This window comes from Salvelinus alpinus, chromosome 18 (genome assembly GCF_045679555.1).
Source record: "Salvelinus alpinus chromosome 18, SLU_Salpinus.1, whole genome shotgun sequence".
NCBI classification, from domain to species: Eukaryota; Metazoa; Chordata; class Actinopteri; order Salmoniformes; family Salmonidae; genus Salvelinus; species Salvelinus alpinus.
The window spans coordinates 44,628,680-44,772,858 of record NC_092103.1 but is presented as its reverse complement, the minus strand read 5'-3'; the positions used below and the strand labels follow the sequence as shown (position 1 = coordinate 44,772,858).

Below are 144,179 nucleotides of genomic sequence, written 5' to 3'. Positions count from 1 at the left end.
CTTTGTGGCAACGCACGACTCGAACACCATCAATAAGTTTGCTGAAGACATGACGGTGGTAGGCCTGATCACCGACGACGATGAGACAGCCTATGGGGAGGTCAGTGATCTGGCAGTGTGGTGCCAGGACAACAACCTTTCCCTCAATGTCAGCAAGACAAAGGAGCTGATCGTGGACAACAGGAAAGCACGCCCCTATCCACAGACAGGGCTGTAGTGGAGCGGGTTGAGATCTTCAAGTTCCTCGGAGTCCACACCACTAAAGAATTATCCTGGCCCACAAGCACAACAACACATCCATGAAGAAGGCACAACAACGTCTCTTCCCCCTTAGGAGGCTGAAAAGAATTGGCATGGGCCCTCAGATCCTCAAAAAGTTCTACAGCTGCACCAGAGCATCTTGACTGGCTGCATCACCACTTGGTATGGCAACTGCTTGGCATCCGAACGCAAGGCACTAAAGAGACTAGTGTGTACGGTCCAGTACATCAGCTGTGAGTATAACAGAACTGATACTGCAGGCGAAACCCAGAGGAAAATCAAACCAGGAAGTGGCTTCTATTTTGAAAACTCCATGTTCCATAGCCTGCCTTTGCTCCATTTAAAGGGATATCAACCAGATTCCTTTTCCTATCACTTCCTCAAGGTGTCAACAGTCTTCAGACATAGTTTCAGGCTTTTATTTTGAAAAATTAGCGAGAAAGATAACATCACGTCAGGTGTTCGCATGAGTTTTGCTCGCGCAACAGAGTTTGGGCAGCCATTGCCTTTCCCTCTCCTACTGAAAAAGACAGTTGCGGTTGATATATTATCGATTATATATTTTAAAAACAACCTGAGGATTGATTATAAAAAACGTCTGACACGTTTCTGTGGACATTACGGATACTATTTGGAATTTGTCTGCGTTGTCGTGACCGCTCTTTCCTGTGGATTTCTGAACATAACGCGCCAAACAAACGGAGGTATTTTGGATATAAGAATTATCTTTATGGAACAAAAGGAACATTTATTGTGTAACTGGGAGTCTCGTGAGTGAAAACATCCAAAGATCATCAAAGGTAAATGATTAATTTGATTGCTTTTCTGATTTTCGTGACCAAGCTACTTGATGCTAGGTGTTCATAATGTTTTGTCGAGCGATCGATAAACTTACAAACGCTTGGATTGCTTTCGCTGTAAAGCATATTTTCAAAATCTGACACGACAGGTGGATTAACAAAAGGCTAAGCTGTGTTTTGCTATATTGCACTTGTGATTTCATGAATATAAATATTTTTAGTAATATTATTTGAATGTGGTGCTCTACAATTCAGCGGTTGTTGATGACAATTATCCCGCTAAAGGGATGGGTAGCGTCAAGAAGTTTTAAGAACAAATTCTTATTTACAATTCTGGCCTACCCTGGCCAAACCCTAAACCGGACGACGCTGGGCCAATTTTGCGCCGCCCTGTGGGACTCCCGATCACGGCCGGTTGTGATACAGCCCGGGATCGAACCAGGGTCTGTAGTGACGCCTCTAGCACTTAGATGCAGTGCCTTAGACCTGTTACACACATTGTGTATTTATTCCTCATGTTATTATCCTTCTATTATTGTTCTGTTTTCTCTCTGTTGGACAAGGACCCGTAAGTGATTTGATTTTCATGGTTCTCTAGACACACACTTGAGCAAATCACAGAGTCAACATTACACTGATGGATCCAATGCATAGTCAGGTCCTCTCTATCTGTCGAAACGGTTAAAACAAGGAATTGGTGGGACAACTATGAAACAGCAACAAGAACGAAGTTTAAAGCCAAAACAATTAGAAACCACTCTCAACTATTTGTTGGAAGAGAACGGTGTCCGAGTAAGATGAGCTTCTGCATATACAAATCGTTACTCTGATTTTTATCAGTAATTCAACTGTAGAACCAAACAGCCTTACGCCAGTGAATCAAATGTACAGCTTACAACTGAAAAACATACTGTTTGTTGTTAGAAGCGAAACATGTCAAATCTGATCCTAAAAACTCAAACCGAGCTGTGGTTTGATCAAGGCTTGGACATGGAGAAAAAGGACATGACAAGCCCAATGAGACAAAGACAAAAAACACGAGGTGAAGTTTTCTCTTTTCTTCATACGGTCATTGTTCTCAAGCCCGTAGAATCTGTTTCTTATTTTCCTTCCAGTTGTCTATGGCAACAACAATAATTAATACAACAATACAACAAACTGTATTCTCAGTAACATGGTTTCCCACCTTGGGATGTGTCATAAATCAGATGGTTAACGAGGTCCACACAACAAAATACCTCTCTTTAGTGGGCTCTGGATTTAAACAAACAGTCTCGCCAACAAAATAACATGATAAACAAAGAATTATTGAAAATGAGTGGAGACATATTAGCACAGGTGGAGGAGGGGGGGCAGGATTAATAGTTTCCACTGAGATGCCAAGGCGCTACAATGCACATCATGACGCAGAGGCTTAGTAGAATCACAGAGGGAGAACACAACATGAGACATAATGAACCAAATAATAGGGTTACCACTAGGCCGCCTTACAGTACATATGGGAAGCTGGGATGCATCATGGGAAAAATGACAGTCACTGAGTCAGAAGAATTCATCATATTTCTGCACCTCAATAACACATGCTAATGATTATCACTCTCGAGTCTGTTTTTCATAAATAGCTTAGCATCTGATTAGACATTGCTAACATCGTGTAAACAAACAAAACACTTGTTCATCAAGGTTTAAAACCCCCACCATGCATTTTCAGCAGAGGTGGTCGGAGAACTATTAAGGTTTCAGCATGCTTCGATTCAGCTGGCGGCTAGTCGAAGTCGGCTAGGCAAACCGAACGAGTGTGCTCGCCATACCCCCTTAATAAAATACCTTCGCATGAAAAATGAGAAAAAAGCAGCAATGGTACTTTTTGTCCATTTTGAGACACTGTAGCTTCCTTAAAATAGTCCAAATTAATCTAAGATAGCTCAAGAAATCTGTCATTAATTTTGACATTTTTGCCGAAGAGATCTTAGTAACGCAATTTTAAATTTAACTAAGATGTTTGGTGCAGTATTTCTCAATGAAAAAATGTGCATGAAAACAAGTCGTCTCTCATTGAATGACAACAAAGCCTTTTTTTGAAGAATCCCTACTGTTGACCAATCACTGCCTATTCTCTCTCTGAGGGGGTGTGTTCTAACGTTCCTCCCCAAACAGTGCACATCAAGCTGCCTCCCACAGAGCTCAAACATGTTGGCTCCCAACGGCTCTCTGAGATCCCTTATCTCACAGTGGGTCAGCCGAGCAGCCATGTACTGGGCCCCAGGCCTGCGTGCGTGCGTGCGGCGTTGGTATTTGTACCCAGGAGGTAGAGAATTTTGGTCCACCAGTTCACATTTAGGGAGTTCACTCAAACTAAAATGCATTGGAAGGCATTCCTCATTCTGGCAGAATTAAACTGACCAATTTGTTTTGCAATATAATAAAAAGTGTGCGTGTGTGCGGCCTGTTGTGTCGACCTGTTACGTCGGCCTGTTACGTCGGCCTGTTACGTCGGCCTGTTAAGTTAACCTGTTAAGTCGGCCTGTTACATCGGCCTGTTAAGTTAACCTGTTACGTCGGCCTGTTACGTTAACCTGTTAAGTCGGCCTGTTACGTCGGCCTGTAAAGTTAACCTGTTAAGTCGGCCTGTTAAGTTAACCTGTTAAGTCGGCCTGTTACGTCGGCCTGTTAAGTTAACCTGTTACGTCGGCCTGTTACGTTAACCTGTTAAGTCGGCCTGTTACGTCGGCCTGTTAAGTTAACCTGTTAAGTCGGCCTGTTAAGTTAACCTGTTAAGTCGGCCTGTTACGTTAACCTGTTACGTCGGCCTGTTACGTTAACCTGTTAAGTCGGCCTGTTACGTTAACCTGTTAAGTCGGCCTGTTAAGTTAACCTGTTAAGTCGGCCTGTTACGTTAACCTGTTACGTCGGCCTGTTACGTTAACCTGTTACGTCGGCCTGTTAAGTTAACCTGTTGCGTCGGCCTGTTAAGACAACCTGTTAAGACAACCTGTTAAGACAACCTGTTAAGACAACCTGTTAAGACAACCTGTTAAGTCGGCCTGTTAAGTCGGCCTGTTAAGACAACCGGTTAAGTCGGCCTGTTAGGTCAACCTGTTAAGTCAACCTGGCATGCATGGGAGTGTGTGCATGGGTGGGTGATGGACACTACTTTTCCTGCATGGCTGTGTCAGCCACGAGTGCGGTGGCAATGCGGTGAGGTGAGAGGGCGTCATGTGGTCACGCCTGCTCTCGAAAACTCTCCCAGGCCACCCGGTCCAGGCTCGGCTCGCACCGCCGTGTTGACAGTGCTCTCACTAACACACACATGCCATTCCAACCTGAGGGGTGGAGTGCTGCTCATGGTGAATACACAGGACACACTTCATACCACGCAGCAGAGGTGGAGGAAGATGGAGGAAGGTGTCAGAGTGATTGGCCTCAAATTTTAAAAAAGGATGAGTTTGGTGTTTAAACCACTCAAAATGTACTATGTATGTGTTATTTTTAGCTATTTACTACGCTATTTTTTTACAATGTAAATTTCCCATTTCTTCTGTTTTATCTGTGAGCAACAATCAATAAACTTAAACAGGACAGGACGCCCCCCCCCCCCCCCCCCCAAAATGTAAGTGGTGTCATCGTCATACTGTACCACGTAATCATGTGGTTTGCCGTCTTAATGATTTACATATCAACAGTGAAGTCAAAGCAAAGCAAAAGGCCATCCCTCAAGTCTTACATGACTGCAAACAATATCCAACTACAGAGAGAGACACACTATAAATCACCACAGAGTCAAGGGCAAATATTTGGGGAGACACCACACAAAGAAAGCAACGGGATACTGGGTAAGCAAAAAAACAATAACAAGAGGAAATTGAATTATCCGTCTTCCAGAGCAAAGTTCAGATGCAGCGTCAGGCCATTATGGAGTGTAAAGAGATACTTGTTCCTCTGAACCCCCCCCCCCCCCGAAGAATAAGTGTATGCTAAGGTTTTATGGGCACCTGACGAGCCTTCAAGATAATTGAAATAATGACTAATAAAAGGCAACAACGCAGCAAAAGAGAAGGCTAAAAAAAACAGGCTGCAATATTTGTCAGAGCCAATCCTTCCAATACTGTAGCTACGTGAAGATCAGTCAGGCTGCAGTATTTGTCAGAGCCAACCCTTCCAATACTGTAGCTACGTGAAGATCAGTCAGGCTGCAGTATTTCTGTCAGAGCCAATCCTTCCAATACTGTAGTTATGTGAAGATCAGTCAGGCTGCAGTATTTCTGTCAGAGCCAACCCTTCCAATACTGTAGCTACGTGGAGATTAGTCCGTTCACAACAACAATTTCAGCACCAAACTGGTGATGCTTCACGGTGGCAGAGGACCTCAGGTCACCCAGGAGGTACCTTTAAACAGGGTTCAGATCAGCCAATTGGACATAGAGCAGAGTAGGAGATTCCATGTGTTCAGGCATGGAGGGACTCTTTGTATCATGCCATCCCAGGCGTCGAGCCCAGCGGGAGGCCTGAGCGCACCTCTTCTCCCTCACCAGCTCCCCCGATGGGTCGTGTCAAAGCAGCAGTAATGCTGGGGGAGGGGAGGCTTGTATCACTTTACCCTGAGCACTACCTACTGCTGGGGTGTATGGCTTTACGCTGAGCACTACCTACTGCTGGGGCAAGAGACAACCCCCTAAAACAGACTGCCATCCACAGCCTGGGCCGAAAGCAAGGCTCCGTTCGCACGCTGGGAGTCTGAAGTTGACCAGCACAGGGAGCGTTGACCAGCACAGGCCCCCTGACCAGCACAGACCCCCTGACCAGCACAGGGGGTGTTGACCAGCACAGGGGGAGTCGACCAGCACAGGGGGAGTCTGAAGTCACCAGCACAGGGGGAGTCGACCAGCACAGGGGGAGTCGACCAGCACAGGGGGAGTCGACCTAAACAGTAAGGGCTGAATTCTACCTAAACAGCCATGAAACTTACACGTGAATCACATATTGATGTGAAGTTAGAATTTGGCCTTATATTTCAGAAGCACTTCGATGAGAAAAATGAAATTTAAATGAAAAATGATTGACGCACAAAACTAATGAAGACCTAGCCAAGAGTGGCAGGAAATATATCTTTTTTTATTCATTAAAAAGTACAAGCGAGTGGAAGTTATGGTAGGAGGGAATTAAGAGCAAGGGAAGGCCTGGATCCGTCCACCTGTCGGAGCCAGGGAATGGAAGAGTAAGCCGCCCATGTTGGCACCACATTCACATCGTCCACTTAGAATGTTCGGCATGCGTCTGAGCCCAACCCTGTGGACCTCCCGGGGTGGTCGAACACAGAGGGTTCCGTTCGAAAGGGAGGGGAGGGAGGGCGATACGATGTGAAGAAAACACACGTCTCCATCAACTGGCTTTTCTCCTGTAAGTATCAGTTTCCACGTACAACCTCTGAATCTAACAGAGCAGGGCTAGGTTGCTATTTATAAAGGATGCGTGGACAGAGATGTGCTCCACTTCCAGCCTCCTATCCTGCTACTGGCTGATGTCCTTCTCATGCCAAGTCAGGTGTTTTAAGGTCACTGGGGAGAGACTTAGAAAGCGTGCCAAGGAAGGGCAATATTTTATCTGCCTCTAAATCCTTCTGAGCACTGAACCTGGGCTAATAATTTTTGTTCTAATGCAGTAGGAGGCAAAGTGCTTGACAAGTTAGTATTTAAGATACAAAGACATTAAGAAAGCGAAGATTCATATTTCATACTTAAGACAACAAAATGGCAAACACAGCATTTTTTTCAATGATAAAGCCATTCCTTTAAAGTGATGAAAAACCTTTCAAGCGTGTATCCTTAAGTAACCTCTATACAACGAATGGGAGATACACCCTTCACAACTGTCAGGTTGCATAATCCCCCTCTGAGCATACAAGGGCGTAAACATTGTCTCTGTGGACTAAGAAGAGGCCAGGCTTGCAACACAGACTAACAACGGCATACACACTCAGCTGTCATCGCTGGAGCAGCACTTAGTCCTACAGAACTCATATTAGCCTGAGACACCAAGCCCCTCCCTCCCTATACGAACCATAGACACCAAGCCCCTCCCTCCCTATATTAACCATAGACACCAAGCCCCTCCCTCCCTATACGAACCAGAGACACCAAGCCCCTCCTTCCCTATACGAACCATAGACACCAAGCCCCTCCCTCCCTATACGAACCATAGACACCAAGCCCCTCCCTCCCTATATTAACCATATACACCAAGCCCCTCCCTCCCTATATTAACCATAGACACCAAGCCCCTCCCTCCCTATACGAACCATAGACACCAAGCCCCTCCTTCCCTATACGAACCATAGACACCAAGCCCCTCCCTCCCTATACGAACCATAGACACCAAGCCCCTCCCTCCCTATATTAACCATAGACATCAAGCCCCTCCCTCCCTATATTAACCATAGACACCAAGCCCCTCCCTCCCTATACGAACCATAGACACCAAGCCCCTCCCTCCCTATATTAACCATAGACACCAAGCCCCTCCCTCCCTATACGAACCATAGACACCAAGCCCCTCCCTCCCTATATTAACCATAGACACCAAGCCCCTCCTTCCCTATACGAACCATAGACACCAAGCCCCTCCCTCCCTATATTAACCATAGACACCAAGCCCCTCCCTCCCTATACGAACCATAGACACCAAGCCCCTCCCTCCCTATATTAACCATAGACACCAAGCCCCTCCCTCCCTATACGAACCATAGACACCAAGCCCCTCCCTCCCTATACGAACCATAGACACCAAGCCCCTCCCTCCCTATACGAACCATAGACACCAAGCCCCTCCCTCCCTATACGAACCATAGACACCAAGCCCCTCCCTCCCTATATTAACCAGACACCAAGCCCCTCCTTCCCTATACGAACCATAGACACCAAGCCCCTCCCTCCCTATACGAACCATAGACACCAAGCCCCTCCCTCCCTATACGAACCATAGACACCAAGCCCCTCCCTCCCTATATTAACCAGACACCAAGCCCCTCCCTCCCTATATTAACCAGACACCAAGCCCCTCCCTCCCTATATTAACCATAGACACCAAGCCCCTCCCTCCCTATATTAATCATAGACACCAAGCCCCTCCCTCCCTATGCAGCTCTATTTATTTAGATCTGCTCAATAAAAACTCTTCTTTTTCAAGCTCCATTGGGGTCAGAGGACCTGTGGCACAAATCACTTTAGTTAGAGGAGCATGGGGTGAGAGGGGAGGAGGAGCGGTGTTGGGGCAAGGGTTGACTGAAGTGGCTCGGGAGGCCATGAAACCCTATCTGCTAAATGTTCACTGAGGGTTGTTTTTGTTTTTTTTGCCATGAGAGTGGTCGGCGATCAGCTGCAATACTTAAAGAGTTCTGCAATACTCAAAACAGAGAGGGTTTTAAGGAGTTCTGCAACACCAAAACAGAGAGGGTTTTAAGGAGTTCTGCAATACCCAAAACAGAGAGGGTTTTAAGGAGTTCTGCAATACCCAAACAGAGAGGGTTTTAAGGAGTTCTGCAATACTCAAAACAGAGAGGGTTTTACGGAGTTCTGCAATACCAAAACAGAGAGGGTTTTAAGGAGTTCTGCAATACCAAAACAGAGAGGGTTTTAAGGAGTTCTGCAATACCAAAACAGAGAGGGTTTTAAGGAGTTTTGCAATACCAAAACAGAGAGGGTTTTAAGGAGTTCTGCAATACCAAAACAGAGAGGGTTTTACGGAGTTCTGCAATACCAAAACAGAGAGGGTTTTAAGGAGTTCTGCAATACTCAAAACAGAGAGGGTTTTAAGGAGTTCTGCAATACCAAAACAGAGAGGGTTTTACGGCGTTCTGCAATACCAAAACAGAGAGGGTTTTAAGGAGTTCTGCAATACCAAAACAGAGAGGGTTTTACGGAGTTCTGCAATACCAAAACAGAGAGGGTTTTACGGAGTTCTGCAATACTCAAAACAGAGAGGGTTTTAAGGAGTTCTGCAATACCAAAACAGAGAGGGTTTTACGGAGTTCTGCAATACCAAAACAGAGAGGGTTTTAAGGAGTTCTGCAATACTCAAAACAGAGAGGGTTTTAAGGAGTTCTGCAATACCAAAACAGAGAGGGTTTTACGGCGTTCTGCAATACCAAAACAGAGAGGGTTTTAAGGAGTTCTGCAATACCAAAACAGAGAGGGTTTTACGGAGTTCTGCAATACCAAAACAGAGAGGGTTTTACGGAGTTCTGCAATACTCAAAACAGAGAGGGTTTTAAGGAGTTCTGCAATACCAAAACAGAGAGGGTTTTACGGAGTTCTGCAATACCAAAACAGAGAGGGTTTTACGGAGTTCTGCAATACTCAAAACAGAGAGGGTTTTAAGGAGCTATTACTGGTCCCAGTGTTGTTTCTTTGGGTTTACTGAGCGTTTTTTCCCCCTGCTTCGCACTCCGAGAGGGATGGAGCATATTTAGAGTTACCGACAGCCCGCTGTGCCCGGGTCCTGGATTTACTCCCTAGTACACTTCCTTCCCTTTGATAGATGGAGAACACTCTAGATCTTCTGGTTTCTAATAAAACAAAGCTGTTAATTTTTACAATGTGACACCCTGCATGCCTTCTCGTTTACTAATGAATTATGGTTGGCTTGGACAGAGGGGGCAGATAGCAAAACATTTAAGAGGCTCCACAGTTTCACTGACAGGCTTTATCGTCTTATGTAACAGGGAGGAACACGTAGCCAGACAGAAGGAAGATAAAGTGGAGTGTCTGAGGTCGCAATGAGACGCTTTGTGCAGAAATCTACACCGATTTCCTAGCAACAGATTCCACCATAAAGATATACCGATATATAAAGCTAGAAGGTGTCAGAGGCAGTATATCCTCACTAGTCATGTAAAGTCTACAGCTACGCTGATCATTTTCCATAAGCCTCAAAGATTTCACAATAAATTCCTCCTTAAAGACTCCTTAACTTCTCTTTATATGAGTCTAAAGTGCTATAATGACGTATGATAAAGAGGTTTTGCAACTACGTCTTTTCTCAGTACGTTGTCTCCTTAACTCACATGAAGAAGAATTGAAGCTCAATGCGGAGGAGTCGGGTGTGGTGGTTTGTTACCGGAGGTGGTGGAGAGGGTTTAGGGAGGTAGATGCCAGCCAAGGCTCCGTTAGACCACCTGCTTCCCCACATAACTGAGAGCGAGTCAATGAGCTCGGTTACATGCACACAATAATACAATTATTGTGGATAGTCAGATGAATATAATAGTTTGTTTAAAACGTTTACATGCTTTGAAATAAGAACAATTTCCCTAATTGTCCTGTTCAAATGACATATCTGAAAATCAGGCTGCCTGATGGGACTTTTAGAGGAACGACATTTGTTTCAGTGCGTCTGGTCTTTTGCCCAAACAGACTTCCAAAACACCTGGAGGTGTAAACCAATCAAATGTATTTATAAAGCCCTTCTTACATCAGCTGATATCTCAAAGTGCTGTACAGAAACACAACCTAAAACACCAAAACAGCAAGCAATGCATGTGTAGAAGCACGGTGGCTAGGAAAAACTCTCTAGAAAGGCCAAATAAATAAATAAACCCCCCCCCCCCCATAAAATCCCTTCCATGGGTAGACTCCCCCACGTGGAAACATGACCAACCAGGGTGTGTGCACAAAGGAATGTACGATGCCCAGGTCCATATAGGAGAGTATAGGACCGTACAGGGAGAAGGAGTGCAGACTGCAGAGGCTCCATACAGAAAGAGTGGCATCTTGAAGCTACACCTCCCAGTCCATTTCAAGGCACTGTGCTCAAAGGAAAACCAGCGAGGGAGCTTTCCTGTGGCATTCCTGGAAGCGACAGGTTGGGGGGGGGGCAAGGCCTTTGTGTTTCTCATGATATTTGCCAAATGTGGTGACGGCAGACCGTTGACCACCATCCAAACACGTCCCCCTATTTACCTCCACTTTAAAACGCCAGCATTTCCAGCAACAGATTTTTTTAATATATATTTTTTTTAACCTTAAATCATTTGAATTCATGATCTTTCTCGCCGTTGGCCTTCAATGGACCGTGGAAGAGGAGGTTGGCCTACATTTTTTTTCTCCAAGTCTCTTTGCTATTTAAACACGGCTCATGTCCATTCCATACTTTTGGCCCCTAATGCTCAACACGCAAAACTAATCGTGCAACGATATGGTATTAATACAGCACAGAGGAAATGATCAACTACAACGACACAGGAGCAAACTCCTTCCTTTCATCCTTCAAGTACACCGTATCAACCTGAAGAGAGAAAGAGGGAGATCTAGAATTGAAAAGCAATATTAGCAAAGCCAGGACAACATTTTTTTTTTAAAGAGTCTAACTGAAAAGAAAACAGACAGAACTGGCAACCACTGACTTTTTAAAACTGGAAATATGAAAAAGGCCCCGACACCAAACGATGAAAAGATACTTCAGGGAATTTTGCCAAATCAATACTCTTGGCAGAGCTGGTTGTTGAAGTGCACCGGGGGGGATATAATTCTCATGCTCATTTGGCCAAGGAGGGTTTTGTTGGTTGGGGGGTGGGTGTAATTATAGAGCCCCATCCCATTCTGAACTGTTCTTTCCACCATTTTCCTCCGTGCTTGACACAAATAAGGGGATTAGGAGCCAGGTCTTCCGTTGGCCCTCCGTTGAGGACAAAGCGGAGGGGAGCTTAGTGTCACAGTTAGTGGTAAAATTACAGATCAGTGTCAGTCAGCCGCTACAGAAACATGGGGTAACCTAATCTCATTAGAAGATGAAGAGGGGGTATATGAAAAAGTGGGAAGGTGGGGGCAGGGGTTAGGGGCTATCAGTGATAGCTCAGAGTAGTCTCACATCTCTTATGGGTTAACATGTTACCCAGTCTCTCTCACATCTCTTATGGGTTAACATGTTACCCAGTCTCTCTCACATCTCTTATGGGTTAACATGTTATCCAGTCTCTTTCACATCTCTTATGGGTTAACATGTTACCCAGTCTCTTTCACATCTCTTATGGGTTAACATGTTACCCAGTCTCTCTCACATCTCTTATGGGTTAACATGTTACCCAGTCTCTCTCACATCTCTTATGGGTTAACATGTTACCCAGTCTCTTTCACATCTCTTATGGGTTAACATGTTACCCAGTCTCTCTCACATCTCTTATGGGTTAACATGTTACCCAGTCTCTTTCACATCTCTTATGGGTTAACATGTTACCCAGTCTCTCTCACATCTCTTATGGGTTAACATGTTACCCAGTCTCTCTCACATCTCTTATGGGTTAACATGTTACCCAGTCTCTCTCACATCTCTTATGGGTTAACATGTTACCCAGTCTCTCTCACATCTCTTATGGGTTAACATGTTACCCAGTCTCTTTCACATCTCTTATGGGTTAACATGTTACCCAGTCTCTTTCACATCTCTTATGGGTTAACATGTTACCCAGTCTCTCTCACATCTCTTATGGGTTAACATGTTACCCAGTCTCTTTCACATCTCTTATGGGTTAACATGTTACCCAGTCTCTTTCACATCTCTTATGGGTTAACATGTTACCCAGTCTCTTCCACATCTCTTATGGGTTAACATGTTACCCAGTCTCTTTCACATCTCTTATGGGTTAACATGTTACCCAGTCTCTTTCACATCTCTTATGGGTTAACATGTTACCCAGTCTCTTTCACATCTCTTATGGGTTAACATGTTACCCAGTCTCTTTCACATCTCTTATGGGTTAACATGTTACCCAGTCTCTTTCACATCTCTTATGGGTTAACATGTAACTCAAGTGGCTTCACTCTGCTTGCATGGTGATAGTGGATTGTCATTAATCATGAAAAATGTTATGACACTCATAGTTACGTGTTTATGCCACCCGTAGTTACGTGGCTATGGGCAAGGAGCAGTCCCTCTACTCAAATACTCTCGTGGGGGGGGGGGGGTGCTCTGTCAGGTTGCGCCCGCGTCTCCACACGCTGGTAGAATGTGGCGTCTGGGTGCGAGAGCTGGGCTCTGGGTACACAGCGCCGCCACGGCAGCACTTGCCACAGTGGTGACAGCCACTCCTCGCACCCCGGTGGAAGAAGAGGTGGGGACGCTGTATTTGGAGAAGCATTCCACTACGGTGGAAAGGAAGATAGCGTACAGGAAGTGGCGGAGGCTAGCTCCCTGACTCCATTCCACGTGTGTGTTCGAAAAAGGGCCATCCAGAGAGAACATGAACATCTTACAGAACCGTCACGTTACCTGAATGATATTGGGGGGGGGAGGTCAAAGTAATTTTACTCATATTTGCCTGTGAGTAAGAGTGACTTACAGAGGTAGGAGCTTTGTGCGTCATCGTCTGTCTTCACATGAATCGGGGGTTGCTTCCCTGCTCAATATGTCTACAGAAGACATCTCACTACCCAGTCAAGATTGTGAAATTGAATAAAATAATGAACAGTGGACTCTTGAATATCTTGTGTACATTTAAGCTGAGCGTCAGGTACTTGTGGTACATAAGAGACTCTGTGGTCACTAAAGATCCCATGGCATGTATGGTAAGAGTAGGGGTGTTAACCCCGGTGTCCAGGCTAGATTCCCAATCTGATCCCCATCATGGCCACCTGATCATCCCCGGCTTTCAGTTGGTTCATTCATGCCCCCCCCCCATACATGGGAGCCTTCATACTGTATCTGTGACACCGCGCTCCTTTTCTCGTTAGAGAGATGGATCGCTCTTGCTGACAGGGTCAGGAATGGGCTATTCAAACTATAGTATTAACACATAAACAGTCACATCGAGGTTGTCAAGCCTTTAGGGAGGAAGAGGCTGTGTTGTTTCTAGCGTCAAATGACTTCCAGGGGTTCAGGCCTGGACCTTTTGTTTTAAGTGCTCTGTGACGGACAATTTTGAGAAAAGCGCAAAAAGGTTCATTATGAATTAGTTTCGTACCGTAATAAAACGTCAAAGAAAAGCGGTTTCTGAAACTGATTCTCAGTCATTATTCTGGAAACATCGGGCACCGTATTTTGGATGACTCTTACTAGTAATTTTGGAGTGCCCTTAAAAAAAACAATTGGAGACCAGGCAACGATTTGTCAACAAAATTGTACCTTGCACACTAAAATAAAGAAAAATGCATGTATCCTGTTAAAAAAAAAAAAAGAGAGCACGAGGATAATCTTGTCACCAACAATATGGCGTCGAAAACAACGGAGTGGTTTGGTACAGAAGCAGAAAAGACAGCTCAGTAAAGATAGAAGAGTGGAAAGTATGCACATTATGGAATGATAGATAATTGCATCACCACACTTGGATGGTAGGACTGAGAAGGATGTGTTGATATGAAACTAGATACTTCCTTACTGAGCACGCCCATGCTAAAGCAACGCTAAACACACTGCTGCGCCAGAGGCCAGGCAAGCTGAAGCAATATCGTGTCAATATTGTACAAGCTGCTAACTTGGGCTATTTTCTTCTGAATATATATATACACACACACACACATACATACATACATATTAAAACGATAACTTTTTCTTCAAATCACTCGGTGTAATTCTTTGATTGAACAGCTAAATGCTCTCCACTTGCTCTGTCTGAAATAACCTCCCATAGACGGACGTGCAAATACCTCAGGGCTTTCTGTGTTCGCTAATAATCCAGGACAACTGGCCAAAAAGAACAGGAGACGCTCTAATCTCTTCACGTAGAGAGAACATCCCTGAAAAGCTCCACATAACCATAGAACTCAACAGTCCCTAAGAAAGGGCCTGTATTGGTTGATGGACCATAGTTAAAAGCCTACCACGCTCATATACAGTAGGTGTATAAATATTGTTTCTCTCCCTGTGGGTGGATAAGACATGGGGGGGTGGTGGTGGGGGGGTCAAGGATAGTGTAGTCTTAGAAACATGCAGGCAGGTCAAAAAAATCTTCTTAGTCAGCATTTTAAAAACCGGGGTCCTGAGCTCTAGTTAATTAAAAAACAACATTTAAAAAGAAGGATTCGCTAATGGCCACTGACCAAAAAAAGTCCCCATCAGCACAACAAAGAACATCATCACCCACGAGGGATGTGTGTGTACAGGACTGAACAACTGTGTTTCGCTTGCTCTTTTCAGCATCGACCACTCAAGACACGCTGAGGGTTTACTAAAAACCGAACATGCCCTGTCAGATCTGCATGAATTGAAATGAGTGACGAATATGGCATTTATTTTCAGAGAAAACTGCTAAAAAAAATATCTCAAAACTCTTCCTCATTATTAATTAAAGTTTTTTTATTTACTGTTCAAGAAGGAGGGTTGCTCTGTTGTCTCTGTAAACTGAGAAATATTTTCTGAGCAGAAGTAATATAAACATAGCTAAAAGAGGGTCAGGGTTCGAGCCCTGACCCAACGGACAAAGCGCCCCTAGAATTCCATCGCCAGGGAACAATCGTCCGGAGCTACAGTTTTTCCATGTCAGGATTGCCCACAACTAGAAAATGCAGTGCCTTCCCGAAGAATTCACACCCCTTGGCTTTTTACACATTTTGCTGTGTTACAGCCTGAATTTACAATAGATAAAATTGAGATTTGTTTTCTCTGGCCTACACACGATACCCCATAATGTCAAAGTGGAATTTTATTTTTAGAAAATTGTACTAATTCATTAAAAATAAAAATCCAAAATGTCTTGAGTCAATAAGTATTCATCCCCTTGTTATGGCACGCCTAAATAAGTTCAGGAGTAAACTTTGCTTAACAAGTCAAATAATAAGTTGCATGGACTCACTGTGTGCAATAACAGAGTTTAAAATCATTTTTGAATGACTATCTCATCTCTGTACCCCACACATAAAATGATCTGTAAGGTCCCTCCGTCAAGCAGAGAATTTCAAACACAGATTCAACCACAAGGACCAGGGAGGTTTTCCAATGCCTTGCAAAGAAGGGCACCTATTGGTAGATGGGTAAAAAATAAATAAAAGCACACATTGAATATCCCTTTGAGTTATTAATTACACTTTGGATGGCGTATCAATACAACCAGTCATTACAAAGATACAGGCGTCCTTCCTAACTCAGTTGCCGGAGAGGAAGGAAACCGTTCAGGGTTTTCACCATGAGGCCAATGGTGACTTTAAAACAGTTACAGAGTTTAATGGCTGTGATAGGAGAAAACTGAGGATGGATCAACAACATTATAGTTACTCCACAATACCAACCTAAATGACAGAGTTAAAAGAAGGAAGCTTGTACAGAATAAAAAATATTTTTAAAAAATGCATCCTGTTTGCAATAAGGCACTAAAGTAAAACTGCTAAAAACGTGACAAAGCAATGAACTTTATGTCCTGAATACAAAGTGTTATGTTTGGGGCAAATCCAACATAACACATCACTGATGGGTACCTCTTCATATTTTCAAGGATGGAGGTGGCTGCTTCATGTTATGGGTATGCTTGTCATCGGCAAGGGACTGGGGAGTTTCTTTTATGATAAAAAGAAACAGAATAGAGCTAAGCAAAGGCAAATTCCTAGAGGAAAACTTGGTTCAGTTTGCTTTCCAATAGACACTGGGAGACAAATGTACCTTTCAGCAGGACAATAAATTAAAACAAGGCCAAATATACACTGGAGTTGCTTACCAAGATGACATTGACTGTTCCTTAGTGGTCTAGTTACAGTTTTGACTTAAATCGTCTTGAAAATCTATGGCAAGACTAGAGTCTAGCAATGATCAACAACCAACTTGACAGAGATTGAAGAATTTATTAAATAATCATGTGCAAATATTGTACAAACCAGGTGTGCAAAGCTCTTAGAGACTTACCCAGAAAGACTCACAGCTGTAATAGCTGCCAAAGGTGATTCTAACATGTGTTTGAGTCAGGGGGTTGAATACTCATCTAATCAAGATATATAAGTGTTTTACTTTTCATATATATATATATTTTTTTTACAAATGCTATAGAGTTTTCTTCCACTTTGACATTACAGAGTATATTGGGTAGATCATTGACAACAAAAAATGACAATTAAATCCATTTTAAATCTCACTTTCTAACAACAAGGGGTGTGAATACTTTCTGATGGCACTGTACATGGAGGTACAGTCTTTCTGGGTAAAATGTTTAGTGGGAAAACATCCAACATTTACAGAAAATGATTTAATCCATTGAGATGCACCTCCACTATTATTCTCAACCAACGATCTGCTTTTGTGTTCTGGAAAGATGGTGACCAAAAATACTGATATTGAATGTATTTCCCAGAGGATTATTCTGCTTTCTCCCTTTGTTCTGAAAACAAATAAATGACTCTCAAAGTCACACACACACACACACACACACACACGCACACACACACACACACACACACACACACACACACACACACACACACACGGAATTCCTCTCCAAATTTCACGCAAAGCCCGCTGCATAGTCGCCTGGTTGCCAGGGAGACATCCTAAACCCCAATTGGCTGGAGCCCACATGTTAGCCTTGGTGAGGTTTGGAGCAGCTCTGTGTTATTCTATGGTGAAATGACATCACTGTCTACTCTCCCCCAAACCCAGCACACAGTCTCATCTCATGCAAAAATATAAACATTTATTGACATTTTCTCATAAGATACAAATCAAATATGTGTCCCTGTGTGGCTAGGTAGGTAGAGCATGGCATTTCCAACGCCAAAGGCCACGGGTTTGATCGCCGCTGGGGCCACCCATACATAAAATGTATGCACAAAAACAATTGTTTGCTAAATACCATATATTATTTGTTATATTGTTATATTGAATAAGATGCAGGTATTGCGTCAAAGTTTCAATCCATGCAAATCATTCTATCATTCTGTACAACTTCCCACAAATGTCACAGAAAACATTATCCCCAGAGGTGAAATAATGTTACGAAACACATTTTCAAAAGTAGCCTGTTGACAAACATTATCCGGGTAAAAAGTCCAGAAAATAAATATATTTCGACACATAATAGCATTGCAATTAGCCTAGAACTGCAACAGCTGCAGAACTAGTTTAACGACTAGACCCAACTGTGTGTAGAAAACTGCTCCAGTATTTAGGCAGCTACTAAATGTTCCATTTGACACAACTTGCAAAGAAGCTCACAGTGTGGTCGAGAAATAGCATAGTGGCATTAATCAGAAATCATTTGGCGGCTCAAAATGAACACACAAACAAAAAATCATGAAGTAAAATGTTCGAAAAACAAAAAGCCACTTGTGAATTAAAACCATTTACAGAGTGGATGGAGGTGTCAACATAAAATTCCTATAAAGTTTTATTTCGGGTTTTATTTAACATTAGGATGATAACATCCCAATTCAGATGTTTTTGATAAATATTTATATTTTTTACAACAAAAAATAGTGTTCTCCTAACGTTCACTAAAATGTTGTAAACAACATTTGTTACAACCACCACAAAACATTCCCCAAACGTTCTCATTAGGGTTCCAGGTAATGTAATAACACAATGCACCAGTTATATTTTTCCAGCAAACCAAAAGAAATTATCTGAAAAGTTCCCAGAACATTCGTTAGGTCGCGGAAAATGTTCTCATAACACAAAAAAACTGTCCATTCATAGTGAATAATATAGAATGTTTGTGTAAAACATTCACCTGATGTTGCAAGAACGTTCCTGTAAGACATTTCATTTGTTCTTTAAAGGTTCCCCGAATGTTTCCACAACCTAAAGAAACAATCTAGTGGGAACATTGTGGGGAAATCACAAAATATATGTTCCCAAAACACAAACAACTGTCCAGTTGTGTGGATGATTCTACAATGTTTCTATTGGGTACAAAAAAACTTTCACCTGATGTTACAAGTGTTCCCATAACACATTTAGTCTGTTCTTTAAAAAGGTTCCCAGAATGTTTGATTAGGTTGTGGTAACATTGTGGGGACATGACAATTGGCATATTTGGAACATTCTTTTGATGTTGCTAGAATGTTAAAAGAAAATAACTTTGTTGACTTCTTTAAAAAAGGTTCCAAGAACATGTAATTAGGTTTTGGGAACAGCGTGGGTACATTACAAGAGATAAATTCCCAAAACATGATCAGTTGTGATGGCATTCATACAATGTTTACGTTCAGTTGCACAGGACATCTGTATTGTACAGTCCTCATTAACCCTCTGCTCAACCAGGGGATAGCTGTGGCCTTGTGGGTTTTCAGCCCGAACATGGTCAATCAGGACACAGAATACAATTTCTGAGTTATTAAAAATGTGGCCATTCTCTTTATATGCTGTGATTTTGAAATAAGGAAAAAGGTCAAGAAGTTTTCTTATTTAGTTTGAAGGTTCTGAGTCTGTATTTAAAAAAAACATGAATACGACAGGAATACAAGCTATTTAAAGGAATCTCTATCCAACTAATATCCCATTTCTTAAGACTTTCAACACATGATGAAGAAAGAAAACTGTAAAATAGTGTTACAAGTACACAGCATATGAAGAGGATGGGAACATTTTAACAACTCAGAAATTGTGTCCTGTGTCCTGATTGACCATATTTGGCTGAAATCCCACAAGGCCACAGCTATCCCCTGTTGGCGCAGAGGGTTAATGATCTGACTGTAGAGCTGAAGATTGCAGGTTCAATCCCACATATTCTTTAACCATGTTTCCTTTGAAGAAAAAATAAATGAAATTAAAGCTCAGATATAGTCTACTAAAAGAAATGATGGCTTTATTTCATCCAGATGTATAAATCCGGTCAGAAATACAGAATTTAGACGCCGGAAAAAATAAAATACGGTGTAAAAAAATTATTTTTTAAAAGCCCCCGATATAATTCCTAATTTGAGATGCTTGATACGGGCCCCTTGGCTTATTTTTCATGATCTGAAAAGCAAAAATGACCCTAGATAAGCACTCATAGTTTTGGATACCTTGTAAATATGGTCCAGAAGTACGCAGTATATAAAGAGGTTGGGTGAACTTATGGTGAATAACCCAGTTTCCAGTATTTCCCTGCGTGGGGCGGCAGGTTGAGCGTTGGGCCAGTAACCGAAAGGTTGCTAGATTGAATCCCCGAACTGACAAGGTATACATCTGTCGCTCTGCCCCTGAACAAGACTGTTAACCCACTGCTCCTAGGCCATCACTGTAAATAAGAGTTCTTAACTGACTTGCCTAGTTAAATAAAGGTAAAATAAAAAATAAAAAAAGTGAGTTATGTCTAAGGAAGGATGGAATTCCTGATTGACCATAAAGAAGAAGACGTAAGAGAGCCTCTGGGAACGTTCTTGCAACGTCAGATGAATGTTTTTTTGCATCCTAAAAGAAACATTGTAGAATCATCCGCGCAACTGGGCAGTTTTTTGTGTTTTTGGAACATATGTTTTGTGTGATTTCCCCACAATATTCCCACCCGACTGTTCCCACAACCTAATGAAACATTCAGAGAACCTTTATAGAACATATTAAATGTATCCAGGGAATGTTCTTGTAACATCAGGTGAATGTTTATTTATTTTTTTACACTCTAAAATAAAACAATCCGCACAACTGGACAGTTGTGTTTTGGGAACATATCTTTTGTGATGTTCACCTAATGTTCTCACCAGACTGTTCCCACAACCTAATGAAACATTCTGGGCACCTTTAAAGAACAGATTAAATGTGTTCTAGGAACATTCTTGCAACATCAGGCAAATGTTTTATGCAAATATTCTATAATCATCATCACAACTGGACAGTTTTTTGTGTTATGAGAACATTTGCCGAGACCTAACGAATGTTCTTGGAACTTTCACAGAACCACATTTTAGTTTGCTGGGGAGGGATGGAAAAATTAGGATTTACAGTAGCCTACAGATAATTACAGTGCACCGTGTGTTTTCTGCTTCCTTCTCTGCAGCGACCTGTCAGGGCTGCCGGCTTTGCCTTAGGTCTGACTAATGTGTTTTAAATGAGTGCCATAAAAAGTCAGAATGAGTGTGAACGACATCTCTAAGTAACCCATCATTGTGACTAAATACTATTTTGTAGTAGGCGAGAGAATTGATAAGTGTATTTCTCGTTGTGTGTTTGAGTGAGGCTGCGCGTACTACGACAAGGCTGTGTGAGCGTTAAAAGGTGTCTTGAAATGGAGAGGCTTAACAAAGGGTTAAACATGCAGAGGCATTGGACTGGCCCCCAGGAGCACAGCTAGCATGCCTGACCAGTGACGGGCACTGCTTTTAGCTGCTCTAGACTACCACAAAGGAAAATACTGGATAAAACAACATAAATACATACTATAATGTTATTACAATCCATCATCCAATTTGTTTTTGTTTCAATACCCACATAAACAAGTCTTAAAAAATAAAATAAAATTTTACATCAACAAGTGGAGAAAAAATATATACTTAAAAGCAACAATTGGCATAACACAAAGCTATTCTGATAAATATTTCTAAATTCTTGTTATAAGCAATTTGAATGTTTTGGAAGTTAAGTTTAAAATGCTGTAATTATTTATTGTAATGATTACATTTACATTTAGACATGTAATCTATTCAAACTACTTCTAGTAGAAAATAATCCCAGTAGAAAACTAATGGAAACATTCAAATATCATGTTTTCAATGTGGGCCTATTAGTATACTGGTCTACATTAAAACGTGTGAATCACCTTAAATCCTAAATTGAGACTTACAGGGCTACAAAAGAAAGTCGGTTAACTTTTTTGCCAATAATGAAGATTTTGAGTTTGAATAGAGGCCTACCAAAGCATTTCATTATGGTTTGGGCACCAAGCCCAAATATTAACTTTAAAAAAAATCAGATTTAGTTTTGACTGATTGTGGCCTAAGCGGTCTGTTTGCATTACCCCAGAATGAAACTACAAATATTCACAGCAGCGACACAGGCTGAATGTGGACTCAAGGCACTATCTTTCAGCTGATCAACAACATCCTCATAGGAGCAAATGTAGGAACGCAGTGACATAATTCTAGGAGAAAAGCCTACCCAAAACTCAAATATGACACAATAATATAACAGCAGGTCATTAAAAAAAAAAAATCACGTGGATAAAAAAATAAATATAGTACATCTAAATAAATCTCATGACCTTTTGATTTGCACACTCATATTTTTGGCAAGCTTCTCACTAACACGTTTAAAATACCTCCCCCATATACCTCAATGACTTACGTCATCAAAACACTAGCAATGGCTTCTAGTAACGTTAGTACTCCACTCTTGACCACTCTTGACCTGGATCTGTGCGTTTCTCAGGTGAAGGAATTCCGAGCTGCGGCTATGAAAATTCCCATTGTTCCTACAAACTGCTTGCCATCATGTCGGGGGAAGGTTGCTGAATGGCAGACAGACACAGGCAATGGATGTCGCCCATTGTTCCTTGCCAGACTTCTAGCAGGGAGCGATAATGTCGCAGTGATTGAAGTAGCAATGTTTAAAGCCCTTGGACAAAGAGCCCTTAAAACTTCCTGACAGGCATGAAGAGCAACAGTGCAGTGAGCTGAGAACGAGAAACACCCCACGGTCTACACACTGCCCAAACTGTCTGCACACGGCCCCCACATATAGTAACTGCTAACCCCACCAGAGGCAGCCCCTCAGAACTACACATGATTTATACTTGCTAATATCATTATGTATATCTGCTAATGTCACGATTTATATCTGCTAATATCACGATTTATATCTTCTAATATCACAACTGTGTGTTTTTCCATGGCGATCAAAGTAAGGCACACACACATTGAACACATTATTAGGTCCTCATTTTTTTCTGATTTGTTTCGTTTTGATCATTTCTACCATTCTGTCACCTCATAACTATTGAGACCATGCAACTATACCATGTAACATACAACTAAATGTTAAATCCCAATAGTTTGATACACAGAGACAACCGTACCAGCACCACAACACCCCACATAACCTACAAAATGATAAAACTAGGTTATAACTGCACAAAGGTTATGGCATGGTAATAGCAAGAGGTTATAATTATTATAATATAGTAATAATTGTTATAATAGTTATAGCCTAATACTTGTATTTTTATTGTCTGTAATAATAAAAGGTGTTGTCAGCTTGATAAAATATAACTGACAATGACAGATAAAGTATTATCCCTCTTTATGTTGTTTAAAATAAATCATAGAATTCGTTCTGAAAAGTACAAAAGAGAATTACTCAACAGCGAGTATAGAAATGGTCAGTTCTATCCTTGGGACGTCCCTTCCCTAAACCTAACCACTAACCATTACCGTACCATTTTAAAATGTCTACTTCCATGGAGTAGGGACGTCCCAAGGATCCCGAATAGCACGGACCATATAGAAACGTTATATTGCAAAGATCATCGTATATACATTTCTTAAACACCATTTAAAAAATAATAATTGATGCAGTGATTATGGGTTATTGATCTTATATCAGACAAATTTCCCCCCATATAGTTTACCAAGGTTTATAGACATAGAACTCCCACGTCAAAACAGCTACATTTCAAAACGGTCTGATTAGATTTCATGACCACAATTTTATTTAACTTTAATTTCTACATACACTGTGAAAAATCTTTACCTTAAGAGTTTGACTTCAATGACAATACCACAAAACCAAAAATAGCTATGTTATATTTCCCAGTCACGAAAACCAAATACGAAGACATTTAAAGAAAGATTTAGAAGGCCTTCAAATAATAACGCACGACTTCAATATGAAACAGAATGTATCGTTAACTGAAGACTAAATTAGGTATATTTTATTGTTACAATTACACACAAATGTGTTTTAAATAATCGTTAACATTATTATATTACTTCTCTGGCAAATAGGCCTAAACCTAGGTTCGTTTCCAACGGCTAATTCGAAGAATTATGAAGTAGGTATATAGGCCCAAACATAGCACAATTGTCAAACTCTATGATCATTTACAAAAACATAGCTACATAGCGAATGGAACACAAACATGAGTAAGAGATTGTATAAGATAAAAATCCCCACTATGTATTTGATACAAAATGCGAAAAGAAAGAGTTCCGCCAATATGGAGCGCGCTAAAGGCAAACGAGTTTGGTGTTATAGCCCACTCGATTTGTCGACCATGGTCCAATTACCAATGAAAAATAGAAAGATATATGTGCTTACTGTTGGTAGTCAATTTTGCAGTAGAGTTTCCTATCTCTGAAGTAGCAAGTTGTGGTAAGCGGCTGTTGACACACGGCGCACTGCAAACACTCCTCGTGCCACGACGATTCGTTGACCCGCATCAGAAATCGGTCGGATATAGGCCGCTGACATCCCTCACAGACGGCCTGATGACGGCATTCAGCACCTGGGTGATAAACGAACATTTTAATTTATGGACCTTTTTAGATTCACATACATCATGTCAAGGATTTTATACTCAATTAAAAAAGTTGTCATGTTAGGGGAGATAAAAACAATATTAGTAGGCGTAGCTTTGTTGCACAAACTTACTAAATTACTCACAAATATAATGCATAAGCAACAGTTAAACCTGCCACTAGTTAAACCTGCCACTAACATCGATGTCAGGAGAATAGTTAGGTTAAAGTTATTGTTGGGTTTGCATACATCATTTGAATAGGCCATATGAAATCAGAATTTCTATAATGCTTCTTATTTGTAGCTTATTGCTACAGGTGTATGCCAAGTGTTCTGTAAAGCCCTGCCGTCACAGGCTGGCATATGAGACGAAGAGGAGAATGAATCCATTAAATCCCACAGATATTATATGATATCTTTACTTTTGAATATTGAGAGATAATATGGGCCCGTCCGTCCGTAAACTCACCGATCATAACGCCCAAAGTGGCCGCTCCCGTTCTAAAATGATCTTCGATTTTAATACCGTCCAGCATCTTTGAACAGGCAGAATGATTCCTTGCCGAGAAGCGTCTCTCCAATGATTCGAGACCTGTTGCAATTTCCATAACAATGTATGGTCACAGACAGTGTGGTCTTTTCCACCCCAAACCCCTCCTTGTTGCACACTGAACTTCTTTGCAGAGGCAAAACCAGAGGGAAAGAGTAGTTAATAGACACGACTTGGGATTTTCTACTTTTACTGCGCGGTGATAAATAGCCTATTGGGTGTTTGTTCAATGAAAAACGTTTTAAGTTTACAGACTAAATCGTGACATAGCGAAGGAACACATTTGTCAAGAACGGTTTAAGGTTGTCACCTGCTCAATTTAGAGTGGTTTAGCGTGTCCCTATATCGTGCGGGATGGAAACACATATATTAGCGTCGACGCAAAGCGTTGAGTTTCTGGTGAATTCTCCGACTCCCAAATAACAATATTGCCGAGGAAATAAAGTAATAAGCAAGTGCTGTAAATCCAGAGACGTCGAGTGGAGAGGGTCGTTCCAACGTGAGCTTTAAAGTTAATGTGCCATGCCGAGTGAATAGTCTCTTGAAGAGGGCGAAACCGAGATTGAGGCAACTGGAGAGAAGCCCTCCCCTTGCCCTCCCAGTACCACTTTTTCTGCACTATTCTGCTGCTGCGGGATGCTATTGGTGCGCACTGTTTGTGTGTTCAGTGCCATGGAACTGAATCGTTCCGCCTCCAAAAGAGAATCAGAGAACCCTTGAAGTTAAATGGAACACAAGGCTACGTGTCTGTGGTGTTTTCAAGCTAAGTATGTAGGCTAAGTATAGGACCAAAACAAAACATGCACTTCAATGCATGATGTATAGCTACGCTTTTAGAAAAAAAAGGTGCTATCTAGAACCTAAAAGGGTTATTCAGCTGTCCCCATAGGAGAACCCTTTGAAGAACCCTTTTTGTTCAGGTAGAACCCTTTTGGTTCCAAATGGGTTATATTTCAGGTAGAACCCTACCTGGAACCAACAAGGGCTCTACCTGGAACCAAAAAGGGTTGTCCTATGGGGACAGCCGAACCCTTTCGGGAACTCTTTTTTTCTAAGAGTGTAGGCCTATAGGAATTATGAATAAGTTGTGACATTTGCTTTTATTCAACAGATGTTGGTGCTGTGAGGGCATTATCCAGCTGTGGCCCATTTGGAAATACTATAGGAATATGGTTAGTCATTGTTGTTGTTGAAATTTTGTTTATTATAATTGTTATTATTATTAATGTTATTATTGTCATTATTATTATCACTTCATTACTATACTATAAGTGCTGTTAGGCTTTATCCCACATTGAGGATGATGTGTTGTCAATACTTTACAAAATTCTGCAATTATTCATCATTATTATTTTATGCAAGCCATCATTTTACCACACTTGCATTATCTATTGCAAAGCATCAAGCCCGCCGACTTCCCACAACCGACGCACCTGGCGATTGGTCCCGATAACAACAAAGGCCTTCACCAATTGGAAGTCACCGGCGGAGGAGAGCCCTCATAAGTGGTAGTAGGTGGTGGTGGGGGCCCCTCTCGCGCTATATGAAATGCCATATCTACATGATTAATAAACCCACAGATAAAACGGGAGATTTATGAAATGAAATGCTTTCCGTTCATCACTTCTTTATTCCACTGAATCATATCGTCTCTAAAAATGTAATATTCATAAGTTGTCTCCTTTGTCCTTAAAACGCACTAAAATTCATTTCACAGATATCAATCTATAGGCTATCTATGACAATAGAAGAAGGATTGTATAGGCTATTTCGTAGGCCTATATTTTCTTGTATGAATTCATTAAATCAACCTGCGCGCCAATGGATTGAAACGCGTTTTGTAGGAATAAAGCCACAGACAGATAATTTGGTCGCTATAATATTGCCATTAACTTACCAGGAATCAATCAACCGAGACTAAATAATTAAGTTAATTTGGTGGGGTTTTTTTCCATAAAAATTGTATTTATTGACATAGGTCCGTTTTTAGGCTACTTTTTTTGTTGTTGCATTTGTCAAGAGCGAAAACAATGAATGTAATCTAGGACGTCTAATTATTTAGTCCAGACTACGTAAAACGTTTATACGGTGTCTATTCCCGTTAGGATCGTATTATTGGCAACCTGAAGGGTCTAACGTCTGTCGCCTTTTGTACTTGCACTTACAGATGTATGAACAATGCCATTGCATTATCCCCACAAAATAATACATATTTTCCCACGAAATAATAATTAATATTCCTCATCAGCAAATACAACAGAGGTTGCAAAAAATTGTAGTGTATAATAATAATAATAACACCAAACCAACTATATATGCAGGGATAAAAATACAGTACAGATGTAGCCTAGGTTACGAACCATCAATTTATTTGACAATTAGCGTGACAGAATATTCTGCATTGTCAACACTCTAAAATAAATGGCCATTCCAATATAGCTTAACGTTTTACATTCAACATTGGTAAGCTTAGTGTCTACTATTACGGCTAATAGGCCTATATGTTTGCCGTTGAAAATCTGTGTCCCCTCAATTCTCTGAGATATATGAGAATAGAATGTGGCTCAGTGGACAAGTGAGGCTATATATCAGGCTACAGCTGCCTAGTCTTGGCCTCTAGGGCAGTGTACCTCGGGCTAGCGAGTTATTAGGTTCATCATCGCCTCCCCTCCATTGTTTTCCTAAGAAAATCTCTTTCAAAAATAATGTTGAGCGACCCCACCAAAACGAGTGGGGCATTCAAGACGGAGCTGACAGGACAGACAGGTCACTGAGTCTGGCATTCAAGACGGAGCTGACAGGACAGACAGGTCACTGACAGTATGGTTTACGGTGTTATTTTTTGATCCACTGAGCTAAATGGACTACTTCCCCATGCACTTCACAGTCAAGTTCTCAGTGTAGCAGTCTAGCGTGTAATCGGGATAGAAACTCTGCCGGAGATAATCAGGCCTCCGCTATACTGATGCTTGTTGCATTATCAGGTCCTTGACAGGGGAAACTTTTTTTTAAATTGACTTTCTATTGTTGACTTCTTTATTATTAGGCTAATTATTCTTATTATGGCTTATTAGTTGAACGATTGCAGCATTCTTCATGAGGTCCCATGATATAGTCCAGAGGCCAGATTGATAGTTCGGATTCAGTCAGATACTCCTCAAAACAATACAAAAACGTAGAATATCGAAGACAAAATACGTTTTCTAAACTTTTTAAATAATAACATTGTGTTATTCTTATTATTAGCCTATTATAATTACTAAATACCTATTACTTTTGTAACGAGTAGCCTAAACAAGCGTAGCTTTAACTCCCTGCATCAGTGTTATGAAAACATGGGCCTGCCTACTCTCTAGAGAACATCAGAAAATCTATTTTATATGAATAAATGCATCCTAAAATAAAATGACAAACAGCTTAGCCTGTAAGACAGAACAGGGTAGGGAAAATAGAGGACGGCTTGTGCGCATGTCACGATATTGCAATAAATATGTCAAGAATTTGGGACGTTTGAGTGGTAAGGTTGAAGCCACCAACTGCAGACGAAAGTCAAGGAGTGAAGTTAGGAGATGCATCCAGCTGAAGCCACGCAGCATGGCCTGTAACTAAAACCAATACTGTCACCATCTACTGGCTGTGGTTAATCCCTACCGCACACATGTGAATTCCTTTTCTTTCTTAGATTCCTTTCCTTCTATCCTCACTTCCTAACTCACCTTTCCTTCCCTCATTTCCTCCTTCCCTATCTCCTGGCCTAGCTCCCTTTTCTCTCTACTGGCCATGGTTAATTCCAGGAAAATAAACTAGGAAAGGGATTTAGTAGAGGAGGAATGGAGCTAGGGAAGGAAATGAGACAGGGAAGGAGGAGGGGAAGAAAGCTAGGAAAGTAAGCTAGGAAAGGAGGAAAGGAATCTATGAAAGGAGGAAAGGAAAGGGAGTGAGGAAAGGAATCTTGGAAAGAAAAGGAGTTGACATGTACAGTATGTGGTAGCTTAACCACGGCCAGTAGAGGGCAGTAGGGTTGGTTTTAGTGACAGGCTAGCTAGCCTATGCTGTGGGGCTGAAGCTGGATTGGTTACTATTGGAAATTAGGGGAGGTCCATCTGTGATAGCCCAAGGTAGAGACTGATGTGGATTTCCAACAGAAAGACTCAGTGCAAAATGGCAGTGTTGCTATTATGCAAGTTGGAATTTGTACTGTCGAAATAAACATGTCTCCAACCCCCATATCTCACACTCAAAAACGACGTGTGTACATTGTACTATCATTTGGTGAGAGAGTCTCAAATATCACATGCATCCAATGTATAGCCTACATGAATGGAGCAAAATTAGTTTCTGTTTCAGTCACGTCTTTGGTCACGTTGGCGTGGGTCAAACAAAAACACGATAATGAGTGGTTGATTTAGAGCCTCCCACAGTGCAGGGGAGGCTCTAAATATGGGACGTTGGTGAAGAGCAACTGCAGAAAATTGCAGTCTAAACTTCATGACCTTTGAGACTTCTGTGCTGCCTCTGTCTCAGTGCTTTGATATTTTGGAGTATACTGACCCCTAGTGTTTACGATCAGTAGTGCACCTGTGCTGTTGAAGAAGCCTACATTTTCAGTCACTGCAGTAGGCTACAGTGACTGCATGCAAATCTTTTCGTGATTAAACAATGGTTGTAATGTATGGATTGCTTCAAATAGTCTATCGAATAGCTTGGTTGACATTCTCATTGAAAAGGATGACGAAACTGAGGTGAACGTTTAATGAATTTGCCTATTATATCGATCTCTTTAGTTTAAAACGACTGTCATTGAACGCGATAGCCCAGCTGAACTACATTTATTCAACACGATATGCTTAGGCCTACTTCTAACGTGAAATTATTACCATAGTCTGGCCTTTTATGCCAATAAACCTACGTCTATTGAGTTCAAATATTCTAACCACATATAGGCCTAGTATAATGTTGGGTTAGAAGTTAGAGACTATGTCATTGGCTTTCGAAGTGTTTCATAAAAGCAATGCTTTGCACCATGCCCATAAAATACTTCGAAACGCAATTAAATCTATCACATGTCAATGGTTAGCAGGCAATGGGCTAATGTGAATAAGCAATGTCCCCAAACTCTAGGCACGGAAAACACATACGGCTCGTCGACAATGACGAGGCCTTCCAGTCACTTTATAATATACTTTATCATCAAGTATGTAGCCTTATACATGAATTGAAAACCAAAATATATTATAATTTCGTAGGCTACATTTCACTTTCACCAGGTGAAACCCCAACGTCTTGTTAAGCAATATATGTGAACACTTCACAGCGAATCTGAGCTCATTTTCTGTAACAGGTGTGTGGCACGTGCTCCTTGCACTTCATATTACTGACAAAGGGCTGGATAATGGGAACAAAACACGACCTATACTGAATATACTTGTATTAACGTTTCCTTCTTGTGTCAGAAGGAGCAGCAAGGATGGTATTGGTAAGCATAATGCAATTTTTCTTTTTCTTTTTTTTTTTAGTTCGGCTGTGCCCTGAAAAGCTTTTACCATCAATTTGGATGACTTCAAAATCCAGTGATAGCGAACAAGATGGGATAAAACAAAACGTTGTGCTTTTTAATCCGAGCCTATATTTGGAGCCTTATTGCTTCGGTGAAGTTCGTTTGATGAAGCCTTCACAGGTGTTTTTCGTTTTTTTGGAAAGTTTAACAGAGTATAGTAATTACATTTCGGATTTTGGATCATGCTGTTGGGCTTAAAATATACTTTATTTTGTAAAGAATAGCCCTTATGTGAAATGAAGTCAATTCTGTATATATTTTTACGATTTAATGTTCAATGATAAATAACATTATCCACAATTTTGGAGATAGGCTACATGCAATAGCTTTAGGCCTACGTTTGTAAAAACAGCTACAAAAGGATTGCATGATTCCATCTTTTTCGATTAAATCTAGAGCAGGCTTGAACACTTTAGCATACGTAAGTGTAAATAATTTGTGAAAAATCCGAGGCATGTCTCATATTGATATAAAACGGAACATTCTCATGATCGAATAATAAAACAGATCTATTACCATATAAACCGGCACGCTTTTACAGTTTTAAATGGTGTCATTGCTATGGTTCATCAATATAAAAAGGGCCAAGTCAACTTCCAAACTGTAGTCAAACAAAATTTGGATATATTCTACATGCAACAGTTGATTCATGTTGAGTTTAAGCCAAATTCTGTTACATCTGGAATTTGTATATGTGATATTCAGTTGCACCTACCTGATTCTCGATAGGCGTTGCCTATATCTTTGGTATTGTTAATAATGAAAATAGCCTACCATACTTGAATTTAGCTTGTTTCTATGCAAAGAGAGAACGTTCGTTTTCTAAGGCTCGTGTCAAATCTACCTGTTTCAATACTAAAATAATAAATTTAAAAAGTTTATATTACAAAAAAATTAAAATGTTTAACAAAGTTATAATGTTCAAGCAATTAGGACCAATAGCAATTCAATTAGGTGTATCGATTTTTATAAAAATGTGCTGGTCATTTGGTGTGAAAACAAAGCCTAAAGATACTTTCGACATAATTATTCTGTAGGCTAACTAGATAAACCCAATATTTTCGCTAAAAGTAGCCATACAATTACCTTGAATCTATAATATTGCCCTTTTTAAGTAGCTTGGGCGTCGATGTAAGACAGGCCTCCGCACCTCTGATTCAGAGGGGTTGGGTTAAATGCGGAAGACACATTCAAGTTGAACACATTCAGCTGTACAACTGACTAGGTCTCCCCCTTTTCTCTTTCTTTTAATCTATTCCAACATTAAGTCTGTGCTTTATAGTTTGTGCTTGGACACATTTACAATATTACACGTTTGATAGTTTCTAGATATCCTGTGATAAAGAGAAACAAAGAAATAACTCACTGTGAATCATAATTCTACCTTAAAAAGGTGCAATCTGCAGTTCAAACAATAACAAAGTTTGTCACCCCACTTTGGTACAGCCGAAGGAATGGTGTTGACAAATGCAACCACTCTCAAATCAAATTCATAGACAGAGCTATGGATACAAACAATAACCATCCATGATATCAACATAGTTTTAAACATGTTTTGAGGCTATACAGTGTTTTTGTACAATTACATTGTTGACAAACTTATATTTGTACGCAGAACAAACGTGTATATGTTGGGTTCTGATGGGGTTACACAGTTGAACTAAGCTCATGAGGCGTTTCTTGATACATGATACCTTTCTTCAAGAATCAAGGGTACATATTATTCATTGAATAGTCCAAAAATGTTTGTACCAATCGCAATATATTATTAAGAAAAGCAATTGCATATTCAATTAAAAATTGAAGTGAACTTGTATGTAATTGGCGTGCGAGCACACGCGAGGATAATGTGATGAACCTCTAAATCAACACCTTGATTACACACTTTCACTCTATTGGCTACCTATTAGATGCTTAAACTGCAGTAATTATCTCTTATGTTAGTCCCTTTACCACATTTTATGGCCCTTCTCAATAGGCAATGCAGACAAATAACGTGTTTACTGTTTGTCCTCTGGGAGTTGTAAACCTTGTGCGCAAAACTAGATAGTCAAGTGTAACAGTAGGGCTTCTACCTTAAAGTTTTCTTAATACTAAACGGGAAATAATAGCAAAGGGGGTTGTAAAATTAAACCTTTTATGTGCTGTGGAATTGTGAGATGTCTACAATTAAGGGTTGTTTTAATATACAAATAAATCAGCCGAAATATGTTATGGGGGGATAAAATTATACATGTATTAGATCATTAGATTGTATTGACAATTAATAATTAAAACTTATCTTTCATGGACTATAGTATAAGCCTGTTTGAAAGTATGCTATACAATTACATACATAAAATCTGGATTAAATCCAGCTATATGACATTTAACTATAATGAATGAATTTGTAGGCTTAACACTTCAAATCTGAAACCTGGCAGTGTTACATACAGAGCAATACTCAAATGTCTAAACAGAAGAAACAACTTGAATGGCAGGTAAAAATGTTTTGCTATTTGATGAGACATGACTCAAGCATCACAAGCATCAGGCTGAGGAAAGGAGAGAAAAAACAACAACATGTAGTTAATTTTGTGTTGCAAGTCGATCCATTTAAAAACTAATGTAAAGGCTTGAACGACCTTAACCAATCCTCAAGAAAAGCAAATGTACTGTATAGTGACAGCTTTCACTGTGGATGAAAACAAGCATGTAAAACAGAACTTATTGTTTGTCAAAATGAACATCTAGCTTTAACTTCTCAGGTTGTCATATTAGGAGCAGTCACTCTCATGAAAACTTATTAGGTGTTTGCAAACAACTCTTCAGTATTCTGCAAACGGAACAATAAATCATTACAAGGGTCCCAATCCCATCACTAAATCATTTCCCTCAAAGATGGAAAGCTGTTGATCAGCTATGAACTCTGAAAACATATGTACGAGACTCTCGTCTTTTTGTTTAGCCACGGTGAAATAAAACTATTGCAAGCCTGACTGAAATGCAGGTGAGAGTAAATGTGAATGCTAGCTGTCCATAGGCCACGCCATTCTAATGAGCCTTTTGGTTACTGCTGGGGGCTTCCTTGCCTGTTTCACTTTAGAGAGGAATGCTTTCTCTTTGAAAAAGGCATCCACTTTAATGAGGCTTAGAGGCACGTGATTGGAGGTTAGCCTGAGTCAAGTTCAAGAGCTCCCCTGTACCGGGATATATTGCCTATCAATTACCTCCATACAGACCCTAAATGGCTTTCAATGTCACATTTCAATGTCACTTGCTATTTGGGGGACTCCATTTTAGCAACAAAATCTCAGTAAACCCAGAACTGAAGTCTTGTGTAATTGGGTCAGATGCTTGATTATGTTCTGGGTCCATACATGTTAAGAGATTCTAGAATGAGGAGCTCCACCCTCTCGATGTTGCAAGTTACGTGCTAGGAACATGGTTACGGGCAAGTGTAACCATGGTTATGGGCCAAATGTCCCCTCCCTTCCGAAATTCGAAAGATACTAACACCTGCGAAATCGGGATTTGTCCAGATGACCAGTGACGAAAAACATAGGCACCGGAACTATTGCTGCTCGTTATCATTCGGTGCCCATAGTATAACCTTAACCCCTACCTTAACCAATTTAAAAATGTCAACTTCAATGGGCTAGGGACGTCCCAAGTTACAGTCCCTCACCCTTCTAGATAAAGACCTATAGTCCAAATCAGGTCTTGCGTCTGGAAGTCGCCTAGACTAGCTCGCAAGCTAGCCAACTTCTTTCACCAATTAGCGTCAGCTGGCCGGTGTGCGACCATGGCAAAGTTGGTTTGACTTTGGATAGCCTATCGCATGCAGCTGCGCTCCGAATGTATGATTACTTGGGTTCTGTCAGCTGTGGGCAGGAATTAAATAAACCCAACCCAAGGAAAACTGTTACGTACCCTTCATTCCATAACATACCCTTTTTTTAAACGAATTATCTCACAATCTCTGCTTTGGACAAGACTGACTTTATGACCAAAATGATCTTATTTACACCTTTTTGTACATTTTGACACTAGAATAAATGTTTGACTCATAGGCCGTATAGTTTTTTTCAATTGTTGCTCTGAGTCAAATGTCACGGTGGTTTTCACAGACGCCTAGTCAATCGTTTTTGGAAGACCCAATTAACTGGGAATGACTAATTTGACAACAGATTCCCTGTAAAACAGGAGCAAAGGAGCGAGAGATCCTTATTAAGATCAGACACATATTGCTGCCTCCGGCATGTGTTCTGTGTTCTGTTCACATGCAATACTGTGTTTAGGTACGGTGCAGCTATATGATGAGGGAATTTTATTAGGATATGGCCCACATGCGGATCACCATCTATTACATTTTCATCAGTCGTGTCTCATCAAAGCGGTTGTAAAACATTAATCCACTGAGAGAGATGACTCTTGTTCTTTCCGAGCTAGTTTATGGTGTTTGGCTTTGCTGTATCAAATGGAGGATAGGACATTGGAGCCCTTTAAAGTAGCATGGAAAATCATCCCGCCACAGTCTTAACATGGTTTTGGTGGTTTCAACAAAAGAAAAAATCATTCAGGGTAATTTGATTGAATGTACAACAGATTGCAGTTTTAAAATGTGCTTTTTATACATGACAATGATCAGACTACCTGATCACTGGTGTTGGTGCATGGGATATGAGCAAGATCCGTACCCTCAGTGAAAGTCCAACTATATGTCATTAAAGGGATGATCTACTCAAATCACAACATGTAATATTTTTCTCCTACCTTGTTATTACTAGAGCTAGATGGAGGACTAATCTTTGTACGGTGCATTCGGAAAGTATTCAGACCCCTTGACTTTTCCCACATTTTGTTAGATTACAGCCTTATTCTAAAATGGATTAAATCAAAAAATTGTCCTCATCAATTTACACACAATACCCCAAAATTACTAACTGAAAACATGTTTTTAGAAAATTTGGCTAATTCATGTAAAAAAATATACCTTATTGACATAAGTATTCAGACCCTTTGCTATAAGACTATAAATTGAACACAGGTGCATCCTGTTTCCATGGATAATCCTTGTTGTTTCTACAACTTGATTGGAGTTCACCTGTGGTAAATTCAATTGATTGGACATGATTTGGAAAGGCACACAGGTGCATGTCAGAGTAAAAACCAAGCCATGAGGTCAAAGGAATTGTCTGTAGAGCTCCGAGACAGGATTGTGTCGAGGCACAGATCTAGGGAAGGGTATCAAAAAATGTCTGCAGCATTGAAGATCCCCAAGAACATAGTGGCCTCCATCATTCTTTGGAACCGCCCGGGAAGAGCCTTGGTCAGGGAGGTGACCAAGAACCCGATGGTCACTCTGACAGAGCTCCAGAGTTCCTCTGTGGAGATGGGAGAACCTTCCAGAAGGACAACCATCTCTGCAGCACTCCACCAATCAGGCCATTATGGTAGTGGCCAGACGGAAGCCACTCCTCAGTAAAAGGCACATGACAGCCTGCTTGGAGTATGTCAAAAGGCATCTAAAGGACTCTCAGACAATGAGAAACAAGATTCTCTGGTCTGATGAAACAAAGATTGAACTCTTTGGCCTGAATGCCAAGCATCACGTCTGGTGGAAACCTGGCACCATCCCTACGGTGAAGCATGGTGGTGGCAGCATCATGCTGTGGGGATGTTTTTCAGCAGCAGAGACTGGGAGACATGTCAGGATCGAGGGAAAGATGAACGGAGCAAAGTACAGAGAGCTCCTTGATGAAAACCTGCTCCAGAGCGCTCAAACCTCAGACTGGGGCGAAGGTTCACCTTCCAACAGGACAACGACCCTAAGCACACAGCCAAAACAATGCAGGAGTGGCTTCAGGACAAGTCTCCGAATGGCCTTGAGTGGACTAGCCAGGGCCCGGACTTGAACCCGATCGAAAATCTCTGGAGAGACCTGAAAATAGCTGTGCAGCAACGCTCCCCATCCAACCTGACAGAGCATGAGAGGATCTGCAGAGAAGAATGGGAGAAACTCCCCAAATACCGGTGTGCCAAGCTTGTAGCATCATACCCAAGAAGTCTTGATGCTGTAATCGCTGCCAAAGGTGCTTCAACAAAGTACTGAGTAAAGGGTCTGAATACTTATGTAAATGTCATATACAGTTGAAGTCGGAAGTTTACAGGCCCAGACAGCATCCCCAGCCGTGTCCTCAGAGCATGTGCAGACCAGCTGGCTGGTGTGTTTACGGACATATTCAATCAATCCTTATCCCAGTCTGCTGTTCCCACATGCTTCAAGAGGGCCACCATTGTTCCTGTTCCCAAGAAAGCTAAAGTAACTGAGCTAAATGACTACCGCCCCGTAGCACTCACTTCCATCATTATGAAGTGCTTTGAGAGACTAGTCAAGGACCATATCACCTCCAGCCTACCTGACACCCTAGACCCACTCCAATTTGCTTACCGCCCCAATAGGTCCACAGACGACGCAATCGCAATCACACTGCCCTAACCCATCTGGACAAGAGGAATACCTATGTAAGAATGCTGTTCATCGACTACAGCTCAGCATTTTACACCATAGTCCCGTCCAAACTCGTCATCAAGCTCGAGACCCTGGGTCTCGACCCTGCCCTGTGCAACTGGGTCCTGGACTTCCTGACGGGCCGCCCCCAGGTGGTGAGGGTAGGTAACAACATCTCCACCCCGCTGATCCTCAACACTAGGGCCCACAAGGGTGCATTCTCAGTCCTCTCTTGTACTCCCTGTTCACCCACGACTGCGTGGCCATGCACGCCTCCAACTCAATCATCAAGTTTGCAGACGACACTACAGTGGTAGGCTTGATTACCAACAACGACGAGACGGCCTACAGGGAGGAGGTGAGGTCCCTCGGAGTGTGGTGTCAGGAAAATAACCTCACACTCAATGTCAACAAAACAAAGGAGATGATCGTGGACTTCAGGAAACAGCGGAGGGAGCACCCCCCTATCCACATCGACGGGACAGTAGTGGAGAGGGTGGAAAGTTAAGTTCCTCGGGGTACACATCACGGACAAACTGAATTGGTCCACCCACACAGACAGCATGGTGAAGAAGGAGCAGCAGCGCCTCTTCAACCCCAGGAGGCTGAAGAAATTTGGCTTGTCACCAAAAACACACAAACTTTTACAGATGCACAACCGAGAGCATCCTGTCGGGCTGTATCACCGCCTGGTATGGCAACTGCTCCGCCCACAACCGTAAGGCTCTCCAGAGGGTAGTGAGGTCTGCACAACGCATCACTGAGGGCAAACTACCTGCCCTTCAGGACACCTACACCACCCGATGTCACAGGAAGGCCAAAAAGATCAAGGACAACAACCACCCGAGCCACTGCCTGTTCACCCCGCTATCATCCAGAAGGCAAGGTCAGTACAGGTGCATCAAAGCGGGGATCGAGAGACTGAAAAACAGCTTCTATCTCAAGGCCATCAGACTGTTAAACAGCCATCACTAACATTGAGTGGCTGCTGCCAACATACTGACTCAACTCTAGCCACTTTAATAATGGAAAAATGTATGTAATAAATGTATCACTAGCCACTTTAAACAATGCCACTTTATATAATGTTTACATACCCTACATTACTCTTCTCATATGTATATACTCTAATCTATACCATCTACTGCATCTTGCCTATGCCGTTCGGCCATCACTCATTCATATATTTTTATGTACATATTCTTATTCCTTTACACTTGTGTGTAAAAGGTAGTTGTTGTGAAATTGTTAGGTTAGATATTACTGCATGGTCAGAACTAGGAGCACAAGCATTTCGCTAAACTCGCATTAACATCTGCTAACCATGTGTATGTGACAAATACACATGGTTAGCAGACATCTCAAATTTGAGATGTTGCTTCAATATATCCACATCATTTTCCTTCGTCAGGATGCCATCTATTTTGTGAAGTACACCAGTCCCTCCTGCAGCAAAGGACCCCCACAACATGATGCTGCCACCCCCGTGCTTCACGGCTGGGATGGTGTTCTTCGGCTTGCAAGACTCCCCCTTTTTCCTCCAAACATAATGATGGTCATTATGGCCAAACAGTTCTATTTTTGTTTCATCAGAGACCAGAGGACATTTCTCCAAAAAGTATGATCTTTGTCCCCATGTGCAATTGCAAACCGTAGTCTGGCTTTTTAATGGCGGTTTTGGCGCTGTGGCTTCTTCCTTGCTGAGCGGCTTTTCATGTTATGTTGATATAGGACTCGTATTCTCACATTCTTAAAATAAAGTGGTGATCCTTACTGAATTCCCCTAAGAAAGAGAGTTTTTACTAGGATTAATGTCAGTAATTGTGAAACTGAGTTAATGTATTTGGCTAAGGTGTATATAAACTTCCGACTTCAACTGTAAGTTTTTTTTATTTTCAATACATTTACAAACATTTCTACAAACCTGTTTTTTGCTTTGGTCATTATGGGGTATTGTGTGTAGATTTATGAGAAACACCAAACAATGTCATCCATTTTAGAATAAGGCTGTAAGGTAACAAAAAAACAGAAAAAGGGGTCTGAATACTTAATGAAGGCACTGTGTCTGTGATCTCAATTTTAATGTAGCACATTTTCTTCTTCACGATTGGCTGATCCCTCCTGATGACCCGGTTGGACATGACTCCAACATGGTCACCAGGAGGGATCAGCCAATGAAGTTGGAAGTTCCACCGAGTTGACTATATTAAAATGGTGGAAACCCTCAGTGGCACTGCCCATGCTAATACAGCCTTTTGGCTACTAGAGGCCTCTATCATTCTATGTCCAGCTTTTTATTTGAGTTCTTTTTTTAACGTAGATACTGCCACTATCATTAACATTTTCCAACCAAACACCAAAGTAACTTCACAAGTTATTGAAGCAGAGACAATACTTTGGGATGAATTGGGCATGAAATTGAAACATGCTAATAAGGTATATTGTTTTTTCAGTTGGAAAATGGCAGTCAAGTTAGCAGATGTCTATTGCACAAGCAGTGGCTACGTAAGCAAACTCTATATTCTGTCCATATGACATTTTGTTATTTGGTTGGACCATCCCGATTTGTAGCTTTGGTGGTTTTCTGAATATGGCAATGTTCTCATGTACCTCTGTACTTGTCTGAGCCACGCCAATGATCTCATGTACCTCTGTACTTGTCTGAGCCACGCCAATGATCTCATGTACCTCTGTACTTGCATTGTATGCTGTCATTTGTCACTATCCTCTGGTAATTATTAAATCATCGTACCTTTCATGTAGAGACAAAGCGTACACCTGTATGCCTCTAGGCAAGACTTTTCACAACAAGCAACATTATTACAATTATATCTAAACGAAGTATATAACTCAGAGAAAACACTGTACTAGACTACGTAAATATAGTATTGTAAAAATGGTCAAATAAACATTAAAAGTATGATCAAACGCATAACATTATGGCCTTAAGTTACATATCAGAAAGTTACCTTGCAGTATAACAGAGAAACAATTGAATATCTAGCGAGCAATTACACATTAATTTAACAACTAAGTTTATTTAACTAGGAAAGTCAGTTAAGAACAAATTCTTATTTACAATGATGGCCTACATCGGCCAGACCCGGACGACGCTAGGCCAATTGTGCGCCGCACTTGGGACTCCCCAATCACGGCCGGTTGTGATACAGCCTGGAATCGAACCAGGGTCTGTAGTGACGCGTCTAGCACTGAGATGTAGTGCCTTAGACCCCTGCACCACTCGGAAGCCCTGGTAACTGTCCATAACATTAGGCTCTGACTAGAACTTTACCCTAGCTTTTCACTGATGTATGCATGAGCTTAGTTCTTATATCTGGCCCTTTTGTTTCTTGTTTAGGGATGAGACACCCCTTGGCTCGCTTTAAACGGACTGCTCTTTATGAAAACTAGGGGGATTTGCTGTGTTCTGGAACAAATAGAAAAACGCAAGCTTCAAAAGAGTCCACCAACCATAAAAGATACAAGCTAATGGAACTCTGACGTCTTTGGAGCTCATTGTAAACTTGACAGCAGTTCACCCACTTTCTTTCCATGACGACGGTATGACAGTGGTAACGAGGAATCACAATTACTTACAGGCCTGATTGTACAATTTGAGAAAGGGTTAGTTAGATGACAAATTAGTCAACTCGCTAGCCTACAAGAAAAATAAGTTTACAAGTAAACCTCATTACAATGTTTTTGATAGATTAATAATCTCATCTCACCTCATTTGATCACATTGTATATAGACTTATTTTTCTACTGTATTATTGACTGTATGTTTGTTTTACTCCATGTGTAACTCTGTGTTGTGTTATGTGTCGAACTGCTTTGCTTTATCTTGGCCAGGTCGCAGTTGTAAATGAGAACTTGTTCTCAACTTGCCTACCTGGTTAAATAAAGGTGGAATAAATCAATAAATAAACAAAGCTATTCTTTCCATCCCTGCCAATTGTCAAGATACACTCTTAACCTTGCTACTGTGCTAAGATGTGTGGTGAACATTTTGGCACAGAATGACTGACATGCATCATCCAGGTGAGTGTGACATGTTGCACAAACCTGGATGATGTACAGCCAGGTCCATAATTATTGACACTCTTGAATATTGAGCTAAATAAATAAATACTGCTATTTTGTATGCTCCCCCCCCAAAAATTGTTTTTTACTAATACAATTGCTCAGAGAAAGAGATTTTGTTAAACAAGTAAATAAAACAAATCTTTAAATAAAAGGGTCAAAATGATTGGTACCCGTTTAATACGGCGTCCATACAGATCCTCTTTCCAGATCCTTGATATCCTTCGTCTGCACCTAGGGACTACCCTCTTCAATTCAAACCACAGGGTTTCAACGGGGTTCAAGTCCAGAGACGGAGATGGCCATTGCATTAGTTTTAGAGTAATTACTGATAATAGAACATCCTAACAATACATCTCTTCTGTCTTACTCATCCCGACCACACAGAGAGATAGAGATGCACACAGACAGAGATAGACACACACACACACACACACACAGAGACATAACAATCCATCTCTTCTGTCTTACTCATCCCGACCAGACAGACAGAGACACACAGAAACAAAGAGACAGAGACAGACACTATTTGAGTCACTCACTCAAAGGTGACAGACCCCTCACACCTTGCCATGAAAATGAAATGTCAGCATACAAGCATTTCTCTTTTCTTTGTGGAAAAAGTAGTTTCCCCCACTAACCGACCCACGACCTCTCTGAGCACTATTGTAGGCCTACTACTGTAGTATTTCTATCATATTATACACAGTGAATTTATTTTCTCCACCCGTTTTATTCCTAGTATGTGTACCTAACACGTCTTACTACATTTTTAGAGGGATAGTTCACACAGATGACAAAATGACATATTGGTTTCCTTACTCTGTGGGCCATCTATGGACAAGGTATGACAGAAATCCATGCATTGGTTTAGTTTTCCTGGCATTGTTTACAAATGCTAACATTTCAGCAGTTATGGCACACATCCCATGCAAGTCATGGTACCTACAGAGCCTTCAGAAAGTATTCAGACCCCTTTACTTTTTTCACATTTTGTTATGTTTCAGTCTTATTCTAAAATTCATTTTTTCCCCCCTCAATCTACACACAATATCCCATGATGACAAAGCAAAAAACAGGTTTATAGAAATGTTTGCTAATTAAAAAATAAAACATGTAAATATCAAGTATTTAGACCCTTTACTCAGTACTTTGTTGAGTCTTGGGTATGATGCTACAAGCTTGGCACACCTGTATTTGGGGAGTTTCTCCCATTCCTCTTTGCAGATCCTCTCAAGCTCTGTCAGGTTGGATGGGGAGCGTTGCTGCACAGCTATTTTCAGGTCTCTCCAGAGATGTTCGATCGGGTTCAAGTCCGGGCTCTGGCTGTGCCACTCAAGGACATTGAGACTTGTCCTGAAGCCACTCCTGCGTTGTCTTGGTTGTGTGCTCAGGGTCGTTGTCCTGTTGGAAGGTGAACCTTCGCGCCAGTGTGAGGTCCTGAGCGCTCTTGAGCAGGTTTTCATCAAGGAGCTCTCTGTACTTTGCTCCGTTCATCTTTGCCTCGATCCTGACTAGTCTCCCAGTCCCTACCGCTGATTAGTGGCTTCCGTCTGGCTGCAGAGATGGTTGTCCTTCTGGGAGGTTCTCCCATCTCCACAGAGGAACTCTGCAGCTCTGTCAGTGACCATCAGGTTCTTGGTCACCTCCCGACCGATGCCCTTCTCCCCCGATTGCTCAGTTTGGCCAGGCGTCCAGCTCTAAGAGTCTTAGTGTTTCCAAACGTCTTTCATTTAAGAATGGTGCCCTTCCTCAGATGCCTCAACACAATCCTGTCTCTGAGCTCTACAGACAATTTCTTTGACCGTATGGCTTGGTTTTTGCTCTGACATGCACTGTCAACTGTGGGACCTGATATAGACAGGTGTGTGCCTTTCCAAATCATGTCCAATCAATTGAATTTACCACAGTTGGACTCCAAGTTGTAGAAACATCTCAAGGATGATCAATGGAAACAGGATGCACCTGAGCTCATTTTCGAGTCTCATTGCAAAGGGTCTGAATACTTATGTAAATAAGGTATGTTATTTTTTTTAAATATATATGCAAAAATGTCTAAACCTGTTTTCACTTTGTCATTATGGGGTATTGTGTGTAGATTAAATTTGTTAAACTCAGCAATCAATTTTAGAATAAGGCTGTAATGTAACAAAGTGGAAAAAGTCAAGGGGTCTGAAAACTTTCCAAAGACACTATATTTTTCAAACTATCCCTTTAAGTTTGAACTGAGACTCATTGATATGACGTTGCTCAGCAGGATGTACCGCATACATTGCAGATATACAGCACGATGCAATACGTTACAGCAAAAACTATCTGCACGCATGTGCTTCGTCCTGCTGCAGCATGACAGCAGTGGGACAAAAACAGTAGACAAGTTTGGCCTCACACTTCGCCCTCTTAGTTGTGGAAGCTGGCCAGATATTTCCGTTTTACTTTGTGCAACGCTGATTTTTTCTTTAATAACAGGGCTGTTGGCCGCTGTCCCCCCTTGAACCGTTAGCGTCTCCATGTTGGCAGCCCTAGTTTCCCTTGTGGATGCTCAGCCCTTTACTGAGCACATCTGGCTCTGATGAAAGGAGAAAGACGGCTGTAAATGTCCAAAAAGCATAGCACCTCAACGGGTGTGCAGTGTTAGCGCACCTGTCTTGAGACCTTCTCTTTTCGATTGGCCATATCCTGTCCACTCTTTTCTTGCAAATATACGGACAGCCCTGCTCTAACACCCCCCCCCCCCCCAAACTAAGAATGGCATTGCCTCAAATGATCTCAGGTATCATGACTCAATAACCTCTCAGGGGGTTCATCAATTAATCATTGGTGTCGCCATCATTACTTATGCAAGAGTTAGTTATTAAACTTTTGACGGAGAAAGGATTAGATCTTCCATGACAGTGGCTCAGAGGAAAGAACTCCACCTGCTGGCATGCAACCGTCGTTTCAGACAAAACGCCACTTCATCATGGATCCCTCTCATTTTCTGAGCAACAACCTGGTCCTGAGGGAGCGGCACCCGGCAACAGCCTGGTCCTGAGGGAGGGGCACCCGGCAACAACCTGGTCCTGAGGGAGCGGCACCCGGCAACAGCCTGGTCCTGAGGGAGCGGCACCCGGCAACAGCCTGGTCCTGAGGGAGCGGCACCCGGCAACAGCCTGGTCCTGAGGGAGCGGCACCCGGCAACAACCTGGTCCTGAGGGAGGGGCACCCGGCAACAACCTGGTCCTGAGGGAGGGGCACCCGGCAACAGCCTGGTCCTGAGGGAGGGGCACCCGGCAACAGCCTGGTCCTGAGGGAGCGGCACCCGGCAACAGCCTGGTCCTGAGGGAGCGGCACCCGGCAACAGCCTGGTCCTGAGGGAGCGGCACCCGGCAACAGCCTGGTCCTGAGGGAGGGGCACCCGGCAACAGCCTGGTCCTGAGGGAGGGGCACCCGGCAACAACCTGGTCCTGAGGGAGCGGCACCCGGCAACAACCTGGTCCTGAGGGAGCGGCACCCGGCAACAACCTGGTCCTGAGGGAGCGGCACCCGGCAACAGCCTGGTCCTGATGGAGGGGCACCCGGCAACAACCTGGTCCTGAGGGAGCGGCACCCGGCAACAACCTGGTCCTGAGGGAGCGGCACCCGGCAACAGCCTGGTCCTGAGGGAGGGGCACCCGGCAACAGCCTGGTCCTGAGGGAGGGGCACCCGGCAACAGCCTGGTCCTGAGGGAGCAAAAAACAAGCCAGAAAACTTCCCCAAAACCTGACCCCTCCCATCGCCCCCCCAACCATCAAACAACCACCCTCCTCGGGGGGTAGTTAGGGAGGCAGGTTCCCCAGGAGTCTGCGCGATGGCCTCTCCTTTGATCTCACCAGGAAGGAATCCATTTGTTTTCCTGCTCCGGCCACTTAACTGCCATTCCCAAGGCAAGGGCGAAGCCTGGCCGGGCATCTGTCCTCAACATCTGCCCATCAGAGGGAGGAATCAACTCACACCTTGAGTCATCACAACCCAATCGTCCTAATCGGCCTCACATGGCCACCAGCAGAAACCTTGCGGATGAAAAGGGGGATATTTTTTTTACCTTGACGGGGACTCTTCTGGTTAAGTAGTAGGTAACAAGATTAAAACGTGAGATGCCATTTGTATCTTGTAGATAGTTTTGATATCCGTTGTTCCGTAGTTCAGTTTGAAGACATTGAGAACTTTCACACAGTATTTTAAAGCTGCAATCTGCAGTTCAAACAATGACGCGGTCAAAGGTCAAACCGCCACTGTTTTGGTAAACAGCTAAGGAATGGGGGGGCTGGAGAAAAGTAACCACTCAAATTCATTAGAGAGAGCACTGGATGCAAGGGCTGATGCAATGACTGACCAACCATGATATCAAAATTATAGTTTAAACCAGGTTTTTAAAATGAAACAAAGTGTCACAATATAGTGCAAGGTGTAATCCGATGTAGTTGAATTGAAATCTTTATTCCAAGACCTTTCTCTATATTAGTGTACGGAAGACCACAACACCCCAATGACGCATTACAGAAAAACCATACCTCTCAGGCTGCATACAATGTGCTGGGGCTGGGTTGTACCTGGTCGTCTGACAAAATACTGTCACAGCACTGGATATAATTGTAATCTTATTGTTAAATTTAGTCAACATAGGTCTCGTTGTAAAATCAGAGACAAATCAGCCACCATTTTAATAAAGTTTTATTCAAAATGTGTTAATACAGACAGACAAACAAGCACACTGATTTGTCCCTATGTCAATATTAAAAGACAATGTTTAATAAATTAATACAAATGATACAATGACTTTTCTTTATAATTAGTTATCATTTTGAAGAGATGCACTAACTTGCGACATTGACTAATGTAATCCGTGGTACCATTAGCCTTAACCCAGTACGCTGGCATACAAGCAACATGCAAAAGTCTGCCTGACAAACTTCCGTCATTTCCATGGGACCCTAGTCCATTCTCTGCATAAACTCACATCGGATAAGATGAAAGAAGATTCTATTTTGGTGACAAACAAAATGGAGAGAAATCAGAAGTCAGAGAGCAGAGGTAAAAAAAAGAAGGAAAAAAAAGCAGCCTTGACAGGTATATGGCATCATGACAAGCACTCAGCGTTTCTGAATAAATGTCTTAAAATTGTAAAAAAAATGGGATTAAAAGTAGCCTATATCCATGGAAAGGACAAATTGCTTCCCCGAATGCTTCCGTTACAGGTACAATTTGGTGACAGTGGGTTGTGCGTGCCAGATTTCTCTGTTGCCGACATCTTGAGAGGAAAGTAACTTGTGGGTTTTGAAGTAGCTAGTTAAGAGGTCTCTCTCTGTTGTTTTACTAGTCATCATTAAAACGACTGGGGTGGTACTGAGATGAGAGAACCCGCATGTTTGCACACTGCCGGATAACTAATGATTGAGGGAGCGAACCGACCACCAAAAAAAAAAAAAACTAAAAATAACATTTATAGAATGAAGGAAGTAATGAAGAGCAGTGGGTTGAAGTTAAATCAAATGTAGGATGCTTCTGAGAAACGGTAAATAAAAGATCACTCCTGTGGATTAGTCACCAGTAGTTTGGTCGGTACTCCATGTGTGTAGAGTACCACACACAAACAAAAAACACGTGCAAACACACCTCAATGACACACAGGGTAAACATTTTAACATAAGACTGCCATAATAATAATAATAATAGGCCCATATTGATTTGAAGTGTCTGATACCCAAAAGAGTAGGCTTTGAAACTGGGATACAAGGTTTGTCTTCGAACACCAACTCTTTATCAATTTTCAAACAGAAATGGGGTGTGCCTTTGGTGGTTCATCGACGTGTCATTCTGGTCATGTGCGCCGCCGCGACAGACTTAGCTAGCCCGCTAGCTAAGCTAGCCACTTGTAGCTAGTTCGTTAGCTAAGCTACCACTTGTAGCTAGTTCGTTATCTAAGCTAGCCACTTGTAGCTAGTTCGTTATCTAAGCTAGCCACTTGTAGCTAGTTCGTTATCTAAGCTAGCCACTTGTAGCTAGTTCGTTAGCTAAGCTGCCACTTGTAGCTAGTTCGTTATCTAAGCTAGCCACTTGTAGCTAGTTCGTTATCTAAGCTAGCCACTTGTAGCTAGTTCGTTATCTAAGCTAGCCACTTGTAGCTAGTCAGTAACTCCTCCAGTATGTGTTGACATCATTTCACAGGATTTGTTTTTTGGACGGAAGCTGTAGAGATCCGTAAGAAATGGCACTTCTGTAGCCAAATATCTTATTTCTCCATTTTGTTTAAGCAGTAAATGACCTGGTATGATCGTGCATTGATCAGTTATACAGTTTTAAAAGATATTGTTTTGCTTTTTTTTGGTCCAAAATTGACCTTTTAAAACATCAGTTATCAACCACAGGATCCTCAGAGCCATAATGAATTCACAAGCATTTACAAATTAAGAGTTCTCAGGAAGACAAACAAAACATCAAATCGTATAGGCTTTAACTCTGGTAGTACAGAGCTTCATGTTGTTTGGGTGGTTCGATTTGTTAGTTAACACTAATATAAATTTGAGGATTTAACTAATAATATAAACTGTGGAAGCTTCTCGTCGTCAACTTAAGTTTTGTTTACTGGTGGGATGAGAGTCATTCAAAGTAGGATAACCCAAACTCCATCCAGGAGAGAAGAGTTGCAATTCAAAATCTACAAATCCCAGCTACAGCTTGTTGGACAGTATCTCTCATAGTTGGAAGGAATCCACAGCCGTCCATATTGAAAACAATACAGGACTGAAAACTTGACCTCGCTGAAATCAACAGTATTATTAAAATGTTAATACACAGACAAATCATATTAGTTAACAACAATGTATTTTTATCATGACCATCTGAAGATATTTACACGCCACAGTTCAGATGTAGAAGTACAGATGTAGGTTACCATGACGCAGGCAGAACAAAACAAGCCGTAACGTGGGCGCATTTACAAGCATCGTTTTTGAATGGACGTTTGGTCTAGTTGAACTAGCTAAGCTACTAGCATGATCACAATATATAGGCAGTAAAATAACACAATCGTCCTCTTTTTGTTCTTTTTTTTTTTTTTTTTTTTTTTTACATTGATTTGACAATTTTTAGAGTTTCTGAAAAATACAACACTGAAATGTATTGGTCAATTATTCTGGGGAGAGAAGGATCAGAATACTCCTCAGACCTTAAATGAGCAATTAGACAAAGAGAATAAAGAGAAGATTTGAAATCGTGTTTTTCCCAAAGGGCACCACGAGATGCTCTAATAAGGAAACAACTTCTGCCAAGCGTAGAAAGCTCAACTAAATGACGTTGCAACTTGATGCTTTAAACAACAGCGATAGAATACATCAGTACCAGGAATGCGAGAAAGAAAAGGTTCTCCAGAGTTGACATTAATTTCTAGGCAGTGTTGAAAAAGCTTATGTCGAAAAGGAGCAACCCTGGATGCCATTTAAGACAAATACTGTTGTACAAAAACAAAAAAACGTTCTCAACATTAATACCATTAATATCAAGCATGTGTGTGTAACAGAATGACAAGCAACAGCAAACAAACTAAAAGTCATAGCAATTAGTGGTTTGATCACAGTTTGTTGTAGCACAGTTGAGGCAATAAGACAAAAAAAAAAACTAAAGTGTTGGAAAAACATTATCGCAGAAGATGTGTTTCCTGATAGTTTGGAGTGTGTAAGCTGGGTCGTGTTCAACAGAGAGAGAATGTTTTTTGAAACGGGAAGGTACTAAACTGAACACAGCTTTCGGTTTCCTGTTGCAGAACATTTTTTGATCTGGTGAACACAACCCCAAGGTTTAGAGGGAATCGTGTCAGAGTTTGGAGAAAACTTAGGAGATGGGGGTGTTATTAGTTGTAGCACTCCCCACCCCCCCATGCCAATGGACAGGCAAAACATCAGGAACCCTTTTATTAAATTACAATAAGTCATTTTTGACAAGACCACATATCAGCTTATGCGTGAAACAAAAGACTGTTACTTGAACCCAAATAATTAAGTGTGTTCTTCTTGATTCCTGATCACATTTAGTTCAAAAACACATTATACACATAATTAAAACATTAAAAATCTAGTTTGTTCGTTAAGAAAATGAAAGTGGCAAATGAATACTATCACAATGCTGGCCCTTGTAACCTGACTAGAGAAAAGACAGGGCTCTCATAGGTAACTGGCTCCTTAAAAACAAAGCAGTAGGTTTCTGTCAAACTCATTCTGCGAGAAATAGAAAATACAGCTTTTAAAAGATAAGAAATACTAAAACCATGACAAAAGACTGAGTAAGCCACAGTGAAACTGGTAACAGATGCAAACATCTGGCTTTGAAAAAAACAAAACAAAAAAAACAGTGGTGTGTTGTCCAGCTAGACCCTTACCGACTGTAACAGTCCATTTACTAGTGGTTCTGATTTTAATCCAAGGAGTGTCTCAGACCAGAAAGAACATTGATGGAGTCGTTGAAACGTGACAGAATAGCCGAGGCAAAGAGTAAGAACTGAAATTTACTAAATAATAGCGCACTCACAAATAATTAGGAGAGAAAAGAACAGCCTCAAAGCAGTTTGTGAACTGTCCAAATCAATATTGTTGGGGGACATTTATTTTACAGTAACATGTAAGCTGGCTTCTCCTCCACCTGGGCTTACATCTAGTGTACAGGGAGGTGGTGGTGGGGACTGTAGTCAACGATTGGCTAAGCTGCTCTTTGATGCAGAAATATCCACAGACGACCAATGGAACGAAGGCGAGGCCAGTGGGTTATGCCCTGCTTATATCCAATAGGGTGTTATAGATCACCGTTTGTTCCAACCATCCAAGTCTCTGTGGGGGCTTTAAAGTTCCCGAAAGGAGGGATGATCAAATGTGCATTTCTAGACTAAACTGGTGCCTCTGCCACTATAGTTCATGGGGTGAATGGACAAGCCTTGCTCTCTCTCTCTCCTCCCTTAACCACCAAGGGTCCCAAATCACACAACCTTCAGGTTCACAGGTCTTTCCATCCTGAATGCACAGCGGAGCTCGTCTCTACCACACGTCTGTGAAAGCCGGGTCCCTTTTACCATGGAGTGTTTCCCTCCTCCTCCTTCCAATAAGCAGTACTGAACTTTAAAAACAAAGAAGAAACAACTGGCCAACCAAAAGGACTTCTGTTTGTTCATATATATATTTTTTTTTTCAAAAGAAAAGGACCATCCATTTGGACAGTGGACCAAGCTGTCCCTTATTGTTTTGTTTGGTAGGAGTGGAGGGAGGAGTGGAGGGAGGCAAGGAGGGAGGCAAGGAGGGAGGAGTGGAGGGAGGCAAGGAGGGAGGAGTGGAGGAAGGCAAGGAGGGAGGAGTGGAGGAAGGCAAGGAGGGAGGAGTGGAGGAAGGCAAGGAGGGAGGAGTGGAGGGAGGCAAGGAGGGAGGAGTGGAGGAAGGAGTGGAGGGAGGCAGACAAGGAGGAGTGGAGGGAGGCAGACAAGGAGGAGTGGAGGGAGGGAGGCAGATGAGGAGTGGAGGGAGGCAGACAAGGAGGAGTGGAGGGAGGCAGACAAGGAAGAGTGGAGGGAGGCAGACAAGGAAGAGTGGAGGGAGAGAGGGAGGAGTGGAGGGAGGCAGGCAGGAGTGGCAGGGAGGGAGGCCGAAGGGAGTGAGGGAGACCTAGTTTCCTCTGTCGCTCTCTCTCTCTGGCTTGGTTTGTGTGGGATGGTTCTCAGTAGTAGTAGTAGTAGTGTGAGTCTCTCCTCCTCTCCTGCTGGAGGACTGGGGGAGGCTCAGACCTCTCTGTAGGGGAGGAGGAGGAGGAGGGAGAGGCTTAGATCTCTCTGTAGGGGAGGAGGGGGAGGCTCAGGTCTCTCTGTAGGGGAGAAGGCTCAGGTCTCTCTGTAGGGGAGAAGGCTCAGGTCTCTCTGTAGGGGAGAAGGCTCAGGTCTCTCTGTAGGGGAGAAGGCTCAGGTCTCTCTGTAGGGGAGGAGGGGGGAGGCTCAGATCTGTGTGGGACTGGGGGGAGGGGGGGGGGGGCTCAGGCCTCAGAGCCCAGGGAGATCCGTGTGGGACTGGGGGGCAGCCTCGCTGCTGCGCTGTGCTCTGTGCGGAAACTATACTCGTACTGAGAGAAAAGGTAGATGAGAGAGATGGAAAGAAAGATAACATGTCATCAACTATTATCAGGACTACATTAAATACATTTATAAATAATAAAGCATATTTAGTGCATTTGTTTAACACACCTTTGAAAACTGTTAGGGCCACCCATTAGTCTCTGACATGATTTTTGGTCAAAGTATTCCCCCTTGTGGCGAGGCCCAGCACAAGCCAAAACAAATTCTATCCACCACAAAAATAGAATGTAGTTCCCCACTGATAGATGCTTGAGGTCTGGAATCAAACCGAACTCATTTAAATCCAAACAAATGCTTATTAAAATGCTGTGAGAGATCAATAGTGTTTTGGGTCTAGAGGACCGCCAACAGTGTGTTGTAATACCTGAACGACCCCCCCACCAATTTAAAAAAAATCTATTACAACAAACTGAACTAAACAATTCCACTAAGAGATTACAATGAACGTTTTCAATGACATGATTTCAGTTGATTTGCTGTGTGCTAAGAAAACAGTGCACTAGGCGATGCTGTGTGGTAAGAAACCAGGGCACTAGGCCATGCTGTGTGGTAAGAAACCAGTGCACTAGGCGATGCTGTGTGGTAAGAAACCAGGGCACTAGGCGATGCTGTGGTAAGAAACCAGGGCACTAGGCCATGCTGTGGTAAGAAACCAGGGCACTAGGCGATGCTGTGTGGTAAGAAACCAGGGCACTAGGCGATGCTGTGGTAAGAAACCAGGGCACTAGGCGATGCTGTGTGGTAAGAAACCAGGGCACTAGGCGATGCTGTGTGGTAAGAAACCAGGGCACTAGGCGATGCTGTGGTAAGAAACCAGGGCACTAGGCGATGCTGTGTGGTAAGAAACCAGGGCATTAGGCGATGCTGTGTGGTAAGAAACCAGGGCACTAGGTGATGCTGTGGTAAGAAACCAGGGCACTAGGCGATGCTGTGTGGTAAGAAACCAGGGCACTAGGCGATGCTGTGTGGTAAGAAACCAGGGCACTAGGCGATGCTGTGTGGTAAGAAACCAGGGCACTAGGCGATGCTGTGTGGTAAGAAACCAGGGCACTAGGCGATGCTGTGGTAAGAAACCAGGGCACTAGGCCATGCTGTGTGGTAAGAAACCAGGGCACTAGGCGATGCTGTGTGGTAAGAAACCAGGGCACTAGGCGATGCTGTGTGGTAAGAAACCAGGGCACTAGGCGATGCTGTGTGGTAAGAAACCAGGGCACTAGGCGATGCTGTGGTAAGAAACCAGGGCACTAGGCCATGCTGTGTGGTAAGAAACCAGGGCACTAGGCCATGCTGTGTGGTAAGAAACCAGGGCACTAGGCGATGCTGTGTGGTAAGAAACCAGGGCACTAGGCGATGCTGTGGTAAGAAACCAGGGCACTAGGCCATGCTGTGTGGTAAGAAACCAGGGCACTAGGCGATGCTGTGTGGTAAGAAACCAGGGCACTAGGCGATGCTGTGTGGTAAGAAACCAGGGCACTAGGCGATGCTGTGGTAAGAAACCAGGGCACTAGGCGATGCTGTGGTAAGAAACCAGGGCACTAGGCGATGCTGTGTGGTAAGAAACCAGGGCACTAGGCGATGCTGTGTGACTACTAGTTGACAGATCTCCTCCATACCACAGGATTATGGTTAAACAAGCAGACGTTAACGATATTCCCACCGCACCAATTCATGGCTTGAAAAGCAATTCCAGAGGACATACATACAACCCGTTGTATGGTACCACAGCAGATCTGCCAGATGAGCAAGATTCAACAAAGCATCTTGTATTGGTCTTAACCCTAAACCTTTATTTATTACCTTACTTAAACAAGGATTAGTCTCAACTGAGACTCACCTGTTCCGATCTATTGTCTCAACTGAGACTCACCTGTTCCGATCTATTGTCTCAACTGAGACTCACCTGTTCCGATCTATTGTCTCAACTGAGACTCACCTGTTCCGATCTATTGTCTCAACTGAGACTCACCTGTTCCGATCTATTGTCTCAACTGAGACTCACCTGTTCCGATCTATTGTCTCAACTGAGACTCACCTGTTCCGATCTATTGTCTCAACTGAGACTCACCTGTTCCGATCTATTGTCTCAACTGAGACTCACCTGTTCCGATCTATTGTCTCAACTGAGACTCACCTGTTCCGATCTATTGTCTCAACTGAGACTCACCTGTTCCGATCTATTGTCTCAACTGAGACTCACCTGTTCCGATCTATTGTCTCAACTGAGACTCACCTGTTCCGATCTATTGTCTCAACTGAGACTCACCTGTTCCGATCTATTGTCTCAACTGAGACTCACCTGTTCCGATCTATTGTCTCAACTGAGACTCACCTGGTCCGATCTATTGTCTCAACTGAGACTCACCTGGTCCGATCTATTGTCTCAACTGAGACTCACCTGGTCCGATCTATTGTCTCAACTGAGACTCACCTGTTCCGATCTATTGTCTCAACTGAGACTCACCTGTTCCGATCTATTGTCTCAACTGAGACTCACCGGGTCCGATCTATTGTCTCAACTGAGACTCACCGGGTCCGATCTATTGTCTCAACTGAGACTCACCTGGTCCGATGGGTATGTGGTTGAGACAATATTGTTTCTCTGCCATGTTCATTCGCAGACATTCCAGGTTTTAAGACATTTGGTTGTTTTTTTATGTCTGTTCACCTTTCCATCTCTCCCTCATCCCTGCAATTCATCACCATCTTCCTCATCCCTTGTCCATCTCTCCCTCATCCCTGCAATTCATCACCACCTTTCTCATCCCTTGTCCATCTCTCCCTCATCCCTGCAATTCATCACCATCTTCCTCATCCCTTGTCCATCTCTCCCTCATCCCTGCAATTCATCACCATCTTCCTCATCCCTTGTCCATCTCTCCCTCATCCCTGCAATTCATCACCATCTTCCTCATCCCTTGTCCATCTCTCCCTCATCCCTGCAATTCATCACCATCTTCCTCATCCCTTGTCCATCTCTCCCTCATCCCTGCAATTCATCACCATCTTCCTCATCCCTTGTCCATCTCCCTCATCCCTGCAATTCATCACCATCTTCCTCATCCCTTGTCCATCTCTCCCTCATCCCTGCAATTCATCACCATCTTCCTCATCCCTTGTCCACCTCTCCCTCATCCCTGCAATTCATCACCATCTTCCTCATCCCTTGTCCATCTCTCCCTCATCCCTGCAATTCATCACCATCTTCCTCATCCCTTGTCCATCTCTCCCTCATCCCTGCAATTCATCACCATCTTTCTCATCCCTTGTCCATCTCTCCCTCATCCCTGCAATTCATCACCATCTTCCTCATCCCTTGTCCATCTCTCCCTCATCCCTGCAATTCATCACCATCTTCCTCATCCCTTGTGCATCTCTCCCTCATCCCTGCAATTCATCACCATCTTCCTCATCCCTTGTCCATCTCTCCCTCATCCCTGCAATTCATCACCATCTTCCTCATCCCTTGTCCATCTCTCCCTCATCCCTGCAATTCATCACCATCTTCCTCATCCCTTGTCCATCTCTCCCTCATCCCTGCAATTCATCACCACCTTCCTCATCCCTTGTCCATCTCTCCTTCATCCCTGCAATTCATCACCATCTTCCTCATCCCTTGTCCATCTCTCCCTCATTCCTTGTCCATCTCTCCCTCATCCCTGCAATTCTTCCTCATTCCGTGTCCCTCATCTCCCTCATCCCTTGTCCCTCATCTCCCTCATCTCTCCCGTTGCAGCCCCCCACAGGATGAAGACGTCAACTCAAATTGTGGGCTAATCAACACTTAGAGAGACACCAATTACGTATGTCCGCAAGTTCCTCATAGTCATTGGGGAAATGGGAGCCTAATGGTTGGAACCGACACCATCTGAAGCAATGAGGGGAGAAAAGCATGTAGCACCCGCCCCCCCAAAAATATGATTGGCTGCTGTATCTGATTACAGGATCCCTTCTCATCACTGGATCATGCCTTTTCATTTACTCAAAATGTCTTCCCTTAATTACTGTATTTTGAATAGCATCAGCACATTAACATGCAACCCTTCGACGGGCAGACGGGCAAACTTCACAGAGTAGAGGGCGAAATAAGTCAAATACCGACCTCTAGTGGACAGTTGAAGAAATGCAGTGGCACAAATACAACATTGCAACAGTAACTGAAAATGCTGCCTTCACAAAGCACTAACAAATAAGCTATGCACCTCCTCTCCATACTTATTTAACTCATTTTCTCTGGGTTCCTTCCATTCCACTGATCATGTGGATTAGACACTACGACTTACTTGGAGCCCTCGCACACTAGGTAGGGGCAACGTCACGGCTCGTTTATTCTTTTAAGAGGGACATACAGCTCGGTGCTCTGACAGAGAGAGGCTTGGGTGTGGTTTCATTCAGAGAGGGCTCATGTCTGCTGGAAAGGCTCCTCTAACCTCCACGTGTAAAAGCCTTTTACATAATCAACATGAGACCAGAAGTGTGAACACCCGGGCCTCTATCAAATGCTAGAACCCGTTTTGAAGGCAGTCGATGATGTCATATGTCTCGGTGGGTCAGTGTACATGGTGGTATGAGTTTAGCCTGTTCTCCAGGCTCGGTTTGTGGAGTCTTGCCAACTCCTATGGTGTTCGGCATGACAAGGACCACAGGAGTTGGCAAGACGGCACAAACAGATCTGGAACCAGGCTAGTACGGGTTAGCCCGGAGGGAGACGGTGTACTCACCTCTTTCTCAATCTCCGTAAGCGACTTGATTGTGATGCCCATCAGATCCACCTGCTGCAGCTGCAACACAGATGGCCGACAGGACATGAAGTTGACAGGCTGAGCGAGCATGTTGAATGCATGTAAGTTTAACACAGACTTCTCTTCTCTCAGTCTGTGCCTACTCTTCTTCAAACAGTTTCACACATACTGAGCAACAATCTAATCAAGCTTATATCTACATCAGAGGCAAGAATATTGCCCATTGCATTTTTTTTCTCTCTCACAACTATGATGCTCAACAGTCAAGAGGACATTTTGTGAGTGAACCAACCGAAAGACAGACTCACATCATCGGAAGCGCAGGCAAACTTCTCAGAGATCATGAAAGGCACTCCATCCATTGCTGAAAGAGACAAAGGAGACTCATTACGCCACAAGATACAAATGGCTGGTCTCGATGTTAGGGCGCTGAGCCAGTAACCGAAAGGTTTCTGGTTTGAAAACCCCGAGCTGACTAGGTGAAACATCTGTCGCTGTGCCCTTAAGCAAGGCACTTAACCTCAAATGCTCCAGGGTCGCTGTATAATGGTGACCCTGCATGGTACTCCACTCCCCGAAGGTGTACCAGGGGGAGTTGGAATATGCAGAAATACATTTCCATTAAAAACTTGTGTAACAGGACAAATATAAGTAACCCCTAAATTATGTATTAATACCTAAAAACCCTCTGTCAGAAGGTTCCGTCGAGGCCACTGGGACTGTTGCCTTATTGCTAATCAACCTCCCTCAAGTTCCAATATATCTCCAAAAGAAACCAAATATATACACTAGATTCAAACTCTATATAAATAGCTCTTTAGCTCCAAGGTCAAATTCCTGGTGTTGTTCCTGGTGTTTGATGGCTTAGCTATAATGTGGAACCATGATGATCGTTAAATAACAAACAAAAAAAACTTGGGCCTGCATAGTTTTGTTTGACCAAAGTTTCAGTTTGACCCCAGCGTATGGCTTTGGGTTCATCCATACACACACATGAAATTGAAGACGTCGGAGTAAAGTGTTAATTACAACCTCCCTCTGTGTGGTATGTTGCCTTTCCCACATTTAAAATGACAGGCCTTGTGACCATCAACTATGTCAACGATTGCATTTGTCACACTTCTGAAATTAAAATCTTATTTAAAATCCTGTACAGATGACATGGGGTGTAGGCCAGGGGTTAGAGGTTCAGGATGACATGGGGTGCAGGCCAGGGGTTAGAGGTTCAGGATGACATGGGGTGCAGGCCAGGGGTTAGAGGTTCAGGATGACATGGGGTGTAGGCCAGGGGTTAGAGGTTCAGGATGACATGGGGTGCAGGCCAGGAGTTAGAGGTTCAGGATGACATGGGGTGTAGGCCAGGGGTTAGAGGTGAGGATGACATGGGGTGCAGGCCAGGGGTTAGAGGTTCAGGATGACATGGGGTGTAGGCCAGGGGTTAGAGGTGAGGATGGGGTGAAGACAGAGCGAGAATTCTCCAATGAAAGAGCCCAAATGCATTCAACAATCCCTTTTAAACCTGTTGACACGTGAAAAGCGGGCACAGGTCAATTGTTAATTCGTATCATGTTACTCCTCCAATATAATACAAATGTAAATAAACCTCATTCCAAACAAAAACAGATTTGTCCTTCAACCTCCTTGTCTAGTGCCTCGTCCTAACTAACCTTAAACGCTGTAGGGCATAGAACCCACCCCCTTCAGATCAACTAAGGAGAGGAGACAAGGGAAGGCCGCTTCCTTCAAGCAGAGCATTAGAAGCTCATTAATAACTTAAATAACCCACAGAAGATCTTTTAAGGGACATTAAGATGATGAATCTTTATAAATTGTCTTTAAATGGCTTGGATGTGGAAGGCATCATTTCATCTGGCTGTAATTAGCTGGGGATATATAGCATGGCCACACTCCTCCATGGGATGGATGGACAGTATGTCGCTGTCTCCTCAGGCCATGTGTTGCGACCGGGGTAGGGTTTCAAAATTCCGGTACCTTTCCCACAATTCCACAAATTCGGGTTGGAAGATAACTGAAATGAGAGAATATGCAAGGAATACAGAAATTCTCCAACCCAAACCAGAATTTTGGGAAAATAAGTAGAATTTTGCAACCCGAGACAGGGGGTTATGGGAGATGTAGTGAGGGCCGATGGGGCATACTGAACTGAAGGTGATGGGGACCTGTAGTGGTCCTCCATCTACTGAAGGAGACCTGTAGTGGTCCTACATCTACTGAAGGAGACCTGTAGTGGTACTACATCTACTGAAGGAGACCTGTAGTGGTCCTCCATCTACTGAAGGAGACCTGTAGTGGTACTACATCTACTGAAGGAGACCTGTAGTGGTCCTACATCTACTGAAGGAGACCTGTAGTGGTACTACATCTACTGAAGGAGACCTGTAGTGGTCCTCCATCTACTGAAGGAGACCTGTAGTGGTCCTACATCTACTGACCTGAAGGAGACCTGTAGTGGTCCTACATCTACTGACCTGAAGGAGACCTGTAGTGGTCCTACATCTACTGAAGGAGACCTGTAGTGGTCCTACATCTACTGAAGGAGACCTGTAGTGGTCCTACATCTACTGAAGGAGACCTGTAGTGGTCCTACATCTACTGAAGGAGACCTGTAGTGGTCCTCCATCTACTGAAGGAGACCTGTAGTGGTACTACATCTACTGAAGGAGACCTGTAGTGGTCCTCCATCTACTGAAGGAGACCTGTAGTGGTCCTCCATCTACTGACCTGAAGGAGACCTGTAGTGGTCCTACATCTACTGAAGGAGACCTGTAGTGGTCCTACATCTAATGAAAGAGACCTGTAGCGGTCCTCCATCTACTGAAGGAGACCTGTAGCGGTCCTCCATCTACTGAAGGAGACCTGTAGTGGTACTCCATCTACTGAAGGAGACCTGTAGTGGTCCTACATCTACTGAAGGAGACCTGTAGTGGTCCTACATCTACTGAAGGAGACCTGTAGTGGTCCTACATCTACTGAAGGAGACCTGTAGTGGTCCTACATCTACTGAAGGAGACCTGTAGTGGTCCTACATCTACTGAAGGAGACCTGTAGTGGTCCTACATCTACTGAAGGAGACCTGTAGTGGTACTACATCTACTGAAGGAGACCTGTAGTGGTCCTCCATCTACTGAAGGAGACCTGTAGTGGTCCTACATCTACTGAAGGAGACCTGTAGTGGTCCTACATCTACTGAAGGAGACCTGTAGTGGTCCTACATCTACTGAAGGAGACCTGTAGTGGTACTACATCTACTGAAGGAGACCTGTAGTGGTCCTCCATCTACTGAAGGAGACCTGTAGTGGTCCTACATCTACTGACCTGAAGGAGACCTGTAGTGGTCCTACATCTACTGAAGGAGACCTGTAGTGGTCCTACATCTACTGAAGGAGACCTGTAGTGGTACTCCATCTACTGAAGGAGACCTGTAGTGGTCCTCCATCTACTGAAGGAGACCTGTAGTGGTCCTCCATCTACTGAAGGAGACCTGTAGTGGTACTACATCTACTGACCTGAAGGAGACCTGTAGTGGTACTACATCTACTGACCTGAAGGAGACCTGTAGTGGTACTACATCTACTGAAGGAGACCTGTAGTGGTACTACATCTACTGAAGGAGACCTGTAGTGGTACTACATCTACTGAAGGAGACCTGTAGTGGTCCTCCATCTACTGAAGGAGACCTGTAGTGGTACTACATCTACTGAAGGAGACCTGTAGTGGTACTACATCTACTGAAGGAGACCTGTAGTGGTCCTACATCTACTGACCTGAAGGAGACCTGTAGTGGTCCTACATCTACTGACCTGAAGGAGACCTGTAGTGGTCCTCCATCTACTGAAGGAGACCTGTAGTGGTCCTCCATCTACTGAAGGAGACCTGTAGTGGTACTACATCTACTGAAGGAGACCTGTAGTGGTACTACATCTACTGACCTGAAGGAGACCTGTAGTGGTCCTACATCTACTGAAGGAGACCTGTAGTGGTCCTACATCTACTGAAGGAGACCTGTAGTGGTACTACATCTACTGAAGGAGACCTGTAGTGGTACTACATCTACTGAAGGAGACCTGTAGTGGTACTACATCTACTGAAGGAGACCTGTAGTGGTACTACATCTACTGAAGGAGACCTGTAGTGGTCCTACATCTACTGACCTGAAGGAGACATGTAGTGGTCCTCCATCTACTGAAGGAGACCTGTAGTGGTCCTACATCTACTGAAGGAGACCTGTAGTGGTCCTCCATCTACTGAAGGAGACCTGTAGTGGTACTACATCTACTGACCTGAAGGAGACCTGTAGTGGTCCTACATCTACTGACCTGAAGGAGACCTGTAGTGGTCCTCCATCTACTGAAGGAGACCTGTAGTGGTCCTCCATCTACTGAAGGAGACCTGTAGTGGTCCTCCATCTACTGACCTGAAGGAGACCTGTAGTGGTCCTCCATCTACTGACCTGAAGGAGACCTGTAGTGGTCCTCCATCTACTGACCTGAAGGAGACCTGTAGTGGTCCTCCATCTACTGACCTGAAGGAGACCTGTAGTGGTCCTCCATCTACTGACCTGAAGGAGACCTGTAGTGGTCCTCCATCTACTGACCTGAAGGAGACCTGTAGTGGTCCTCCATCTACTGACCTGAAGGAGACCTGTAGTGGTCCTCCATCTACTGACCTGAAGGAGACCTGTAGTGGTACTACATCTACTGAAGGAGACCTGTAGTGGTACTACATCTACTGAAGGAGACCTGTAGTGGTCCTACATCTACTGACCTGAAGGAGACCTGTAGTGGTACTACATCTACTGAAGGAGACCTGTAGTGGTCCTACATCTACTGAACTGAAGGAGACCTGTAGTGGTACTACATCTACTGAAGGAGACCTGTAGTGGTCCTACATCTACTGAAGGAGACCTGTAGTGGTCCTACATCTACTGAAGGAGACCTGTAGTGGTCCTACATCTACTGACCTGAAGGAGACCTGTAGTGGTCCTACATCTACTGACCTGAAGGAGACCTGTAGTGGTACTACATCTACTGACCTGAAGGAGACCTGTAGTGGTCCTCCATCTACTGAAGGAGACCTGTAGTGGTCCTCCATCTACTGACCTGAAGGAGACCTGTAGTGGTCCTCCATCTACTGAAGGAGACCTGTAGTGGTCCTCCATCTACTGACCTGAAGGAGACCTGTAGTGGTCCTACATCTACTGAAGGAGACCTGTAGTGGTCCTACATCTACTGAAGGAGACCTGTAGTGGTCCTACATCTACTGAAGGAGACCTGTAGTGGTCCTCCATCTACTGAAGGAGACCTGTAGTGGTCCTCCATCTACTGAAGGAGACCTGTAGTGGTCCTACATCTACTGACCTGAAGGAGACCTGTAGTGGTCCTCCATCTACTGAAGGAGACCTGTAGTGGTCCTCCATCTACTGACCTGAAGGAGACCTGTAGTGGTCCTCCATCTACTGAAGGAGACCTGTAGTGGTACTACATCTACTGAAGGAGACCTGTAGTGGTCCTCCATCTACTGACCTGAAGGAGACCTGTAGTGGTCCTCCATCTACTGAAGGAGACCTGTAGTGGTACTACATCTACTGAAGGAGACCTGTAGTGGTACTACATCTACTGACCTGAAGGAGACCTGTAGTGGTACTACATCTACTGAAGGAGACCTGTAGTGGTCCTACATCTACTGACCTGAAGGAGACCTGTAGTGGTACTACATCTACTGACCTGAAGGAGACCTGTAGTGGTACTACATCTACTGAAGGAGACCTGTAGTGGTCCTCCATCTACTGAAGGAGACCTGTAGTGGTACTACATCTACTGACCTGAAGGAGACCTGTAGTGGTCCTCCATCTACTGAAGGAGACCTGTAGTGGTCCTCCATCTACTGACCTGAAGGAGACCTGTAGTGGTCCTCCATCTACTGAAGGAGACCTGTAGTGGTCCTCCATCTACTGAAGGAGGCCTGTAGTGGTACTACATCTACTGAAGGAGACCTGTAGTGGTCCTCCATCTACTGAAGGAGACCTGTAGTGGTACTACATCTACTGAAGGAGACCTGTAGTGGTACTACATCTACTGAAGGAGACCTGTAGTGGTCCTACATCTACTGAAGGAGACCTGTAGTGGTCCTCCATCTACTGAAGGAGACCTGTAGTGGTCCTACATCTACTGACCTGAAGGAGACCTGTAGTGGTCCTACATCTACTGAAGGAGACCTGTAGTGGTCCTACATCTACTGAAGGAGACCTGTAGTGGTCCTACATCTACTGAAGGAGACCTGTAGTGGTCCTCCATCTACTGAAGGAGACCTGTAGTGGTCCTACATCTACTGACCTGAAGGAGACCTGTAGTGGTCCTACATCTACTGAAGGAGACCTGTAGTGGTCCTCCATCTACTGAAGGAGACCTGTAGTGGTACTACATCTACTGAAGGAGACCTGTAGTGGTCCTACATCTACTGACCTGAAGGAGACCTGTAGTGGTACTACATCTACTGACCTGAAGGAGACCTGTAGTGGTACTACATCTACTGAAGGAGACCTGTAGTGGTACTACATCTACTGACCTGAAGGAGACCTGTAGTGGTACTACATCTACTGAAGGAGACCTGTAGTGGTCCTACATCTACTGAAGGAGACCTGTAGTGGTACTACATCTACTGAAGGAGACCTGTAGTGGTACTACATCTACTGAAGGAGACCTGTAGTGGTCCTACATCTACTGAAGGAGACCTGTAGTGGTCCTCCATCTACTGAAGGAGACCTGTAGTGGTCCTACATCTACTGACCTGAAGGAGACCTGTAGTGGTCCTACATCTACTGACCTGAAGGAGACCTGTAGTGGTACTACATCTACTGACCTGAAGGAGACCTGTAGTGGTCCTCCATCTACTGAAGGAGACCTGTAGTGGTCCTACATCTACTGAAGGAGACCTGTAGTGGTCCTCCATCTACTGAAGGAGACCTGTAGTGGTCCTACATCTACTGAAGGAGACCTGTAGTGGTCCTCCATCTACTGAAGGAGACCTGTAGTGGTACTACATCTACTGACCTGAAGGAGACCTGTAGTGGTCCTCCATCTACTGACCTGAAGGAGACCTGTAGTGGTCCTCCATCTACTGACCTGAAGGAGACCTGTAGTGGTCCTCCATCTACTGACCTGAAGGAGACCTGTAGTGGTCCTCCATCTACTGACCTGAAGGAGACCTGTAGTGGTCCTCCATCTACTGACCTGAAGGAGACCTGTAGTGGTCCTCCATCTACTGACCTGAAGGAGACCTGTAGTGGTCCTCCATCTACTGACCTGAAGGAGACCTGTAGTGGTCCTCCATCTACTGAAGGAGACCTGTAGTGGTACTACATCTACTGAAGGAGACCTGTAGTTGTACTACATCTACTGAAGGAGACCTGTAGTGGTCCTCCATCTACTGAAGGAGACCTGTAGTGGTCCTCCATCTACTGAAGGAGACCTGTAGTGGTCCTCCATCTACTGAAGGAGACCTGTAGTGGTCCTCCATCTACTGAAGGAGACCTGTAGTGGTACTACATCTACTGAAGGAGACCTGTAGTTGTACTACGTCTACTGAAGGAGACCTGTAGTGGTACTACATCTACTGAAGGAGACCTTTAGTGGTACTACATCTACTGACCTGAAGGAGACCTGTAGTGGTACTACATCTACTGACCTGAAGGAGACCTGTAGTGGTACTACATCTACTGAAGGAGACCTGTAGTGGTACTACATCTACTGACCTGAAGGAGACCTGTAGTGGTACTACATCTACTGACCTGAAGGAGACCTGTAGTGGTACTACATCTACTGAAGGAGACCTGTAGTGGTACTACATCTACTGAAGGAGACCTGTAGTGGTACTACATCTACTGACCTGAAGGAGACCTGTAGTGGTACTACATCTACTGAAGGAGACCTGTAGTGGTCCTACATCTACTGACCTGAAGGAGACCTGTAGTGGTACTACATCTACTGACCTGAAGGAGACCTGTAGTGGTACTACATCTACTGAAGGAGACCTGTAGTGGTCCTCCATCTACTGAAGGAGACCTGTAGTGGTACTACATCTACTGACCTGAAGGAGACCTGTAGTGGTCCTCCATCTACTGAAGGAGACCTGTAGTGGTCCTCCATCTACTGACCTGAAGGAGACCTGTAGTGGTCCTCCATCTACTGAAGGAGACCTGTAGTGGTCCTCCATCTACTGAAGGAGACCTGTAGTGGTACTACATCTACTGAAGGAGACCTGTAGTGGTCCTCCATCTACTGAAGGAGACCTGTAGTGGTACTACATCTACTGAAGGAGACCTGTAGTGGTACTACATCTACTGAAGGAGACCTGTAGTGGTCCTACATCTACTGAAGGAGACCTGTAGTGGTCCTCCATCTACTGAAGGAGACCTGTAGTGGTCCTACATCTACTGACCTGAAGGAGACCTGTAGTGGTCCTACATCTACTGAAGGAGACCTGTAGTGGTCCTACATCTACTGAAGGAGACCTGTAGTGGTCCTCCATCTACTGAAGGAGACCTGTAGTGGTCCTACATCTACTGACCTGAAGGAGACCTGTAGTGGTCCTACATCTACTGAAGGAGACCTGTAGTGGTCCTCCATCTACTGAAGGAGACCTGTAGTGGTACTACATCTACTGAAGGAGACCTGTAGTGGTCCTACATCTACTGACCTGAAGGAGACCTGTAGTGGTACTACATCTACTGACCTGAAGGAGACCTGTAGTGGTACTACATCTACTGAAGGAGACCTGTAGTGGTACTACATCTACTGACCTGAAGGAGACCTGTAGTGGTACTACATCTACTGAAGGAGACCTGTAGTGGTCCTACATCTACTGAAGGAGACCTGTAGTGGTACTACATCTACTGAAGGAGACCTGTAGTGGTACTACATCTACTGAAGGAGACCTGTAGTGGTCCTACATCTACTGAAGGAGACCTGTAGTGGTCCTCCATCTACTGAAGGAGACCTGTAGTGGTCCTACATCTACTGACCTGAAGGAGACCTGTAGTGGTCCTACATCTACTGACCTGAAGGAGACCTGTAGTGGTACTACATCTACTGACCTGAAGGAGACCTGTAGTGGTCCTCCATCTACTGAAGGAGACCTGTAGTGGTCCTACATCTACTGAAGGAGACCTGTAGTGGTCCTCCATCTACTGAAGGAGACCTGTAGTGGTCCTACATCTACTGAAGGAGACCTGTAGTGGTCCTCCATCTACTGAAGGAGACCTGTAGTGGTACTACATCTACTGACCTGAAGGAGACCTGTAGTGGTCCTCCATCTACTGACCTGAAGGAGACCTGTAGTGGTCCTCCATCTACTGACCTGAAGGAGACCTGTAGTGGTCCTCCATCTACTGACCTGAAGGAGACCTGTAGTGGTCCTCCATCTACTGACCTGAAGGAGACCTGTAGTGGTCCTCCATCTACTGACCTGAAGGAGACCTGTAGTGGTCCTCCATCTACTGACCTGAAGGAGACCTGTAGTGGTCCTCCATCTACTGACCTGAAGGAGACCTGTAGTGGTCCTCCATCTACTGAAGGAGACCTGTAGTGGTACTACATCTACTGAAGGAGACCTGTAGTTGTACTACATCTACTGAAGGAGACCTGTAGTGGTCCTCCATCTACTGAAGGAGACCTGTAGTGGTCCTCCATCTACTGAAGGAGACCTGTAGTGGTCCTCCATCTACTGAAGGAGACCTGTAGTGGTCCTCCATCTACTGAAGGAGACCTGTAGTGGTACTACATCTACTGAAGGAGACCTGTAGTTGTACTACGTCTACTGAAGGAGACCTGTAGTGGTACTACATCTACTGAAGGAGACCTTTAGTGGTACTACATCTACTGACCTGAAGGAGACCTGTAGTGGTACTACATCTACTGACCTGAAGGAGACCTGTAGTGGTACTACATCTACTGAAGGAGACCTGTAGTGGTACTACATCTACTGACCTGAAGGAGACCTGTAGTGGTACTACATCTACTGACCTGAAGGAGACCTGTAGTGGTACTACATCTACTGAAGGAGACCTGTAGTGGTACTACATCTACTGAAGGAGACCTGTAGTGGTCCTACATCTACTGACCTGAAGGAGACCTGTAGTGGTCCTACATCTACTGAAGGAGACCTGTAGTGGTACTACATCTACTGACCTGAAGGAGACCTGTAGTGGTACTACATCTACTGACCTGAAGGAGACCTGTAGTGGTACTACATCTACTGAAGGAGACCTGTAGTGGTACTACATCTACTGAAGGAGACCTGTAGTGGTCCTACATCTACTGACCTGAAGGAGACCTGTAGTGGTCCTCCATCTACTGAAGGAGACCTGTAGTGGTCCTCCATCTACTGAAGGAGACCTGTAGTGGTCCTCCATCTACTGAAGGAGACCTGTAGTGGTCCTCCATCTACTGAAGGAGACCTGTAGTGGTCCTCCATCTACTGAAGGAGACCTGTAGTGGTCCTACATCTACTGACCTGAAGGAGACCTGTAGTGGTACTACATCTACTGACCTGAAGGAGACCTGTAGTGGTCCTACATCTACTGACCTGAAGGAGACCTGTAGTGGTCCTACATCTACTGACCTGAAGGAGACCTGTAGTGGTACTACATCTACTGACCTGAAGGAGACCTGTAGTGGTCCTCCATCTACTGAAGGAGACCTGTAGTGGTCCTACATCTACTGAAGGAGACCTGTAGTGGTCCTCCATCTACTGAAGGAGACCTGTAGTGGTCCTCCATCTACTGACCTGAAGGAGACCTGTAGTGGTCCTCCATCTACTGACCTGAAGGAGACCTGTAGTGGTCCTCCATCTACTGACCTGAAGGAGACCTGTAGTGGTCCTCCATCTACTGACCTGAAGGAGACCTGTAGTGGTCCTCCATCTACTGACCTGAAGGAGACCTGTAGTGGTCCTCCATCTACTGAAGGAGACCTGTAGTGGTCCTACATCTACTGACCTGAAGGAGACCTGTAGTGGTCCTCCATCTACTGACCTGAAGGAGACCTGTAGTGGTCCTCCATCTACTGACCTGAAGGAGACCTGTAGTGGTCCTCCATCTACTGAAGGAGACCTGTAGTGGTCCTCCATCTACTGAAGGAGACCTGTAGTGGTCCTACATCTACTGACCTGAAGGAGACCTGTAGTGGTCCTCCATCTACTGAAGGAGACCTTTAGTGGTACTACATCTACTGAAGGAGACCTGTAGTGGTCCTCCATCTACTGACCTGAAGGAGACCTGTAGTGGTCCTCCATCTACTGACCTGAAGGAGACCTGTAGTGGTACTACATCTACTGAAGGAGACCTGTAGTGGTCCTCCATCTACTGAAGGAGACCTGTAGTGGTCCTACATCTACTGACCTGAAGGAGACCTGTAGTGGTCCTACATCTACTGAAGGAGACCTGTAGTGGTCCTACATCTACTGAACTGAAGGAGACCTGTAGTGGTACTACATCTACTGAAGGAGACCTGTAGTGGTCCTACATCTACTGAAGGAGACCTGTAGTGGTCCTCCATCTACTGAAGGAGACCTGTAGTGGTCCTACATCTACTGAAGGAGACCTGTAGTGGTCCTACATCTACTGACCTGAAGGAGACCTGTAGTGGTCCTACATCTACTGAACTGAAGGAGACCTGTAGTGGTCCTACATCTACTGAACTGATGGGGACCTGTAGTGGCACATCTGGGTTGTGTCATATAGCTTGTTGACTACTTGTGCTCTTTGACTGATAAAGTATAAAACCAAGAGGAGGATTTGAGACGCGGAGTTGGGGATGTGTTTGGATAAGAAGCTTCGAGCCCATGGTGCCTCAAATGTATACTTTTACTATGTCATTTGTTTTTAATTTCTCCATTCTAATGATCCCAAATATCCGGATGGATTTGACTGAAAACCTCAACTGTAAAAAGGCGATCCTTTTCACTGTGTAAAATAGTGAACTAAAAACTTGGCTGTCGATAGGATGAAACTCCATTTTTTTTAAAGAGCAAAAAATTAATAATGGGAGGAAATGAAAAGTAGAGAAGAAGAAAAGTCCTTCCCATAATCAGTGAGCCAGACGTCATCTGGAACTATGGAGCGTATTCCACACACAGAGCGACGAGGGGGTGGGGTGGGGATCAATCGTCTGAGCGTATTAATAAAATATCCTAAATTACACAAGTCATAAATCCTGGGGAAAATGAAGCGCACCCTCGCCTGTCACTGCTATTTTAGCTTGAGAGACGTCACCAAGAGTGGGGTGAGGCGCTCGATAAGGCTGAACGGCAAAGAGATTAATATGTAAATTACATTGAGCATTTACAAGCCTCGAATACCCTTCCTCCCCTCAAAAGACAACTTCTGTCTGAGGCTTTTCCGCTTCTCATTGTACCCCCCCCCCCCCCGCCACCACCCACCTCATGTTTAATTCATTCGGGGACTCACCTGTCAGTTTCAGCCTCTAATGCTGCAGGGGTGTCATTATTGCGACCTCCGTCAAGGAGCCAGCGTAGGTTTTAATTGGAAAGCGCCGCCGAGTTCTCGGAGCTACAATTATTAGGGGCAAATTAAAAAAAGGGGGAAAAAAGGGCAGGTGCAGCTCCTTAAAACGGCTGATATCTGATATTTGTTTCAGCGGATATATCGAAAAGGGGACCGTCGCCGGCACCTGACTGACGGTTATGTCTCGTCTTAATTGGTTACTAGACTTCTCTCCCGACTGACATCGCGGCCGTTCAAACAATGTGGGAGTAATGAAAGTGATCCGTCGAAGCGAACTGATGTCTACAGCAGTGTTGACGAGTGGGGCAGTCATGTTGGTTTCCCAGCCTTTCCCCAACTGTGCAGGGGTCACCCGGAGTTGAGAGAACAGAAGGAAAACTTTTGGGTAAAGCAAAAAATGTCCTGCTCTACCCAAAGTGTTTCCTACACTCAACTCTAGGAGAGATTTCCTGTGTCAGTGTTGCGTCTACTCACACGTTAGTTTATTTTATTTTGATGTGCCAATGATAGAGTACAAAGAAACCCATATTAGATTGTACTGGGAGTGGTAATGCATAGCTCATTAAGTGAAAATTAGATGTAGAATAGAGTATGAGAGAGTATGGAAAAATTGAGTTGCCCAGTACCGGGGGGGGGGGGGGGGGGGGTTAGGGTTAGGCCATCTCTCTGGCTCACCACACGATGACTCTTTCAATCCGTAACATATCAATCTCATTACATCCAAAGCCCTAGACTCCTTGAGGGGGTAGCTACAACAAGTGACTTCAGAGTAAACTGAGGGATAACACTAAATTCAAAATTCAAAAAACGAACAAAAAAAAACATTGAATATATGCAATATTCCAAAATATGTTTTGCTATTGTGACAGGGAAGAACCGTAGACAGTAGCTCACCTGATATGGCGTACAGGTTGGAGCTCTGGTGTTCAAAATCCGGTCTAGTAGTGGTTTGCCTTTTGAAACTGGCGGGCAGCGTCATGGATATATGTCTGTAGGGGACAAACAGAATTTAAAAAACATGTTTAGTAATCAATGTGTCATAAAAAAATAATATTTATATATATATATATATATATATATATATATATATATATATATATATATATATATATATGATACATTTTACAGATAAAAATCAGTTAGAAGCGATTGATACCAAAACAAGACTTTGAGACTTCCTCGTTGCCCCAAAACAGTCAGCGATATTTACAAACAGACCGTCTGGTTCTCTGGTTTATTCTGCCATGATGGGGGGGGGGGGGGGGGGGGTCGACGGGTCGACCTTTTAACCTCATCAATTCCATCAGCGTGCGGACAGCGGAGGATTTTTAGATTTTTTCTTTAAAAGGTTGACGACAATCGTCAATCTAGGCATTGGCCACGGACAGCTTTAATGAAGATCTCCTTTTCAGTTCATCTCAAAAGGTTGACTGAGGAAGTGGAGGGGAATTATGTCGGTGATAGGATTCCAATGGCGGTGTGATATTTCACAAACACCAGATTGACCTGACAGATATTGTTTGGGTGCTCTTTCTGAGTATGCCTGCCTTTGGCCGCACTAGACCAAACATCCATCAGTATCCAGAAACGAATACAGTAAATAAGCTGCTTTCGAGAGGTCTACTCTCTCGGTCAGAATGACCAACGTACTCAGGAGTTGCGCCTAGAGTCAAATCAGAATCAAGAACAGTCGCTTTTGATCAAAATGAAAACCTTTTGAATACTGTATAGCAGGGCTCTCCAACCCTGTTCCCAGAGAGCTACCCTCATGTAGGTTTCTGCTCCAACCCCCCAGCTGAAACTAACCCGATTCAGTTGATCAACCAGTTCATTATTAGAATCAGGTGTGCTAGATTAGAGATGGAGCGAACATCTACAGGTCTCGGGTTTTCCCGAAAGCGATGGAATTTATAGGCGTACAAGTGTTTTAACGATGCATCTTTCCTACAACGGCTTTCCTAAAACACCACGTAGAGAGAACGTTCGCTTAGTACATTGGAGCAGTGTCGATACTGACAGGATCGAAAGGCAGCACTGTTCTCAGATCAGATTTTGCCATTCATACCTTGACATTTATAATTATAATAATTAGACCGCCTACAATTAGCAAAACAGAACTCAATTGAATGAACAAGTTTATTTAAATAATTATATAGGCCTATACTGTAGGCTATTTATCTTGAATAAAACAGCCTTTTTTCCCCTTCACTTGTTTGTAACAATTGCAAAGACTTTGGCAACTTTGTATTTGTAGTCAACTTCACTGTGAAATTATCGGTGGTCACAGAGAGACAGATAAACACATTGATTCTATGTTTAGCGGAGATCTTCTGTGTATAAAGTGACGCAGTAGGTAAAAAAAAAATGAATCTAACGAAGCACTTAGCTGTTTGAGTGGTCTGAGGCAATTAGTAAATAAGCGTTTAAGTGCAAATTTGGTAACGATGGTTTTGGGGAAACAGCTCAGAGATGTAACGATGCTCCTGTGAAGGTTCTTACGACAAACTTAGCCTTAAGATGCCTTTTGGAAACCGGGCCCTGGATGGTACCGTAGTTCCCCTGGAACAGGGTTCGAGAGCCCTGCTGCAGAGCCACTTCACAGGCAAGATGTTACACTAACAAGCATCCATGGTCCTTCTGTGGCTGTCAAACTTTTTTCTCAAATGAAAAACTGCATTTATTAAACTCAGAAAATCAGCCACATCTCAGAGAAGCTTCAAGGCTTTAGACTGGTGACTCAATTGACATACAGGAAATAAGTTACTCAGTGAACAAAGCACAGAAAAACTGACTGCGGTGGTTAGGGAGTGGATCACAGTGGCCACTGGAGTTTGGAATCCAATTTATCATCGTTGTGGGGAACAAGATGCCACTCCTCTTGTTTCTCTGCCGAGGTTCTGACTGCGGTGTGCTGAAATTCTTTAGTAAATTACAGAAGAGAACATTGTGTGGCGGCAAGGGGACTTGAAACAATTATGCATCGTAACAATCCAGTCTTTTGGAGCGAATTTAAGTCATATTGTCAGGCACACAAAATAAAATGTTTTAACCTTCGCTACCACTTTGTAAGTATGTTGGCGCTAGTGTTGGGGTCAACTAGTGATTCAACTACATTTTGCAGTAGCTTGGTGGTCATTGAACTAAATTAAAATCTAGGTACTGTTTACAGTAGTTAATAACTTTTTTTTGCCGTGTAGCTAAATACTGGAACTCCACCACTTTCCCCCACTACAGCCTAATCCTCACTTAAAAACATTTGTTTTTAATTACACATTCTGTTAACATCTGACATTTCAGATATACATACAGTGCATTCAGGACATTTTCAGACCCCTTGACTTTTTACACGTTACAGCCTTATTCTAAAATGGATTAAATTGTCCCCCCCCCCCTCAATCTACACACAATACCCCATAATGATAAAGCAAAAACAGGTTTATAAATGTATTTAAAAATATATATATAATCACAATAGTGTAAGTATTCAGACCCTTTACTCAGTACTTGAAGCACCTTTGGCGGCGATTATAGCCTAGAGACTTCTTGGAAATGACACTACAAGTTTGGCACACCTGTATTTGGGGAGTTTCTCCTACTCTTCTCTGCAGATCCTCTCAAGCGCTGTCAGGTTGGATGGGGAGCGTCGCTGCAGAGATGTCTGGGCTCTGGCTGGGCGACTCAAGGACATTCAGAGACTTGTTCCGAAGCCAATCCTGCGTTGTCTTGGCTGTGTGCTTAGGGTCGTTGTCCTGTTGGAAGGTGCACCTTCACCCCAGTCTGAGGTCCTGAGTGCTCTGGAGCAGGTTTTCATCATGGAGCTCTCTGTACTTTGCTCCGTTAATCTTTGCCTCGATCCTGACTAGTCTCCCAGTCCCTGCCGCTGAAAAACATCCCCACAGCATGATGCTGCCACCACCATGCTTCACTGTAGGGATGGTGCCAGCTTTCCTTCAGACGTGACGCTTGGCATTCAGGCCAAATAGTTCAATCTTGGTTTCATCAGAACAGAGAATCTTGTTTCTCATGGTCAGTCCTTTAGGTGCCTTTTGGCAAACTCCAAGCGGGCTGTCAATTGCCTTTTACTGAGGAGTGGCTTCTGTCTGGCCACTCTACCATAAAGGCCTGATTGGTGGAGTGCTACAGAGATGGTTGTCCTTCTGGAAGGTTATCCCATCTCCACGGAGGAACTCTAAAGCACTGTCAGAGTGACCATTGGGTTCTTGGTCACCTCCCTGACCAAGGACAGTCTCCCCCAATTGCTCAGTTTGACCAGGTGGCCAGCTCTAGGAAGAGTCTGGGTGGTTCCAATCTTCTTCCATTTAAGAATGATGGAGGCCACTGTTCTTGGGGACCCTCAATGCTGAAAAAAAAAAATGGTACCCTTCCCCAGATCTGTGCCTCGACACAATCCTGTCGTCTCGGAGCTATGGACAATTCATTTGACCTCATAGCTTGGTTTTTGCTCTGACATGCACTGTCAACTATGGGACCTTTATATAGACAGGTATGTGCCTTTTCAAATCATGTCCAATCAATTGAATTTACCACAGGTGGACTCCAAACAAGTTGTAGAAACATCAAGGATGATCAATGGAAACAGGATGCACCTGAGCTGAATTTCAAATCTCATAGCAAGGGGTTATGTAAATAAGGTATTTCTTATTCATAATTATTATTTGTGTAATTTTTACCCAATTTCGTGATTACGATGGTCTCATCGCTGCAACTCCCCAACGTGCTCGGGAGAGGTGAAGGTTGAGTCATGCGTCCTCTGAAACATGACCCGCCAAGCTGCGCCTCTTAACACCCGCTCGCTAAACCCGGAAGCCAGCTGCACCAATGTGTCGGAGGAAACATCGTTCAACTGACGACTGAGGTCAGCCTGCAGGCGCCCGGCCCACCACAAGGAGTCGCTAGAGCGCGATGAGCCAAGTAAAGCCCCACCGGCCAAACCCTCCCCTAACCCGGACGATGCTGGGTCAATTGTGCGCCGCCGTATAGGACTCCTGGTCACGGCCGGTTGTAACACAGCCTAGGATCGAACCCGGGTCTGTAGCGACGTCTCAAGCACAAAAAAATTCTGATTGGGGGAGGGAGGGATTTGCATAGGCGGTTTGTTGGGGGGGACTAGGAAAAAAATTCTCCCCCTTCCGAAACATAGCTGTAGCCTACTGACGTTACAAGTGTGAATCAGAAGATGGGGAGAGAGTATTTTAATTAAAGAATGGATTAACTTTTTCAAATGCTAGTTAGGGATACTTTAGTTCACATTGGATTTATTAACTACAAAAAGCTAAGACGTGTTTTTAATTCTGGTGACGCTCTGCACACACAAGCTTTGTTAGCTAACACTGAAGTTCAAAGACATTCAAAGTTCCTCCATAGAAGCCGTACCTCCGTAGATATAATTCTGTGAGCCTAATTCAGATAATACATGTCATCACAAGATGCCCAACACTCCTCCACCCTCTTTCGCCACCTGCAAAGTTTCAGTTGCATCTCGACGCCTGACACTTGTCTTCCCATCAAGCATGTAAACAACTCGCTAGCTTGCCTGCTCCATGTAAACAACTCGCTAGCTTGCCTGCTCCATGTAAACAACTCGCTAGCTTGCCTGCTCCATGTAAACAACTCCCTGAGCTTGCCTGCTCCATGTAAACAACTCGCTGAGCTTGCCTGCTCCATGTAAACAACTCGCTGAGCTTGCCTGCTCCATGTAAACAACTCGCTAGCTTGCCTGCTCCATGTAAACAACTCGCTAGCTTGCCTGCTCCATGTAAACAACTCGCTAGCTTGCCTGCTCCATGTAAACAACTCGCTAGCTTGCCTGCTCCATGTAAACAACTCCCTGAGCTTGCCTGCTCCATGTAAACAACTCGCTGAGCTTGCCTGCTCCATGTAAACAACTCGCTGAGCTTGCCTGCTCCATGTAAACAACTCGCTAGCTTGCCTGATCCATGTAAACAACTCGCTGAGCTTGCCTGCTCCATGTAAACAACTCGCTAGCTTGCCTGATCCATGTAAACAACTCGCTAGCTTGCCTGATCCATGTAAACAACTCGCTAGCTTGCCTGATCCATGTAAACAACTCGCTAGCTTGCCTGATCCATGTAAACAACTAGCTTGCCTGCTCCATGTAAACAACTAGCTTGCCTGCTCCATGTAAACAACTAGCTTGCCTGCTCCATGTAAACAACTAGCTTGCCTGCTCCATGTAAATAACTAGCTTGCCTGTTCCATAGCAAGCTGCTCTACCCGCACTGCATGATTGGTTAAGCAATTTAATGTAGAGCTAAACATATATTTTTTAAAGATTTTAAAGGTTTAAAAAGGGAACAAAGGAGTTCGAACTGGTTCAGAACGAAATGATTGGTTCCAACCCCTGGAGAGAAGAGGGCTGAAAGAAAACGGGGACAGACTCTGGGAGACGAAGCAGCTTCCTGTCTCTTTAAAATGGCCGAAAAGCATTGCACAAAAACGCATTTAATTTCTCTTTCACAGGGAAAGTATACTTAAGCAATAAGGCCCGAGGAGGTGTGGTATATGACCAATACATCATAGCTAAGGGCTGTTCTTATGCAACACGGAGTGCCTGGATACAGCCCTTAGTCGTGGTATATTGGCTATATACAACAAACCCGAGGTGCCTTATTGCTATTATAAACTGGTTACCAACATAATTAGAACAGTAAACTAGTAGTTTTGCAACATACCCATGGTATATTGTCTCACGTCTTTCAAGCAATAAGCATTCAGGGGCTCTAACTACCTAGTTTATAAATGCTACTGAGAGCAACAGTCTGAGAGGAATCCCAACGGTCTCTATGTGTTCCTGTGGTTAAGGTTAGGGTCATCCCAAGGATCCCAGATAGCACGGACCGTGGGATCATGGTGTAATGCTTTTTCCTCAGGGGGATATAGCAGAACGTCCATTTATATAGCATCACCTAGTATTACAGAGTTTAAATCTCACTGTCAAACTATGGTGTTTGAGTCAAATTGATAGTAAAAACTTTGTTGTTGTAAACAATAAAATAATTACACTAAACTATTTTAACTTGATTAACTTAGAGAAAGGCACAAAACAAATAGTTAACCACCAAGACAAGCCCTGATGGCAGTCTGGAGACAACCACCAAGACAAGCCCTGATGGCAGTCGGGAGAAAACCACCAAGACAAGTCCTGATGGCAGTCCGGAGAAAACCACCAAGACAAGCCCTGATGGCAGTCCAGAGACAACCACCAAGACAAGCCCTGATGGCAGTCTGGAGAAAACCACCAAGACAAGCCCTGATGGCAGTCTGGAGAAAACCACCAAGACAAGTCCTGATGGCAGTCTGGAGAAAACCACCAAGACAAGTCCTGATGGCAGTCTGGAGACAACCACCAAGACAAGCCCTGATGGCAGTCTGGAGAAAACCACCAAGACAAGCCCTGATGGCAGTCTGGAGACAACCACCAAGACAAGCCCTGATGGCAGTCTGGAGACAACCACCAAGACAAGCCCTGATGGCAGTCTGGAGACAACCACCAAGACAAGTCCTGATGGCAGTCTGGAGACAACCACCAAGACAAGTCCTGATGGCAGTCTGGAGACAACCACCAAGACAAGTCCTGATGGCAGTCGGGAGAAAACCACCAAGACAAGTCCTGATGGCAGTCGGGAGACAACCACCAAGACAAGTCCTGATGGCAGTCGGGAGAAAACCACCAAGACAAGTCCTGATGGCAGTCTGGAGACAACCACCAAGACAAGCCCTGATGGCAGTCTGGAGACAACCACCAAGACAAGCCCTGATGACAGTCGGGAGAAAACCACCAAGACAAGCCCTGATGGCAGTCTGGAGAAAACCACCAAGACAAGTCCTGATGGCAGTCTGGAGACAACCACCAAGACAAGCCCTGATGGCAGTCTGGAGAAAACCACCAAGACAAGCCCTGATGGCAGTCTGGAGACAACCACCAAGACAAGCCCTGATGGCAGTCTGGAGACAACCACCAAGACAAGCCCTGATGGCAGTCTGGAGAAAACCACCAAGACAAGTCCTGATGGCAGTCTGGAGACAACCACCAAGACAAGTCCTGATGGCAGTCGAGAGAAAACCACCAAGACAAGTCCTGATGGCAGTCGGGAGAAAACCACCAAGACAAGTCCTGATGGCAGTCGGGAGACAACCACCAAGACAAGTCCTGATGGCAGTCGGGAGAAAACCACCAAGACAAGCCCTGATGGCAGTCTGGAGACAACCACCAAGACAAGCCCTGATGACAGTCGGGAGAAAACCACCAAGACAAGTCCTGATGGCAGTCGGGAGACAACCACCAAGACAAGCCCTGATGGCAGTCGAGAGACAACCACCAAGACAAGCCCTGATGGCAGTCGGGAGACAACCACCAAGACAAGCCCTGATGGCAGTCGAGAGACAACCACCAAGACAAGCCCTGATGGCAGTCGAGAGACAACCACCAAGACAAGCCCTGATGGCAGTCGAGAGACAACCACCAAGACAAGCCCTGATGGCAGTCGGGAGACAACCACCAAGACAAGCCCTGATGGCAGTCGGGAGACAACCACCAAGACAAGCCCTGATGGCAGTCGAGAGACAACCACCAAGACAAGCCCTGATGGCAGTCGAGAGACAACCACCAAGACAAGCCCTGATGGCAGTCGGGAGAAAACCACCAAGACAAGTCCTGATGGCAGTCGGGAGAAAACCACCAAGACAAGTCCTGATGGCAGTCGGGAGAAAACCACCAAGACAAGTCCTGATGGCAGTCCAGAGAAAACCACCAAGACAAGTCCTGATGGCAGTCGGGAGAAAACCACCAAGACAAGCCCTGATGGCAGTCTGGAGAAAACCACCAAGACAAGTCCTGATGGCTGCAGACTTGAAATAGAAACCACTCTGCATTATGGGAAGTGGAACACACACACGCAAGAGGTCCTGAATGAGGCGGCAGGTAGCCTAGTGGTTAGCATTGAACTAGTAACCGAAAGGTTGCAAGTTCAAATCCCAGAGCTGACAAGGTAAAAAATCTGTTGTTTTGCCCCTGAACAAGGCAGTTAAACCCACTGTTCCCAGGCTGTCAAAATAAGAATTTGTTCTGAACTGACTTGCCTAGTTAAATAAAAGGTCAAATAAAATGAGAATATGGAAAATGTAGCATACTTGGGCAGGGGGGCTGCTGGGGTTGGTGTGGTGTTGGCCGTCGAGTTGATGTTCTGGATGTTATTGGTGGTTGGAGTTGGCGAAGATTCCTGGGCACGCGGGACCTTACCCATGCGATACCAGATCCCCATGTTGTTGAGCTCTCTGGAACACAACCACAGCCTCTTTTAGCATCGTCATCCATTTCCTGCATACAGGACGACTCAAAATGGTGCCTGTTCACCTCAATTCATAACCTGTTGAAGGAACTCAAATTGTGTGAAACCCCAATTTCCCTCCCATTTTTACAAGTAAACTAAACCCATTTCCTGGTGGCTGGCTTATTCAGAAAAACCCTAGTTCTACATCATCTGGCTCTATGATATCTAAAGGCAGGGCATGTTAATAACATCACAGCTGCTAACCCTATGAAGGTGTACTGCGGTGGGGCCTGCTTGGACCTGCCCAGGATTCTGATGTCACAGATGGCTGCCTCTGTGGAGTCCCGTGGGATGAACTTGATACACAGCCTCCTCTTCCGGAAGGCCTGCTCCTCTGTGTGTGGCCAGCAGACAGAGAGACAGACAAAGAGGAAGCAGGAGGGTGACAGACAAAGAGAAGAGAAAATACAGAGAAAAGGGGGAAAAGAGAAAGCAGAGAGAGAGAGGAGAGAAGAAAGAAAGAGGGAGAAAAGAGGAGAGAGAGTTAGAGGAGAGAGTGTCAGTGCACTGTAAAAGATCACTCTGATCATGTCACGGTCTATAAATAATCAAAACTAACCATGTCACCAGTATCCTATCTCCCAGAGTCCACAAAGTCTGACTCATAAAATCATCTGATTTGCTTTCACATTTGTAGACAAATGTTTAAATAAAATCAGACATGCTGTAGCACTGACTGCTTTGATGGTTAGTCAGAGAGGCTTAGAAATAGACCCGGGAGGTAAAGAAGGAGAGCTTTAGGATATGAGAGGAGAAGAGCAGTGCTTACGTGTGTCCACCGTCTCCTGGATGGGGATAAAACCTACAGGCAGAGTGTCCTTGATGTCGATAAGCTTCATGTCCACCAGCACATTACCTAAATGACTCTGCAGAGACAGACAGCGAGAGACAGACAGCGAGAGACAGACAGCGAGAGACAGACAGCGAGAGACAGACAGCGAGAGACAGACAGCGAGAGACAGACAGCGAGAGACAGACAGCGAGAGAGAGAGAAACCACATCCACGTTAGCTAATGATCAGTCAACAGTTCATTCCAAAGCCTTGACAGTGGCAGCAGAATGTTTGTGTATGTGCAAGAAGTGTTAGCAGTGGGGAAAAAAAATAAAAAAAATAAGGGGATTCTTCCCTGACAGAAGACGTCTCCCTACCTCCATAGAGGGTTATAAATCACTAACGCCTGTGGTTCCGTTGCACACTTTGCGGACTAATTTCACAGTATCTGTTTTTGTCACAGACAATTACGCTGCGGGCCGTATTGATTGGCAGACAAAATAGCTTCTGTTGATGGCACGGTCACATCTGATCACACCTCAAACTGGCAGGAAACTAAACGGAAGTTAGTTTGGGCTTGATGGACAGACATGGGAGGGGGGGGGGGGGGGGGGGGGGGGGTTGGGGGGGGGGGGGGGGGAGTAATTGTTTGCTATGTGGCTATTTATTTCAGACTTCAATTGTGTTTCTGTCAAGGATGAATATAATCAGTATATTGGTTTCTACCTTCCCGGATGTGTATCAACTGGCCTCATCAAGTAATCAGACCAAGTTGTATGTTTACAGACCTATTCTTTTCACATCAACTCTACAGATCAAGTTCACATCCTGGAATTGTTCAAACTAGACTTACTTAAAAACAGACCTCACAAAGCAGCCATCATCTCTATAGACCCTGTTGTTTAAACAATCCAGAGCAAAAGAGTCAATGGAGCACTGGAATCATTTCAGAATAACATCCCTGCGGGCGAAGGAGAACATCTTTTGTAACTCGGAGATGTTTGTTTGGGAAAGCCTTTGTCACCTACGCCCAAGGACCTCTGTCCAATGTTCTCCATGGAGTTGTGCTAAATAAACTCATGGTCAAACTGTTCTCATTTCTCTACCGACAGACTCTACGCCTAAATAAGGTCATTAGTGTCACAGTTCTCTACCAACAGGCTCTACGCCTAAATAAGGTCATTAGTGTCACAGTTCTCTACCAACAGGCTCTACGCCTAAATAAGGTCATCAGTGTCACAGTTCTCTACCAACAGACTCTACGCCTAAATAAGGTCATCAGTGTCACAGTTCTCTACCGACAGGCTCTATGCCTAAATAAGGTCATTAGTGTCACAGTTCTCTACCAACAGGCTCTACGCCTAAATAAGGTCATCAGTGTCACAGTTCTCTACCAACAGGCTCTATGCCTAAATAAGGTCATTAGTGTCACAGTTCTCTACCAACAGGCTCTACGCCTAAATAAGGTCATCAGTGTCACAGTTCTCTACCAACAGACTCTACGCCTAAATAAGGTCATCAGTGTCACAGTTCTCTACCGACAGGCTCTATGCCTAAATAAGGTCATTAGTGTCACAGTTCTCTACCAACAGGCTCTACGCCTAAATAAGGTCATCAGTGTCACAGTTCTCTACCAACAGGCTCTACGCCTAAATAAGGTCATCAGTGTCACAGTTCTCTACCAACAGGCTCTACGCCTAAATAAGGTCATCAGTGTCACAGTTCTCTACCAACAGGCTCTACGCCTAAATAAGGTCATCAGTGTCACAGTTCTCTACCAACAGGCTCTATGCCTAAATAAGGTCATCAATATCACAGTTCTCTACCAACAGGCTCTACGCCTAAATAAAGTCATCAATATCACAGTTCCAGGATCCACCAGGGTAGATTTTGCCTTTGCTACTCCATCTGAAGTGAAGTTAGTTAGCCTATTACCCTAACCCACTGTATTACTCTATTCATTGACAGTGGATATACATTGGCTATACCATTTAAGAAGAGAAACACTGTATTCACGACTAGTTTAGTCAGATATTTTCTACTGGGTTATTACCTAATTACTATTGGGCAAGTTTCCAAACATAGTGGTCCTGTATGGATCAGTTGATAGAGCATGACGCTTGCAATGCCAGGGTTGTGGGTTCGATACCCGGGGCCACCCGTATGAAAAATGTACGCACACATGGTTAAGTCGCTTTGGATAAAAGCTGCTTGGCATATGTTATAGCACCTGGTAAAGCGCTATATATATATATATATCGAATTCTTAATTTTTTGGGGGGCTAATTAGCCTAAGCGAAGAAACTGGTGACTCTTGCAGAATGTGTTTGTCAGGTAACATAAATTATGGCACAAAAAAAAGCTGCCAGAAAACAAGGTGCTTCAGATGAGATATTTCGGTCTCTTTCCCATCACAGAGAGTGAGTCATGCATGGTGTTTGAGTTTCTGATTAGAGAGGCTTATTGTATTGTTGTGTTGAGAAACAGGTTCCTCCTCCCTACAGTAATTATTTGAACATCAGGGCTCTCCAGAGGGTGGCACGGTATGCCCAACGCGTCACCTGGGGCACACTACCTAGCCTCCAGGACACCTACAGCACCTGATGTCACAGGAAGGACAAAAAGATCATCAAGGACAACCACCACCCGAGCCACTGCCTGTTCACCCTGCTATCATCCAGAAGGCGAGGTCAGTACAGGTGCATCAAAGCTGGAATCGAGAAACAGCTTCTATCTCAAGGCCATCAGACTGTTAAACAGCGATCACTATTCAGCCAGCACCCGGTTACTCAGCCCTGCACCTTAGAGGCTGCTGCCCTATATGCATAGACATGGAATCACTGGTCACTTTAATAATGTTACTCAACCCTGCACCTGAGGCTGCTGCCCTATATACATAGACATGGAATCACTGGTCACTTTAATAATGTTACTCAACCCTGCACCTGAGGCTGCTGCCCTATATACATAGACATGGAATCACTGGCCACTTTAATTATGGAACACTAGTAACAATCATGTTTACGTACTGTTTTACTCATCTCATATGTACAGTGGGGAGAACAAGTATTTGATACACTGCCGATTTTGCAGGTTTTCCTACTTACAAAGCATGTAGAGGTCTGTAATTTTTATCATAGGTACACTTCAACTATGAGAGACGGAATCTAAAACAAAAATCCAGAAAATCACATTGTATGATTTTTAAGTAATTAATTTGCATTTTATTGCATGACATAAGTATTTGATACATCAGAAAAGCAGAACTTAATATTTGGTACAGAAACCTTTGTTTGCAATTACAGAGATCATACGTTTCCTGTAGTTCTTGACTAGGTTTGCACACACTGCAGCAGGGATTTTGGCCCACTCCTCCCTACAGATCTTCTCCAGATCCTTCAGGTTTCGGGGCTGTCGCTGGGCAATACGGACTTTCAGCTCCCTCCAAAGATTTTCTATTGGGTTCAGGTCTGGAGACTGGCTAGGCCACTCCAGGACCTTGAGATGCTTCTTACGGAGCCACTCCTTAGTTGCCATGGCTGTTTGCTTCGTGTCGTTGTCATGCTGGAAGACCCAGCCACGACCCATCTTCAATGCTCTTACTGAGGGAAGGAGGTTGTTGGCCAAGATCTCGCGATACATGGCCCCATCCATCCTCCCCTCAATACGGTGCAGTCGTCCTGTCCCCTTTGCAGAAAAGCATCCCCAAAGAATGATGTTTCCACCTCCATGCTTCACGGTTGGGATGGTGTTCTTGGGGTTGTACTCATACTTCTTCTTCCTCCAAACACGGCGAGTGGAGTTAGACCAAAAAGCTCTATTTTTGTCTCATCAGACCACATGACCTTCTCCCATTCCTCCTCTGGATCATCCAGATGGTCATTGGCAAACTTCAGACAGGCCTGGACATGCACTGGCTTAAGCAGGGGGACCTTGCGTGCGCTGCAGGATTTTAATCCATGACGGCGTAGTGTGTTACTAATGGTTTTCTTTGAGACTGTGGTCCCAGCTCTCTTCAGGTCATTGACCAGGTCCTGCCGTGTAGTTCTGGGCTGATCCCTCACCTTCCTCATGATCATTGATGCCCCACGAGGTGAAATCTTGCATGGAGCCCCGGACCGAGGGTGATTGACCGTCATCTTGAACTTCTTCCATTTTCTAATAATTGCGCCAACAGTTGTTTCCTTCTCACCAAGCTGCTTGCCTATTGTCCTGTAGCCCATCCCAGCCTTGTGCAGGTCTACAATTTTATCCCTGATGTCCTTACACAGCTCTCTGGTCTTGGCCATTGTGGAGAGGTTGGAATCTGTTTGATTGTGTGTGGACAGGTGTCTTTTATACAGGTAACGAGTTCAAACAGGTGCAGTTAATACAGGTAATGAGTGGAGAACAGGAGGGCTTCTTAAAGAAAAACTAACAGGTCTGTGAGAGCCGGAATTCTTACTGGTTGGTAGGTGATCAAATACTTATGTCATGCAATAAAATGCAAATTAATTATTTAAAAATCATACAATGTGATTTTCTGGATTTTTGTTTTAGATTCCGTCTCTCACAGTTGAAGTGTACCTATGATAAAAATTACAGACCTCTACATGCTTTGTAAGTAGGAAAACCTGCAAAATCGGCAGTGTATCAAATACTTGTTCTCCCCACTGTATATACTGTATTCTATTCTACTGTATTCTAGTCAATGCCACTCCAACATTGCTCGTCCTAATATTTATATATTTCTTAATTCCATTATTTTACTTTTAGATCTGTGTGTATTGTTAGATATTACTGCACTGTTGGAGCTAGGAACACAAGCATTTTGCTACACCTGCACTAACATCTGATAAATATGTGTATGTGACCAATAAAATGCGATTTGATTTAGTAGACAAACCATTCAGGAACACAGATTTTCATCACAGTGGGCATTAGAGTGGCAGTGTGGTATCATTAATGTACATCGACTTTCATCACTTACGTTTTCTTTCGAGAAGACCCTGGTGAAACAGAGGTAGCGCGTCACCTTGGATTTGAACAGGCCGTCTTTCCACAAGTCAGCGTCAAGGCCATCTGTTGTTTGGGAGACCTGTTGGTTGAGAGGGATAGACATTTAGAGGGGCGTCGCTAGTCAGTGTGGACCTATCAACATTGAGGGAGATAGTGATGAATCTGTTGATGCTGGCAAATAATAGGATTTTACTGGCTGATTGACACGAGGTCAGGTCAAGCTTGGAGACAGACAATAGCAGTTTTCTACGTTCCAGACTGAAAAAGACACCTATTGTCAAAACACAACACTTGAAAAGACATGAACACAACACTAAAACAGTGACATTAAACTCATGTAAAAAAAAAATGGATTAAGTAAAACGGGAATTGAGGGATCCACCTCTCAGTAACCCCGAGGATATTTGAACCTGTGGGATATTGGGGTGTTACACCACTACTCATGTAAGTAGTCTTCTGTATCCGGCCAATCCAGCAGTGCCTGTTAACTTGATAGAGAGAGAGAAAGAAAAAAACTGCAGGATAAGCGACCCTCACGCAAAGCAACACATTCTTGGGTTTCTCCGTGGCAACAGGAATTCTGTGGTCCACCAAGACTGGTTTGGAAGCCACTGGCCATCCCACCGATGTATAATTGAGTTAAGAGGAAAGTGTCTATACTTGGCTATCAGTGAGAATGTAGATTCCCTGTCAGACCAGAGGTCAGCAAAGCCTCTACCACAGAGAGATAAAAACCGTTGGTTGGGGAAGTGGGGTGGGGGGGGGGGGGGGGGGGTGCTTAGCCATGAATGTAGAGATGGAATGGAGAGAGACAGTTATGGATGAAGTAATACCTACCCCAACTGGACCATAAATGGAAGGAGAAAGAGAGAAAGTGTCCGGGGTTTGAAGGTAGTGGGTGGATAGAGAAAGTGTCCGGGGTTTGAAGGTAGTGGGTGGATAGAGAAAGTGTCCGGGGTTTGAAGGTAGTGCGTGGATAGAGAAAGTGTCCAGGGTTTGAAGGTAGTGGGTAGATAGAGAAAGTGTCCAGGGTTTGAAGGTAGTGGGTGGATAGAGAAAGTGTCCAGGGTTTGAAGGTAGTGGGTGGATAGAGAAAGTGTCCGGGGTTTGAAGGTAGTGGGTGGATAGAGAAAGTGTCCGGGGTTTGAAGGTAGTGGGTGGATAGAGAAAGTGTCCGGGGTTTGAAGGTAGTGGGTGGATAGAGAAAGTGTCCGGGGTTTGAAGGTAGTGGGTGGATAGAGAAAGTGTCCAGGGTTTGAAGGTAGTGGGTGGATAGAGAAAGTGCCCAGGGTTTGAAGGTAGTGTGTGGATAGAGAAAGTGCCCAGGGTTTGAAGGTAGTGCGTGGATAGAGAAAGTGTCCAGGGTTTGAAGGTAGTGCGTAGATAGAGAAAGTGTCCGGGGTTTGAAGGTAGTGGGTGGATAGAGAAAGTGCCCGGGGTTTGAAGGTAGTGGGTGGATAGAGAAAGTGCCCAGGGTTTGAAGGTAGTGGGTGGATAGAGAAAGTGTCCAGGGTTTGAAGGTAGTGCGTGGATAGAGAAAGTGCCCAGGGTTTGAAGGTAGTGCGTGGATAGAGAAAGTGCCCAGGGTTTGAAGGTAGTGCGTGGATAGAGAAAGTGCCCAGGGTTTGAAGGTAGTGGGTGGATAGAGAAAGTGTCCGGGGTTTGAAGGTAGTGGGTGGATAGAGAAAGTGTCCAGGGTTTGAAGGTAGTGGGTGGATAGAGAAAGTGCCCAGGGTTTGAAGGTAGTGCGTGGATAGAGAAAGTGTCCGGGGTTTGAAGGTAGTGGGTGGATAGAGAAAGTGTCCAGGGTTTGAAGGTAGTGGGTGGATAGAGAAAGTGCCCAGGGTTTGAAGGTAGTGCGTGGATAGAGAAAGTGTCCAGGGTTTGAAGGTAGTGGGTGGATAGAGAAAATGCCCAGGGTTTGAAGGTAGTGCGTGGATAGAGAAAGTGCCCAGGGTTTGAAGGTAGTGCGTGGATAGAGAAAGTGTCCAGGGTTTGAAGGTAGTGCGTGGATAGAGAAAGTGTCCAGGGTTTGAAGGTAGTGCGTGGATAGAGAAAGTGTCCAGGGTTTGAAGGTAGTGGGTGGATAGAGAAAGTGTCCAGGGTTTGAAGGTAGTGCGTGGATAGAGAAAGTGTCCAGGGTTTGAAGGTAGTGGGTGGATAGAGAAAGTGTCCAGGGTTTGAAGGTAGTGGGTGGATAGAGAAAGTGCCCAGGGTTTGAAGGTAGTGCGTGGATAGAGAAAGTGTCCAGGGTTTGAAGGTAGTGGGTGGATAGAGAAAGTGTCCAGGGTTTGAAGGTAGTGGGTGGATAGAGAAAGTGTCCAGGGTTTGAAGGTAGTGGGTGGATAGAGAAAGTGCCCAGGGTTTGAAGGTAGTGCGTGGATAGAGAAAGTGTCCAGGGTTTGAAGGTAGTGCGTGGATAGAGAAAGTGTCCAGGGTTTGAAGGTAGTGCGTGGATAGAGAAAGTGTCCAGGGTTTGAAGGTAGTGGGTGGATAGAGAAAGTGTCCAGGGTTTGAAGGTAGTGGGTGGATAGAGAAAGTGTCCAGGGTTTGAAGGTAGTGGGTGGATAGAGAAAGTGTCCAGGGTTTGAAGGTAGTGGGTGGATAGAGAAAGTGTCCAGGGTTTGAAGGTAGTGCGTGGATAGAGAAAGTGTCCAGGGTTTGAAGGTAGTGCGTGGATAGAGAAAGTGTCCAGGGTTTGAAGGTAGTGGGTGGATAGAGAAAGTGCCCAGGGTTTGAAGGTATTGCGTGGATAGAGAAAGTGCCCAGGGTTTGAAGGTAGTGGGTGGATAGAGAAAGTGCCCAGGGTTTGAAGGTAGTGCGTGGATAGAGAAAGTGCCCAGGGTTTGAAGGTAGTGCGTGGATAGAGAAAGTGTCCAGGGTTTGAAGGTAGTGCGTGGATAGAGAAAGTGTCCAGGGTTTGAAGGTAGTGCGTGGATAGAGAAAGTGTCCAGGGTTTGAAGGTAGTGCGTGGATAGAGAAAGTGTCCAGGGTTTGAAGGTAGTGGGTGGATAGAGAAAGTGTCCAGGGTTTGAAGGTAGTGCGTGGATAGAGAAAGTGTCCAGGGTTTGAAGGTAGTGCGTGGATAGAGAAAGTGTCCAGGGTTTGAAGGTAGTGGGTGGATAGAGAAAGTGTCCAGGGTTTGAAGGTAGTGCGTGGATAGAGAAAGTGTCCAGGGTTTGAAGGTAGTGGGTGGATAGAGAAAGTGTCCAGGGTTTGAAGGTAGTGGGTGGATAGAGAAAGTGTCCAGGGTTTGAAGGTAGTGGGTGGATAGAGAAAGTGTCCAGGGTTTGAAGGTAGTGCGTGGATAGAGAAAGTGTCCAGGGTTTGAAGGTAGTGTGTGGATAGAGAAAGTGTCCAGGGTTTGAAGGTAGTGGGTGGATAGAGAAAGTGTCCAGGGTTTGAAGGTAGTGGGTGGATAGAGAAAGTGCCCAGGGTTTGAAGGTAGTGGGTGGATAGAGAAAGTGTCCAGGGTTTGAAGGTAGTGGGTGGATAGAGAAAGTGCCCAGGGTTTGAAGGTAGTGCGTGGATAGAGAAAGTGCCCAGGGTTTGAAGGTAGTGCGTGGATAGAGAAAGTGTCCAGGGTTTGAAGGTAGTGGGTGGATAGAGAAAGTGCCCAGGGTTTGAAGGTAGTGCGTGGATAGAGAAAGTGCCCAGGGTTTGAAGGTAGTGCGTGGATAGAGAAAGTGTCCAGGGTTTGAAGGTAGTGGGTGGATAGAGAAAGTGTCCAGGGTTTAGGAAACGTACAAGACATCTTTTCTCAGCCTCTTTTCCAGGGTCAGTGCACACCGCATCCTGTTGAGGGCCCATGGGAGAGATCCAGTGTAGGATTAAGGACAAGAGGTACACGTGACAAAGAGAAGTGAGGTCACGCCACCCTGACACGGACTGGGCACTAGTCTGGAGGGACGCCACCCTGTGTGTCTGTGTATATTTGGGGGAGGGTGGGGGGGGGGTTGATATGCTAAGCCGGCCCTCTGTTGTGCTGTATATGTAGCCTCTGTTCAGGGGTCATGGAAAGGTCATTGAGCAGTTTGGAATGAACACGCCTGAAGGAACATGGTGAACAAGTATGGTGTGTGTGCCCTTGAACAAATAGCCTGTGCTGCTAAAAAGTACGTTTGACGGGGGGCAAACGCGCCAATACAGAAATAACAAAATTCCTGTAGTCCTGATAATATAAATCAGATAAAATTGTGGGCATTCAGAGGTAAAATCCAACCCTGAACAACTTCATTAGTGTGTCAGAGTGTGGTGTTTGCAGAGCTGTAGCCGCAAACACTACGAGTGAAGTAGAGACGGTGCCAATCCCATTGTAGACCGGAGACGTTCAGAACTATGACTGGATTGCAATAGACTAGCTGTACGCAAATTCATCCAGCTGCTTTCAAAAGAAGCTTGGCGGAAGGAAGTTGAAAACTCAATAAAAAGCCAACACGACTGGACTATCTAGGTTAGGAGTCCACACTAAAAGCGCTAGCCAAATGCCAGCTTACGAGACTAGTCAGATGTTAGTCAGATCTCTGCCCAGGTGTGGAGAGCCGGTAGGCCAAACGAAACAAGACAACAATCACAATATTCTAAGAATGGATCAGAACGGACAACTGAGGAATATTTCAGGATAACTCATTTAATTCAAAGTGTGCTCTTCTCCATGTTTCTCAGTGCCTCTCAATATCTAGGCTACTGTATATCCTGTCACACATTACAGGAATTTCTAGGCCTACTGTTTACTAAACCAGCGTATTTAGCTTAAGTATTTGTACTTACTTTGTCCATCTGAATATTTTCGAAAAATGTGGCCAAATCAAAAATGTATTTTAAGTATGCATATTTTAAAAGTATCTTCAAATATGCTGAACAAAAACGCTACACGCAACAATTTCAAAGATTAGAGTTATGAGGAAATCAGTCAATTGAAATGAATTAATTAGGCCCTAATCTATGGATTTCACATGACTGGAAATACAGCTATGCATCTGTTGGTCACAAACTGAAGGTCTCACAACGGCCTCAGGATCACGGCATGGTATTTCTGTGCATTAAAATTACCATTGATAAAATGCAATTGTGTTCGTTGTCCGTAGATGCCTGCCAATATCATAAACCCACCACCACGGGGCACTCTGTTCACAACATTGACATCAGCAAACCACTCACCCACACGACGGCATACACACGTGGTCTGTGGTTGTGAGGCCGGTTGAATGTACTGCCAAATTTTCTAAAACGACGCTGGTGGTTAAATGAACATTACATTTTCTGGCAACAGCTCTGGTGGACGTCATCAGCCAGCATGCCAATTGCATGCGCCCTCAAAACTTGAGACATCTGTAGCAGTGTGACCAAACTGCACTTTTTAGAGTGACCTTTTATTGTCCCCAGCACAAGGCGCACCTGTGTAATGATCATGCTGTTTAATCAGCTTCTTGATATGCCACACCAGTCAGGTGGATGGATTATCTTGGCAAAGAAGAAATGCTCACTAACAAGAACATAAACAAATTTGTGAACAACATTAATTTAACCTCATGTGACCAACACTTTATATTTTTGTTGAGTGTAATATAAAATAGGCCTATTTTAAACTATTTTCAAATTGCCTGCAAATAGTACTTCCTGAAAGTATTCATGAACCTTGACTTATTCCACATTGTTGTTACAGCCGGAATTCAAAATGGATTAAATAAATACATTCTCATCCATCTACACACAATACCCCATTATGACAGTGAAAACATGTATTTAATTTGAAAAAAACTCATTTACATAAGTATTCACACCCCTGAGTCAATACTTTGTAGAGTCACCTTAAGCTCACAGCTGTAATCGCTGCCATTCTGGGTAAGTCTCTAAGAGCTTTCCACACCTGGATTGTTCTTTTCAAAATTCTTTAAGCTCTGTCAAATTGATTGTTGATCATCGCTAGACAACCATTGCTTTGCCACATTTTTTGCAGTATTACTTTAGTGCCTTGTTGTAAATTGGATGTATATTTTGGAATATTTTTATTCTGTACAGGCTTCCTTCTTTTCCATCTGTCATTTAGGTTCGTATTGTGGAGTAATTACAACGTTGTTGATCCATCCTCAGTTCTCCCCTATCACAGCCGTTAAACTCTGTAACTGTTTTAAAGTCACCATTGGCCTCATGGTGAAATCCCTGAGCGGTTTCCTTCCTCTCCATCAACTGAGTTAGGAAGGATGCCTGTATATTTGTAGTGACTGGGTGTATTAATACACCATCCAAAGTGTAATGAATAACTTCACCATACTCAAAAGGAACATTTAATGTCTGCTTTTTATATTGATTTGATATAGCAATAGGTGGCCCTTCTTTGCGAGGCATTGGAAAACCTCCACGGTATTTGTGGTTGAATCTGTGTTAGAAATTCACATCTCGGGGCCTCACAAGTGGTGCAATGCAGTGCTAGAGGCGTCATTACAGACCCGGGTTGTATCACAACCGGCCGTGATCAGGAGTCCCATAGGGTGGCGCCCAATTGGCCCACCGTCATCCGGGTTAGGGGCGGGTTTGGCCGGTAGGGCTTTACTTGATTGGCTCATCGCGCTCTAGCGACTCCCTTGTGGTGGGTCTGGTGCCTGCAAGCTGACCTCGGTCGTCAGTTGAACGGTGTTTCCTCCGACACATTGATACGGCTGGCTTCCGGGTTAAGCAGGCTAAGGTTAAGAAGCGCGGTTTGGCGGGTCATGTTTCGGACGACGCATGACTCGACCTCGGGGTGGTAAAATAAAAAAAATAAAAAATAATTCACAGCTCGACTGAGGAACCTTACAGATAATTAACTTATTCCACATTTTGTTGTGTTACAGCCCGAATTTAAAATGGATTAAATTGAGATGCCGTCAGTGGCCTACACACAATACCCCATAATTTTTACAAATTAATTTAAAATTTAAAATATGAAATGTCTTGAGTCAATAATTATTCAACCCCTTTGTTATGGCACGCCTAAATAAGTCCAGAAGTAAAACCTTGCTTAACAAGTCACTTAATAAGATGTAAGGACTCACTCTGTGTGCAATAATAGATTTCTGCAAGATTTTTTTTAATGACTACCTCATCTCTGTACCCCACACATGCGATTATCTGTAAGGTTCCTCAGTCGAGCAGTGAATTTCAAACAAAAAGACCAGGGAGGTTTTCCAATGCCTCAAAGGGCACCTATTTGTAGATAAAAAATGTATAGACACTGTACATCTCAAATACCCCCTAGAACCAAACAGACTTGGGTAAACAAAAATGTGTGGAAGATGTAAATATTTGTATTTGAAAATACTGTGTATTTGAGTATTTTTTTTAAATACATCCCAATACTTTCCAAGTATATTTCCAAATACATTCCAATATTTTAACAATAATATCCAAATACTTACTTCGAAATTGTCTTTAAAAGTAATAGAAATAGAATGAAGTATTTAAGTCTGTCAGGGACCAGACCAGCTCTCTCTGCTTACTTCAGATGTTAGTCCCTGAGAGGACGTACGATTATGATCAAATCAGCTTCCTGTGAACACATGTTAACATGTGTCGAGAAGCAATTTATGCCACATTCCCCTGGATTAAAAAGACATGATAACTACCTCTGCTGAAATGAGTAGTGAAGTCTTGTTCTTCCCAGTATTCCCATAGCTGCAAACATCAGAACAAAGTGTGGGAGAACTTCATCACTTTCTAGTATAAAACTACTTGGTGCCGTTACTCGCAGTTACATTTTACCTTGTCAATTGTGCAACTCCCCCATGTGCTACAGCACATAAGGAATACGTGTTTGAATCCCAATGCTTCATTATCGCTTATACCAGCCCTTATGGAAATCTCAAGCAGCAGAGGACCAGGCTGAGAAGAACGGTTACTAGGGAAGGGTTCACTGTGGCAGCTGGTAACGATGGCCAACAGCCAATCACAAGCTGTTAGAATCTTGGGGGATATTGGATCCCTGCGCCACTCCCAGACTTTCGTGACATCAGGTCGTGGCTTTGCGCCATCTGCCCGCACACAGAAATGCGTCTCTTCTCCATGGCAATGAGTCAGCTGGTGCCTTTCCTTTGAGACGGTGAGAAGGAGAGCGTGACCATCAACGACAAGCCTGAGTCAATGACTACACTCAAGGAACGAGGCTGGAGAGCACTCAAGGAACGAGGCTGGAGAGCACTCAAGGAACGAGGCTGGAGAGCACTCAAGGAACGAGGCTGGAGAGCACTCAAAGGAGTATAAGGAATGTTTGACAATGTTATTCAGAACAGAAACTAACTTGTCAATAGTTACAGAAGTGCAGAATGCTGAATTTCATTTCCATATTGGCATTTTATTTGTTTCCCCATTACCGGTTGCAAAAGCAGCAGCTACTCTTCCTGGGGTCCACACAAAACATGAAACATGACATAATACAGATAATTAATAGACAAGAACAGAACTACATACAACATTTTTTAAAGGCACACGTAGCCTACATATCAATGAATACACACAAACTATCCAGGTCAAATAGGGGAGAGGAGTTGTGCCGTGAGGTGTTGCTTTATCTGTTTGTTTTTTTAAACGGGTTTGCTGTTTATCTGAGCAATATGAGATGGAACAGAGTTCCATGCAATAAGGGCTCTATATAATACTGTACGCTTTCTTGAATTTGTTCTGGATTTGGGGACTGTGAAAAGACCCCTGGTGGCATGTCTGGTGAGGTAAGTGTGTGTCAGAGCCATGTGTAAGTTGACTATGCAAACAATTCGTGATTTTCAACACATTCATTTTTCTTATAAAGAAAAAGTGATGCAGTCAGTCTCTCCTCAACTCTTAGCCAAGAGAGACTGACAATGAAGAGCAAGACGTGCCGCTCTGTTCTGGACCAGCTGCAGCTTAACTAATGTCAGTCTTTCCTTGCAGCACTCGACCACATGACTGGACAATAATCAAGATAAGACAACACTAGAGCCTGCAAGACTTGCTTTTCGGAACGTGGTGTCAAAAAAGCTGAGCATCTCTTTAGTACCGACAGACTCCCCATCTTTACAACCATTGAATCTATATGTTTTGACCATGACAGTTTACAACCTAAGGTAACACCAAGTAATTTAGTCTCCTCAATTTGTTCAACAGCCACACCATTCATTACCAGATTCAGCTGAGGTCTAGCACTTAAGGATTGATTTGTACCAAATACAATGCTATTAGTTTTAGAGATGTTCAGGACCAGTTTATTACTGGCCACCCATTTCAAAACAGACCAACACTTTGTTAAGGGTTTCAGTGACTTCATTAACTGTGGTTGCTGATGCGTATATGGTTGCATCATCAGAAGACATGGACACACATAGAATAGAGGGCCTAGAGAGCTGCCCTGCGGTAGTCCATACTTTACATGTTTGACATTAGAAAAGCTTCTATTACAAAAAAAAACTGAGTTCTATTGGATCGATCGCTCTGAATCCACGATATGGCAGAGGTTGAAAAGTCATACGTTTTTTTTTCAACAGGTTATAGTCAATAATATCAAAGTCTGCACTGAAATCTAACAGTCAATTCTCTTATAAATTTCTCCATACCCAGGGAGAAGGAGATATCGTTGTTGTTGGTGAAGGAAGGCATGCGATAGAGATGCCCTCCAGCCTACGCTAGTCCGGTGTTTGGTTTGAGCTTTGCTGAGTTCACAAACAAAACCCTGCTTTTCCAAGTTCCAGTTGCACAGGGCTAGACCTTCTGCTGCCCATCCACCCTGCACTGCGAGCCTGTGTCCATGTAAACTTGCACCTGCAAATTTCTCCAGTTCAACTTGGGCACACTACGAGTTAGGCCTAGGTCCTCTGGGTGCCAGCAGAAAGGATGAGGCACAGCCGAGAGGCTACTACTGTGTGGAGGCCTACAGAACTTCAACAGGCTAACAAGATGGCCACCTTCTGAATCATAAACACAAGGCTGCAACGCTCAAGGAGATTCAAACTGCAGGATGTTGTTTCACATTCAAAAGTACAACTAGGCCTAGGGGTAGGGATGTGCATCTTTCCCTTTCCAGATGATTCAATACGTATCTAGATACATGGGCTCCGATACAATACAGGAACCATACATTTTAGTTTGAAACTGCATGCTGACATATGCACATTTGTGGCCTGCTGGAGGTCATTTTGCAGGGCTCTGGCAGTGCACCTCCTTGCACAAAGGCGGAGGTAGCGGTCCTGCTGCTGGGTTGTTGCCCTCCTATGGCCTCCTCCACGTCTCCTGATGTACTGGCCTGTCTCCTGGTAGCGCCTCCATGCTCTGGACACTACGCTGACAGACACAGCAAACCTTCTTGCCACAGCTCGCATTGATGTGCCATCCTGGATGAGCTGCACTACCTGAGCCACTTGTGTGGGTTGTAGACTCCGTCTCATGCTACCACTAGAGTGAAAGCACCGCCAGCATTCAAAAGTGACCAAAACATCAGCCAGGAAGCATAGGAACTGAGAAGTGGTCTGTGGTCACCACCTGCAGAACCACTCCTTTATTGGGGGTGTCTTGCTAATTGCCTATAATTTCCACCTTTTGTCTATTCCATTTGCACAACAGCATGTGAAATTTATTGTCAATCAGTGTTGCTTCCTAAGTGGACAGTTTGATTTCACAGAAGTGTGATTGACTTGGAGTTACATTGTGTTGTTTAAGTGTTCCCTTTATTTTTTTGAGCAGTGTACATTTGCATTGGTTAGGGATCCGAAGCACTTGCATCTTAAACATTTGAAAAAAATGTGAATTTTTACATCCCTACCTACAATTGAAGTCGGAGGTTTACATACACCTTAGCCAAATACATTTAAACTCAGTTTCACAATTCCTGACATTTAATCCTAGTAAAAATTCCCTGTCTTAGGTCAATTAGGATCACCACTTTATTTTAAGAATGTGAAGTGTCAGAATAATAGTAGAGAGAATGATTTATTTCAGCTTTTATTTCTTTCATCACATTCCCAGTGGGTCAGAAGTTCACACACTCAATTAGTATTGCCTTTACATTTCTTAAATTGGGTCAAATGTTTTGGGTAGCCTTCCACAAGCTTCCTACAATAAGTTCGGTGAATTTTGGCCCATTCCTCCTGACAGAGCTGGTGTAACCGAGTCAGGTTTGTAGACCTCCTTGCTCACACAAGCTTTTTCAGTTCTGCCCACAGGTCAGGGCTTTGTGATGGCCACTCCAATACCTTGACTTTGTTGTCCTTAAGCCATTTTGCCACAATTTTGGAAGTATGCTTGGGGTCATTGTCCATCTGAAAGACCCATTTGCGACCAAGCTTTAAGTTCCTGACTGATGTCTTGCTTCAATATATCCACATAATTTCCCTTCCTTATGATGCCATCTATTTTGTGAAGTGCACCAGTCCCTCCTGCAGCAAAACACCCCCACAACATGAAGCTGCCACCCCCGTGCTTCACGGTTGGGATGGTGTTCTTAGGATTGCAAGCCTCCCCCTTCTTCTTCCAAACATAATGATGGCCATTATGGCCAAATAGTTCTATTTTTTCCATCAGACCAGAGGACACATTTCTCAAAAAAGTATGATCTTCGTCCCCATGTGCAGTTTCAAACCGTAGTCTGGCTTTTTTATGGTGGTTTTGGAGCAGTGGCTTTTTCCTTGCTGAGCGGCCTTTCAGGTCATGTCAATATAGGACTCGTTTTACTGTGGATATAGATACTTTTGTACCTGTTTCCACCAGCATCTCCACCAGCATCTGTTCTTGGATTGATTTGCACTTTTCGCACCAAAGTACATTCATCTCTAGGAGACAGAACGCGTCTCCTTCCTGAGCGGTATGACGGCTGCGTGGTCCCATGGTGTTTATACTTGCGTACTATTGTTTGTACAGATGAACATGGTACCTTCAGGCGTTTGGAAATTGCTCCCAAGGATGAACCAGACTTGTGGAGGTCTACATTTTTTTTTCTGAGGTCTTGGCTGATTTCTTTTGATTTTCCCATGATGTCAAGCAAAGAGGCAGAATGGAGTTAGGCCTTGAAATACATCCACAGGTACACCTCCAATTGACTCAAATGATGTCAATTAGCCTATCAGAAGTTAATGACATCATTTTCTGGAATTTTCCAAGCTGTTTAAAGGCACAGTCAACTTAGTGTATGTGAACTTCTGACCCACTGGAACTGTGGTGAAATTATAAGTGAAATAATCTGTCTATAAACAATTGTTGGAAAAATTACTTGTGTCATGCACAAAGTACATGTCCTAACCGACTTGCCAAAACTATAGTTTGTTAACAAGAAATTTGTGGAGTGGTTGAAAAACGAGTTTTAATGACTCCAACCTAAGTGTATGTAATCTTCCGACTTCAGCTGTAGGATTGGACCCAGAAGCCACTGCACTTGTTACTCCCTCGGCAGGAAGAGCACATAGCATGAGATGTAGCCGGCTTGGGAATATATTTAATATCTGGAATTCTGGATGAAGTCCATGTGCACACATCGCCCAAGGCGGCATCTAAAGCAAGATCTCTGTACCTGGATGTCCACCTACCTTTGACTAATACCCCCCCTATCACCTTCAATAGCTTTCTCCCAGTCCTATCCATCTCCATCATCAGTGTAAGAATCAACGCAATAAACGTGTGATTAACATCACATGCCAAACATCAATAATAGCTTGTGTGGCTAATCCTTCATCAAACAGGATGATTTTATATTTTTTCAAATTAACACATCTTTCCTGAGTCCTGCACCTCCTTGATGTACTCACCACATCATAGCCAGTAGGAGCTCTGTTTCGCGAGGCCACCACCCCCACGCCAGTGATGGGGTCCATGGGCGACTCCGGCAGTGGGTCTGAAAGTTCCCGAACCTCAGGCATCATGGGAGAGTTCTGAGGAAGGAAGAAACACAGCCAGGGTTCAGTGCCTCTAGAACCGTCTGATTGGGTTGAAAAGGTCAAGCGAAAAACAGGTCTAAATGTGAAAAAAGTTGCCCCTAAGCACAGATCTATGGTTATGGACCCAGTGCAAGTGACTGGTAGCAAGACACACTGTCTGTGGTTAAAGATTATAGCAGGCGGTCTCCAACCTTTTCTAGCATGAGGGACACTTTAAAAATTAGGAAACATGCCGCGAGCTACTCATAAAATGTTTTCCGAGCTTTTAAATAGGCAGTTTTTGTATTTTCCAGAATTTCCTTCTCTTGTTTGTTTTTTTGTTTACTCTCATTTTTACAATTATTCTACGAGAACTAAAATGTGATGTCCATATCAATAGTTAAATCACATCCAAAGACAATTTTTGAATAAAAAAAAATATATATATATATATACACAGTGGGGAGAACAAGTATTTGATACACTGCCGATTTTGCAGGTTTTCCTACTTACAAAGCATGTAGAGGTCTGTCATTTTTATCATAGGTACACTTCAACTGCGAGAGACGGAATCTAAAACAAAAATCCAGAAAATCACATTGTATGATATTTAAGTAATTAATTTGCATTTTATTGCATGACATAAGTATTTGATCACCTACCAACCAGTAAGAATTCCGGCTCTCACAGACCTGTTAGTTTTTCTTTAAGAAGCCCTCCTGTTCTCCACTCATTACCTGTATTAACTGCACCTGTTTGAACTCGTTACCTGTATAAAAGACACCTGTCCACACACTCAATCAAACAGACTCCAACCTCTCCACAATGGCCAAGACCAGAGAGCTGTGTAAGGACATCAGGGATAAATTGTAGACCTGTACAAGGCTGGGATGGGCTACAGGACAATAGGCAAGCAGCTTGGTGAGAAGGCAACAACTGTTGGCACAATTATTAGAAAATGGAAGAAGTTCAAGATGACGGTCAATCACCCTCGGTCTGGGGCTCCATGCAAGATCTCACCTCGTGGGGCATCAATGATCATGAGGAATGTGAGGGATCAGCCCAGAACTACACGGCAGGACCTGGTCAATGACCTGAAGAGAGCTGGGACCACAGTCTCAAAGAAAACCATTAGTAACACACTACGCCGTCATGGATTAAAATCCTGCAGCGCACGCAAGGTCCCCCTGCTCAAGCCAGCGCATGTCCAGGCCCGTCTGAAGTTTGCCAATGACCATCTGGATGATCCAGAGGAGGAATGGGAGAAGGTCATGTGGTCTGATGAGACAAAAATAGAGCTTTTTGGTCTAAACTCCACTCGCCGTGTTTGGAGGAAGAAGAAGGATGAGTACAACCCCAAGAACACCATCCCAACCGTGAAGCATGGAGGTGGAAACATCATTCTTTGGGGATGCTTTTCTGCAAAGGGGACAGGACGACTGCACCGTATTGAGGAGAGGATGGATGGGGCCATGTATCGCGAGATCTTGACCAACAACCTCCTTCCCTCAGTAAGAGCATTGAAGATGGGTCGTGGCTGGGTCTTCCAGCATGACAACGACCCGAAACACACAGCCAGGGCAACTAAGGAGTGGCTCCGTAAGAAGCATCTCAAGGTCCTGGAGTGGCCTAGCCAGTCTCCAGACCTGAACCCAATAGAAAATCTTTGGAGGGAGCCGAAAGTCCGTATTGCCCAGCGACAGCCCCGAAACCTGAAGGATCTGGAGAAGGTCTGTATGGAGGAGTGGGCCAAAATCCCTGCTGCAGTGTGTGCAAACCTGGTCAAGAACTACAGGAAACGTATGATCTCTGTAATTGCAAACTAAGGTTTCTGTACCAAATATTAAGTTCTGCTTTTCTGATGTATCAAATACTTATGTCATGCAATAAAATGCCAATTAATTACTTAAAAATCATACAATGTGATTTTCTGGATTTTTGTTTTAGATTCCTTCTCTCACAGTTGAAGTGTACCTATGATAAAAATTACAGACCTCTACATGCTTTGTAAGTAGGAAAACCTGCAAAATCGTCAGTGTATCAAATACTTGTTCTCCCCACTGTATATATATATATATACATTTCTTCTTAACAAGGTTTTGTGAATCTGGACCCAGGAAGCTGAAACAGAGTCAGTGTGAGAGAAAGCTACCTGCCATTACCATTATGAAGATCAACCCCAGAACAAATTATCAAGAGGGAAGTTCATAAAACTAAACCAAAATAGCCTACTTTTGGAGTGTTGAACCAGCAGGTTGATAGAACGATGATCCCATCTCACATTAAGGGGATTGGATTTAGCCTACTGTTAGACCAGGCAGTGACTCATTATACAGGCTCTTCAGAAAGTGTTCACACCCTTATTGACTTATTCCACATTACGTTATCTTACAGCCTGATTGGATTAAAATTTACACACAATACCCCATAATGACAAAGGGAACATATTTAGACTCACGTTTGGCAGCAATAGATTGTACAATATTTACCCATTATTCTTTTCAAAATTCTTCAAGCTCTGTCAAAATTGATTGTTGATCATTGCTAGACAACCATTTTCAGGTATTGACATATATTTTCAAGCAGATTTAAGTCAAAACTAACTGAAACACTCAGGAACATTCACTGTCTTCTTGGTAAGCAACTCCACTGTAGATTTGGCCTTATGTTTTAGGTTATTGTACTGCTGAAAGGTGAATTCATCTCCCAGTGTCTAGTGGAAAGCAGACTGAACCAGGTTTTCCTCTAGAATACAGCCTGTGCTAAGCTCTATTACGTTTCTTTTTTATCCTGAAAAACTCCCCAGTTCTTAACAATTAAAAGCATACCCATAACAGGATGCAGCCACCACTATGCTTGAAAATATGGAGAGTGGTACTCAGTAATGTGTTGTATTTGCCCGAAAGATAACACTTTGTATTCAGGACAAAGAGTGAATTGCTTTGCCACATTTTCTGCAGTATTACTTTAGTGCCTTGTTGCAAACAGGATGGATGTTTTGGAATATTTTTATCCTGTATAAGTTTCCTTCTTTTCACTCTGTCAATTAGGTTAGTATTGCGGTTTAACTATAATGTTGTTGATCCATCCTAATTGTTTTCCTATCACAGCCATTAAACTCAGTAACTGTTTTAAAGTCACCATTGGCCTCACGGTGAATTACTGGAGCGGTTTCCTTCATCTCCGGCAACTGAGTTAGGATGGATGCCTGTATATTTGTAGTGACTGGGTGTTTTGATACACTATCCAACATGTAATTAACCAGGCTCAAAGGGATATTCAATGTCTGATTTTTTACCCATCTTCCAATAGGTGCCCTTCTTTGCGAAGGCATTGGAAAACCTCCTTGGTCTTTGTCGTTGAATCTGTGTTTGAAATTCACTGCTCGACCTTACAGATAATATGTGTGGGGTACAAAGATGAGGTAGTCAAAATCATGTTTAACACTTATTGGCATGCAACTTATATCACTTGGTAAGCACATTTTTACTCCTCAACTTATTTAGGCTTGCCATAACAAAAGGGATTGAATACTTATTGACTCAAGACATCAAAGGCTTTTCATTTCTAATTAATTTGTACAAATGTTTTAAAAACTATACTTTGACGTTATGGGGGTATTGTGTGTAGGCCAGCCAGCGACAAATCTAAAATGTAATCAATTTTAAATTCAGCCTGTAAAACAACTAAATGTAGAAAAATTCAATGGGTGTGCTGTGTATACTTTCTGAAGTTACTGTATGAGCATTTTGAGACGGTAAAAACTACTACAACAAATATTTGGATCCCACTATTCTCTCCGCTTCTCCTCAATTCAGCAGACTGCAGAAGACAGGTTTCAAACCAAGATAAATTTGATCCAGAAATCATATTAATCTTTGGTCTCAACAGTCCGCACTGACAAATAGATCACCGAGGCCCTTACACAAACTGCGCCCTTCCTCTGTGCAGACCACAGAATCCCACAGCCTCATTCCTAATCTGACTTCATACAACAAAACAAAGCTTCACGACAGCACCTCAGAAACAATGAATAGAACAATAAATCCCCTTGTTCCAGACAGGCACCTAAAGCCACTAGAGCCTAACAGCACCTGAACATGTTCCAACAACATCTCACCAGTTGCAGACACAACAGTGCCAACAAATATGAGTAGGAGGGGACAGGATACTAGTTTTGACCTTGTGAGCAGAGAAGAGCTCAGTTTCACAGAGGATGTGGACTGATTATGCCCATTTACCAATTCCTAATAGACAAGACCAGCAGGATTTCACTGATGTCTACCTGAAAGCAAACTTGATCAAATGCTAGTTAACAAACAAGACAAAATGTTAGGCTACATGGATTGTTGGAGAAACAACATTGGTCATGACATGTATTAAGGAAAAGCTGATTCCAATGCTCTGAACAGAAATTACTCAGAGGTAAAAAAGGGTAACCTGGCCTCCTTAATAACAAACAGAATCAGATTGCAATCTCTAATTCTGCAAAGCAAAGAACACTGCCTCGAACAGCACAGCAAAAACAAGTTCCAGTGATTCACAGATAGGTCCTCCATTCCATGTCCTGACAGTCTGGGTGTGACGGTTTCAACGTTAAAAAGTTTAATCTCTCCCCACATTGAAAACACTGTGCCGTTATCACACAACTACCACTAACAGGCAGGGCTCTAAAGTGAGACAAAATATGTTCCTGGGCGACCAGGAGATGTATTTTTGGGAGCACTGACACCCATAAGCACTCCCATTTAGTTGCGTCGGATGTCCTGCATTTCAATGGAGACGTACACAACTGAGTGGAAACGGAACGACGGGTGAAGGCTGCGTTGCGAGACAGACGCTGCATACTTACATTTTGTTCCTTTCATCTTCAGTCCAGCCAGAGCACATTGAAGAACAGGTACTTACCACAGAATGGAAAAAAATGTGGTTTTCGGTGATGGCTTTATGGGATAGCTAGCAACTTGTAAACAGTTACCCATTCCTATACGAGTACTAGTGTATTTTAATAGTAATGTTAAAAATAATACACATTGGCTGTTCAGCCAATTATATTGACCGTTGTCTCCCGTTTAAGTTTATTGTGATGGTAATGACGTTTTTTAAATTATAATTATTAGGTGGCGGTCTCTAGCTACAATGGTATCTTCAACCTAGCCTAACTTTTAGCTAGCTAGCTGCTCTTAGAGAAACAAGTAACAAAACATGTTTTATTATCACCTGAAACAATATATGTATCCTGTCGTGAATGAAAAGGTAATTTTGCAAACTTCCAAAATAAATGTGATCTTTGACGAGACAGTCTCTCCTCCATCTTGCATTACAAACACTACACTTATCTGTTCAGTAGCGGGAAAAAACATAAAAATATCATTTTTTATATTTTTTTTTACCCCTGTACGTAATGAAATACGTCACGATGTAAACGTGCATAACAGGCTGACTACACCGCTCGCGTCGTGTGCGCGTTGCTAAATAAATGTAGAAATCTATATTATTCAATTATTGCACCGACACTGCTTGCGCGCGCCAACAAGCGTCTGCGTTGCCAAGGGCTAAAATAGAAGTCAGTTCTATTTCTGACGCAGATCGCGTTGCAAGTCCTGCCTCTCCCATCTCCTCATTGGTTTATAGAAGCAGGTACCCACGTGCCATCTCCTCATTGGTTATACCCACGTGGGTGACTGAAAGACGAACGAGGTCGGTGGCGGTAATGCACCTAATTTATGAAAGTTGCCAATCGCAATATAAAGTCAAGGGAAGAAAAAGCCTAGAAGGAGGTGAGATGACTAGAAACGATTCGGGTGACCGTTTTATGTGTGGATTAATTGTCGGAGTAGAGGACCTTGTGCATTTCAGGTAAAATAACAACTCAATGTTTATATCCCAGGACAAATTAGCTAGCAGCAGCAAGCTAGATAAATAGGACAAATTAGCTAGCAAGTGCAAGCTAACTAGCTAAATTGCCATAAAGTTAATGCTTTTCGACCTGTCCACAAATTAATGTAATTGGTTCAGAGTTTGTTTTGATATTTTAACCTGCGTTTCGTGATCGCGTTTGGTGTGGGGCAAAATAAATGTATGCACGTTGCGCACGCGCGCAGTCAGTTTGGGTTCTGTGTCAGGCTTCACTGTACGGTTGTTTCCGAGCGCCCTAGATAATAAACAAGCAAGTGCAGATTCGTTAGCGCCATGTTCACACCATACTATACAGCGAAAACAGCTTGCTTCTAGCCCAACCAGCTCAAAAGATCTGACCCATATTACCTGGTAACATTATCTTCCTATAGCAGTAGCGGATAAAAAGGAAAGCATTTAACATTCATAAACAATGTTATGGGCCGTTCTAAAAATCGAACTGTATTTGTCACATGCGCCGAATCCAACAGGTGTAGTAGACCTTACAGTGAAATGCGTACTTACAAGCCCTCAACCAACAATGCAGTTTTAAGGAAGGCTACTCGTGCATCGACTTTGTTAACCATTTATTTTAACTTTGTTCAGTCACGTTACCTCATTCGCTAGCTAGCTAACAACCTGGGAACTTTAGCAGTGTATCCAAACATCTGGGGGCACAGAGAGAAAGGAAAGGGGATATCTTCTTCAGGAGATCAATGATCATAGCGATGAATGAATGACTGATTTCTTGCATGTCATCACTCAAACGTTACGCTTTTAAAAAAGGGACAGTGTTCAATTTTCAATGACCTGCATCGCAATAGGAGAATAGTGCTTTTATACAATGTCGAAACCTAAAATGACATTTCAATGAGAGATATTCGTATCAACATTTTAGCTTTTATAGTAAACTAATATATTTTTTGTGAGTTTAATCTTGGTTGGCAGGCTTTTATAGTAAACTAATATTTTTTAAGTGTTACATATTCGTTTTTGGGGCACAACACGTGCTTTTGCCCTGTGTTTGATTTGTGAGTTTAATATTGGTGGGCAGTCTTTTGCCCTGTGTTTGATTTGTGAGTTTAATCTTGGTGGGCAGTCTTTTGTTAAACATGAAACAAAGTAGGCTCCTTGACAAATGAAAACAGTATTTGCCTTCAAAACATTTTTGCTACAGATTTCAGTCTGGAACCTGTCTAGGTTAAGGGGCAGGGGGTCGGGGGTTGTCACCTATTCTAAAAATGGCACACTAGAGCAGTTTGCAAAAAAAGCCTAAAATATTCCAAAACTGCAGCTCTTAGTTGGAAAACATATTTCCCTACTTTTATAAGCCTCTCTTTTTAAGTGGGCTGAATATCGAGACTTGGGGGGACATCAAAACATAGCAGCATATTAATGAGAGCTGAACTCTTTGGGCTTTGCACAGAGCAGGCAACACTCTGGAGGCTACCTAGGCAACCAGGCCCTCCCGCCTGGCATCTCCTTGGCTACCCGGCTCCCTTGCCAAAACAACTGACATAAAGGGGCTGTGTCAACTCAGTGAGGTAAACAGAAGCAGTTTGAGGCAAAGGGAACGACTGATGTGAAATGTATACCACAGGTGTAGGAGACAGAACCCCCCCCCCCCCCCCCCCCAAGTCACTGGAGTTGAAGCAGATGATGGTGACAGGCTAGAGTCAGAGCAACCTGACAAGTGACTTGGTGTCAGGCACCTGACAGTGATACAGATATATAGGCCTACTGTACAACCAGTTAACTCACTCATTCACAGAACCAGGAGAAGCCGGACATCATAGTCGTACACACAATCATGTGCCTAAACGGTGAGAACAAATGCATAGTGCCTGGTATAGCATATAGGAATCCAGCATTTGTCAACAGCAGAGGTTAGGTGGGTCGCTGGGCTAGCCAAGAAGCGCAAATGCACAACTCACCCATACATGCACAAGCAGGGTGGTCCGGCTAGGGTCGCCACACATTACACTGTTGTTCACTATGTACATACCACTCACATACGTGGCTGCTAATGGGGCGAAGCAGGCCCACACCGAGCAGAGTCCTATCTGAATTCCTCTTGTGAAAAAAGACATTGCTAAGGAGACAGGGAGGAACACGACTGCCAAGATTGCAGAGACCATCCAGGCGCTGTATCTCTGCTTACAGTAACATGAGCTGAACAGCAAGTGAACACACTTGACTCACACACAGACACACTGACAGAGAGCCTGGAATGTGTCATTAACAGGCCTTGATTAGTTTGAGGGCAAGGACAGTTAAAACAGAGTAGGTAGCAAGTTAAGTAGTCAGCTTGCATTAAGCTAACTTTGGTCCTCACACGAAGAAAACAAAACAGCCTACATACCCTAATACAGTAGGACTTTCCCCAACAATTGGCTTCCTTGCCCCCTTTTCTGAAGAGAAACTCAAACAAACAATTTAAGTGTTAAGTCAATTGCTTGAGCAAATGTAGTAAAAGGAAACTACCCAAATGTTATGCTCCCACAGCAGGTACGTGAAATCATGGGTCACTTCCTCAAGAACCAGTTCCTCATTTAGCTCAAAGCAGGTATGTGAAATCATGGGTCACTTCCTAAATACACAGGTCCTCATTTAGCTCAAAGCAGGTATGTGAATTCATGGGTCACTTCCTCAAGAACCAGGTCCTCATTTAGCTTCCCTGCTCTCTCATCTTACTGAAATTAACATAAAGAAAACTACCGCACGCAAGATGGAAGGGGTGGCATACCAAAATGTCTCGGCATTCCAAACGAAAAGGCCTAGGCTACCAACACATCTTAATTGAAGCTAGTGGCTACTTTGTTTCAAATCTGTATATTGAAGTCTTTCAATTTGTAACTCATATTTGACCCATTTGTAATCCCAGACAATGACAGACCAGACGCACAACTTCCTCTCTTCATGTAAGAATCATGTCTGAGGCTAAATCCAATGAATTGCTGAACAAGTGTCAGCTAAAATTAGCAAGGTCCATCATCAGATTTTAATTACTTTTCTGCACAGAGATGGTTCTCAAGCATTTAGCCTTGCCTACCTCATGTAGGACAAGTTTGGACGCCTTTCCTTCCAGTTCTCTGCTGCCTGCGACTGGAACGAATTGCAAAAATCTCTGAAGTTGGAGACTTCTATCTCCCTCAACAACTTTAAAAATCTGCTATCCGAGCAGCTAACCGATCGCTGCAGCTGTACATAGTCCATCTGTAAACTACCCACCCAATTTACCTACCTCACCCCCCATACTGCTTTTATTTATTTACTTTTCTGCTCTTTTGCACACCAGTATCTCTTCTTGCACATGATCATCTGATGATTTATCACTCCAGTGTTAATCTGCTAAATTGTAATTATTCGATTTATTGCCTACCTCATGCCTTTTGCACACATTGTATATAGATTCTCTTTTTTTTTCTACCATGTTATTGACTTGTTTATTGTTTACTCCATGTGTAACTCTGTGTTGTCTGTTCACACTGCTATGCTTTATCTTGGCCAGGTCGCAGTTGCAAATGAGAACTTGTTCTCAACTAGCCTACCTGGTTAAATAAAGGTGAAATAAAAAATAAAATAAAAAGTTAACATGCACACCCCAGTAAAGATGATCAAAGGACAATCAAACCTTTCAAGCCGAACAAATCCAGCAACAACATCCCAGAACAAATTAATATAGTAAGAAAGTTACAGTAACTTACTACTACCTACAGTATGTAACTAGGCCTTCTGTATGCCTTGGCATTGGCAGAGCACCAAGCACTGACTACAGAAACCAGACCAAAAACGAATTTACCAGCTATCCCTGCATTTTGCCAATTGAATGACTCCAATTTGGCTATTACATTTTAATGCTTACAAAACTGTTTACAAAATGTAACAATCACATTCAATAGGCCTAGATAGGAAGAAGTATGCATTTCTGTTTTAAAGTTAGGTGGCTGATACTAAGAGTTTGAGACTAAACTACAATTATACTTAGCTGTAGACTCACGTTACTCAGAGTAAATGCCTGCGTCTCTTGGCTGTTTACTATTTTACCCGAGGCCTCTAAACAATATTCTGAGTGACCGAATGTCATGCAAAGGAATACCATTATAGCTAATCTATTTGAACTTTCTTGCCAAAAAATAGGCACAAGATTGCAGAATACCTTGCTTGGTGTGCATGAGAGTAAATATCTCCATTGGGTGTAGCCAGCACAATTTCCTTGGATAAAAAACAAATGTTGTATCTCTGAATGCACTGTGTAGGAAACTAGCTAAATAAATGGCCTGCTGTGTTGACTCGGACCTAGCCTACCTACAAACCTAGCTAGCTAGCTAGCTTCCTCCAACTAAATAGTTAGTTCATTAGCTAGGTAACGTTAGTAAATATACGGCTGTAGAAAGACATACGCTGCCAACTATCAGCTAAGTTACTCTTTGGTTTACCGTTGGTAAGAGAATGCTAGCTAGCTGATTATGTGAGTCCTTGACATTGCCACATAGCTAACGTTAGCAAAACATCGGCAGGCAGCTAACGAACACCGCCAGTGCTCTGGCATGCTAGCTAGCTACAAAGCTAACGTTTCATTCATATTTCTAACTTTACTAGGTAACTAAAGTCGATTAAATAACAAAACGGCTTGCCATATTATGGTAACAGTAGAACTGTCAATTAAGTAAGTAAACAAAGCTAGCAAGCTAACGAACGTTACCACCTTTCGCTCCAAAAGAAAGACAACGAATTCTTGCTAGTTAGCATGCACCATCAATAGCTAGTTACGTTAGCAGGTTAATTATGCAAAGCAAATTAGCAACAACAATACAATCCATATCTATTACTCCAAATATGTCATAATCTCGTTAAATCTCGTATAGACTTAACTGTTACTCGCGGCACAGTGTCCCTCCTTTTCAGACAAAAGCAGCTTTTCATGACCACAGAAGCAGCAGGGGCTAGTAGTAATATTACAAGCCGCGGTCTCGTTTGAGGCCACCGCGGAGAGAGACGCGACAGGGGCGAGATGCAATCTTCGCACAGAGGAAAGCAGATGCTAGCTAGTTAGGTAGCTAAGCTAACTAGCTAGTTTGCAAGCTAACTAATCGATTTCTTACCCAGTGAGGCCAACAATTCTGATTTTTTTTTAAACAATCTTGGTTTAGACTTTATCTTCTTTTCCTCTTCTCCCCTTTTTCGGAATTACAGCCGCATGAAATGCATCCTTTCTGGGATATTAGCTAATCCCCAACGAGTTGATTTACTGAGCATTTAGGTGACTGAGATTATAGCTAGCGGATTCTAATAGCTGCCATTTGTGGACATTGCAGTGAGAGAATGAGGGAGTGTACCAAGGCAGAAGTGATATGGTAATACCCACCTCCCTGCTCATGTTTGTTTTGTTTTGTGACGGACATATCAACAGTGCATGTAGTTAAGAACTATAAATGAGCCCGCTATGAATTATTTGCTTCTGGTGAAAAATGTACCGTCATATTGTTTTCCTTTTAATTTCAAAATCAAATCAAATCAAATGTATTTATAAAGCCCTTCTTACATCAGCTGATGTCACAAAGTGCTGTACAGAAACCCAGCCTAAAACCCCGAACAGCAAGCAATGCAGGTGTAGAAGCACTGTGGCTAGGAAAAACTCCCTAGAAAGGCCAGAACCTAGGAAGAAACCTAGAAAGGAACCAGGCTCTTCTGGCTCTGCTGGGTGGAGATTATAACAGAACATGGCCACGATGTTCAAATGTTCATAGATGACCAGCAGGGTCAAAAAATAATAATCACAGTAGTTGTCGAGGGTGCAACAGGTCAGCACCTCAGGAGTAAATGTCAATTGGCTTTTCATAGCCGATCATTCAGAGTATCTCTACCGCTCCTGCTGTCTCTAGAGAGTTGAAAACAGCAGGTCTGGGACAGGTAGCACGTCCAGTGAACAGGTCAGGGTTCCATAGCCGCAGGCAGAACAGTTGAAACTGGAGCAGCAGCACGGCCAGGTGGACTGGGGACAGCAAGGAGTCATCAGGCCAGGTAGTCCTGAGGCATGGTCCTATGGCTCAGGTCCTCCGAGAGAGAGAAAGAAAGAGAAAGAAAGAGAATTAGAGAGAGCATACTTAAATTCACACAGGACACCGGATAAGACAGGAGAAATACTCCAGATATAACAGACTGACCCAAGTCCCCCGACACATAAACTACTGCAGCATAAATACTGGAGGCTGAGACAGGAGGGGTCGGGAGACCCCAGGGCCAAAATGGCAGGATATAGCCCCACCCACTTTGCCAAAGCACAGCCCCCACACCACTAGAGGGATATCTTCAACCACCAATTTACCATCTTGAGAAAAGGCAGAGTTTAGCCCACAAAGATCTCCGCCACGGCACAACCCAAGGGGGGGCGCCAACTCGGACAGGAAGATCACGTCAGTGACTCAACCCACTCAAGTGACGCACCCCTCCTAGGGACGGCATGGAAGAGCACCAGTAAGCCAGTGACTCAGCCCCTGTAATAGGGTTAGAGGCAGAGAATTCCAGTGGAGAGAGGGGAACCAGCCAGGCAGAGACAGCAAGGGTGGTTCGTTGCTCCAGTGCCTTTCCATTCACCTTCACACTCCTGGGCCAGACTACACTCAATCATAGGACCTACTGAAGAGATGAGTCCTAATAATTTTATGTGCATATTCCGCTACAATCTGAGTTAGACCTAGCCTTTGATCATGACTCAGTTCCATTACACATAAGAGTCGTTGGACAAAGGCGTCTTCTGTATGGGGGAGTTACTGTGTTTTGTAACAGGTCGCCAAACAACCTATGGGAACATCCCTTTCACATGATGTGATTGAGATGCTTAATATCAAAGAACTTTACAGTCACGTCACACCCTTACTCTATCCACGTGACCTGTCACTATGGACACGTTAGCTGACAATATCAGTAAAACATGAATGAACAGCTTCAAAGGGGGCAGAAGTATTTTATTTTTATTTAACCAGGCAAGTCAGTTAAGAACAAATTCTTATTTACAATGACGGCCTACACCGGCCAAACTGGACGACGCTGGGCCAATTGTGCGCCGCCCTATGGGACTCCCAATCACGGCCGGTTGTGATACAGCCTGGATTCGAACCAGGGTCTCTGTAGTGACACCTCTAGCACTGAGATGCAGTACCTTAGACCGCTGCGCCACTCAGGAGCCCAAAAGTCTACTTGAGGAGTGATTCTGGATGGCCAGATAGCTACCAACAATGATAAGAAACTGCCATGTGGGGAATCGTAAGTGACTAGTTTCAGCTAGTTTAATCTTGTTCTTGATACCATGTCTTGTTATGAGGTGTTTTGACTGATTTCATGTCAATGCTAACATGCAAAAATTCGCTAGCTAGCTAACCAACAACTGTAACAATGTATTTGAGAGACAACAAGTTTACATGTTGTCAACATTCTATGCCATCCATCTGTTTTTTGCCCCATAGTTGCACGTGTCGGTTGTTGCTAAACAACCAACCTGTCTATAAAAGGCAGTGTGGCGTGACATAATGTCTTTTCTTCACTCATGTTTATGTGTTTTACATTACAAGATTACTTTAAAAAAACATGTTTTTTTTGTTTTGCGTTCTACCCTTCGGCCTAAGGTGTTTTCATCATCACATGCTAACCAGCCCTTAATCATAGCAACATTGCCTCCCCACTACTCACAGGAAAGTCTTGAGTTGAATACACCTTGCCCGGTTAGGGCGTTGAGTGCCTATCTTGCTGCAACAAGAACTGTTTGTCAAACAGAACCGCTTTCATGGGGATAACATCAAAAGGGTGCGCTGTTACGAAGCAGAGACTGGCACATTGGATTACCAACGCAGTGTCAAAATCAATACACTGCAGCAGGTAGAGCAACTCCACATGGCATGGTAGGACACTCCACCAGGTGTATGGCCACTTCATGGGCCTCGGTCAGAGGGGCCTCCCCTGGACTCTATCTGTGCTGCTGCAAGTTGGGCAACACCCATGACTTTCATGAGGTACTACAGACTCAATGTTATGTTCCCACCATCAGTGGGATCTGTGGTTCTGGCACACTCTCTCAACTCAGATAAGTGAGCGTACCTTGAACTTACTTATCAACCATCAGTGAGATGGATGTTCTATACAAAGGCTTTCCACTCTTGGTGCTGTTGCACCTCGTGTTGTAAGTTCTAGCTTTCAGCTTGCCGTGTGTATACGGTTGTATACCACAGTTGAAATGTTGTGTTCATTTTGTGTTACTCTCTTGGGGTAATTATATTCTGTTGCATCCTGTAGTGGATACAAGGACATCCCAGGGACTCATCTGGACCCATTTAAATGGTGAGTTATCCCACTCTGTTGTCCGAACGACCTCTTTCATACAGCCTCTCATTGGTCGTTTGGTTACAAGAACGAAAGAGAACGTTGGGTTACGGATGTAACCTCAGTTCTCTGAGAAGAGTAACAAGTCGCCAAGCTTTCATGTTGTACTTCCACCTCCGTGGGGTTTCGAGTGAAGTAATAGACAGTATGGCACGCCACACAGCCTTTTATAGTGACAGGTCACATGGGTACAGTAAGAGGGTGGCATGACTGTCAACAACTTTGATATTAAGCATCTCAATCACATCGTGTGAAAGGGGAAGGAGTTCCCATAGGTTGTTTGGCGACCCATTAGAACCAAGGTTACATCCATAACCCCCAATGTTTTGTTATGAACCGCGACGCTCGATCTGAACATTAACATGCATCACCTGTCGTACGGTTTTGGAAGCATAACTTTTCTTTCATATCAGTGAGAAAGGCCAAAAAATATAATCAAGGACATCAACCACCTGAGCCACTGCCTGTTCACCCCGCTATCATCCAGAAGGCGAGGTCAGTACAGGTACATCAAAGCTGGGACCGAGAGACTGGAAAAACAGCTTTTATCTCAAGGGCATCAGACTGTTAAATAGCCAACTATTCAGCTAGCACCCGGCTACTCAGCCCTGCACCTTAGAGGCTGCTGCCCTATAGACATAGACACGGATTCACTGGCCACTTCAATTATGGAACACTAGTCACTTTAATATTGTTCACATACTGCTTTACTCATCTCATATGTATACAGTGATCCCTCGCCACTTCGCGGTTCACTTATCGCGGATTCGCTATTTCGCGGATTTTCATAATGCATTTTTAATTTTTTTTTGGTGCATTGTGCTCTGCATTCTGATTCGCTAAAAACTCACTCCCGCTTCTTGTATCAAAACATGCTACGAATTGTGCTATCATTTTGTCGTCTCGTGCAGTTATGTGTACGTACATAAAACAGCTTGGCAAATTTACATTAAGTTGGCCAGGAAGGAAGGAAGGACTAACGCTTGGTCGCTTAGCAACCATGGTGCGAATGGCCACTGAACTTAAGCGAGTAGCTGAGGAATGGGACCCTTTGACGAGCCGTTCATTACAGTTCTCCAACGTAATCGATGGTGGCATGTCGGTGTACAAGGATCTTTTTGCAAAGAAGAAAAAAGAGCGACAACAGCTGCCTATCACTATGCTCTTCTCCCGAACAAACACACCTGCACCGCGGGCTTCAGAAGAAGAGAACACTGCAGAGCGCAGTCAGGATGCAGCGGCCCAGTCTGAAGAGCAGTGAAACGGCCTACACGTGAGTCACTGTATTTGTATACATGTAATAGTTGCTAATTGTAAAAAAAAAAGAAGTTTTCTATTTCGCGGATTTCACTTATCGCGGGTCATTTTCGGAACGTAACCCCCGCGATAAACGAGGGATTACTGTATACTATATTCTATTCTACTGTATTCTAGTCAATGCCACTCCGACATTGCTCGTCCTAATATTTATATATTTCTTAATTACATTATTTTACTGTAGATGTTGCACTGTTGGAGCTAGGAACACAAGCATTTCGCTACACCCGCAATAACATCTGCTAAATATGTGTATGTGACCAATAACATTTCATTTGGTTCATAGGGTTAGGGTTCCCACACGGCCATATTGTCATCTTACAACGCTTGTTTACGTAAAAGACAGAAGGGACTACCTGTGCTAATTAGCTATCTGCGTCTCCGAACACCTGTGTGTAAATGGAAGATTCACATCACAAATGTTTTGTCACTGAAAAATACTGTTGCCTGCAACTACTACTACTTATCAAAGTATTAATGCAACATGTAAAGTGTTTGTCCCATGTTTCATAAGCTGTAATGAAATATACCAGAAAATGTTCCATATTCACAAAAAGCTTATTTCTCTAAAATGTTGCGCACAAATTTGTTTACATCCCTGTTTGTGAGCATTTCTTCTTTGCCAAGATAATCCATCCACCTGACAGGTGTGGCATATCAAGAAGCTGATTAAACAGCATGATCATTACACAGGTGCACCTTGTGCTGGGGACAATAAAAGGCCACTTTAAAATGTGCAGTTTTGTCTCACGACACAATGCCACAGATGTCTCAAGTTTTGAGGGAGCGTGCAATTGGCATGCTGGCTGCAGGAATGTCTACCAGAGCTTTTGCCAGAGAATTTAATGTTAATTTCTCTACCATAAGCTGATTCCATTGTCATTTTAGAGAATTTGACAGTATATCCAACAGGCCTTCCAAACGCAGACCACCTGTAACCACGCCAGCCCAGGACCTCCACATCTGGCTTCTTCACCTGCGGGATCATCTAAGGAGGGGTGCTAAAGAGTATTTCTGTCTTTAATCAAGCCCTTTTGTGGGGAAAAACTAATTCTGATTGGCTGGGCCTGGCTCCCTAGTGGTTGGGCCTGGATGCCAAGTGGGTGGGCTTATGCCCTCTCAGGCCCACCCATGACTGTACCCCTACCCAATCATGTGAAATCCATATATTAAGGCCTAATTAATTTATGTCAGTTGATCTGTAACTCAGTAAAATCTTTGAAATTGTTGCATTTATATTACTGTTCAGCAGATTTTGATGTGATATGAAAGTAAAGGGATTTATGTTTCTACTAGAACCATACCGCAATTGAGAATCGATTTAAATTTAGATAGAGTATTTGGCTGTTTTGGCTTCCAGAGCCAGTTCACCCTTTAAACAGAGCATGTAATATCCTTGGACTAAGAAGTAACGTATATATTGAGCTAAGGTAGAACAAACTAAAATGGTCTCCTAACAGGAAGTTGTTTGCTTGGCTGGCTGATTGGTTGCTTGCTTGGCTGACTGACTGGTTGGTTGAATGAAAAACACAAACCGACAACACCAATGCAATGCATTAGACCTAAACACACGCACACACACACACACACACACACACACACACACACACACACACACACACACACACACACACACACACACACACACACACACACACACACACACACACACACACACACACACACACACACACACACACACAGGTATGATGATGGAGCTATTCTATAATTTGTAGTTTAGTCTACCAATAGAGTAATTATTACAAGACTATACCCAGCTAGCACATAATGTTCTGAGAACCATATATTTCTTAGAGCTTGGCGAGAGTGTGGCTGTCCTATGGTTATTTTACATACAACCTTCCTATAACGTTTCGTTATTTGTTCTTTTTAAAGTACTGACTTAATGTTCAGAGAACGTTAAGAAGCAACGTTCTTCTGTGGGAATTTCAGTACTTCAACATAACGTTTTCTACAGGTTTCCTCATGGTTATATTTAAAGTCATGTTCTTGGAACATTTAAGACAACTTTCCATAAAAAAAACACTAAAAAACAGTAATGTTCAAAGAACATTCTAAGAATGTTATTTTAAAACATATACATTCCGTTGTCAGCATCAACAAAACACTCTGTACCTCTATCTTTTTAAGTGTGTTATTGGCCACACTTGATCTTAATGTGTGCTTTGAAATGGGGTCTGTTTGAATAGGCTGAAATGAACAGCTTTGTGTTTGTTAAAAAACATGGCATGCTAACTCCATCCTGGTGGCGAAGTGGACTAATTCCATAGATAGAGAGCAGAAGAGCATATTGTTTGAAATCTCACTGACACAATAAAAAACAAATGTGTTTGCCTAAGCCAGGGGTCTCCAACCTTTTCTAGCGTGAGCTAGCTTCAAATAGGCACATTCTTCTCCTCTCCCTGCAACTCTTCCTCAGGTCCTTAGTGTACAAGAGAAAGTAGTACACTATGTTCTGTCAATATAATTAATATTTTCCCAAATCATTTTTTCTTAGATACATTTTTTTCTGGTTTTATATGTGTTTTTCACTCTGAAAATGACGCTCATTCATAGAGAAACAACGCATTGTCTGTTTCGAGTCCATGTAAATGCTTAAATCACACCAGAATACCTTTTTTATAGGTCTTGTAGAAAACTAACACATTTTGATTTGAGTGTAATTCCCCTTTAATTGCACATCTAGCAAAGAGAGTAATGTGCTGTCTAATGTGCCAGTCAGTTAGGAACAAATTAGGAAAATAAGCAAATTAGGAACACATTCTTATTTACAATGACAGCCTACAAATGGCAAAGTTTGCAAATAACAAATAATAGATACTGTTACCATATGCGCTGAGAGTCGGGAAGCAAGTTCAGGGAGTGAGTGAGTGTTTTAATAAAATAAACAGATCATAATACAGAACAAGACCACTAACAGCACACAGACATGAAACAATGACACTTGGGGAAAGAAGTTTTGGGGGAAAGTATTTCTGTCAACCCACAGGATGGTTATCACATCAACTGGCTACACACATGGACAGTGATAAACAAATGCGCGACCACACATACAGACAAGGGCAATAATGCTGGAAATTAAATGAGCAGATATCGTTTTAGGTTTGGCTTTTTAAGCAAATTTTGCTTAAAATTGCATGTACTTCCAAAATTGTTAGGGAGCTACTGATAGGTGTGCTGCAAGCTACTGGTAGATCACGATCGACCTGTTGGAGATCTCTGGCCTAAGCAAATTAATTTCCATGTGTCTTGTGCTTGGAGTTCAAAACCAGTGGTGTAAAGTACTTAAGTAAAAATACTTTAAAGTACTACTTAAGTAGTTTTTTGGGGTATCTGTACTTTATTTTACTATTTATATTTTTGACAACTTTTACTTCACTACATTCCTTAAGAAAATGTCATTTTTCTCCATACATTTTCTCTGATGCCCAAAAGTACTCATTACATTTTTTATTCTTAGCAGGTCAGGAAAATGGTCCAATTCACTCACTTATCAAGAGAACATCCCTGGTCATCCCTACTGCCTCTGCTCTGGCGGACTCACATGTTTCGTTTGTAAATTATGTCTGAGTGTGTGTCCCTGGCTAAATAAATAAAAAACAAGAAAATGGTGCCACCTGGTTTGCTTAATATATGGAATTTGAAATTATTTGTACTTTTATGCTTAAATATATTTGAGCAATTACATTTACTTTTGATACTTAAGTATGGGGTTGGCAGGTAGCCTAGTGGTTAGAGCGTTGGACTAGTAACCCGAAAGGTTGCAAGACCGAATCCCCGAGCTGACAAGGTAAAAATCTGTCCTTCTGCCCCTGAACAAGGCAGTTAACCCACCGTTCCTAGGCCATCATTGAAAATAAGAATTTGTTATTAACTGACTTGCCTAGAAAAAATTATAATATTTAAAACCAAATACTTTTTCTATCTTTACTTTTACTCAAGTATGACAATTGGGTACTTTTTCCACGACTGTTCGAAACAGTTAACAGGCTAGCAACGTTCTGAGAAAACCTATAATTTCCTATTTGAAGGTAATTAAAATAACGTTCTGAGAACATGTTTCAATAAGACTTTCTATAACACTGCTAGCATGTTTGGGTATGTTCAATAAGACTTTCTATAACACTGCTAGCCTGTTTGGGTGTGTTCAATAAGACTTTCTATAACACTGCTAGCCTGTTTGGGTGTGTTCAATAAGACTTTCTATAACACTGCTAGCCTGTTTGGGTATGTTCAATAAGACTTTCTATAACACTGCTAAAGACCTCCCAGGAAAAGTTTCAGGGAAGCATAGAAAATCATTTTCAGAACCTTCCTGCAACCTAGAAATGTACAATCCCAGAGCAGGCGCAATTTTCACTTCCATTCTCAGAGTGTAAAAACGTCAGAAAACGTATGGCTTCTTTCCCAATTCCAATGGGAAACCAAAAACGTACGTTCCTACAACTTCCAAAGAATCAAATGTGCTAGCTGGGTAATGTTCTAATTACAGCACTATTAACAGTACGCGTCCTACTCTGAGAAAATGGTTGAATAGGTAGGTTATAGAATACAATGCATACATGTCCCAATCCATCTACACTGCATGCCCTTCAGAAATGTAAAACCCTTTATGATGATTGATAGAAAAATGATCAATAAAACTAACGGAGGGAGAAGGATAGTGTCAGGAGAACAATGCACCTGTAAGCGGAGTAAGACTGACACGCACAAATCACAACGGATGATCCCCCCCCATCCAGAAATGTAGGCCAAACAATAAACATCATGACACCCATCACACACCCCTGAATGTGGGTACCCATATTAGCTTGTCACTTAGACCTAATCCCTCAACAGGACACATTTACTGAGCCCAGGCTTAAATCAATTTCTCTCTCGATCCTCCATTTCTTTCCATTTCCCTGCCTCATGCTTTCATGTGTCTATACTATGATGTTGACTCCACCCTTTTCTACCTATACTATGGTGTTGACTCCACCCCTCTCTCCCTCTACTGTGATGTTGACTCCACCCCTCTCTCTCTATACTATGATGTTGACTCCACCCCTCTCTACCTATACTATGATGTTGACTCCACCCCTCTCTCTCTATATTATGACGTTGACTCCACCCCTCTCTACCTATACTATGATGTTGACTCCACCCCTCTCTACCTATACTGTGACGTTGACTCCACCCCTCTCTACCTATACTATGATGTTGACTCCACCCCTCTCTACCTATACTATGATGTTGACTCCACCCCTCTCTACCTATACTGTGACGTTGACTCCACCCCTCTCTACCTATACTATGATGTTGACTCCACCCCTCTCTACCTATACTGTGACGTTGACTCCACCCCTCTCTACCTATACTGTGACGTTGACTCCACCCCTCTCTACCTATACTGTGACGTTGACTCCACCCCTCTCTACCTATACTATGACATTGACTCCACCCCTCTCTACCTATACTATGACATTGACTCCACCCCTCTCTACCTATACTGTGACGTTGACTCCACCCCTCTCTACCTATACTGTGACGTTGACTCCACCCCTCTCTACCTATACTGTGACGTTGACTCCACCCCTCTCTACCTATACTGTGACGTTGACTCCACCCCTCTCTACCTATACTGTGACGTTGACTCCACCCCTCTCTACCTATACTGTGACGTTGACTCCACCCCTCTCTACCTATACTATGACATTGACTCCACCCCTCTCTACCTATACTGTGACGTTGACTCCACCCCTCTCTACCTATACTGTGACGTTGACTCCACCCCTCTCTACCTATACTATGACATTGACTCCACCCCTCTCTACCTATACTATGACATTGACTCCACCCCTCTCTACCTATACTGTGATGTTGACTCCACCCCTCTCTACCTATACTGTGACGTTGACTCCACCCCTCTCTACCTATACTGTGACGTTGACTCCACCCCTCTCTACCTATACTGTGACGTTGACTCCACCCCTCTCTACCTATACTGTGACGTTGACTCCACCCCTCTCTACCTATACTGTGACGTTGACTCCACCCCTCTCTACCTATACTGTGACGTTGACTCCACCCCTCTCTACCTATACTGTGACGTTGACTCCACCCCTCTCTACCTATACTATGACATTGACTCCACCCCTCTCTACCTATACTATGACATTGACTCCACCCCTCTCTACCTATACTGTGACGTTGACTCCACCCCTCTCTACCTATACTGTGACGTTGACTCCACCCCTCTCTACCTATACTGTGACGTTGACTCCACCCCTGTCTACTATGAACATACTTGTATTATGTTATTACTTTATTGAGATTGTGTGCGTACATTTTTATTTTTTTTAACCTTTATTTAACTAGGCAAGTCAGTTAAGAACAAATTCTTATTTTCAATGACGGCCTAGGAACAGTGGGTTAACTGCCTTGTTCAGGGGCAGAAGGACAGATTTTTATTTGTCAGCTCGGGGATTCGATCTAGCAACCTTTCAGTTACAACGCTCTAACCACAAGGCTACCCTGCTGCCCAATGTGTGTGTGTGTGTGTGTGTGTGTGTGTGTGTGTGTGTGTGTGTGTGTGTGTGTGTGTGTGTGTGTGTGTGTGTGTGTGTGTGTGTGTGTGTGTGTGTGTGTGTGTGTGTGTGTGTGCGTGCACATGGGAGTAGGAGTGCATGGGAGTAGGAGAGAGATGTGAATATCAGGCAACCATCACTCATCCTTTACTAGCTGTTGATAATCTCATCAACAGAAGGTGTACTCTTCGGATCCCATTCAGCACTAACAGGAATGGTGTAATCTACCCTGTGGCTAATCTCAGAGTCAGTCTCAAGGTAAAACACTGCTGATTTTATACAGCATGTTAAAATACTGTACTTTTATTTAAACAACAACTAAGATTTGCATTTTACTATCTACATGTTTCTCGATTTAAACACGGGCTAAATGTGGCATGCTGTTTTAGATACATTTTGTTAACTACTACTTGATTTTCTCTTGGGAGAAATGAAAAATATTAATTGAGGGGACACTTGACCTTGTCGTTAGCAATAATGTGTACTATGGATAAAATAATGACGATAGCACCCTACCTTTACAACGTGTCAGAATTGAAGTAACATCCCGAAACATTGTCTGGAAGAGCTAGGTAGATCTGCTGGTCCACATAGACCTCCAAGGTGCAAACACACACACACACACACACACACACACACACACACACACACACACACACACACACACACACACACACACACACACACACACACACACACACACACACACACACAATATATACAAAAGTATGTTGACACCCCTTCAAATTAGTGGATTCGGCTATTTCAGCCATGCCCGTTGCTGACAGGTGTATAAAATTGAGCAAACAGCCATGCAATCTCCATAGACAAACATTGCCAGTAGAATGGCCTTACTGAAGAGCTCAGTGACTTTCAACGTGGCACCGTCATAGGATGCCACCTTTCCAACAAGTCAGTTTGCCAAATTTCTGCTCTGCTAGAGCTTCACCGGTCAACTGTAAGTGCTGTTATTTTGAAGTGGAAACGTCTAGGAGCAACATCGGCTCAGCCATGAAGTGGTAGGCCACACAAGCTCACAGAATGGGACCCGCCGAGTGCCGTAACGCGTAAAAATCATTGTCTGTCCTCGGGTTGCAACACTCACTACTGAGTTCCAAACTGCCTCTGGAAGCAACGTCAGCACAACTGTTCGTCGGGAGCTTCATGAAATGTGTTTCCATGGCCGAGCAGCCGCACACAAGCCTAACACGGAACCCAAACCGGCTGCGCGCGTACGCCATTGTGCGCTATCGTGCATACATTTATTTTGTCCCCCTACACCTAACGCCATCACGACACGCAGGTTAAAATAACAATTTGGGGACAGGTCGAAAAGCATTAAACATGTATGGCAATTTAGCTAGTTAGCTTGCACTTGCTAGCTAATTTGTCCTATTCAGCTAGCTTGCTGTTGGTAGCTAATTTGTCCTGGGATATGAACATTGAGTTGTTATTTTACCTGAAATGCACAAGGTTCTCTACTCCGACAATTAATCCACACATAAAACGGCCAACCAAATCGTTTCTAGTCATCTGTCCTCCTTCTAGGCTTTTTCATCTTTGAACTTATATGATGATCGCATCTACACTTTCATAGTATTACCACAACAACCGGCAAAACAGTTCGTCTTTCAATCACCAACGTGGGTATAACCAATGAGGAGATGGCATGTGGGTACCTGCTTCTATAAACCAATGATGAGATGGGAGAGGCAGGACTTGCAGCGTGATCTGCGTCAGAAATAGAAAGGAGTTATATTTTAGCCCTTGGCAACGCAGACGCTTGTTGTCGCGAGCGAGCAGTGTGGGTGCAATAATTGAATAACATCGATTTCTAAATTTATTTTGCGACGCTCGCGCACGCGACGTGTCCGGTCTGGTCAGCATGTAAGATTACCATGCTCAATGCCAAGTGTCGGCTGGAGTGGTGCCGCCATTGGACTCTGGAGCAGTGGAAACTCGTTCTCTGGAGTGATGAATCACTCTTCACCATCTAGCAATCCAACGGACAAATCTGCCTGAATGCATAGTGCCAACTGTAAAGTTTGGTGGATGATGATTAATGGTCTAGGGTTGTTTTTAATGATTCTTCTGGGCCCCTTAACTCCAGTGAAGGGGAATCTTAACACTACAGCATACAATTACCTTATAGACGATTCTGTGCTTCCAACTTTGTGGCAACAGTTTGGGGAAGATCCTTTCCTGTTTCAGCATGAGAATGCCACTATGCACAATGCAAGTTCCATACAGAAATGGTTTGTCGAGATTGGTGTGGAAGAACTTGACTGGCCTGTACAGAGCCCTGACCTCAACCCCATCGAACACCTTTGGGATGAATTGGAACGCCGACTGCGAGCCAGGCCTAATCGTCCAACACAGGTGCCCGACCTCACTAATTCTCTTGTGGCTGACACAGGCGCGCACGCTCGCTCGCTCACTCACCCGTCTAGTATCTTTTGACTGGCTGGCATTGCCATGGTGCCCTAGTCGAGCCCTCTGCCAGCCCCCCCCCCCCCCCCCCCACCCCTCGGTGGCGGTGAGTGCCACCATCTGCTGCGCCACACAGGCATCATAATCTCCCAATAATGACATTAGCGGCACCATCAGTTACCGCCTGGCACAGGGATTTTTCAATCAGCCAGGGAATCATAAATAATTGCGCTAAGTATCTGGCACCAGATGTGCGCGCCAGCTCTTGGCTGTCCTGAGATGAATAGTAGCACAGCTGTGTCTGCAGTTGTCTTTTTTTTAAATGATGGAGCAGTCGTATAACGATATGGCCCTTTCTCCTCTCTCTAATGAGTCTCTCGGTCTTCCATAGCTCTCTCTCAATTGTTTTCATGGTCTGAGTTGCATTCAAGACAATTGTGTGTGGTGAGGGGGGGGGGGGGGGGACGGGGGACGTAGTTACAACAATAATGCTGACTCTAGGCCCCAGTGTATGGGGTTTAAGTATATTGGCAAGAGCAGAAATGTTGACAAGCTACGTAATGTCGCCCCGGTGACAAAGACCTCCAGCCCCTGTCATATGTGTTATGAAAAGCCCTATGCATGCTGGGAAAACATAGGCTCAACAATATTGAGATATGGTGATATGGCACACCAGGGTAGGGTTCATTAGGAAGAACTTCCTGAAACCAAGTTAAGCCGGGAGGTAATACCTGACCTTGTCAAATAAGAACACAGATGTGTTTTCTATTGCGATGCGTTTTGCTACAGGGTGCCCTACTGAACACAACCCAGACTTAACATTATAGTCTCGATAACCTGCTTGACTTTCTCAACAGCTCTGATACTGGTGAACCACGACAATAAAGGGTTAAAGACCATGAAGCTGATGTTCAATCAATCTTAAGAATGAACCTGTAGACAGAAAACCATGCTGTTTCTATTTGTTTACTCATTAAAGTTAACAAGATTCTAGCCCTGTTCATAACAGCATCTCTCTCTCACACAAACACACACACACAAATTAAACAAAAGCCCTTGTGTTCTTGTATTCAAAACGAGGCAGTGAAATAATTGATGGCATTGTTTGCTTGAACATACAGTAAGTAGAGAGGCCTATCTCTGCCATTTTGAAGATGCGTTTGAGTGTAATGGAGACACAAGACATGTAAAAGAGCCCTGGGTGATTTGTCTCGGTGACAGAGCCTGCAGTGTAGAACCCATCAGGTTCTCGTTGTCATTTCAGTCACAGTGTGGGTTTCACCAATGAGCTAAACTAAAATGAATGACTAAAACTATATATAAAGACTCCCACAAAGACAAAGACAAGACCCTTGATTAAATCCAAGTGCATTAGCTTGAACAAAGTAACTTGGAATAAAAAAAAAACAGAGTTGGGGCGAAGAATAGAAACTCAGGTATTGACTAAATGTATCTGCACATTTATCATCATTTATTTTTCCACCTTTCGAGGCTTCTGTGTTTAAGGATGATAGATGACTCAAGATGTCTTCCTTCCCTCCAGACGCTTTCTGCTCTGGTAAGTGTGTCCGACACGGAATCATTTTGTCACTTTATTATCTTGTCGCATACGTTTGTCACAGCCCTCGTATGCGTGTCATCTGTGTTCTGTCCCCGCCTACTCGTTTTCTGTCTGTATGCAACGGTTTGAAAAATTACCATGTGTAGCAGCTTTCAAAATGTCCTAACTTTATGGAGACGGTCCGTACTTAGAGTAGAATTGTAATGTTCATTAATGAAGGTAAATTATAGCTTGTCTGGTGTATCATACCCTCAACCCTCCAGCAGTGAGGTATAAACAACAATCTACTTCCATTTTGTTGTTGTTGTTTTTTTGATTATGATAGACTTGCAAACAATATCATGCCATCTGCAAACACAATGTATTCCTGCTCATACTCCCTATATGAGGGGCTTGGGAAACATTCAACACATGTAGATGAAGTGGAGTTCTATAACGAACATTAAACTAATCACCAACCAATGTCTTTAGGACCGGTGCCATATGCTATCTTCTGAAATGGATGATGTCATCACCTCGTTAAATCCTCTTTCCCGAAGGAGACACTACCACGTCTCCTACCTCAACCCATGGAGGAGACACTACCACGTATCCTACCTCAACCCATGGAGGAGACACTACCACGTATCCTACCTCAACCCATGGAGGAGACACTACCACGTATCCTACCTCAACCCATGGAGGAGACACTACCACGTATCCTACCTCAACCCATGGAGGAGACACTACCACGTATCCTACCTCAACCCATGGAGGAGACACTACCACATCTCCTACCTCAACCCATGGAGGAGACACTACCACGTATCCTACCTCAACCCATGGAGGAGACACTACCACGTATACTACCTCAACCCATGGAGGAGACACTACCACGTATCCTACCTCAACCCATGGAGGAGACACTACCACGTATCCTACCTCAACCCATGGAGGAGACACTACCACGTATCCTACCTCAACCCATGGAGGAGACACTACCACGTCTCCTACCTCAACCCATGGAGGAGACACTACCACGTATCCTACCTCAACCCATGGAGGAGACACTACCACGTATCCTACCTCAACCCATGGAGGAGACACTACCACGTATACTACCTCAACCCATGGAGGAGACACTACCACGTATCCTACCTCAACCCATGGAGGAGACACTACCACGTATCCTACCTCAACCCATGGAGGAGACACTACCACGTATCCTACCTCAACCCATGGAGGAGACACTACTACGTCTCCTACCTCAACCCATGGAGGAGACACTACCACGTCTCCTACCTCAACCCATGGAGGAGACACTACCACGTATCCTACCTCAACCCATGGAGGAGACACTACCACGTATCCTACCTCAACCCATGGAGGAGACACTACTACGTCTCCTACCTCAACCCATGGAGGAGACACTACCACGTATCCTACCTCAACCCATGGAGGAGACACTACCACGTCTCCTACCTCAACCCATGGAGGAGACACTACCACGTATCCTACCTCAACCCATGGAGGAGACACTACCACGTATCCTACCTCAACCCATGGAGGAGACACTACCACGTATCCTACCTCAACCCATGGAGGAGACACTACCACGTATACTACCTCAACCCATGGAGGAGACACTACCACGTATCCTACCTCAACCCATGGAGGAGACACTACCACGTATCCTACCTCAACCCATGGAGGAGACACTACCACGTATCCTACCTCAACCCATGGAGGAGACACTACTACGTCTCCTACCTCAACCCATGGAGGAGACACTACCACGTCTCCTACCTCAACCCATGGAGGAGACACTACCACGTATCCTACCTCAACCCATGGAGGAGACACTACCACGTATCCTACCTCAACCCATGGAGGAGACACTACTACGTCTCCTACCTCAACCCATGGAGGAGACACTACCACGTATCCTACCTCAACCCATGGAGGAGACACTACCACGTCTCCTACCTCAACCCATGGAGGAGACACTACCACGTATCCTACCTCAACCCATGGAGGAGACACTACCACGTATCCTACCTCAACCCATGGAGGAGACACTACCACGTATCCTACCTCAACCCATGGAGGAGACACTACCACGTATCCTACCTCAACCCATGGAGGAGACACTACCACGTATCCTACCTCAACCCATGGAGGAGACACTACTACGTCTCCTACCTCAACCCATGGAGGAGACACTACCACGTATCCTACCTCAACCCATGGAGGAGACACTACTACGTCTCCTACCTCAACCCATGGAGGAGACACTACCACGTCTCCTACCTCAACCCATGGAGGAGACACTACCACGTATCCTACCTCAACCCATGGAGGAGACATTACCACGTATCCTACCTCAACCCATGGAGGAGACACTACCACGTATCCTACCTCAACCCATGGAGGAGACACTACCACGTATCCTACCTCAACCCATGGAGGAGACACTACCACGTATCCTACCTCAACCCATGGAGGAGACACTACCACGTATCCTACCTCAACCCATGGAGGAGACACTACCACGTATCCTACCTCAACCCATGGAGGAGACATTACCACGTATCCTACCTCAACCCATGGAGGAGACACTACCACGTATCCTGTGTTTTTTGACTTATAGAAAAAGAAAAAAAAGTCAAACTTTAAGCACCTTGCGTTGAAATGGGATAGATATTTTTATACACTGAGTATACCAAACACTAGGAGCACCTTCCATAACTCTAATTATTTCCACAGTTGTGTCAACTTGGCTGGCTGTCTTTTGGGTGTTGGACCATTCTTAATACACACGGGAAACTGTTAAGCGTGGAAAACCCTGCAGTGTTGCAGTTCTTGACACAAACCGATGCTCCTGGCACCTACTACCATGCCCCGTTCAAAGGCACTTACATATTTTGTCTTGCCCATTCACTCTCTGAATGGCACACACACACCATCCATGTCTCAATTGTTTCAAGACTTAAACATCCTTATTTAACCTGTCTCCTCCCCTTCATCTACACTAATTCAATGGATTTAATAAGGGATCATAGCTTTCACCTGGATTCACCTGGTCAGTCTGTCATGGAAAGAGCAGCTGTTCCTAATGTTTTGTACACTCCGTGTATATCAGTTATACTGAGATAACATACTTGTTATTCTGATGACACAGTACCCAACACCCTGAAACTCCACACAGCTCATCTCCGAAAAGGCCTGGGCTTTGAACAGGCAACCCTCCGTTACCGGCCCATCTGTCTCGTCTCCACCACCACCTCCGTTCACCGCCTCCCCATCACCCCAGGAAACATCAGCAGGAGGACGGTTCTTCCGTGCTCTGATTGCGACAACTCATTGACATCATTGGCACCTGGACCTAGTCCATATATGCTGCTGCTGAAGGGTAATGATTGTTTTCGTGACTGAAAGGACAGTTTATCCAGTCAGACCTTTTTGAGAATTCAGGAGTAGAGTCAAGAAAATGTTCCACCCTCTAAGGGGGGGTTCATAGTCAGATTGATGGCGGCATCGAGAATTCCGTGTGAATTCTGACATCTCCCTGAAGCTCAATACCCACCTCAGAAACTGTCCACGATATAGGAACACACCACACTGTCTAAGTCCATTATAATAGAACAGAGAGTACCTTAATTGTTCTCCGAGGCTTTAGAACTGTCACCAGAGTGGACGAGGAGACGGTTAAAAAGAGACAGAAATACAAAAGTATCCCTTATCAACTGTCCTTCCTGTGCAGAAGTAGTCCACCACATCCTGAAGACAGCTGCTGATTTGGCCCATTGACAGCTCTGATGTTACGGACAGGTAGAGAGCAGTCGGATCCCACTTTCAGTAGGACTCCCACATCTTCAGCTCTGATGTTATGGACAGGCAGAGAGCAGTCGGATCCCACTTTCAGTAGGACTCCCACATCTTCAGCTCTGATGTTACGGACAGGCAGAGAGCAGTCGGATCTCACTTTCAGTAGGACTCCCACATCTTCAGCTCTGATGTTACGGACAGGTAGAGAGCAGTCGGATCCCACTTTCAGTAGGACTCCCACATCTTCAGCTCTGATGTTACGGACAGGCAGAGAGCAGTCGGATCCCACTTTCAGTAGGACTCCCACATCTTCAGCTCTGATGTTACGGACAGGTAGAGAGCAGTCGGATCCCACTTTCAGTAGGACTCCCACATCTTCAGCTCTGATGTTACGGACAGGTAGAGAGCAGTCGGATCCCACTTTCAGTAGGACTCCCACATCTTCAGCTCTGATGTTATGGACAGGTAGAGAGCAGTCGGATCCCACTTTCTGGAAACAGGAAAAGGCCAGGAATAATTGGCACCAGAGCGCAATGCGTGCCTCTGGGGTTTGGGAGCAGAGCTTTTAAATATGGTTTACAGTGTTTTCATTGTTTGGGGCATATTTTAATTCCAGAGCCTTTTATTTAATTAACTAGGCAATTCAGTTAAGAACAAATTCCTATGACGGCCTACAAAGGTCAAACCCTAACCCGGACGACGCTGGGCCACCCTATGGGACTCCCAATAACGGCCAGATGTGATACAGCCTGGATTTGAACCAGGGACTGTAGTGACGCCTCTTGCACTGAGATGCAGTGCCTTAGACCGCTGCTCCACTCGGGAGCCCACTGAGATGCAGTGTCTTAAACCGCTGCTCCACTCTGGAGCCCACTGAGATGCAGTGTCTTAGACCGCTGCTCCACTCGGGAGCCCACTGAGATGCAGTGCCTTAAACCGCTGCCCCACTCGGGAGCCCACTGAGATGATATGAAGGGCTGAGATGGGTTTGAACCACTCTGGAGCCTTACTGACCGCTTGGTCAGCAACAAACTTGGAATCCTCCTGGCTGGTCATGCTCTCCAGTCTCCATGTTTCATGTTAATAAGGTAACTGGCTAAGTACATTTGAAACACAGAAACAAATCAGTGGATGTTGAATACCGGTGGTGTACTAGGAGTGTTGTTGATACATTGGGGGGAGGTTGGTTCAGCCAAAAAGCTTAAACATCTTTAATGATTGACTTAAAATATTTCATGTTTGTACAGCTAAATGTGTGAATGTATTTTAATGCCACTTTAATATGTTTTCATCCTGATCCAAGTGCGAGTGTCAATTGGTGGTGATCCATTAGCTTAAAAAATAAAAGCTATCATTATCATTATTGTGTGGTTGTGGGATTAAACTGAGGCGATGGACATCTAATGAACGTGTTATTACACAGTAAAAAAACAAACATCCTACTTTACAATTTTCTGACAGGCTCAAGACCAAAAATGTATGGGTATGCTACAAAAATAAAAGTTGACTACAATCATTCCCAATCCCGATTTTTAAAATGCAATGACTGTTTAGCGTATTGTTGGCTGGCTTTAGGACCATGCAGGTCATCGCTCGGAGAGAAGCTGCCAGCCTGTGTGCCTTTCTCTCACTTTAAGAAAGCAGAGACTGTGCCAGTCAGTTTGCTTTGCCGGTCAACCGTTTAGGCAGTACGCCGATTGCTTTGAATTTGATGTTGGCATTTGTACTCGGCCTTGTATTCTTCATGGGCCAGCTGTTTTATGCACCGGTTACTTTCACATTGACATCAATGTCGCCTATGGCGCTGTCACGCCATGACCTTAGAGAGACTTTTTATTTCTCTATTTGGTTAGGTCAGGGTGTGATTTGGGTGGGCAATCTAGTTTTCCTATTTCTTTGTTTGGCCTGGTATGGTTCCCAATCAGAGGCAGCTGTCTATCGTTGTCTCTGATTGGGGATCATACTTAGGCAGCCTTTTTTCCCACCTTAGTGTGTGGGATCTTGTTTTTGCATAGTTGCCCTGCAGAACTTTACGTTAGTTTATATTTTGTTGTTTTTTAAGTGTTCATCTAATAAAGTACGATGCACGCTTACCACGCTGCGCTTTGGTCTCATTCATCTGATGACGGACGTAACAGACGCGTCCACTAGGCTAGAGGAAGATAAGCTTCCCCTAAAGTAAACATAAATCAATTTGCCAGAATTTGCTTTATATTTTTTTTTTTTTTAATATTAGTATTTATTTTAGCTTTATTTAACCAGGTAGGCCAGTTGAAAACAAGTTCTCATTTACAATTGCGCTCTGGCCAAGATAATGCAAAGGCGTGCGACACAAACAACACAGAGTTACACATGGGATAAACAAACGTACAGTCAATAACACAATAGAAAAATCTATATACAGTGTGTGCAAATGTAGTAAGATTAGGGAGGTAAGGCAATAAATAGGCCATAGTGGCGAAATAATTACAATTTAGCAATTAAACACTGGAGTGATAGATGTGCAGAAGATGAATGTGCAAGTTGAGATACTGGGGTGCAAAGGAGCCAAAAAGAAATAACAATATGGGGATGAGGTAGTTGGGTGGACTATTAATAGATTAGCTGTGTACAGGTGCAATGATCGGTAAGCTGCTCTGACAGCTGATGCTTAAAGTTAGTGAGGGAGATATAGGACTCCAGCTTCAGTGATTTTTACAATTTTGCAATTTTTGCATATAATTACTCATGCCTATACAGAAATTAATAAAAGCTAACATTACAGCCGACAGAAACAAACAAAGAGCAGATGACGCCAACAAGCTAGCTAACTTGTTTGCAGATAAACTGTCCTTGTAGTAGGGACAACAGAAACAAACATTCTCGGTTCTTGGATCTGAATCAAGCTAGAAAAAGGCTACTCATGACCAATCCAGAAACCTAATAAATATGGGAATTAATTTTGAAAGGTGGAAGAATGATGCCAAAATGGCCACTGTTCTCATGGACTGATTGGTAAGTGTTGGATTGTGTTTTTAGCCTGCTAGCTACGTTTGCTCCTAACCACTGTGTTCAGTGTTCAAGCAAGCTAACACGTCTACTTAGCTAGCTAGCTAACATCTTCTGAATACGGACTGTTTTGTACTCCAAGGAATCTAATGATAGCATCATGTAGCTGCATGAACCCCACATGATGCCCAGTGCCTTTATTTCAAATAGCTAACTTTAGCTAGCTAGCTAGATGTTTGTAGATAATAATGCTAGGTGGTCAACAGCATTTTCAGCACAGGACCACCCCACAAAAATGCATCTAGCTATAAAATGTGGTACATTAACATCACACAAACATGTATTTCTCAGGGAGATACTGGTGGAGATGGTCTGACTTTGAGGGAACCTGAGGCTGTACAAGTTGTGAAAACACCAACACTGAAAGAGGCAAGAAATGCTTTGTACCTTTTTTGTTATGCTTTGTGATTCAACCAATATTTGGTATGTTAATTGACCAAAATAGTTAGCTATGTTAGCCTGTTCAGCACATTACCCTGCCTACAGTATATACCTAATTGATTCCTACCCACCAGAATGCCTGATTTTAATATCCAGCGTGGTGAGTCAAATAAACAATGGCTCATCTGCATGACATATTTATGGACTATTAGGCTTCAATTAATAGGATGGTGAGATTAGCATGACACGTTACACTGGTTACAACACAACACCACATCCTATGTATGTAAAGGATACTGTTGGGGACACTGACTTACTGTATTTGGTTGTAATATATCTTTCCACCTCACATTTAGCTGTAGTCAACGGAGCATTGATGGTGATTCACAACCCTGGAGAGCATTGAAGAAGATGTGTTTGAATTAATTAAATGGTGCGTGCGTTCTCGCTATAATGTTTATTTGGCATACGCACAAGATACAGTGGGGTGTATTTAAGCAATAAGGCATGAGGGGGTGTGGTTTATGGCCAATATACCACGGCTAAGGGCTGTTCTAAGCACGATGCAACGCGGAGTGCCTGGATGCAGCCCTTAGCCATAGTATACTGAACAAACATATAAATGCGACATGCAACAATTTCAAAGATTTTACTGAGTTACAGTTCATATGAGGAAATCAGTCAATTCAAATAAATTCATGAGGCCCTAATCAATGGATTTCACATGACTGGGAATACAGATATGCATCTGTTGGTCACAAATACCTTTAAAAAAACTGTGCTTCACAATCGGCCTCAGGATCTCGTCACTGTATTTCTGTGCATTCAAATTTCCCAAGATAAAATGCACTTGTATTTGTTGTCCGTAGCTTATGCCTGCCCCATACCATAACCCCACCGCCACCATGGGGCACTCTGTTCACAATGTTAACATCAGCAAACCTCTCACCCACATGACGCCATACATGTGCTCTGCAGTTGTGAGGCCAGTTGGATCTACTGCCAAATTCTCTAAAATGACGTTGGAGGTGGCTTATGGTAGAGCAACATTAAATTATCTGGCAACAGCTCTGGGGGATATTCCTGAAGACAGCATACCAATTGCACACTCCCTCAAAACTTGAGATATCTGTGGCATTGTGTTTTTTAGAGTGCATAAAGTGCATAAAATGCATATTTTAGAGTGGCCTTTTATTGTCCACAGCACAAGGTGCACCTGTGTAATGATCATGCTGTTTAATCAGCTTCTTGATATGCCACATCTGTCAGGTGGCAAAGGAGAAATGCTCACTAACAGGGATGTAAAAAAAAGTGTGCACAGCATTTGAGAGAAAAAGCTTTTTATATGTATGGAATATTTCTGTGATCTTTTATTTCAGCTCATGGAACATAGGACCAACACTTTACCTGTTGCGTTTATATTTTTGTTCATATTGGCCATATAAACACAAACCCTTGAGGTGCCTTATTGCTTTCATGAAACTGATTACCAACTTAATTATAACAGTAAAAATAAATGTTTTGTCATACCTGTGGTATACGGGATTATAAACTGGGGGGTTTGAGCTCTGAATGCTGATTGGCTGGAAGCTGTGGTATATCAGAACGTATACCATGGGTATGATAGAAAAATAATTTGTACTGTTTTAATTACGTTGATAATAGTGGAGGTCAGTGCCGTTTAAGATGAGGGAGGAATTCTTTTTTTTTTCATGAGCCTTATTTCTATTACAGCATATTGGATGACCGTCATTCTTATTCCATTCACCCATCTCAGTGTAGCGTTGATAGGTTGAGGCTACTACATGATACTCTAATTTTCCCAATACTCATCACGAGGTTGCTACAACCTATCCTATGAATACAAGTTTACAAAGTAGGTGAACAAGTTGAGAGAAACGTTTTAGTAATCAAGGTGACAGACCGTGACCGCCTTGCACAACCTTGCCTTTATCTAGGTGTAATCATTAGTCCAAAAGTTGCCAACGAGAGTTTCTATTGGACAAAGTCAGGTATGTTTATCCCTGTTCCGTTTGCTTCCATTTAAGAAACGGAGGAACGAATACACCCCTGATCACACGTAAACACAGTTCACTTTCATAGCAGCCACTGCTCTTTGTATAATTCCTACTTGCATCTACATGCTCTCCTCCTCTCACCTTTTCCCGTTGCTTGTGGACTTCAGTGCACAACACATTAGCTGTCTGTGAGCTGGCGAAAAAACCTTTCCAAGCCAAACATTCATGTCATAACTGCTCACCTCTACACACAGCCTACATCGTTGTCACCATATTAGCAAACGTCATAGTCAACATAGCTAATAGAAGTAACGTGTTAGTAAACCCGCTACAATCATGCATTACAGTGTACAGTCAGCAAGCAGTTTAGCAGTTATACCTGCGGGCCCTGGTGGCAATAAATTTATACAACCAAAAGCTTACATTGACTTGGAAGAGTTCCAGTGTTGGATAGTCATAGCCAACTAGCTAATGTAGCATCCCTCTCTGTTTGAGCCAGGTGTTTGAGTAGGCTAAACTAGCTAGCTGCATTTGCTAGCTAAGTATGTGAAAGTGGAAGTGAAAAAAATGCAATGGAATATAGCTTTCTCTCTCTCTCTTGCTTCTCTTTCATTTTTTAAGAAATGTATTTGTTCAAAACTGTTCAACTATTGTCTTTCTCTCTCTCTTTAAGTCAAATACTAACCACATATTATGCACTGCTAGCTAGCTGTAGCTTATGCTTTCAGTACAAGATTCATTCTGTGATCCTTTGATTAGGTGGACATGTCAGTTCATGCTGCAAGACCTCTGATAGGTTAGAGGACATCCTTCGGAAGTTATCATAATTACTGTGTAAGTCTATGGAAGGGGGTGAGAAACATAAGCCTCCTAGGTTTTGTATTGAAGTCAATGTACCCAGAGGAGGACGGAAGCTAGCTGTCCTCCAGCTACACCATGGTGCTACCCTACAGAGTGCTGTTGAGGCTACTGTAGACCTTCATTGCAAAACAGTGTGTTTTAATAAATTATTTGGTGACGTGAATATATTTAGTATAGTCCAATTTAAAAAAGGATTACTTTCTTAAATGTTTCACAATTTTTATTTTGAATGAAATTCACTGAGGAAGATAGTCCTCCCCTTCCTCCTCTGAAGAGCCTCCACTGGTAGCTAACCAGTTTAGCATTGTACCATGTACTTCTGAAGTAACAATTTGTTTAATGTTTTCCCAATGTCAACCTACAGTGTATTCGGAAAGTATTCAGTCCCCTTGACTTTTTCCACATTTTGTTACGCTACAGCCTTATTCTAAAATTGATTAAATTGTTTTTTTCTCCATCAATCTACACACAATACCCCATAATGACAATGCAAAATAGGTCTTTAGAAATGCAATATTACATTTACATAAGTATTCAGACCCTTTACTCAGTACTTTGTTGAAGCATCTTTGGCAACGATTACAGCCTCGAGTCTTCTTGGGTATGACGCTACAAGCTTGGCACACCTGTATTTGGGGAGTTTCTCCCATTCTTCTCTGCAAATCCTCTCAAGCTCTGTCAGGTTGGATGGGGAGCGTTGCTGCACAGCTATTTTTAGGTCTCTCCAGAGATGTTCGATCGGGTTCAAGTCCGGGCTCTGGCTGGGCCACTCAAGGACATTCAGAGACTTGTCCTGCGTTGTCTTGGCTGTGTGCTTAGGGTTGTTGTCCTGTAGGAAGGTGAACATTCACCCCAGTCTGAGGTCCTGAGTGGTCTGGAGCAGGTTTTCATCAAGGATCTCTCTGTACTTTGCTCTGTTCATCTTTCCCTCGATCCTGAGTAGTCTCCCAGTCTCTGCCGCTGAAAAACATCCCTAAAAAATGCTGCTGCCACCACCATGCTTCACGGGAGGGATGGTGCCAGGTTTCCTCCAGACGTGACGCATGGCTTTCAATCTTGAGTTCAGTATTGGTTACATCAGACCAGATAATCTTGTTTCTCATAGTCTGAGAGTCCTTTACATGCCATTTTGGAAAACACCAAGCAGACTGTCATGTGCCTTGATTAGATTTAATAAATTTTAGAATAAGGCTGTAACGTAACAAAATGTGGAGAAAAAAATGGAGGGGTCTGAATACTTTCCGAATGCACTGTATAGTACACACTATAGCTTGGAGATGTCGTGTCAGCCATAGATTACCAACATCCTAACCCTTCAGCTACATACGTTGTCATTGTAACGCTCGTCCTCCTCCTCGTCTGAGGAAGAGCAAGGATCGGACCAAAGCGCAGCGTGGTTTGAATACATCCTATTGTTTATTTAAACGAAGACGAAAAAAAACACTTGAACAAACTACAAAACAATAAACGACGTGAACAGACCTGAACTTGAGAACATAAAACATGACCGCACGAACAGGTAGGAACAAACGAAACGAAACAGTACCGTGTGGTGAAACAAACACAGACACAGCAACAATCACCCACAAACAAACAGTGAGAACAGCCTACCTTAATCTGATTCCCAATCAGAGGAAACGTAAAACACCGGCCCCTGATTGAGAACCATATCAGGCTAGTTGACAACCCAACATAGAAACACATAACATAGAATGCCCACCCAGCTCACGTCCTGACCAACTAAACAAGACTAAACAAAGGAAATAAGGTCAGGAACGTGACAGTCATCAGCATTGTGTCAATGTGACGTTCAACCTGCTACACCCGAAACCAACCAAATCAACTTTATTTAAATTCACGAGATAGAATTAAACCTCTATAGCAGGGCCGTAAGGTCATACCGGCTCTGATTACCTCCTAGAAAGGGGGTGAAGGTGGGAACCAGGAGCAGCACATAACAGTTTTGTTTTACCTACGGGTCTACGACCTGGCAACAGGTCCATACACACACACAATAACATACGTACACATAGATTTTGTGTTGTAGATCTGTGGTAGTAGAGTAGCGGCCTGAGGGCATACACTTAGTGTGTTGTGAATGTATTGGAATAATTGTTAAGTGTAATGCAGTCTATGTGTAGCTGGTGTAGAGGAGTCAGGCGCAGGACAGCAGATATGAGTAAATAAACGTACTTTACTCAACATTTGAGAGAGAGAGCGAGAGAGAGCGAGAGAGAGAGAGAGAGAGCGAGAGAGAGAGAGCGAGAGAGAGAGAGAGAGAGAGAGAGAGAGAGAGAGAGAGAGAGAGAGAGAGAGAGAGAGAGAGAGAGAGAGAGAGAGAGAGAGAGAGAGAGAGAGAGAGAGAGAGAGAGAGAGAGAGAGAGAGAGAGAGAGAGAGAGAGAGAGAGAGAGGGGCAGAAAGAGAAAGAGAAAGAGAGAGAGAGAGACGGGCAGAAAGAGAAAGAGAAAGAGAGAGAGAGACGGGCAGAAAGAGAAAGAGAAAGAGAGAGAGAGACGGGCAGAAAGAGAAAGAGAGAGAAAGAGAGAGACGGGCAGAAAGAGAAAGAGAGAGAAAGAGAGAGAGGGGCAGAAAGAGAAAGAGAGAGTCTTTTTAGTTTTTTTCTGCTTCTTTTTGGGTTGAGTTGATTCAGATCCAAGAACTGAGAATGATGCTTGTTCCCTACTACAAGGACAATTTATCTGAAAAAAAGTTAGTTGGCTTCGTATGTTCTGTGTTTGTTTCTGGCGCCTTTAATGTTAGCTTGCAAGTGACTTTTACATCCTCCGCAGGGTCAGCTCCGGGACAGCAGGGTCATTTGAGTGGATAGTTTGTCAGCAGAGTAGGCTTCTAATTTGTGTTGTATTAAAAAAAGATGTTGCTTATGTCTCCAGTTATATAAAGTGTAGTAGAATTGCGTGAAATGTTTATATTTTTCCGGTGCAAAGAAAGTACAAGAAACGTTTCTGAATAAAGGCCTACTCTGTCGACCTTGTTATGACCTGATAGCATGTATTATGCATCTAATCTGAGTGGACAAAACTTTAGGAACACCTTCCTAATATTAAGTTTCACCCACTTTTGCCCTCAGAACAGCCTCAATTTGTCAGGCATGTCAGGTGTTGAAAGCGTTCCACAGGGATGCTGGCTCATGTTGACGCCAATGATTTCCAGAGTTATGTCAACTTGGGTAGATGTCCTTTGGGTCATGGACCATTCTTGATACACAGGGGAAACTGTTGAGCATGAAAAACCCAGCAGCGTTGCAGTTCTTGACACACTCAAACCAGTGCGCCTGGCACCTACTACCATAACCCGTTCAAAGGCACTTAAATCTTTTGTCTTGCCCATTCACCCTCAGAATGGCACACAAACACAATCCATTTCACAATTGTCTCAAGGCTTAACAATTCTTCTTTAACCGGTCTCCTCCCCTTCGTCTACACCAGTGGTCACCAACCTTTTCTGAGTCAAGATCACTTTCGCTGTCAAAAAGCAAGCTGAGATCTACTGCTCAGATATATATATATATTTTTTTACATTAACCTGACACAAACAGTTTTGTAGGAATGAGGTTTGGGCAGTTGGCATAATACATTATCACAGCATATTGGCTATATGATTGGCCTGCCAATATTGCTAATCAGACCATATTATATTTCAAAACTCGAGCTTTGATAACAAAATAGATCAGTTGGTTTAGCACTTGACAGGCATGGACTACAAGGTGTTGACCACTGTGGAGCATGAATTGAAATAATTAGCTTTTTTATTTTACTGGACTGATGGTACCTGCATCTGACGGTCAATAAGGTCAAATCCCGATGTCAGTGATCTTCAAGTCGAAAAGTCGGAGCTCTAGAAAGATGCCTGAGTTTCCGACTTGGAATTCCGAGTTGGATGACCGTTCATAAACTTGGCTGTGGCCAGGGTCACAGAAGCTCTGTAGCCACGGTGATTTGAGCTATCAAAATCAAATCAAATGTATTTATATAGCCCTTCTTACATCAGCTGATATCTCAAAGTGCTGTACAGAAACCCAGCCTAAAACCCCAGACAACAAGCAATGCAGGTGTAGAAGCACGGTGGCTAGGAAAAACTCCCTAGAAAGGCCAAAACCTAGGATGAAACCTAGAGAGGAACCAGGCTATGAGGGGTGGCCAGTCCTCTTCTGGCGGTGCCGGGTGGAGAATATAACAGAACATGGCCAAGACAGCTCCTGCTGTCTCTAGAGAGTTGAAAACAGCAGGTCTGGGACAGGTAGCACATCCGGTGAACAGGTCAGGGTTCCATAGCCGCAGGCAGAACAGTTGAAACTGGAGCAGCAGCACGGCCAGGTGGACTGGGGACATCAAGGAGTCATCATGCCAGGTAGCCCTGAGGCATGGTCCTAGGGCTCAGGTCCTCCGAGAGAGAGAGAGAGAGAAAGAAAGAAAGAAAGAAAGAAAGAGAGAAAGAAAGAGAGAATTAGAGAGAGCATACTTAAATTCACACAGGACACCGGATAAGACCGGAGAAATACTCCAGATATAACAGACTGACCCAAGCCCCTCGACACATAAACTACTGCAGCATAAATACTGGAGGCTGAGACAGGAGGGGTCAGGAGACACTGTGGCCCCATCCGATGATACCCCCGGACAGGCAGGATATAACCCCACACACTTTGCCAAAGCACAGCCCCCACACCACTAGAGGGATATCTTCAACCACCAACTTACCATCCTGAGACAAGGCTGAGTATAGCCCACAAAGATCCAGACAGGTAGGGACGGCATGGAAGAGCACCAGTAAGCCAGTGATCCAAAGCTGATCCAGACCTGATCCAGACCTGATCCAAACCTGATCCAGACCTGATCCAAAGCTGATCCAAACGTGATCCAGACCTGATCCAAAGCTGATCCAAAGCTGATCCAGAACTGATCCAAAGCTGATCCAGACCTGATCCAGACCTGATCCAGACCTGTCCCCTCACGCACTTCTCTCCCTGCACTCCTTTATGTATTAATCCTGAGAGGAAGAAGGACACCAACTATAAGGCAGAAATCAAAGAGCCTCAAGCCAGGCCACCAACACCTCCTGTCGGGCACATGTGGCGGAACGAAATGCACCTATGCATGCTGGGAGAGTGTGGCAACTCTCGAAGTGTAGCACCGCTGAGGACATGTCCCTGGGCCAATGGATCCTTGGTACTGTTTCATGAGGCACCATAAACCCGGCTTAGGCCTTCTTGCGTTGGTTCGTAAATCACATCGTAAAAACTGACATCACATGTCTTGTTGAGTTGTTTCATTACTTTTTGTTTTATTTTTAATTTCTAACCCAGAGAGGAGTGCGACAGCCAGCAAAATATAATTTTTTCATCCAAGAGTCAAGCCGTGAAGTCCAATATAGTGATTAGAGATCATAATGTATACTTGGACAAAACGTGATTAAATGTTGTGGCCCATATGAAATTCACAGCTGCAATATTGCCATGTCAATAACATCTAAATATAAATATTGAGATTTTGCCAGGGAAGTGTATGAACATTGCCTGCATTTAACAACATTCAGTGGTATTGTAAATGTTAAATATAACACATGGTTTGCAGTCAAAAACAGATATCTATCACTCCTGCAAATACATTATAGAAACTCACTGCACTTCAGACTTTCTAAAAGTGACAGTACAGGAAAACCGTTCATAGTGGAGTTATACAATCACATATGACCATAAACCTTTTGGTTACTTCTTCTATAAAAAAAAATCTGTACACTCCTGAAGAGATTTTTGGTAGGCGTCAATATACACATCTTCAAGCCACAGTATCGACTACCCTGCCTACTACTGGCTATTGCTTGGAATCCTTAATTGACTGTTGGTTTGGAGACAATATTTGGATCCTTTCATTGTGTGATTAGTATCCCCCATCAGAAAATAGCTATACCTAATAAACATATTTTCATGCTCTCTCTCTCTCTCTCTCTCTCTCTCTCTCTCTCTCTCTCTCTCTCTCTCTCTCTCTCTCTCTCTCTCTCTCTCCCCCTCTCTCTCTCCCCCTCTCTCTCCCTCCCTCCCTCCCTCCCCCTCCCTCTCTCTCTCTCTCTCTCTCTCTCTCTCTCTCTCTCTCTCTCTCTCTCTCTCTCTCTCTCTCTCTCTCTCTCTCTCTCCCCCTCTCTCTCTCTCTCCCCCTCTCTCTCTCTCTCCCCCTCTCTCCCCCTCTCTCTCTGTCTCTCTCTCTCCCGTCCTCTCTCTCTGCCTCTCTCTCCCTCTCCTCCCTTTCCTCTACTCACAGCTTCTCGTTCTGCTGTCTGGTCACAAGGGGGTAGCATTGACCCAATCTTAGGAAGCCATGCTATATCCCTGAGTCAATACATTGACCCAATCCTTTCCCCATTGCATCCATGGATCATCTGCTTTGTCTAATTTCTATGTGTATAAGGCATCTGTTTAATCAGTACATGCATTGTTAACGTCTTCATTCTTGTCATATTTTGACAATAATATTTGTTTAATAATCTGGTGGATTCAATCCATTATTTATTTATTTTGCAAAATCCAACAAAATTGGTAGCAATTTTTTTTTACCGCTAAGCATTATAATAGTATTGTTAGAAACAAACACACAGATCACACACACACAGATCACACACACACACACACACACACACAAAGGGTTCCCTGATGTCCCTATTCAACATCATTGGCATGGTGCGTGAAGACGCTGCACACCATATTTTACTCTCAGACAATACTGGGGTCAAGACATTTGAAATTTGATTGGCCCCATTAATGCATATGAATCCCAGCTCTGGGTAAGCATGCATTTGACTGGAGACAAATTTGATGTGGGGAAAGGTCAGCCCCTCCTCAGAATTTCTCATCAGGACAAGCCAAGCCCCGGCTTCATATCAAACCATGTTCGGTGGTGGCTACTTGTGCTACGTTGTTATGATGTGTTGTTGAGAGTTTCAGAGACCTGCAATATATACGCCATAGGAGTGAGTGTATCTTGTATTTGTGGTTTGTTTTGAAGTGGCGATAGTGGCTTCATAAACAGAATACTTACTAGTCCGTTAAAGACTGGAGTCTATGGCAGGTGCCCGAGTTACGCTCATCCAAAATCTCCCTACATCATTCCACAGTAAAGAAGGGAAAAAAACAACAAAGAAATATACCTCTACAGAAACCTATAGATCCTACTTGGATAAACATAATATATTATTTAAAACAATATTTTCCAGAGGGGGAGGGACACAGTACGGCTACAGATTCTTTCCCTGAGAAACTGAAACCTGGCTGAACCTGATAGTCTGCCGCTCGCAAATGTATTCCAGCAAAAGAAAATTACCTTGGCTTCGCAAAGGGAGATCCAATCTCTCGGTGCATGACACAGGACAGGAAAGGCTTCTAACTGTTATTACTATGTGTCGGCTCACATTAAGGAGCAGGGGGAGAGAGAGGGAGGCAGAGTGAGAGGGAGGGAGGGAGGGACAAGGAGAGGGTGTGGGGGAGCTAGGAGAGGGGACCTCCAAAGCTGAAAGACGAACCAATATCTGTCTATGAGTGAAACCACCCTCCCTTACTCTCTCTTACCCATCCCCAAGTACCATCACCCTCTTCCCAAACACTCCCCCCCACCTTTCCTTCCATCATGACAGGCCACAGATGGATTCTGAACAAGGTGGAGGAGGTACAGGGGGAATAGAAGAGGTGGAAGGAGGGTAGGGGTATTGGATGCTCGTATTTGCTAGCCTCCCGCAAAAGACTCCATCATGCCGTTTCAATTTCTGCTGTCGCGTTCGCTCTGGAGGCCTGTCCTGTGTCTGCCTCTTCTCCTGTTCTATTTCAGACCCGGGTTGTTATAATATCACTCACCATCACGTGTGTGTGTGTGTGTGTGTGTGTGTGTGTGTGTGTGTGTGTGTGTGTGTGTGTGTGTGTGTGTGTGTGTGTGTGTGTGTGTGTGTGCCCGTCTGTGTGTGGGATGGTAGAGAGTGTGAATGACTATTGGAACTGCCTCCAGTGTGATCCGTTATGGTTGTGGGGTCCTCACATTGTGAGTGTGGTTGTTTGGTTGTGGGGTCCTCACATTGTGAGTGTGGTTGTTTGGTTGTGGGGTCCTCACATTGTGAGTGTGGTTGTTTGGTTGTGGGGTCCTCACATTGTGAGTGTGTGGGATCTCTTGTGTCATGGTAGTTAATGTTTATGCAGAATGTAGAAATACAAATAGAGGCTCGAGGTATAGAGGCATGGAGACTAAAGGCATAGAGGCATAGAGGCATGGAGACTAAAGGCATAGAGGCATAGAGGCATGGAGACAAAAGGCATAGAGGCATGGAGACTAAAGGCATAGAGGCATGGAGACTAAAGGCATAGAGGCATAGAGACTAAAGTCATAGAGGCATAGAGACTAAAGTCATAGGGGCATAGAGACTAAAGTCATAGAGGCATAGAGGCATAGAGACATAGAGACATAGAGACTAGAGACTAGACACCTAGAGACTAGAGGCATAGAGGCTACACACTCTCCCACGTGCATGTACACATGCACGTTCTACTATATCTGAATACATCTCAATACATCTATATCTGAATACATCTATATCTGAATACATCAACATCTGAATACATCAACATCTGAATACATCAACATCTGAATACATCTATATCTGAATAAATCTGAATACATCTATATCTGAATACATCTATATCTGAATAAATCTGAATACATCTATATCTGAATACATCTATATCTGAATAAATCTGAAAACATCTACAGTGGGGAGAACAAGTATTTGATACACTGCCGATTTTGCAGGTTTTCCTACTTACAAAGCATGTAGAGGTCTGTAATTTTTATCATAGGTACACTTCAACTGTGAGAGACAGAATCTAAAACAAAAATCCAGAAAATCACATTGTATGATTTTTAAGTAATTAATTTGCATTTTATTGCATGACATAAGTATTTGATCACCTACCAACCAGTAAGAATTCCGGCTCTCACAGACCTGTTAGTTTTTCTTTAAGAAGCCCTCCTGTTCTCCACTCATTACCTGTATTAACTGCACCTGTTTGAACTCGTTACCTGTATAAAAGACACCTGTCCACACACTCAATCAAACAGACTCCAACCTCTCCACAATGGCCAAGACCAGAGAGCTGTGTAAGGACATCAGGGATACAATTGTAGACCTACACAAGGCTGGGATGGGCTACAGGACAATAGGCAAGCAGCTTGGTGAGAAGGCAACAACTGTTGGCGCAATTATTAGAAAATGGAAGAAGTTCAAGATGACGGTCAATCACCCTCGGTCTGGGGCTCCCTGCAAGATCTCACCTCGTGGGGCATCAATGATCATGAGGAAGGTGAGGGATCAGCCCAGAACTACACGGCAGGACCTGGTCAATGACCGGAAGAGAGCTGGGACCACAGTCTCAAAGAAAACCATTAGTAACACACTACGCCGTCATGGATTAAAATCCTGCAGCGCACGCAAGGTCCCCCTGCTCAAGCCAGCGCATGTCCAGGCCCGTCTGAAGTTTGCCAATGACGATCTGGATGATCCAGAGGAGGAATGGGAGAAGGTCATGTGGTCTGATGAGACAAAAATTGAGCTTTTTGGTCTAAACTCCACTCGCCGTGTTTGGAGGAAGAAGAAGGATGAGTACAACCCCAAGAACACCATCCCAACCGTGAAGCATGGAGGTGGAAACATCATTCTTTGGGGATGCTTTTCTGCAAAGGGGACAGGACGACTCTACCGTATTGAGTGGAGGATGGATGGGGCCATGTATCGCGAGATCTTGGCCAACAACCTCCTACCCTCAGTAAGAGCATTGAAGATGGGTCGTGGCTGGATCTTCCAGCATGACAACGACCCGAAACACACAGCCAGGGCAACTAAGGAGTGGCTCCGTAAGAAGCATCTCAAGGTCCTGGAGTGGCCTAGCCAGTCTCCAGACCTGAACCCAATAGAAAATCTTTGGAGGGAGCTGAAAGTCCGTATTGCCCAGCGACAGCCCCGAAACCTGAAAGATCTGGAGAAGGTCTGTATGGAGGAGTGGGCCAAAATCCCTGCTGCAGTGTGTGCAAACCTGGTCAAGAACTACAGGAAACGTATGATCTCTGTAATTGCAAACAAAGGTTTCTGTACCAAATATTAAGTTCTGCTTTTCTGATGTATCAAATACTTATGTCATGCAATAAAATGCAAATTAATTACTTAAAAATCATACAATGTGATTTTCTGGATTTTTGTTTTAGATTCCGACTCTCACAGTAGAAGTGTACCTATGATAAAAATGACAGACCTCTACGTGCTTTGTAAGTAGGAAAACCTGCAAAATCGGCAGTGTATCAAATACTTGTTCTCCCCACTGTATATCTGAATACATCAACATCTGAATACATCGATATCTGAATAAATCTGAAAACATCTATTTCTGAATACATCTGAATACATCTATATCTGAATACATCAACATCTGAATACATCTATATCTGAACACATCTGAACACACATCTGAATACATCTATTTCTGAATACATCTATATCTGAACACAACTGAATACATCTATATCTGAACACAACTGAATACATCTATATCCGAATACATCTATATCTGAATATGTCTATATCTGAATACATCTGAATACATCTATATCTGAATACATCTACATCTGAATACATCTATATCTGAATACATCTCTATTTGAATACATGTACATCTATATACATCTATATCTGAACACATCTGAATACATCTACATCTGAATACATCTACATCTGAATACATGTACATCTGAATACATGTACATCTGAATACATCTACATCTGAATACATGTACATCTGAATACATGTACATCTGAATACATGTACATCTGAATACATGTACATCTGAATACATCTACATCTGAATACATCAACATCTGAATACATCGATATCTGAATAAATCTGAAAACATCTATTTCTGAATACATCTGAATACATCTATATCTGAATACATCAACATCTGAATACATCTATATCTGAATACATCTATATCTGAACACACATCTGAATACATCTATTTCTGAATACATCTACATCTGAATACATCTATATCTGAACACAACTGAATACATCTATATCCGAATACATCTATATCTGAATATGTCTATATCTGAATACATCTGAATACGTCTATATCTGAATACATCTGAATACATATATCTGAATACATCTGAATACATATATCTGAATACATCTGAATACATCTCTATTTGAATACATGTACATCTATATACATCTATATCTGAACACATCTGAATACATGTACATCTGAATACATGTACATCTGAATACATGTACATCTGAATACATGTACATCTGAATACATCTACATCTGAATACATCTACATCTGAATACATCTGAATACATCTATATCTGAA

The 144,179-nt window shown here is 43.5% G+C and overlaps 2 protein-coding genes across 3 annotated transcripts in view; both read right to left on the bottom strand.

The window, feature by feature from the left end:
• LOC139544392 (LIM homeobox transcription factor 1-beta-like) overlaps window positions 1–25,542 on the bottom strand; it is a 92,564-nt gene extending 67,022 nt beyond the window's left edge. The window contains exons 1-2 of the mRNA XM_071351430.1: window positions 24,868–25,542; window positions 24,198–24,384 (exon numbers count right to left, since the gene is read on the bottom strand). Of these exons, the coding sequence (XP_071207531.1) occupies window positions 24,198–24,384; window positions 24,868–25,006 (326 nt within the window). The 5' untranslated portion in view covers window positions 25,007–25,542. The remainder of the gene's footprint in view (window positions 1–24,197; window positions 24,385–24,867) is intronic.
• A 20,214-nt stretch (window positions 25,543–45,756) lies between these two features.
• mvb12ba (multivesicular body subunit 12Ba) lies at window positions 45,757–107,719 on the bottom strand. Of its 2 annotated transcripts, none has more exons than XM_071351448.1 (10): window positions 107,475–107,719; window positions 96,364–96,486; window positions 83,595–83,702; window positions 78,623–78,719; window positions 78,058–78,187; window positions 77,654–77,797; window positions 69,377–69,471; window positions 56,250–56,305; window positions 55,921–55,980; window positions 45,757–51,189 (listed from the first exon to the last, which is right to left on the bottom strand). In XM_071351448.1, the coding sequence occupies exons 2-10, from the start codon at window positions 96,475–96,477 to the stop codon at window positions 51,103–51,105; spliced, it is 891 nt and encodes a 296-aa protein (XP_071207549.1). In that variant the 5' UTR covers window positions 96,478–96,486; window positions 107,475–107,719; the 3' UTR covers window positions 45,757–51,102. The 2 variants fall into 2 exon arrangements, with proteins under 2 accessions (XP_071207549.1, XP_071207548.1); XM_071351447.1 differs by lacking the exon at window positions 107,475–107,719 and adding an exon at window positions 107,245–107,416.
• Window positions 107,720–144,179: the final 36,460 nt, after the last annotated feature.

Bases quoted from the DNA above. Each gene is read 5' to 3' on its own strand.
- mvb12ba (XM_071351447.1), bottom strand. From the start codon at position 107,295: ATGAAAAGCTGCTTTTGTCTGAAAAGGAGGGACACTGTGCCGCGAGTA. The intron at 96,487-107,244 runs GTTAAGTCTATA...TTCCTTCCTCAG, and splicing joins ACACTGTGCCGCGAGTAACA to AACTCTCCCATGATGCCTGA. The intron at 51,190-55,920 runs GTGAGTACACCG...CTTTTCTCTCAG, and splicing joins TTACGGAGATTGAGAAAGAG to TACGAGTATAGTTTCCGCAC.